The 106,741-nt window shown below is 37.5% G+C and overlaps 1 protein-coding gene across 7 annotated transcripts; it reads right to left on the minus strand.

Annotated features, from left to right (window-relative positions):
- Positions 1–489: 489 nt before the first annotated feature.
- On the minus strand, positions 490–62,243 carry TNFRSF19 (TNF receptor superfamily member 19). 7 transcript variants are annotated; one of them, XM_030476968.1, is made up of 11 exons: positions 61,993–62,243; positions 61,757–61,844; positions 49,415–49,503; positions 47,959–48,069; positions 37,386–37,564; positions 34,764–34,849; positions 10,729–10,893; positions 9,368–9,493; positions 8,469–8,571; positions 5,970–6,370; positions 490–2,925 (listed from the first exon to the last, which is right to left on the minus strand). In XM_030476968.1, the coding sequence occupies exons 3-10, from the start codon at positions 49,478–49,480 to the stop codon at positions 5,977–5,979; spliced, it is 1,230 nt and encodes a 409-aa protein (XP_030332828.1). In that variant the 5' UTR covers positions 49,481–49,503; positions 61,757–61,844; positions 61,993–62,243; the 3' UTR covers positions 490–2,925; positions 5,970–5,976. The 7 variants fall into 7 exon arrangements, with proteins under 7 accessions (XP_030332828.1, XP_030332832.1, XP_030332833.1 ...); XM_030476972.1 differs by lacking the exons at positions 61,757–61,844; positions 61,993–62,243 and adding exons at positions 54,570–54,751; positions 56,859–57,060; XM_030476973.1 differs by lacking the exons at positions 61,757–61,844; positions 61,993–62,243 and adding exons at positions 54,570–54,751; positions 56,192–56,238.
- Between the last annotated feature and the right edge of the window lie 44,498 nt (positions 62,244–106,741).

Raw genomic sequence — 106,741 nt, forward strand, 5'->3', positions numbered from 1 at the left:
GTAACCAAGGTTTGAAACCACTCTTGACTGCTGCAGTGCAACTGCAGTTGCTGTCTTGGTAATAATCAGAGGCCATGATTAGGGCATCTTTGTCTGTTTCAAAAATACAGCTACTCTGATTATTTACATATCTGTTTTGTCTGAAAAAGTCTACTGTGTAGAGTATGATTTCTTTTCAGAGACATTATACAGACAGCAATGTGTGGTGCTTTACCAGCTGCTTTTTTTCCTTTCTTGAGAAGCAAAGTTTTGAAAAGATTTTGAAGCACTCTGATTTTAGGGATTGATGCTAACTTACTGCTTCTTCAAGGCCTTCCAGCTTGAAGAGAGATGCAGCTGTTAAACAGCAAGCATGTCAAGACAAAAATGTACCGAATGATACCGTGATTTTAATACAGTTAATCCATTATGGAATTCTAAAAATAATAAAAGAATTGATCACTAACTTTGTATAGAATAATATTATTAATTTTAGATCACCAAACCAAGACTGGTTCACATAACATTTTATTCACAAGTAGAAAAAGTATTACAAAACGATTTATACAAGATTTTAATTTACATTCCTTAAAGGAGTATTTAAACAGCACTGTAAGTTCCTAGACATGGTATGTGGGCAGTCTAAATGCAATGGTACTGTATGTTTTCTACTGGCATGTACAACATTGCTTGCCACAAGCAATATAAAAAAGACCAATTTGGTTAAATTAAAGAAAAAACTATATACACAATATACACATGTATTTAAAAAGCACGCTCTTCATTTTTCCCTCCCAATTTGCTGTCAAGCTATCGGTCACTCAGTTAGAGAAATGAGTGTTTTTCTCTGGAGTTGCCAGACAAAAAAAACTTACATAAAGTTTAAATTCCAATGGGAAAACATACTTACTGTGGCAGATGCTGGCAAAACTTTTGAACATAGCATTTTAAACAACTGTTATTAGTGAAAAGTTAAATCTCCTCATGTTCTAAAAATATCTCGCCATAAACTGAAATGCACATTGGATTTTTTCTATTTACAAAGTATATACAAAGAAGCACACATCTCTTCATGCATATGTACTGAAATATAATATTTTGTAATTTCTTAAATGTATGAAAGTATCCAAAGAACTAATTCAAAACTACTCTTACTAGAATATATATGTTCCAGTATTTAGCTAATTGTACTCCATACTGTACTGTACTGTACTGTAACTACATATTATTCTGTCATTGACCAAATAGTGCTATTAATGACTGAAAAAAAAAAAATCACTTACATAATTTCTTCACTCCCTTTGGTTTGAATTTGGTAACTACACTCATGATTTCTGCACACATGAATATTCTCACTGGTGAAAAGCTGAAGCATTTTACTGCCTCAGCTGCCTACAACTGGCTTCAGCTATTCTTGTGCAGGTTCAACCTTCTACTGCATGCTTCAAAGCAAAAGTGTTTTTCCATTATGGAATATGAATACTGTCTTAACATTTCCATTGCCACACAAACCATGTGTGGAAAGATGAGTAATATTTATTGCAAATTTGCATTTGTTTTGCTGATTGCTTTGCTTTTGTCAAGGCACATTGGGTACTTAAAAGAATAATTGCTAGAGTTCATCACCAACAAGTTGGAGCCTGTTGAATGTAATGAATCAGTAGAGGTTATTGGGCTTACTCACAGAAGCGAGAACTATTTTAGGGATAAAATGGCTGCAGGAAAAATGGTATTATGGGATGGGGTGCAACAAACTGCGTTTTAAAAAATCTTACAGAACAGCAGTGAAAGCAGAGAGCTGATACTTTGCTAGGCATGCACACGACTGAGGATTCAATTCAGAGGGATTTTTTGTAAATATTATGAAGCAGCTTTTGTATTTTGTGTGGCAAAAATGAATCTACACAATACTACAGTGAGAAGGTAGAGTAAGATGAATGAATATGTCTGCTAAATAAACGAATTTGGTCAACATGAAGCTTGACTCTTAAAAATAATGCGTTACTAAAAAATATTGGTAATAGTCTCCTTGTCTGAATACTTTCAGGGCACCTCCTATAGACTATCATTTTGATGTGACAGTTGATTACATTTATTTCAACATCCCAAAATTACATGCTATAACAACAAGTGCTGTATTCCAATACTGAGACTACCAATTAAACGTAACATCCCTATCTATATGGCTGACTTTCATTAAACTAAATCTAATTTAGAGCTAATCTCCTGATATATTTAACAAAACAATACCCCCTCCCACAAATGTAATAGTTGGGTGAAGGGGACTTCAACCATACATATTGTAACATGCAAATTCTTTAGCTCCCCAAACTAGCTTATTGACTATAATGTAATATATAAGAAAAGCTTCAGTTTATCAATAGATGATCCTTGCATAAATAGAAATGTTTGTTTTTTTAAGTCCTTCAACAGCAGGAATCATAGAATCATAGAATAGTTAGAGTTGGAAAGGAAACTGATTTAAAATTAGAACCAGCCAAAAAAAATCCTAACACATGCACAAATCTGCAAGCAGAATAATTGGCAACGTCCTGTCCCACGCCTTCTGACATCCGTAGCCATATTTACGATACCCACCTAAACACACTGAAGTATTTATATTGCTTGCTGTATTTACATATACTTTTAAGCTCACTCCATTAGACTTTTTGAGAATACGAGGGAATAGAAGGTTCTTTTTTAAAACTGATGCAAAAGGTCATAAATCCATTTTCAGGGTTCTCCTAGGATGCTCCTTGAAATTTCACTTTACAGCTGTTGCAGCTCAGATGCAACTGCCCAGAAGGTGTGAAATGATGACCTTTTTTTTTCCTGGCTGGTTTTAAAACTGTGAAGCATTGAAGACTGGACTAAGTTTGGTGAGAATCAGCAGAGGAGCATAAGGGAAGCGTTCATCTTTAGTGTTGAGAGGAACAGCTTGGTTTCCTAAAAGAAAGTGACAGAACAGTGGTTACATAAGCTCATAAAAAACCTCTACGTACTTCTACAGTTGACTAAGCACTAAAAACATTCAGCTATACTTACTGCTTTCTGTAAAAGTTCACCTAAACTTGAAGCTGAAACCTGTAGCAAATTGTTACTTACTTTGCAATGTAATAAAATCAGGAAGTATGGACCTACTCAAGACTGCAATGCATCCACATGTACTACGTTAAAGGGCAAAAAAAACCCCTAAACAAATGGGGCAAACTGAGATGAAATACTTTTCTTGGTGTCATACAGGTGGACAGAGTTCAGCCTGAAAATACATCTCGGGTAAGCCTAGTCCCGGTCCTCAAATACTACTTAAATTTCTCCATTAAAGATGCATACATATTGATGCACCTCAGAGTCCAAACGTGGAGAAATTGTACAAAATGAATCAGTGAAGTCTATTAAAGAAAAAAAATGAAGAAAACCCTAACCCTCCCAAACCGTCTTGCTTATTCAGACTGATATACAAATCTCAGTAGCAATACATGATAGTACAGAACCATCATGCAGGCTTCTCTTCTCCAGGCTGAACAGCTCCAACTTTCTCAGCCTGCCATCATACAGGAGGTGCTCCAGCCCCCTTATGGGGGTCACATCCTTGTGGCCCTCCTCTGGACTTGCTCCAACAGCTCCATGTCCTTCGTGTGTTGAGGACACCAGAACCGCACACAATGCCCCAAGTGGGGTCTGACGAGAGCAGAGTAGAAAGGCAGGATCACCTCCTTTGACCTACTCCTTTTGGTGCAGCCCAGGACATGGTTGGTTTCTGGGCTGTGAGCGCACACTGAAGCTGGTTCATGTTCAGTTTCTCATCGACCAACACCCCCAAGTCTTTCTCCGCAGGGCTGCTCTGAATCTCTTCTCTGTCCAACCTGTAGCTGTGCCTGAGATTGCCCCAACCAGGTGTAGGACATTGCACTTGGTTTGGTTGAACTTCATAAGGTTGTCGTTGGCCCACCTCACAAGCATGTCAAGATCCCTCTGGATGGCATCCCTTCCCTCCAGCGTATCAACCGAACCACACAGCTTGGTGTTGTTGGCAAACTTGCTGAGGGCGCACTCAATCCCACTGTCCATGTCACTGACAAAGGCGTTGAACAGGATTGGTCCCAACACCAATCCCTGAGGGACACCACTCATTACTGGTCTCCAACTGGACACTGAGCCGTTGACCAGAACTCTTTGCGTGCAGCCATCCAGCCAATTCTTTATCCACCAAGTGTTCCATCCATCAAATTGATGGCTCTCCAGTTTAGACATGGCTGTCACGTGGGACAGTGTCAAATGCTTTGCACAGTCCAGGTAAATGACATCAACTGCTTTGCCCCTATCTACCAGTTCTGTAGCCCCATCATTGGAGGTCAACCTCTATTATGCATCAATCAACCTGTGAAGCTGATACATGGCTTAGTGGGAAAAAAACCCCAAGCTTTTGGTTTTTAAATCTTGTTAATACGGAAATATATTCCCTTAAAACATCAAGAGAGCATTTAAGTTCCATTGACAGCTGCTGAAAAACTGGGAACTCACAGCACTGAGATTTACAGTCGTAGCCATGTCATTGTCCCTTCCTATATGTATCTAGAGAATACAGCTACCACCTAATGGTATTTGGCGTATTCCAAAATGAAACTATGACAATTGCTATCTGACACATGGTCAGTTAGTGCCAGACATTGTTAGAGGCAAACCTATCTATTGTAAATAATCTACTGAGAAAGATATCTGTGACTTAGGTAAGGCTGATATTTTCAGTGACAGCAGCAGATTTTCAGGGTGGCATACAAGTTCCACTGAAATCAACAACAAAAATCCTCTTGACTTAGCGGTCTGTTTACCTCCCTTTCCTCCTCTTGAAAATGTCACCTAAAGAATTAAGGCTTGATTTACAAAGAATTAACTAATTATTGCACTTATATGTTTTCAGAACATGCCTTTTTTTTTTTTTTTTGTTAAATACTAATTACTTTCTACTTCTGTAATAACAATATGAAAGTGGCATGCCAAACAAATGGAAAAGGATCAAAGGAAGGCAGTTTTATTTCTGCAGATGACCCAAAATTTTCATAATTACAGATAGCGTAATTTTCTTAATTAAGTTTGGTGGATTATTAATATTAGTGCTTCTGTTCCTGCCTCTGTATATATGCACAGGAGACTATTTCAGCTTTCCAGCCACAGCCTGCATAACCCTTGAATAACAACACCAGTACACATGCCGTGATTTAGGATCCTTTTACAGTTTAGTTTCTTGTTCCAAGTTACTTCCAATAGTAGAAAATGCTATTTTAAAAATACAGAGCACAGCTAATATTAAAAAAGATACAATGATGAAGCAGTGGCAGTCACTGTTATGTGCTAGAAAGGATTGTTTACAACTTGTTTTCATTCTGACCTTGGACCTGCATTTTCTCTGAGCTTTTAGAGATTAAGTTATATTTTATGGACATGCTTCTAGAATGTTTTCTCTGATGACATGGGAATATGAATGGCATGAAAAAGCATTAGAGATTCTCTCTTCTGTTTATGTTACTGCTGTAGTAACTTCACACAGAAGATAAATATTTTTTTATGAACACCTGCATGTCTTTTATGCTTTGTTTACAATGAGCAAAGACAAGTCTTCAGTTCTTCCCTCATAAACAAGGACTAGCCTCACATAATAGTTCAGTCATAAGGCTATTAAGCTGATCTTTTCCCCCTGAATTTCAATGGAAAAACCCCTCAATCTGATAAAAGCTGACTGGTGTACTTCACCCTTGTATTCTGGTTCATATTATCTCATTGATATTGTTTGAGTAATTACACCTTAAAATTCAATCAATGATTTAAAATATGAAACTGTTGGATCTCTTGTAGAGTTTTAATTTATTTCAGCAATAGCTAGGTGTAACCTGTGGAGAAACACAACCCTACAACATTTTACCATTCTATTTTTATCTAGCACTACATGTCTTAAGTACTCATTCTCACTCCTTTGTAGTTATGGATTTTACCTCTTTATCAGTCTGTAGAGTCATTTTCTGTTCCATTATACTTTGTCTTTGGCTGGTTTTCAGCAGCCTCTGCATACTGAAGTGATGAAACTTCTATGCATGTTCTATGTTTGGAGATTTCAAAGGACTTTGCAGCATTTCCATCAAGAGTCTTAGCTGAAATAAGTACTTCACTTAGTTCCTGGTCATTATCCAACTCAGCAGTGGCTGCATTTTCAGTCTCAGTACTGCAGGATTTTGCGGATCCTCCAGCCAGTTCTGAATATGATTCACAGAAAGAAATGCTGTCACAACAAGCTGAGTTTTGCATAAGAGGCCAAGCATCTGGAATGTCTCCGCAGGTAGAGTGTGAAAGTGATCCAAGGAAGGTAGGAATCATTTCTCCAACAGAATCAGAAGCCCTGCAAAAGGATATAAGACACATGGTTTCAAAACCATTCCAGAAAATATTATCAGTATTGTAATTATTGTCATTAGTAAACACAGGTATTTCAAGAAAAGTTTATCAGGGTCATATGATGTTAATGCTCTCGAGGCATCCTGTACAAACAAGTTCTTTTGAAAAAATACAGTTTGTTCCTTGTCTGTAAATGAAGAAAGCTCTAGAGAACACTACTTAAGGTAAAAAGGATGCCTAGAGTCCTTCATGCTGTGAATTTAGGGTTCTAGAACACATGAACTATAGTTGGGGTTGTTAGAACAGAAATAAGATAAAAAATACTATAGCAGTGTTCAGATACAAAGGCTGTTGCAAAAAGGAATTTAATTGTTCTCAATGCATGGCGGGTGTTAAGACAAGATATAACAGGCTTAAATTGCAGCAAGAAAGATGTTTGGGAAGACTAAACAAATATCTAATGGAGTAAAAGAAGTAAAGGGGGTTCAGACAGGGAGAAGGCAATGGACAACAAGAACTTGAAACTCCTTCTGTCTGTGTGATTTCACACTGAACATGCCTTCACTTTAGACTTTTCAGTTTGTTCTGTCTAGCCTTCAAAATGTAAAAAGTTTTTCTCCTACTCTCTTTCATGTGGAAAGGACATAACATTAAAGAAGGGCAAGGATTTTTAATTCTCATAAGGGTTATTTTTAGTTTACTTGGAAGAAAGTGGAAGTAGAAACTCAGTATTACCTATCTCAAGTATATTTGAAGTGCACAATGATACTGACATGCCTGAGTGCACTATACATGCCTATCTCTGTCGAAAGCCCATTAGTCTTTTTTACTGTAGTATACTAAAATAAGTATTAACAAAACCAAAGCAATATACTAATATGTTTTACCTCCAAAAGCTGCCTACAGATTTATAAAACTGTAAAGACTGCATGAAGTCTGATATACAGTAATAATTTGTGACATAACTTATCCCACATTAACAATGCCTATAACTAAGTAGCCTTACTCATTTCCAAAACAGAATGCTTTAATAGCTTTGATATATGCACAAAGCATTTTCATAGATGAGGCCAAAAGTCAGGACATCACACCACAATTGAAGGAAATACATTATTCTGGCAAAGGAAATTGGAACAAACTCCGTTTCTACTGGGAGGAACCATGGGATCTTTGATGTCCACATACCATGGATATAACATTTATTTTTAAAGCCTTAACCAAAAGATCCCTCACAAAGTACACAACTCTCAATTTGTCAGCCTCAGTGGTATAAAAGGATGACTCAAGCTTACCAGTATTTAAACAAGTTTTTATAGAAAATTTAAGTATTTTGTATCTTGTACTTAGGTCACCGAGCCACCTCGCATAAACAATACCTATGAAGAAGCTGCCTCTACATTTTTAGTTACATTTGGCCATAAGAACAAAACAGCTGCAGACCAGTTCAAACCTTATATGGAAAACTATTCTAGCTAAAAGAAATAAATACATCCTGTGTTAAAATCTGTAACCAGGAAACTCTGGATGACACCATAAATTTTATATATTTAGCTCATGGCACTGCTGTAGAAATAACTACTCTACTACTGTATTTATATTCAGCTGATCAGGAGAAAATAAATGTTAAGTTTGGTAGAAATTCAGAAATACTAGATATTTCAAATCTCACAGTCAGTAGGAGTTCCTATTTATACAGATAAAAAGAAAGAAGAATATTTTATAAAAAGAAAATCTTCATGACACTTCTAAACTGCACCTTCATCCCCTCAGATTCACAAGTTTATGCAGCACCTTGCCAGCCTATAGCAGAAGGGGAAGTCACCAAAACCTCTAAGGTACCACACAGCAATAGGAAGACTGTCTGCTTGTGAGAGATGTCACTTCTTCGTCAGAGAAGCTGGTACATTAAGTCAGCATTTATAAAGTAAAATACTTAAAATAGATTTTTAACCATAAGCTTGTTTTTGCACAGAATGGGAGGAGATGGCTACCGTTCATCAAAATCCCGCATTCCACTCCAAACAGCCACTGTATCTGTATAAATGTTAATGACTGCATAAGAAATATTTAACGCTTAATAGACATTTATAAAACTAAGTTACCTTTCATTAAGCGTAGTCTGTGAGTGGAAAGCACAACTCTGACTGCTGTGTTCCATGCTACAGTTTTCATCACAGCACAGTGATGGAATCAAGTGAACTGGTCCTAAGGAATGAAAATCATTTAGCAATGTTGAAAGTGTTACAGCTCTGTATACTCCTAGTCTCTGTCCTCTCTCAAACTTCATTGTTAGTTTACCAGTTACATTAGAATATAGGGGTTGAGGAATGAGACTTCTTATTGCAAAAAATGAGTTCTTTAATTTATTGCTTTAAAATCACATTACTTATAAAAGTCAAGCCCTTCCTCCAGCAGTAACATAGATGCCTGTCATGAGTATCTTTTTAAATTAATTTGTATTTCAATTGGATACATATGAGAGGAACTACCACATCTCTGAGTTCATGTATTAAAATTTATTTATGTGTTAAATTATGTGGTTAATGTCATAAATGCATCTTTTCTGGTACAACCTCATAAAATCTCTATGATTTGAATTGTTCAGGTTGTTAATGTCCTTCAGCATTCATATCATTTTCTTATATACTGTCTGGTAAATCCTTGAGACTAATTTAAGCCTCAAAGCCAGATGCAGTCCTATTTTTATCAGAAAGAAATGAGATAGAGAGACATGTAAAGCTTGGGGTGGTTTTCTTTTGGTTTTTTGGTTGGTTTTTTTTTTTTAAGTGAAGGGTCATTGGAATGAAAACAGGAAAAAAAATCATAACTAAATAGCTACTTAGAAATTCTATCTGCTTATTGAGAAATTAGCTTAGGACAAAGGGTGGTTTGACTATATTAGCTCTGTAGTTGAAGTTCAGTGTCACAGCTCTGGTGTTAGATATATGTTAGATAAATGCTCATCATGCTATTAAGTCACCTTTTAGTAGACATAACATACCACATGTCTGTGATGTGCTTCTCTGGCACTGGCAACATGTTCTGTGGTCATACTCATTTAGCCGTGGTCTATCAAAACATGACAATTCAGAGCCATTGTAGTGAACGTCTTGTGATCTCAGAGACCCTTTGGACAAAATGAATAAAAACATATATTAGTAAATGATACCCCTTTCCCTGTTCAGAGCCTCCTATCTTCATAGAATGCCTAAATGTCACACTAAGCAGTATTTCTATACATCTTCTAACTGAAAGATTGATCATGCGGTTTCATATAATGCAAACCACGGCTTTTACAACAAACCCTAGAACAGCTCGTTCAACTACAGACATTTCTAGGAAGACATCTGCTCTGATTTTGATGATTTAAGAGTATATCTATCTGTTACATTTTCTCAGTGTTTAACAATTCGCAGTGATTCCCATCTGAAATTTTCCACATTCAGCTTTCAGCCACTGGGATTTTGTTTATGTTCTCTTAAAGAGCTTTATATTAACAGCAGACTTCCTTTAATCTGCATAATTGTAGACCAAGGCAAACGAGTTACTAAACTTCAATAACTGAAGTTTGAATTCACTATGCCTGAATGTCTCAAAACTTACATTGTAAAACCTCTTCTAAGTTAGGAACAAGTCTTACAATGCCTCTCTTAATCTCTTTTTATTGTGCTGTAAACAGTGATATAAATCTTGTTTGATATCCATAGTTCATTAGATACTATAAACATTTTAATAGAAGATTTAAAAAATGATAAATGGGAACTAGAGTGCTTTTGACTTTTCTCTTTCTTATTTTAAATTAACGGGCAGAAAAATGTTCATTATAAACAAAGTGAATTACATTGGTGGATTTATTTTTTTTTAATTTACAAATCTAACTGGCTTAGGCATTTAATTCATCTTGAATATGCCCATAAAAGCAAATTCGTTAATGACAAATCTGCTATCTAGACCAGCCACATTCATTATCTTGATGAGCTAATCTGTGTTTCACAATAGCATATGATGCACAGATTCTCCAAGCTGCTATTTCCACATTGGCATTGCAACTCTATAATGATGTACCAGCTTGGATCCCAAATGGTCCAAGTATATCTATCTGTGCAGCATCTAACAGAGTGTGGCACAGAATTAATGCAATTGGACTATTTCTGGACATCTGCACAGCATTTTCTCAGCAGAAGCTGGAAGATCTACACTGAATTGGCAAACTTGTATGGAGTCTTGGGCTTTTGGCAGCTTGTTCATCTCAGTGTCAACCTTGCTTGAATGCTGTAGACATTTATTCACCTACAGAGAGCTGCCCAACTAATACCACTATATACAAATATTACAAAGAAACAGTAATAACTGGAAACTCACAGCTTGGTTTCTTCTCCATAAACTGCCTCTTACAATAGATAACACAAAGAATAAGGAGAGCTAAGAGCACAGTTGCAAGGGCACTGCATATAACAGCTGCTAGTGCAGTGTCTCGAGGACTGGAAGCAGTTGACGGGATCTTCACAAGATTTACTTTGGTGGTACCTGAAACATAATTAAAGAATATTTAAGGTGAACTGTAAACATTTCAGGAATACAGTTAAATAGTTATTTACTATAAATAGTTACAGTAAATGAAAGTCTGGAAAATAGAAGAGGGTTTTATCACAAAAAAGAAGGATGTTCCATGTGGTAATGTATAAACATTAGTTGCACATATAAATAGACGTAAATACCAGCAACTAAAAATGTATTTCAAAAAATATACTGCAAAATGAATTATGATGAGTGCAGACACACACAAACACATTTTGACTGTCCATGAGAATGGAATCAGATCTTCACCATGAAAACCAAGACCTCGATTTTTAATGATGTCAGATGATTTTAATATGGAGAACATTTCTTAGTGTATATCCGAGAAAGCTGCCCACTAGAGGGAGTCAAAAATACATGAACTTCCCTTAAAAAGGGAAACTTTCTGAGAACTGAGAAACCCCCCCCAGAAGTCCAAATGCTGCCAAAGATATTATTTCACTTGGTTGTGTATGTCATGTCACCATAGTAATTTCTAAGACCAAATTCAGGATTTCAAGTGTATTATCTTTTTTTCTTCAGTGATAGTTTTTTAATACAGATAATACCTCTAGTAAAAATTCAAAACTGACTTTATATTCCTAAAAGTAAAGACTTAAGCAGTTTTTCTAGCTTTGACAAACATTATGTGGAAAATTGAAAAATCTTTTTAAAGTATCAAAGTTAAACCACAGCTATTTAAACTATCTTAAATTATAGATGGTCTTTTAAAACAAGTTCTTTTTTAACAACGTGTGAATTTTGATAGCTCATCTATTTCCACCTACTTTGAAGTCCAAATCAATTCAATGTTTTATGAGAAAAAAGAACAAAAAATGGAGTATTTCTGTGACAGCAAATTTTTAAACAACCACAAACCATATTTTATTAACTTATAAAAATAAGATAAATTGCCTATTTATGCCAGAAAATCTTTGGTTAAAACCTGAAGACTATAATTTCTTAAAAAATGGTCCGTGTAGTCAGAAATTTAAATTAGGAGATGAATGTCTGACAGAGTATATTAAAATCACTAATTAAATTGTACATACATATAATTGTTTGATATCTTAACTGCAGTATAATAACAGCAGGAGAGAACTTTCTAGCTTAGTGCAATCAATGGAATTTTATTACTCAGGAATAATTTTGTGAAATAATTGTGGTATTTCCTCTACACACATCAAACGTGGGCAACAAAGAGTTTACAATATCACATTGCTTTGTTATAATGGCCAGATTGCCAAAAAGCTAGATATTTTGAAAATAAACTTCATTCCGTCCAATTCTGAGTCTTCAAACCTCCTAGTACCAAAGAAAATATTAACTTCTAGGAAATAAAAAATACAAAATTTTTAAAAAAGACGCCCGACATATTAAAGAAAAACAGTTCCTGTGGATTATAGTATCATGTAGTTGCTGGTAAGTGGGGGAATACAAAATAATGGAGAGGTCAGATCATGGCTGTTATTCAGAAGAAAGAATATTTAGCTGTTAATTTCCCAATTTCAATGTGAAAAGAAACAAGTGTTACTGCATTTACACCTGCTCAAATATTTCTATTTACCTTTAATTTATACTATTATTTTCCAGTGTCACATCAAAATTATGAAGAACAAATTATAGCAGATCTTTTTTATGCCCTTTTAACTTGCCAAATTGGACAGAGTCCAACAAAAAGTCCACAAAAGTGATTGAAGATCTAGAGCCTCTCTCCTATGAAATAAGCCTGAGAGAGCTGGGGCTGCTCAGTGTAGGGTAAAGAAGGCTCAGGAGAGCATTCAATGTATATAAATCCTTGAAGGGAGGATGCAAAGAGGACAGAGCCAGGCTCTTTTTAGTGGACCAATGGGGCACAAACTGAAACACAGATGTTCCTCTGAACATCAGGAAACACTTTTTAAATTGTGAAGTTAACCAAGCACTGGTACAGATTGACCAGAGTGGTTGTGAGTCTTCCTCTTTGGAGATGCTTGGAAGCCACCTGGACACGGTCCTGAGCAACCAGCTCTATGTGAACCTGCTTGAGCAGAGGGGGTGAACTAGATGATCTCCATAGGCCATTTCTTACCTCAACCGTTCAGCAAGTCTGAGTTATTAAAATAGAGCAGATCTCAAAACTCAATAAAGAGGCTGAATTCTGTATGAACTACACATACATTTTGAAACTGTGTCCTTGTACTGAAACGTTACCATTTTCATTATCATGGCAGATAGTCCATTATTTGTGTTCCAGATAACAGACTAAAATTTCAGTTCAGGATCTCAGGTACTTTTCCTCTTAAATAATTTTTACCTGTCCTTCCCTTTATGTTGTTCTATAATTCCTATTACGCACAGAGCTAAGTTCTATGATCTCTTTTCCAGATCTTCATTGTTATTTAAAAGAAAAAGCAATCATAATCTTTTTGTCACAACTTGAATGCTTTTCGCAGGAGCATCACAATCTTCCACAGAGAAAACTTTTCACTTAGTTCTAGGATTCTTGCAGCTGTAGTTTTAAGTTCATAGTTTTAACAGACTGCAGAAATTTCTGCATGGTATGCAAAGTTTCAGGACATAAATCTCTGAGAAGCAGCAAAACTATACCAAAAAAAGCTGTCTATAGAGCAATGCATGGTGGCTTTGGCATGAAAATCAAGGACTGTGCTTTGATATCAGGTTTTCAATTTTAGTCATCTGCCTGATCTGGTCTTTAGAAGGTTAAAGACAGCCTGGACAAGTACTTACAAACAAGACAATAAAAAACTGATCAGAACATCTTCAAATATTTTTCATATCAATAGACCTACTTTTATCAATGTACCTACCTAAAAGCACTAAACAGTTCTTAGTAATTAGGCCTTCATAATTAGGAGAAAAAAGAATTGTAAACTTTGAAAGCAAAAATAGAACAATAGTTCTGGAGGTGAAGCTGTTATATTTTTGTTATTCATTTGCTCACGAAATATGTCTATTTACAAGTATAATTACATATTCTGGGAAATTATAAGTGATATATATTTCTTTAGTGCCCATCAGCAACAGCCGAACTAGAAATACAGGATTTTATTTTAAGCAGGGATGGCAAAAGTTTAAATTTATTTTAGCCATTTGGTTTAGTATTTCTTTTATTTGGTTGACTTTCCTTGAGAAAGCAATTATCTATTCCTGAGAATGCCTACCACTCATCTTCACCTTCAAAGAACTTTTTGGAACAGCTACTGTGAGCAGTCCATTGTAGTGTAGCTCTAATTATAATGATAGTGATCTTCCCTCCAGAGACCAACATTTCAGAAGTGGATTGCTATTGTAGAAGTAAGTGGCCCGTTGGGCATTGCTGAACTCTGCTTTCAGTGTCATTCAGATATGTATGCATTTTCATAAACTCTTTCTTTTCAGGCTGATAGACTTTAATGGCCTCATTTTAGAAAACCAAGGAGGTACATTTTAAACTCACACATTTATTAAATGATTACATGATTAAATTTAAATATGTATCTAAGCACTCTGTGAATTGGACGTGATACATTCATGAAGGAGTGAGGTGGTGCACACTGGTTTATGATTCTGGAAAGTGTGTGCATATTATGCATCACAGAAAATATATGTTATTTAAGAAATAGATTTCCTTTTCTATGTCTAAGTTCCAACACATTCTGGAAATGTGCTAGCTAGCACTAAAGAAGAATTACCAAGCTATATCTCCTGCATAATTTTGAGCAGTAAGCCTAAATACACTTTCTTAATTAACCAAACTACATTGTAATGTCAGTACATGCAAAGGTGTGGTTCTTAAAAGGAAGTAAATTTTCTGTTAATCCAAGATGGTTAAATAGCAGTAACTCAGCTAACATGGAACATATGAATCCCAGCTGTATCACTGTAACTTCTGCCAATAAACAGAATAGTTGAATTTTCAGCCCATTATACCAAACAACTAGAGACAGGATAAAATGGAAAAAGACTTCCTTTATCGCTTATTTCATGTTTATTTGTTCAGATTTTTTTTTTTTTTTCAGAACTGTGATTAGTTACAGTCACTACTGGAATCAGCATGCCTAAAAGAAATCTTTCTGTGGCAGATTAACCATGTGAAAACAGAACTTGTAACATTTTAAAGTGCCTTCCATGTATTTAATAAATAATAAAATAATAATATAATAATTACCAAAGTTGAGGAGGATAAAACGTGGAATATCGTGTTTGGGTTTTCTTTCTTACCGTGTCAAGTCAATGCTAACCTAAAGTGGGTTTATTCAATAAACCAAAGCTAACCAAAACTGCACTTAGATAGATAACATGGTAACATTCGACAGAGTGCCACCTTTTGCAATCATGATTAAAAAAAAAGATACAAAAATAAATTAAAATGCTGTTAATTCCTGGAATATGGGTTTTTCTGGTGAAGAGAGGGGGAAGGAGCATTTGTTTATTGTAAAGAGTCCTTGCCCATTATCTTTACATTGATTGACCCAAGACAGTGGTATCAACCTTAATTTGACAAGAATTAAGGGCTTAGACATACCTTCAAGTTACAATAACTTAACAAGTTACTGCCTGTCAGCTGAATTGCAGTGGCTATCTGTATGTGAGCTCTTGAAAATGCAGGGCAATGTGACTTATCTTGAAACTGCTTCATATTGAAAGAAGTTTAAAAGATGTTTACGTTCACTTAAAAGTAAAAAGACAGCACCTCTACCTAGTCCCCAGTAAGCAAAATAATGTATTATGTTTAAAAATGATGTGTGTATACAATTCAGAAAGTCAGCAGATTGCCTCCCTTCTCTTGATCTTTCAAGTAAGGGGTAAGAAAATTTATTAAACATTACTGTTGGAGACTGTGGTAAACACTGGAGAAAGAGAGTCTCCCAACATCTGTAACAGGACAGCCATTTGCGTGCATGGCCTACACCCAAAAGTTCATCATGTCAAACCACATTTTTCAAATGTGCTCCAAGTGCTGACTTTAAAGCCTTTAGTTTCCAAGTTAGTGCCCTACAACTTTTTTGTTTCATTTTACTGGTTTTGTTATTTTTTTAATAAATAAAGCTCTAGGGAAGAAAATGACTATTCAAGTATTTATCCATTGTTTGGAAATGCTGAGAAATGTGCTTATAAATTAAAATCTTTGGAATTTGATTTCTTCATTTCCAAGACCATTTCTCTTGCACTGCATATTTTCACAAACTCCCACTGCTGACTGCCTTTTATGCTTAAAATGTTAGAACAATTACACTCTGTATGTGAATTTAAAATATATATGAACTCCACAGTACTGGATACACACCACTATGTAAGTCATAGTCAACCTCTGCAACATGGTTTTTTTTTTCAGTAATTAAAAGATGTAAATTCTTGGTACTACCATGGTCATCTAAATTGAACTGATATATGGGCACAAAAGTAACATTGTTTTATACATAAAACTTTTACCTTTGAGAGCTGTCTAGACATTTAAAAATACTACTACATGAGAATAAAGCCTCAGCTCACTGGTACCCTCAAATAACCTGCAGAAAATCAGAGTAAGCAAAAAATCAGAGGAAGTGGGATAAGATCTGTGTCACTGCTGAACTACATATTCCCCCCAGCTCCCAACATAACATAACTGGTTACTAATGTGAATAAGACAGCATGTCTCTCCTCCATAAATCAGAAATACTCAGCATGGTCTGGTGGCACAAACTATATACTGCTGTGAATATGACTTCAGTGGTGCCAGCAATTACTTTGCTGACTTCTGCTTTTAGCAGTTTTCTTTACACTCCTGGCAGCTGAGGGTGTCTAATATCTGGTTTGCAGAAAATGTAATGTCTTTCTCAGGTTTTTTCATGTATCAAATTAGTATCACAAAATTTGTGCCAGAACACGTGAGATTGCTAGATACAGCAGAACACCTACTTCCTCCTTCACTTCTAACTCATACTTTTAACTGAACTATTTTCCAAACATGTTTTGTGAAAAAGAACATAGAATTTTAGGATAGTCTCTTCTTCAAATCCAACTATAGAAAGTATCCGTCGCACTCAGGCTATGAAAGTTGCTTTGTCATTTCAACAGAAGGTGAAAACAGAAAGTATCTGTTCTGTATTCTGTATGTTCACTCCTACTTTATCTTTGCAGAATAAAACCAACTTGGTGCAGTATTTGAGTCAATTAAGACTGTTCATGACAGTTATTGCTTGCATACACACAGTATCACTCCCAATTACAAAACGCTTATACAAGGCATTGCCCATATAAGCAGAGGAGTTTGTGTTGCGATTTTCAAGTGCATAACTGCTGCCATTACCTGTTTTCTAAAAGAGGAGAAGAAGACCATATACCCTTTAGAATCTAATTGTATATTCATTAATTAAACGACAATGGCATGTATGTAAACATAAGAATAAGCATGCCTAAAGGTTGTTTTTTAGCCAACAGAGTAACCCATTTTCACCAATCAAAAGTGTAGTTGCACATTGTGAAACCCATGCATAGTGGGTACAGATCTGCTCTAAAAGGTTCAAACTAGGTCCTATAGTTGCTGTGTGATGAGCTTGTAGATTGGTGCGCAGATTGGTTTTGGGTATGGATTGAAACATGACAGCATGGAAGGCTCCATCCTGTAACTGTGACTGAGAGTGGCAGAGCAGCTGTGACATGTTATGCCTTCACCTGAGCAGGAAACAAACATGCAGGTTCACATTGCTGGCACGCAAATGCACTTGCCACATACACCCACAGTCACTGAAATCAATACATTACCATGTATACATTTGTATAAATCACCAATCACCAAACAACTAACAGTAACAGTTTACCAACAGTAAAGTAGGAAGTGAATTGTAAATCAGTCATAAAAGATTTGTCTCCCTCTGATTCAATGAGAAGTAATTTCTAACACTTCACTTTCTACCCCAGCTATTTCCTTGTGTCCTGGTTCAGCTGTGGTAAAACCCAGGGAGTAGAGCAAAAGCTTGCATGACAACTACAAGCCTGTATCCTATATTTGTTAATACAAACTTTGATAAACATCACTAACAGTCTGCTGTACATTTTCAAGAGCGATGATTTTCTCTTGTTTTAAAAACTTTTTGTCAAGATAATAACAGTACTCAGCTACCTCACTTCTGTCTGCAAACTGGATACTTGTTTTCTCATCAGAATCACAGGGTATCTTGTCCTAATTTTCAGTTACAAAGTTTTTATAACTTTAGGCAATAGAGGTTGTATATTCAAATAAAAATATATGAGTGATGCATTACAAAACCTACCATATTTGAATAACAAATTATGTGCAGGGTCATTTGGTTATCTTGCTTAAAAAGGAAGTTTTTGAATTGGCCCAAGCAACCTATCTAGTCCAGAAAACTACAAGTTACAGCAGCCATAAAAATTCTGATAAAATTTTAGCACCTCTCCCTTGTTGCTTTCTGGTCTACAACTAAAATACAAAATAACTGGGTAAGGAAATGAAATCCTGATGGTTAGGAGACATCTCTGCTCTTCAAAATCTCTGTCACGTACTTGCATTTTTTATTACTGAATATGAAAAATAAAAAAGCTAAGGAATTTCTTCCAGCTATAGAAATCCCGTGCAGAAAGAGCCCACTTCTAAGATGTGACTAATAAAAAAATCAGTAGTAAAAAGATCTGGGAATACATGTGTGTGTGCACATGCATTCTGATGCTGTCAGGATTTCTTATACTAAATTTCAAAAATATTTTTTCTGAATTGAGCAAATATGAGAAATGAAATTAAAAAGTCCCACAACTTTCAGATAAGTTTTTGAGTCTGAAAAATCAATGGACATATAAATTGATGCCACTATATTTTAGTATCCATTTTGAAGAGTGACAAAGGATTTGGTCATTTGGCACAGGTCTTAAGTACGTAAAAGTTAAGCCCTAAAAATCTGTAATTGTAAATCCAGGGTCTCTATCTGGGAAACTAGAGGCCCATATTAGATTACATACTTCCTATATAGTGTGAAGAAAAAGCTAAACATAGACTAGAATCTGAAATATCTGCCACACTAAGTAACATGGTGCCTAAACTTACCATCATCACCCTGGCGAGATGTAGAAATCTGGAAAATTATACTAAACTTGTTCTTCCCATAAATTACTCATGAGTGGCAGAGAGGAGCTTCCATCTTCTCTTGAAACTCTCTTGAGAACAAAAATCTATGATCTTGTTTTAAAATTGAGAGGGGAGAAATCATGAGCATGGCTTGTAATGCCTTTCAGATGCAACTCTTGAAAGAGGAAGTAATGATGGGGTTTCTGTCTTTTGCTGAAGAGGCCAAGAAGCATGAGATAGAGGTTCAAGTGCCTCCTTTGCCACCTCCATGGAGATTGTTTTAGCCACTAGGCTGCCAGATGAACTTGGTAAATCTTATTTCTCCTCTCCAGTTAAATTTGTCCCAGGGCAAAGCTTCAGCAGAAGTATTAAGGACCCCTTTTTGCATAGTCAACAGTCACATGAAACGCAGAATGCAACAAAATTAAATAAATCATACTAAGGCTTGCCCACCACTTTTTTCCTGTTTACGATTATGTTAAAATATCACTAGTGTCGGTGAAATTCTCCAGGCAAAGCCACTACTTCTGAATGCGGAGTGGTAGTTGGGTTTTTTGGCGGGGTTGGGTGGGGTTTTTTTGGGTTTTGGTTTGATTTTGTTTTGGTTTTTTTTTGGGGGGGGTGAACAGTGGGTGGCAAGGGTAGGGATTTTTTTTGGGGGGGGTGTTATTTTGGGTTTTTTTAAACATAACTGTTAGCTTTTCCTCATATTATGCGGAAAATATATCTATACTGTAGAAAACACAGTGAGTTTATGTAATTAAGACTATTTCATAATATCTACATACAACTGGGCTGAATTACCATTCTGAATTGAGGTGGAAGTTGTGAGTTGCATAACCAACCCTGCCAGTATTTTCTAACTTTTCAATGTTCGACTTTGCAACCTCAGCATCTTTTAAAAATGTTTTTTGGGGGTAAGTAATCTCAAATACATGGGATTAAATACAAATTTTCATAATTTTTTAACATATAGCCTTAACACCTTTAGAAGCTGGACATTTACCACCAGCTTACTGTAATACCGCAAATATCAAAGTAAATGTTATGATTTACTGCAAAGAAAACTATCTACTGTGCAATAGTGAGCATACACATGCAAACTATAGTACAGATGAAAAGGCTGTAGCTTTGAAGTCAGAAATAATGATAGCTTATAAAATGCAGGTTTTAATTCCCCACTTAAAGCTTTGGGGATAAAGTGAAGTCATACAGAACAAAAGGCTGCTGCATACAAGATCTTTGCTTTGTTATATCACTTAATCTGAAACATAAAGTCTCCCGTCTTTAAGAGAAGTCACCAGGAATTAGTCATAGAATACTGAAGACACTCTGAAAGGTTATCATTGAGAAGACAAGCTCTATTGGTGAGATTCTGACCAAAGCAAACATCTGCTTCTAAGGGAGTCACCTGAACTTTCTCTACCACAGTGAGGAGAGAAAGAATCTTTTAGGGTACAATTAATCTGATTTGTTCTAAACACCTCCCTTGATCATTCCACTCTACTAAATACAGAGTGAGCCCTAAAGTCACCAGCTTATAGATGTAGGTATTATAGAGAGTCACAATCAAGGAAGAATCCTACTCTGGGTTTGTCAAGTAAGGGTGCAGGGGACTGGACACTTTTGACTATTTAGACTTTAATTTCTCTGTTTCAGTTCATTAACTGTGTAACAGTTAACACAATAAATTTTACATCACTTCAGTTGTAAAGATAAAAGTCACTAAAAACTGCAAAACTCCTAACAACTGCTTTACAGTGACAGAACCACTGAAAAGCTCAGTGGTAAGTAGTAATTCACATTCTGCATGGAATATAAAATAGCATGTAGCAAATAAGGCCAGACAGAATTATAGGTTTTGCCTATCCCATCCTGTAAATGAAAAACGGCTCAGCGGGAAATAACGTATGCAACAATGTAAATAAAACTTGCATCAGAGTGACTGCATGTGAAGGAATCTAATTATGGCTTCAGGCCTCAATTCTGGCACATTTGAACTACGGCAAGATTTCTTAGAATGGGGACTTCTATCTGTAAGAAATATTTCATCGAATAATAAGAAAAGCATTTTTAATTTATGTTTTTATTCATTTAGTAGGAGTGTAAAAAAAAAATAAAAATCTACACTCTGATTTTCCTCCTTAAAGTTAATTAAAAAAAAAAGAAAAAAAAGAATAAAAAGAGGAAGATCAGGTTTTAGGAAGACAGACAATCATTCAATGTTGAATTTGCAGTTTTCATCTAACCTGATACTGGCATCTAGGTGAAACTCTAACTTCAGAAGTCTGAAGGTCTAATGACAAAGTCAGAGCTACTCACCTTAGGCTCTCTTTCTAAAACAGAACCAGAAATAGATATCTCCAGAGAAGTGATTAAACCAAAAAGGCTTGAAAGACTGATTAGTGTTAGTCATTTGAAGCTCACTTTATCTGGCTTGCCTAAACTTTTGAGGTTCCTAATTCTCTCCACCGATTATCAGTGGGTGTTTGGGCTGACAACTTCAGTGTTAAGCATTAACTTTTATATGCCTAAATTAGGGTGCATTAATTCCATCCTAGATTTCCACATGCAGATATGGTAACTGTGAATTGCATTCAGTAGTACGCACATACAATTATACCACTGCACTTAACTGAAACTTCATTAAAATTGGTGGGTACAACTCTTTATTTAAGAAAGCTGTTACAAAGAGATAATCTTTTTAAGAAACAGTCACAGCCTCAAAGGCAGATGTCACTGCCCAAAATAACATGTAAGATCCCTCTCTGGCCTTTCTAAAAGAGGAGGTCAGTAGTGTACTGCTTTAGCACAAGTGAACCTGTAAGAGTGAGAATGCATGAGGCCTACCACCTAAACAATTAAAGGTGAGCAAAATAGAGGACAACAACTGTAAGGATACAAGTGAACAGTAGGAACATTAGGTCATTCTTCTGTTAGGTTGTTTCCAGTTCATGAGGTGTTAGCTTATAATGAATCTTTATCGCTAAGGCTCTTAGTGCACAACTCCTGTTCTAAGCCTATTGCATCTTTTCCCGTTTCCAATACGTTACAGTCCTCCAGGTAATTCCAGCTCTCTGGAGAGATATTTCAGTGTTCTTTTGCTTAATATAGATTTCCTTAATATAGATTTGGCAATATGGAAATTTTCAGCCCTAGATGGATTCTGTGTGTTCTACTATATTTCTTTAAAACAAGAAATTTAAGAGAAACATGGCTAAAGTACTTTGCATTTGTTTAGCTGCATTTTATCTCACATGGCAGTCAGAACTTGGACTCTGTGTACCCAAAAGCCATAGCAGTCAGCATGTATTTAAACCAAAGGCACCAAAACTCAGTGCTGTTGAAGTGGTTCTAATGCAACCATTCCCAGAATTAGCTGGATGATTATGAGAGATAAATTTAAAGTAGTATTTTCAGTCTGAACATAGCTTAAAAGCATGTTATTAAATTAATATATTTAAAATGGTGTAATGCTTCTGTAATTAGAAAATGTCTAAATCTAAAAAAAAAAATGAATTAAAAACCCCTCAATTACTGAAAAGCTGTACCTACTAATTTTTTCAGATTACCCCTAAACACAGTAAAGTAAAAATTAACTGAAGAAAAAAAATGTTTTGCAGCTTTACTGCAATGTATGCAATATTGGAATAATTTTGATCAACCTAATGGCCAAGTTAAATAAGAAACTGACAAATCCACTCCATACAACAAACAGATAATTGCTTACAGCCACTGCAAGATTCAGCTAAAGGACTAGCCACGTTAGTAAGTACACATAAAAAAAACCTCATAGGAAATAGTACTTATTCAGTATAGGTCAATGATTAGCCCCTTCTCCTTAACTCAGGAATTTTGAGTTCACTTTAATCTGGTGTAATTGAGCTAACCAGCTCTTACATTAAAAAGTAATGATTAAGTTAAATTTCTTGCAGACATTCTGTACCTAAAACAAACATGCAGTACGCCTCTGGCAAAGAAGGATACTAATTATAGGATTGACTCATAAGATGAAAGGTTGTACAAGTTACTACTAGAAACAAAAGTATGGTAAACTGGTTTGAAAAAACATATTGAAATTCACATATGCTGCAGTTAAGATGAGAATTTCATTTTCTAACTGTACTTAACAGAGTGAAGAAACAAAACTAAAATGTGCTTCCAAACTGCTTGTTCACATTTTAGATGAATAAACCAGAAGTGAATATTGCAATTGCAAACTTCATCATTCTATACACTAAGGAATTTTTTAACCTAATAAAGAACTGAAATCTTTACAGTGAATTTTTACTACACAAAACCATGCAAACGTAAGTATTTTGGTCACACTCAAGTTTCTTTTGCTATATAAAACATGCTGTTGAAACGGATATTTAAGGTTTTATTACATTGTCAGGGAATGAACCCATAATTTCACTCTTAATGCAACAATTCATTCTCCGATTTAAAAGGAATCATAAAAGAAACACATCACCAAGGCTCCAGACATCTGTGGGGAAGGATATGCAAGTTCAAAAGTAGTTTTGTATTTCAAACTGAAGCTTTCACTGGGATTAGCAAATAGGGTTGCCAGCTGTGAGTTAGAACAAAGATATGAAATCTGCTGTATATGTTACTGTGTACTGATTAAATATAACCCTTTAAATGCCAGATGGGCACCACTTTTGTAAACTCCTAGTAACAGTTGCATGAACTTGTGATGTGAATTCATGAAATAAATGACTCTTTTTTCCTTTAAAACCGCAAGTTGAATTTCCATTTTAATCTCAAGCTATACATTTTCCATCACATGGTAGCAAGCAATGAATAATGTATTTTCAAAGACATTTACATTGGAATACTATTTTCTCTCCAAAATACATAAATACATACTTTAGTAGATAAAGGCGGATTAGTGCGATTTTCATGCTGAAACTAGAAAGTCCATGCTTTTCAGTGCAATTCAGCTTGGTCAAATATCACCTCAACTTCATACCATCTACTTAAAACTTCACTGGATTATGATCATACATATTTTATATATTAATTAAAGTGTTGAAAAAAATCTCCATTCTTAATTTATTCTATGATTTCCATTTGTGTGATGGAAGCCATTTAAATTACATCTGCTCACTCTGAAAAGAATTTAATATTTCTATTGCTAACAACTGTCCAAGTGGGGACTAAGTAGCTGATACTAATCTTCTAGATGTTATATTAGATAATTTTTATTTAAAGTTTCAAACTTCTAGTATTCAAATTTTCCTGCCCCCAAACGCAATAAATGAAGACTTTCAAGAAGTCAAGAAATTACCATTTATTTTACGTTACTTTCCTTTCTGCAGATTTTCTGCTGTTGACAAGTGTGTAGAAGCTTATGCTACAACCTTTTCAGGAAGTACACTAATGTAGCTCCTTGTCCACTGCTAGACTAGATCACTCGTTTTTGCAATAGCAGAAAACTCCTTGTCTGAGGTCTCTGTTACCCTGTCAGCATGGATTGAAATTAGTCATCAGGATCAAAAGAATTTTTGTAGAAGCGATAATAAGTGACACCAACATTGTATATACTGTGTTCACTTAGGAAACCAAATAGAAGATGACACAATTCTAATCTTATCATGTATCTTAAGAGGTTTGCAGTAACACTTGCATTTACAATTCTGAAATTATTTTTAGCAGCCAGAAATGACAACTGTCATACCTATGGGCCACTGGCAACATTCAGCATGCTTCAAATATGCAATAGTTAAAAAAAATTGAAGTAAAATTCTCTGTTCTTGGAAACCTGACCTTCAGTGGCCAGGAAGGAAAAAGAAGCTTCCCCCCAAGAATGCTAAACTGCCATGAAGGAAACTTCTTCCACAGATCCAGAGACTAGTATGATGCAGGCATTAGAGAAATAAGCCGCGTGCTCAATTATAACCACCAAAGCCTCTGATATGTATTCTGTCAACAGACCCAATTCATCTCAATCCAGATAAATCTAGAACTTTAATGATAGAGATGTGGAATGACAGGAAATGTTTGACTTTCAGCAACAAAGCACTTCCTTTTGATAGCCTCTTACAGCCTCAGGAACGTCTGTGAAGGTCAATCAACAGAAAGGTGGGACACAAGCCCACCAATTCTGGAAGAGGAAACCTTATGGCAGCATCCCACCCGTGTTACATCACAAGCTTGCACAAAGTAACAGCAGGAAAGAACTAGAAAGGGTTATTCTGGTTTGGTATTTTTGCTGTGTTGGCACCTTCATTCGTCAGCTAGCAACTGAAGTAGTAATTTTCATGAGTCAGAATACATCAGAAAGACCATAAACTAGGAATCCTTAAAAAGTACAAATGCCTTAATTGGCATGTTAAGATAAAATGAGTATTCTACCTCCTTATTTATCACTTAGTAGCACCACCAGCATTTTGCATAAAATGTAAATAAAAGAAAGAGTATTAGTTTCAGACCCACATAAAAACCCTAACCCTTACTTTTGCCAGGACAAAATAAGGTTACAATACGAATGGTTTTCGCTACCAGTGTAGAAGTTTGGGCTTCCTTCTTCCATTTAGCATCACCTCAATCAGATTTCACATGCAAAAAACTCTTCACTTTGGAACTTTCCATCTACATTTTGATCCAGAAGAAAGTTTCACAATCCATCTCACACAGCCTTGATTATGACAACATGTGTGAAATCAACCTAAGAAACCATGTTTTGCCAAAAGAAAAAAATCACATACTATAATTACCATATATAATAAAGGGAAAGATTTAACAATTTCCTTGAAAAATGACACACAGAAAAAGGGGATTCAAAGTACACCCTTCTGTAGAGCTCTCAGAAAGAAATATTACCAAGAAATACTCATTAAATCCAAATTTTGTTTGGCTTTGCACTGCTACTACAAAGTCTCTGTTAATGAACCATACCTTGGATCTTGCATATGTCGCGGAAATATTTATTAGTATCTCAAGGACATTTTGTGTTTTTACAGCTACTCGGAAAACCTTTCCATTCAAGAAGTACAAACACAATTACAATCAAGGAAATGAAAAAAAAGACAGTACTTCTGAATGAGTGAGAAGGTAAAAAAACCCACACCACCTAATACAGCAGAAAAGTCCTTTAATGATGCTTTTGTGCAGGTTCATTCCCTGACATAAAGGATTTACTCATTATAGTGCATGAAGCAGTGTGTTAAACTTTTTCTGTTCAATAAGTCATATTTTAGAATGTATTCCTTACGCTACATTTGAATTTACAATTACCAAGTTTCATCCCATTACTTACAAACCAGTTTCTGGAGAACTGTGGTTACTTTCCTTCCTGTTGATCATACTTTTTATTGGAGGAGGATGGGGAGACGGTAGAAAGAAAGAAAACCCAAAAACCCAACAAAACAAAATGAAACACAGAGGTAAACTTTTTGTCTATTTATGTTTTTTTTTTTTTTTTTATATGCATTGATTTTTGCTAAACTTGGCAGAAACTTTACATAGCCATATTCATCTTTTTAAATTTCCATTGGAAGTTATCAGCAGACCTCCTCTAGGATTTGCTGGTGAGTCTCAACACATCTAATAATACAAAGGTTGTGAGAAGCAAAACAGAGGTTTGCCCATTACTTGAGATTAAGGAGCAAAATAATTGAAATAGAAAGCCTGACCCAGTCACCTGTGCTTCACACAAACACAAAGCAGGAAGTAGGGAGGAAAGTTTGGCTGATTAGTCATACATAACAATTTAAATGGAAATTTGTTAATTGCTTAAGCTTTACTTCAAAAATACAACTCAAATTCATAGAATGGTTTGGGCTAGAAGGGACCTTAAACTCTTCACTGTTTGAAAAATATTTCTATTCAGTAAAAGAGTAGTCTAATGGTATACTTTCATCAGCATATCCAAACAACATAGACAGCAGATATGCTTTTCCTCTCTTTTTCAAAAGCTCCGAGTATTAAAATTGGAATTTATTATTTAACCATCTCCATGGTTGCAGTCAGAATGGGAGAATTATGAACAATATAATTTTCTTAAGATACCTAGAACAATTCAGCTATATTCAGACTTATTAACTTGATAAGACATGAAACTAGGAATACAACTAGACACAGGCCCTGCAGTGCTAAGCTTTGTGCCATGTAGGCTGCATACACAATGCTGGAAACCTAGCTGTGATGGAAATATACTTGTGATGTAAGAATCAAAGAGTAAGGACAAGAAGCCAACACAGTTAGTCAACATGACAAGGAAAAAGAAGTTATCCAGAAAAGTTTTTACACTGAAGTATACAAAGAACTTCATAAGTGACTCCTAAAATTCCAATTCCATTACCTCTTGTATTGACTGTGATAGAGAATGTGGACTGTATTCTCCAATTAGGAACCTATTGAGAGCATTCTGCCCAGTCCATGCATATCTATTTCCTTCCACGGCAGTCAGGGGAAAGCAGATGAACCACAATCATTTTGGCCTAATCTAAAACTGCAATGTGTCCAAGCCACCTGGACCCAGAAACAGTGGAATACCCTGGGAGACCATAGTCTGTGAATCTTGGGCTCTTAAATGTTTACAGTTAGGTAGTTGTCAAGCAGGACAGTTGGTGATGCAATACTGGAGCCAGGATTCTTGGCCTATTTGGATATTTAAGCCTTAAGTACTTCTAAATACTTGACAAGGCTAGAGCTGCCTATACTAAGCATATTTCTAAAGCATTCAGTACTAGCCAAGTTCTTTTAGTTTGTAGCTTGAACTGGATTACTAGAAACTCACTTTGTGAAACAAAATTTCACTGCGTAAAGAAATGTGTTAGATTTGAGGTAGCAGGCACAAAATAAGTGACCTCATTCACTGCCACTATAAAAGCTTCAATGAAGATCAGGAAATATCAAACAGTCATTAGAATTGCTGAAGTTGTTCAGGTTGCTATCTTTTTACTATGGACTCAAATGAGAAATCTTTCATAATACAGCAGACACGCTATACTGAGCACTTCTGTTCTAAAAAAGTTAATAGCAAATTAAAACTGCTCTCACACCTACAGTTTTGCAGCACTAAGCTATATCACACATGATTAGAAATCTTTCTGATACAACATTTTCCTCTGCAAAAAGAAAACTGCATGGAACAAAATATTTAAGGATAGTGCAAGAAAGTAGACAAAAGTTTGACAGTTTAGACAGACTGGAAGACCCAAGTGCTTTGACTTCCAAATCTTGGTTCCTTTGGCTTACCAAATCCTTGGTGGAGTCTTTCTGCCTACACAGAAATTCTGTTGGGTTTGGAATTAATACCCCCTTGCAATTTCATTTCAACAATTTTAAGCTAAATTTTCTTCTATTGAAAATCCTTTCCCTCCCCCTCCCCTCTCTCGCCCCCCCACCCCCACCCCGCATGTTTAGTGCACTCTGTGCTTTTTTTTTCTTTTTTTAATAGGAGAAAGAGGAGTAATAATATATATTTAGTGATAATAAGCTACATAATGAAGTACTTCCATAGATACAGGCACAGAAATGATAGATACAGACAACAGGAGATACTGAAAGTAAGGTGGGAATGCCTATGTAAAAAATCTCTCTGAGCTAGGCAAGGAGAAAGTTTTGGAACATGATTGAACTATGCAATGAATTTAAATTTCCTCTCCATTAAGTAATGTTTCAGAACTATCATAACTACTTTTAGTGGCAACATCTCTGGTATTAAAAGAAAGAAAAATCTGCCCACTTTTTGCAACTTTTTTTTTAGGAGGGAAGCCCAGCATGTGATGCAAATTCAGAATAGGAAGAAAAGAAGCTGTTTGAGTCTAAGAAGTTGCACATGAATCTTTCCCCAGTGGGTCAGAAGCATCACAATTACCAAAGACAAGGAATTGAAAACATTTAGTTTCCTAGGTTAAGTCTTTGATCTACGATGAGTGAAAGAAGAAAAATTGTAATAAAACTTTATAAGACATGAATAGCAATTCTCATCTCTCTGAAACACCTAGTCAAATTTGTTTCAGACTTCCTGAAGATAAGTTACTCTACCATCAGGTCACATATGGAAAATATCAGACCGACTTACTACATTTCAGTTATGAGATAATGGAAAACTAATGCCTCTGTAATAAAGCAGTACTGATATTTATAAGCTATTGATGCTATTAGCTGTACTTAAATTAGTTGTCACTCCTCATGACTGTGAAATGAAAGGTTTATACAGTATTCCAGCTGCTTTCTATCACAGTGTCCAGCACAGCAAAGGGGATTATGAGAGATGATATGATGTAACCCCAAATCAGGCAAAATACTGAAATAAGATGGACATACATGTTGGAATAGAACCAAATAATTAAAAACATTTTTCACATGCTATATACTTTCAGTGGCCGGTTGCCTCATATGCATAAGCAGCCTACTTTCAAAGGCTGCTTTGCATTAGTAATACAAAGCTTACTGTATAAAGCAACCAAATAAAAATTACGGAAATATTCAATAGCTGAAGAAACATTAACTGGAGTCGGACAGCTTTCAAATCACAAAATTCTGTAAACAGAAGGAAGAAAGTGAAACAAGTAAATTAAAATTCCACTATGTAAACAGAGGAACTAATGTGGAATTGAGTGTCAGCCAAAAATTTCTCTCAAGTTAAAACGCTGTATTTATGTTTAATGAAATAATGTATAAAACTCCAGCAAAGCTGAGACAGTGGGAGTTTTTTTCTTTTACCACTAGCAAAAGTATTTTACAGAATACATATGTAGCCAACAAGCCTCCAAACCCCCTTTACTTTTAATCATGTATTTTGTTACCCTACAATATTCCCCTGCATACTGTAATTTCTAGCTTTTTATCTTTTGTTCTGAAGTACAGTCCTTGCGTACCCCAAATACCCATTACACTCCCACGAAAGGTTACAAAATCACAGACCCTAATCTTGTAAATGTAAACAAGTACATTTATACCAAATCTTACTTTTCCTCTACTAGCTACTTTTAACACCAGGAAGAAGGAAATACCACCAGATTTCATCCCTTAAACCTTTCATTAGGGAAACAACATACCTTGTAGATTTAAAGACTGAGACTCAACTGCAGTTTAGGACACTTACTTACATTTGATTTTCAGAAAAACAATTCTGTAAACATACAGAAGCAAACTAATAATAATAATAAAAAAAAACCACTACAGAAGAATACTCAAGGGAGCTTTGCGACAAAGTGCTGTAGAAATTCCTTAAAGAAATTCCTTAAAGCAGGTAAGATATGGATGCTTCACACGAAAATGTAATGTTTCCACCATTATATGGAAACAGTGTAATACATCTGTGATATGTATTTTCTCTCAACAAGCTGCAGTCTTTACTCTTACTTCTCATCTTTGGAAAAACTGTTTATATTCTAGTTTCAGAGATGCTTTATATTTGAAACTACTACCAATGAAATCAGTATCTCAAAACGTGGTTCATGGCAAAAAAAGTAGCAATTTTAGACTCAAGTGCAAGTTTATTTCAAAGACATATGATGCTACAATGAAACCATAGATATTTCCACTGCTGTGACTTATTCCACAAAACATTTCTGCTTCATTGAAGCAAAGAATCTATTGATTTCCTGGAACATATAGCAGCTTGTTTCCCAAGCTCCACACAGAATGGTATCCCGCCTCCATCCTGTCCCCACTCATCTTCCCATGCTCCTTTCTTTATGTCATGAAGACAAGCTGGAGAAGGAAGAATGAGTTTGGCTGGACATACTGTGCACAGTATTATTATTTTAGCAGTGCAGAAAATTAAAAAAAAAAAAAAAGTAAAAAGCAGGGCAAGGTTGTTCTTTTGGTGGTGATTTGGCTGTAAAATGCTCCTGGCACACAGGGGTTCATTTCCTCTCTTCCTTGACTCCTACAATTTAACTGTTCCTACAGCCAAATTTTAGGCTGAATTTGCACATGACAGGGGAACACCACAGACTGTAGATTGGTCCAGAATGGAACAGTATGCCGAACTGCTAGGAACTACTTTTTTAATGCAGCTCGAAAAAGTTCAATGTCACGGGTTCTTCTGTTTAGTAGAAAGCCTGTCCAGAGGCTAGAGGATTCTGGTGATTCTGATGCTGTTCCTGTAATTTGAATTGAACAATACAACAGGAAAAACTTGAGGGAATAGCTGACATAGCCAAGCTGATAAAATAATTCTATTGCTTTAATTTTAATCTGCCATCTTTTTAGGACCAAAAGAAGATAAGGAGTATGGTTTCTAATGTTTGTTTATTTACTAAGGCAGACTAGTTGAAAGCATAATGCTTGCTCAAACAAACGAATGGTATCTTTGGAAGATCTTCTGCTTCTTACCCTATCCTTTCCCACATCTCCTCTTCACTTGTGTCACCACAAGTGTTTTGGGGTTAACAAACTCATAAGATTTAAAAATAACCTTAAAAGGAGAGTTATTTTAATTCTTCTTACATCATGGATAGAGTCACAATCTAGTTTACTGAAGAGTTTCATTAGCGACTTAAACATAACCATTAGGGCAGCACAATGCTGGCCTGAGCAGACAAGCGAGTGAACTTTGCAAGCCCAAATTGGTGCTGAGAAAACAGAATCATTGAACTGTATCTGCATCACTGTTTCTCTGCTGAACAGATATCAGTTTGGGATAGACTATTCAGAAATTACATCTCTGATTGATAGTTTTCACTCTAGATCCCAATTCAAAGGACACCTTTTATGTCATTCAGTTAAAAAAAAAACCAAAAAAAGTCTTCAGGTGAGAAAAAATGTCTTCAGGTTACAAATGAACATAAATAGTAACTTTAAAAACATGCTTTCATTTCTGACCTAATATTTAGATGACGATGCTATATGTAGGATTGGTATTTACAGTTTATTTACTTGAACTAAGCAAATTAAAATATAACTATATCATTGTGTATTTAATTTTCTGACATCCTAAAAACACACATAAGCCATTGTGTCCCCTTTAAAGTTTACACAAAGGTGATAGCAATTCTCCTTGCCTCTAATACTCTCTTTACTTGTTCATTATAGAATCCTTTCAACTTTGCCTCTAGCAATTCACAAACTCATTTTTTCACGAGTAAATATTTAAACCAGATCTGTTTTAAAATGTCTACAGAAAGAAAGAAGATAAAAGCAAGTATTTAGATTTATAGCTAACTGGGTAATAATCAACTGCTACTAGTGCTGAAAGAACTTGATCCGTGTCTCAGCTTTAACATGAACCTTTAGTCCAGGTAGGGGGCTGTGAGCCTTTATGCCCTTATAGTAATGTTCTTAAGCAAACAAAAGATTGCCACACACCTCACAGGACAATTAATTCATTGAAACAGGACATTTAAACTTTTCTTTTTCATCTGTAATGTAAGAGCTGCACTAATATTTGACTTTCTGTTTCACAGTGGAAAGAAAGAAGGATAAGAAAGGCAGAGAATTAGAACAGTCATCTGATCATTGAGAACTTGCCCCATGCACCTAATGATCTGTCTCCATTTAACTTCGAGTCTTAAGCTCTTATCAAAATATATTCATACTGAAATAAACAGCAAACATTTTCAGCATGAGGTGCAAAAAGCTTGCTTTCACACATCATGTATAATTCCTTATAGAATCATGTTTTGACTTCATCTTAAAACTGAGGTATTTCCATCTGTTTGATTTTAAATCTCAAACAGAACCAATACACAAATTCCGAACAAAAGCCTTCTAAAAACTACAGTGACATACAGTAATTGTACCTCATGGGAGTATTTCAATTATTTAAGATTGTAACGGTGGCACCATTTGGTGCCACACAAAATGGTCTTCTCCATGGGGTTGTCTGTTGCTCACTTTAAATTAGTGGTAGCTTCCTAAGGGTTCAAGTTAGGATTCAAGCTTAGGCCCAATTACAAAAGCCAAATCACTATGAACTAAGCAATTCTGAGATATTTCAGAAGATTTAGAAACCATTCTTTCATCACCTTAAAAAAAAACAAAAACAAAAAAAACCAACCCACAACAAACCAAAAAACCCCAAAATTGGTGATTTTTGAAAAGATGGAAACAAGCAAAGCAGAAAGCCGAGGGAGGTAATTTCTTCTTCCCTGTCTTCAATTGTGCCAGAAAGCAGAATTCATGTTTGAATAGCATGTTTTCTTAGAAAAAAGGAACAAACTAGAAAAGAGGAAAAACTGCATAAAATGAATTTATGAGATCAGAATAACACTCTTGCACTTCACATTTCACTAACTTTTTTATAACTAAGAAGAGAGTAAAAACAAATGAAAAGAATAATATGTAATTTGATCAATTAGGGAGATTAAAATAAATGTATGTATTAAATTGTTTGCATTCAAACTCTGTCTAGAAATACCTTCTGCAACTCATTGAATTTGAAGTGATTTGCTCAAGTATGTCAAGATCAGCATTTCATTCTTTGCATCAAATGCCACAGTGTCTTCTATGAAGAACATAATAGCTTCAAAATGTTTAGAGAAAGAATGCTTTTTCACTACAAAAATAGTTGAAAAATTTTGAATTTGCTTTCTAGGTTTATGCTATACATGGGCAGAAGTAACTGGTGCAAACATTTGGAGTTAGTTATTCTTTTTATAGTAATCTATGTTGCAATCTTTAATGAAAATTAAATTATTCAGATTCAGAGGTATATAATGAAATTCTCTCAAACCATAAGAGAAATAGACAGGAAGCCACATTTATAAAAACTCTGACTATTAAAGACACCATCTGAAAATGTAGTTTTATAAGTTTATTCCTCAAAAGGCATTTAAACTAGAATGGAAGAAAAACAAGGAAGTTCAGTTCATTTGAAAAGTGACTAAACAATACATAAAATGCTGAAGAATTCTTAAAACAATATATAGACCTATTTAAAAGTATGATTTTAAAGCACAATAGCATATACTTGGGTATATTTTAATTTAGCACAATTCAAAAAAGAAAGGTTGTTTATAAGAAACTGTATCCTTAACGAAGTAGCATGAAGCATTTCAAGAACTTCATGATTAATTCTTTCTATTTGGAACAGGAGGGAAAAAACCCCTCCCAAAACGTATCTTCACAGGTACAGAAACAAACAAGTAAACCCAAGGTTTTCCACAAGAGAATGTTGAATCGACTGTATTTTTCATATTCTAAACTAGAGAGCAATACATGCAACAAGAATAATTCTCTCCTTTTATTGAATTAAAATCTTGATGGGATGTACATGGTCAACAGTCTTAAAGAAGTAGTAATAGGGCTTATGCTGCAGGATAAAGAGGTTCTCTCCTTTTGAAGAGATTCTAATCCTCTCATTGGCCAAAACCAGAGACACTGATTACTCATTTCCTTCTTAATGTATACAGCACTATAAAGATATTTATCGATGTTGTTCTCTCTCACTGTAACCTTGGTACTAAAGTTATTTATAAAGGTATCACCAAATCACCCCTTCTGGGTGTCAGGAAAGAATACGTACTCACTGACGCTTACATGATAATAGGCACAGGATCTAGGAAGACTGCATTTCTCTTGGCATTAACACAAACCAGAAATTAAAATTAATATGACAACATCAGAAGTGGAGTCAAGACTCTCTAAGCACGTGGTATGATAGGAATGTCTATTCTCAAGTGACTGGTCATATGATGGAACTTTGCAATGATAGTACTGGACCTGCTGAAATGCGTTAACAAAATTATTTACTAACGAGAAAATAAGCCTTTAAAAGAATTTTTCATAGCTATGACTGTCATTTTTTGCCAAGGTTTCGAGTTAAACCAGAAAACATTCTAAACCATAAAAGTTAATCCCACCCCAACTGCAGGAAAACAGCACTTACAGTGAGGCTCATAGGGAGGAGGAGGATCACCACAAGGAACACACTCCATATCTTGAAAGCCTCCAAGCTTAGTCTTCCTATAAAATCTAGAAAATAAAGGAATGAAAAAAAAACCAAACCAGTTAATCAAACCCAGTTATTTTTCCTCACAAAATTAATCTGGTGTTTTCACAAGATCCTCCATAACTGCAAACTTTTGTCAATGTGTGTCCCAGAGCAAACTATCAGGAAATAGAAGAAAATAAAAGTAAACAAAACTACAGTAGAGGTTAATGATACAGCAGTAGATCTAAAGAAAATTGAGGAAAAATTGTAGATCTGTTAGTCCAAATGCAATTCACGTAAGAAACAAACAATTCTGGAGACTTCAGATAGAAATCAATATTCTGTTTTCCACATACATCACAACCGACAAGTACCATGAAACCTTATTTGCACATTTAAAAAAATAAAAGTGAACTGATAATCTATACAACTCTCCTAAAAGAAACAAGATTTTGCAAGGTAATTATCATCACTACCAGTATATAATGGACCAGATGTCAGTGCTTTCCAGCTAAAATCCCCAAGATACTTTTACCCTTCTCTGAGCTAGAGGATAACTCAAATTGCTTCATTTTTGTACTTGAACAGAAAGGCATCACCTCCCCAATGAAGTTTAACACGCTGTGTGACAAAATCTTCAGAAAATAAGGTTATTCCGTTTGTTTTGTAGAACAATAAATATGGCTTTTCAGAACTATATTTCAACAAACCAATAATCCCTCTCTGACCCTTGCTGCTCCTCCAGGAAGATCTTCACCACCAACCAAAATCACAATGTGCATGGACTATGAATGCAAATTAACAAAGTGACCACGAGTCCCAATCTACATTATCCAATTCTCCACTTTGTTTCCATATTCTCGCTTAAATGCAGACTTCAAAAATCCTAGATAGCAGCATTTCAAGGTCTGAAAAAATCGATATTGCGAACAAAAGTATCTTTCAGATCATTCTGAGGTAATAGCAATGGGAGGATACAGGCAGTAACAGGTGAACAATAAAATAAAACTGTAAAGCAAACAAACTAGCCAGCTACTCATTTCTAAAGAAATTAATACAAAATCATAAAAGAAAAAAAATAAAATGGCTGTCATACCCAAGGAGAGATTTTATTCTAAAGACCCTGCAAGAACTTTACTATTGAGTTTGTGTTTGAAGAGCTTACCAACTACAGTGATGCTTAGATAGCATCTAAACTGATAGACAGGTATGAGTGGCTGTAAGTTCTACAGTTCTGTTCCCCAAAACATCCAGACCAGGTAACATGTGACTCTCCTAGCCATGACTCCCTCCCTCCTCATGTTTCCAACTTTGCTGCCAGTAAAAGGAGGTTATGAAAATAGCTCTCGTTTTAACACATACTCAACAGACATATCTAGAATACATTCTAGACCAGAATAGTGAAAAGCATTCTCAGCTCCCCCCTACATTCATGTTTTATTCTGGCTTCTTTTTTGTGTTCCTTTCTTGTCTTTCCAAAATTTAGCCTATATTATTTACACTGTAAGAAGAAAAATCTCCCTACTGACAGCCAAATAAGCCCTACAACACATACTTATTAATATGCAATAAGAGCATAAATCAATCCCCCATGTGGCTTCAGGTAGTATCAAAAGTAACATCCAACACCTGTAGTTGTGCCTTCTTATACCATGACTAAAACTAACATGTTACCAAAGCTTTACCAAGTGTTTTTAAATGAAAAGACCTTACTTCTGGCTTGAGGGGAATAACTGTAGGAACTTCAACAGTGTTCAGGTATTTGATAGCTGGTATTAAAAAAAAAAAAAAAAAAGGTATCTAAAAATAAACACAATCAAATGGCTGAGATTTATATAGGAAACAAACGTATGAACTAAGCATCTCTGAAATATATACCCTGAAATACAAAGGCTGTTACAATTCCAAATGAGTTCTCATAACCTCCTATACTCCTATGAATTAAACCAATCCATAGTTCAAAACTATCAGAAATGCCTTTTAACAAATTCATGGCAGGGGCAGGTATTTATAACAGTGGAATTGATCTGAATTCTTTCAGATCCATTAATGGTTCTTAGGCAGGATCATGCTCTATGAATTTACCAACATGTGAAAGAAATTCAGAAGCATAAACCACAGCCACTACTTTTGACCTAAAAAAATATACAGGCATGAGAATTATTAGGCATTTACCTAAGGAGGGGTAAAAAAAGGCAAACAAATAATGTGATCAGTCTTCAAGAAGATAACTGTGTATGCTTCCAAATGGTTAATGCTTTATAACAATGAAGTATGTCAGCAGCAACACTCAATGTTTTCAAGTATTTTGCTCATGCACTGTATAGACAGTACTCTTACAGATCAAACAGGTAATCATCAAACCATTTTTATAGATGAGATAATTAAAACTGCAATTCTGAAATTACATGCTCAGATCTTACAGTAAATTGTTGGCAAGGCCACGATTAGAACCTAGGACCTTCGTAAATACATAAAGGATACAAACATTCATCTTGAAAACATGAACAAGCAAATGTTAATGCAAATTAGTTTTGAATTTATTCAAGTCTCATTTTCAGAAACAGACTTACTTACCCTGGTAAACAGTCTCCACATAGTGCATTGCTGATGGCAGAACAGTTGGCCTTCTGAAACCGGTTAACTAAGGCACAATCCAGACAAGGCTTGCACTTCTGAAAGCCCCAGTCTTCCTTGAATCTGTTTGGCCTGCATGTCATGCACTGTGCATCCTCCCCATACCCAAAGCCGCATTCCTGTAGGGATTAACAAGCAGTAGCAAGCTATTCAGTCACTGAATGCGTGAACAACAAGAGAATGCTGGAATAAAATGAAGACCTAGTGTAATTATTACTGAGAGTAGGTCTTTCTAGAGACAAAAGCCATCCTTTCAGCAAGTTCAAATGTGTCTTCCACTGCTAATAATCTCCCTTACTTCTATAAGTAATACTTAGTCATCCACTTTATTCATGAAACCACTGTGTATTTGAATGATAAAGGGTTTCAAGGACTCCCACAGTTTCATTATAACTAGCTTATGGTAGAATTATTGAGCTGTCTGTTTTTTAATTAGGTCAGTCATGTGAAAGTGCAGAAACTGGGACAAGTGAAGTATAAAGGCACTTACTCGGTTACAAAAACAGCAAAGAAGCACTTTGATATTAAGGTTCATAGCTAAGGTGAACAAAGTTAATTGCTGAAGAGAGTGCACTGATCTTCAAAGGCTTAGAATTTCTGTTACCAAATAAAACAGAGCTGGTTAATGACCATCAGCGAGGCATGAAATGTTGCTTAGGCACTAAGAATTTCAGAAACTCAGTCCACTCCAGTTCTAACAGTTCTCAAACTGTTGGAAGCAAGTTTAATAGCTTTGCGGATCACAGGGAGGCATTTTACTGTGCAAGGAATATAATTATGGTTGGTTATTTATCCCAAATTTAGCTGTTTAAAGAAATTATTTCCATTCATTTGCAAAAGGACACCTAATACAACTGACAGGCTGCAAAGAGAAACACTTCACCCAACAATATGTAATAGTGTGGGGACTGAATTCTGCAAACTGATAATCAAGAACTATTAATCTGTTTGATTTTTATGTCACTATTTCTTAGAGTTGCTATTCTGTTTTCTCATCTGAATTTCCTATTAATTTTTTGCAGTACTTTGGAGTTAGATTTGATGCATTAGTGACACACTGCAAAACACTAAGATTGCTGCAAAACAACAAATTGCTGAAAAGGACTTCTTAAGAACAGAGTAGGTAGGAAAGGAACAATATGGGGACCTCCTTCTCCAGTATGTGGTCTCATGGAAGAATAGGGCATCTTCCCAGTGGGAAAACTGCAAGTAATCTTCAACTGGGCAACTTAAGAGGTTTCCACCAGTTTTCTCCACAACATGTCCATGGTTGATGCATATAAGCAATTTTTTCCAAAGTTATTCACCGAAGCAAAACTGTTGCAGTAAAAAAGCTTTGAACCTTAGAAATGCACTCAGGATTCTCTAAAGTTTTGCACTGAGAAAGCATCTATGGGACAAGCTCTGTGATGGCCAGTATGTATTTTATAGTACCTCTAATTTGCAATGGTAGAGTAACAATAAACACCTTCAGATGCATTTTACTGGACATTCTAAGAATTTTTTCCTTTTTGTTAAGAATATCTTTACTGTCCTCTGAAGAGCAACAAACACTCAAGTACTCAGAAAATGAACAATTCTAAGAAAGCAGCTACAAACAGACACTAAAAATAGTCTTCTTCCTATGTCTTTAGACCTAGGAATTAAAAAAGAGGCAGACAGACAAATCATTGGAGTTAGTAACAAAAAAAGCATACTACAGTTTCATATACTGCACAGCACAGTCCTATTGCTACATACGGACCCTAATAAAGCTGGTAGGCAAAAGGGATAAAAATATTTCCTTTTATTTTTTTCTAATTTACCTCACACACAGAACATTTTCTGCCATTTTATTTCAAACCTACCAGTTTAAATCCTAACAGTTTTCTTTTAGGAATCAATGCCAAAACAATGGGAGTTCTAACAGTTCTATTTTATGTCACCTAAAAATACCTCATTGTGTTCAGTTTTACACTCAATTTCATTTATGCAATTGTAAGACTGTGTACAAAGCTATATGATTACCACTGGGGACTGGAATCAGACTAACTTCTATTAGGAGATTTTGCTCTTCCTAAATCTATTTAGACTTTTTCATTGAATCTCATTATTCCTTAACACATTCTTTCTAAATACCTACTCTTTACTCTTCCTATTTAGATAATCTAAATAGTAGTGCTATAGGATATATTATATAGTTCAGTCAAACCATGCATATTTGGATCTCTTGATAAATCATTTGGAATCAGTCCCTCTCAAGTCCTAGTAAACTTTCAAATATAAAGCTTACATTAACTTAATTATAAGTTTTGCTTTCCAGACTACCTTTGAAGTTTCTGATCAAAACCAAGCAAACACCAGGAAACAAAGTTAGAATTAAATGCCTTCAACTGGCCCAAGATATCAAAGCTTGAGTAAGTTGTTTCTAGCTGTATCAGATCTGCTCTGCTATAGCTGGATGTATGGGCACATCTTAGTGGTCCTTTGTAAAGTGGAATGGTTTGCTCTAAAGCTATAAAAATGGTGGATGCAATATAAAGAAGTCTTCTGCCCAAGGAATTTATGGTCTCCAGTCTTTTTAAAGATGGCTTCTAAATCCTTACCAGGAATTCTGCAGATATAATCCACAACAACTACAACTTTATGTATGCGCTTTTTATGTTCACATAATATTTGAGGTAGTTAATTGCCTGGCAGGTGCAAATAAATATTTAAGCTTGTAAACCAGGCAGAACTTCAAACAGATGTGTACTCATAACTAAACACATTCCCAAACTGAAGGATATGATTTAGACGATGGATTCAAACCCTTTGAAATCTTGGTCTTTATAATTTAGCAGTCCAGCAAAGATACAAACAATTGACTGTTCATCTTTTATCAGTACATGTGCAAAACTGATGTGCACCAGTTTTCTTAGTGCTCTATTTATGAAGCTGTCAAGTTATATGGCTGATGAGATCTGAATAGTTCCCAACTCCCCTCACCTCTTCTATCCTCCCACTCATACTTTTAAAAGATTGCTTGTCTGCTGTGGCAGTTCACCTCAGGACTGCAGAGAAGGAAAATAAAACTTCTAACCTTAATTAGCTAGATTTCAAAAACCCATTTTTTGTTTTTGTGCCAGGAAAAAAGAAAAAAAAAAGTGAATATATGCTATATTTATTCCTTCTATTGTGAAGTATATTGTGAAAAACACTTAGCCCACTCTTGCTGTTCCACTTCCCCTTTTCAATGCTACCATCAATGGTACCAGCTAACATCAGTGAAATATTTTTCTCTCAAATGATACACAGTACAAGCCATGAAAACCCAAACACTTATTTAGAAAACTGCATTAAAACTAATAATAATAATTAAAAAAACCTCAGAATTTAAATGCACTTCTATTTTCTTTATATTTATAGGGCTTTCACTATCACAGTATTGTGACATCTCATTACCTTTAATGCATGTATCCCCAGAACAAATTTGTTCAGAAGTGGGTTTCACTAAGGTATCAAGTGAGATGACTGGTCAAGGCCAGCTCGGAATGTCAAGCGACCTAGTTAACCAAACTCATAACTTAGTTTCAAGCTAAAAATACTAAAAGCATACAATAATACAGACACCTCTTGAAGTACTACCTTGGCAGTGTTAACATTTTCTTTTAGTATATACTACCCAAAACCTGATTCAGACAGAACAACCAAAAGTATAGCAGACTACAAAGGGTAATGGAGTTAAGTGGTATGGTTTTTCCCTAAAAGTTGAACGCAACACAGAAAGTAAATGAACAGTAAATTAGATTTTAAACATTCTTTCAATTAAAATAACCTCAAATTTCATTAAAAGAATGCTTTCAGGCATCATTAAGATTGTAATCTGCAAGTACATTTTAGAATTTGTTTCTAGTTCCACTGATTAACCACAACCTACGTAAGTCCCTAGACAGTACAACACAGAGAAGTTCTACTTAGGCCATGATGATTACAAGAATATTTGGGTATTCTCAAGAAAGTCTTCCAGCTATTAAGACACTTTTAACTGATGTCAGGTCATATAACAGGTTGCAGCACTACACTGGTGCTGGGAAACAAAGCTTTTAGTAATACCTTTGAGTATATGGCCTTATTAAATAGCACATAGTTTTAACTTCCCAAAGTATCCTAGACTGTGGATTAGCCTCATCTAGTAATAATCAGCTGTATCTATCAGCAGAACTCTCTGAGCAGGACAGGCTTCAACAGTGTGCTGTAAACATGTCAGATTTAGCTTCTGTGGCTAAGTGCAAAGTTAGTATTAGAAAAGTTTCATTCTCAGTAAATTTGACATGCCTACACGTAGCTGCTCCAGCTTCCAGGAGACTCACCCAGAAACACATTAGCCTCTCCTGAACTGAGATATGTCAGGTTTCCTCACAAGCAGGTCTCTTGCTTTGGAAAGTTAGAGAGTGACTGCTGAACGTGTTACCAGCTGCTCTCATAACTTCACCAGAACATGTCAGACATGGCACCCCACCTTTGTTGTTCTGCATGAGGACTGTTACACTCAGGAGTAGCTTCAAACAGTACCTTCCTGTTTAATTCACCACTCCTTTTCCAAGCTAACATGCAGGTCTCCATTTCCTTCATCATATACCCAATGCGAGGAAGCGACCAATAACACATAGCCTGCGTCAGCAATCATCAACCTCCTTTTTCCCAGAGGCTCTCTGTACAGCAGCAGTCTCTTGGTGACAGTATTTATCTTGTATTTGGTGGCAATGCTGGTTTAAGGCACTCCTCTGCCTTTTATCTCTGCTTTTTTTTTTCTCTTGTCATACATTTTCCTTAATTATACTGATAGAACTGATTATGAGGCTGAGCTGAAAGTCTGTCTATGAGATTGATCCAGGTTAAAAATGACCAGTTCAGTGATCTGTTCTACAGTACAACCTAAAAATCTACTGTGTCAGCAGGTAGGGCTCTGTGGAAAGAACTTACTATTGCCAAAAGTGTTATTTCTGTGTAACTGAACTACAGCCTCAGATGCGGTCTGTTGACAAAACAATCTAGAATTACAGTTAAAGTTCTGAGTTGCAATGTAAGCTTGATGAGGCTGAGCTTTTTCATACATATATATAAAAAAAATACATGGAAGCTAAAGACAGTTATGGATTTATTTATTAAAAAGCAAATTATGCTGAAAGGACTGGAAGGACTCTCATTTCTGTACTGAACATTTTCAGAAAAAGGTTGAAATCCAAACTATCCCAGTTAATATTTTCTGCATTACTTGTGATTTGTATAAATTTGAATCATACATAAGGTATGATTTTTACAGAAACACATTACTGGTAAGATAAGACAAAAAAGACTCTTACTATCAATCCACACCAATGACTATTCAGGCACTGGTGACTTGAAGTCATTTAAAGAATGGAAGACATTAAACTGCTTAATTTCATGATGCTTTGCTTTCTAATAAATGATTCAGAAATGAAATAATGCTGAGCCACATGAAACAAACACTTCCTTCTGAAATGATACAATCTCCCACCCCAGAGAAAGCACTGCTTTTAAAAACAAAACACAAAAAAACAAAACACCAAAAAAAGCCAACCCCTAAACAAAATCCCCATACACTCAAAATAAAGCAATTTCAGTGGTTCAATGGCTTCATAAACATTGCCAAGGACACATGTTTATGAGAAGAAAAGGCTATAAAGTTCATTAAAAACAAACCAAACAACACAAATCAAAGCAAAAAATAAATAGAAGCAAACAAACAGGGGAAGCAGCTTTCACTCCCTTACTCGTCAATGCTAAAGTGTTGATACAATAACAAAGCTGGCCCTCCTATGATGGCAATATGTTAAGAGTACTTTATAAAAAAAATCATAATTGATGGGCTTCAATTTTAAGCTACTGCAACATTGAAAGTGCTGCTGTTACTACAGTTGATAAGGAATCAGAAAGGAAAAGTGAGAAAGTGTACTGTTTTCTCTTATTTTAGGGAAAAAATACTTTTAAAACATTCTTGAAAAAGAGAGCCCCACTAAACCGAGACAGCAAGGGCTGAACAGAATAGTCTAGATTTGGAGCTAGTTACATGAAATAAGGCTGTTGTTTGGGGGTGTTTTTGTTTGTTTGGTTTTTCTTTGTTTGTTTGTTGGCGTTTTTTGTTTCATGCTATAAAGGGTGTCTGAAGTTGCTTATCTATGCAGACAGGAAGGTCAATCCAATAGATTGAGCACTAATTTGCAACTCAAATGAAATTCTCATCATGGAATCATAAAACCACCCAGGTCAGAAGGAACCTTGAAAAAACATCTGGTCCAACCTTTCATGGGACAGGGACCTGAGATGAGATGGTCTAGCACCCTGTCCAATTGCATTCTGAAAACTTCCAGTGATGGAGACTCTACTGCGTTCTGAGGATGTTGTTCCAGGGAATTCTCACTGCAAATAATTTCTTTCTTATATAGAGATCAAATGTCTCTCCTGCTAGAACTCGCACCTTTTGCCCCTTGTCTTGTCTATGTGGCACCTTGTGAAGAGAGAGACTACATTCTCTTGTTCCACTCTGTGGTCTCCATCTACTGTTTCACCAAAAGTTCCTGCATTACCATGGGCAAGTTGATTTCTGTGCTAGTGTCTCATGTATAAAATGAGAAAAGGCAACAGCATTTTCCTAACTTAGAAAGGTGCTATGAAAAGCTCACACAGTACAGCAACAAAGGTCATATAAAGAACGCAAGGTAATACCTGTAAAAATAAATACATATACAGACACCCACTCTGTACAGGTGATATTTTGTCCTGCACATTTGTCCATTCTGTTGATGTAAGTCTGTGTTATATCTGAGCATATCTGGCAACATGGGAACTGACTGGACTGCCACACAGGACCTGATTTGATTAGGCTTTAACCATACATTAAGTGACCTGTGCAGCCTGTGTTAAATTCTTAAGTCTGATCTTCAGGTGTCACTGTGTCTTCCCTTAAGTGTAGGGACAACTAATGACTATTTACATAACTGGGTTTCATAAATCCACAGTAGAAATCCCACTGAAGTTTAAATAAAACCCACAGATACCAAGATTAATTAACAATGTATTAGTTTTTATTTCTGTAACATCATGTACTCAGTTTAAATAAAGGCAAAAGGAAGAAAATACATGCACAAGTTGGTTGCTGATCAATTCAGTGGCAAGGCATTTAATCATAGTACCCATCTGTACCACAGTATTTATCTTAATTTTTGTCTTGAGAACTCCAGTTTTCCTTTCATAGTGTTTAGCCTACTAACTCTACTTGGCTTCTGAAAGTAACACAGTTCGTTTTTTTCTAAGTCACTAGTAACAAGAAAGAAATCTACAGTTTTAGATTGTAACTAAGATGAAGTAGTTTTTCATAAATAAGAGCAAAGAAAGGGTCCTTGACATTGGACCTGTCAGTTTCAGCTTACTCAGCAGTAGAAGTTCTACCTGAACTGAGATTTGAGGGAAAGAAATAGGGACATATGTTTACATCAACCACTCACACAGTCCACTGCTGCATGACCCAATAGTTTGCCTTTTGTAGTCAACAATATAGGTTGAGGTTTTTTGTTACTAACATAAAAAAGAAACCTGTCAGTCAATTGCTTAAAACACTTTGAGTGGGAACCTGAACCAAAACCCCCACTGCTAACATTGTATTTTACTATATACTTAGACATACAGTCATGCTCCCACATCCAACAATGTATCAATTTTTATCCATGAGCACTAAACGTTTGATAAGAAAACAGACACATTGTTAGTAAGAAACTGTTCTTAAACTACAGCATAATTACATCATTGCTTTCTCACATGTAAAAAACCCCAAGCAAACAAAACTCCCTCTGTGCTGCAAATTACTTCAAGTATATCATTAAATCCCTTTTCCCTTTGCGTTCTGACCTTTGACTTCCATACTTTGTTGCTTCAAGCTGCAGTTCAGCAAGAATACTTTTAACTGCATTTTAATAACAGCCACAGCATCACATCCTTTGCTATGATTCACAGAAAATTTTACTTATATTTATAAAGGAAATTATGCTTCAACTCACATTTGGGTTTGAGCAAAATCGTTTCGTTATTTCAGTTTAGTGTAGTAGCAAAATATAGTATTTGAAAGCCTATTTGTGTCTGAGAGAAGGAATTGCTTACATACTGACATGTATTAAGCATTCATGTTTTTCAGAAAAACTAGTCCTAAGAATCAGGACTATCAGATTGTAAACAAAAATAGTTAAAGTAAAACCATAACTTGAATAGTGCACTGTTGCAAACTATAACCTTCCTATTTTAGTTTAGCATTTCTTTGTTAAATTGAAAGTGTAGTTACTGAGGGCATTAGTTTTCATGCTTTTGTTTTCTATTTGCCATCTAGATAAGTATGCTATATCAATGCATATAATACTGCTTTAGGACCACTTTTAAAATGCCTTTATAAAATTAAAGCCCCTGGAACCTCTCAGTCCACAAATTTAAGGCCACTCTGGGAAAAAAACCCAAAATTTCAAAACAAAATCACATCCATACCATTAGTCATCTTCAAATCTCTACTTTGACATTACTGTTTGTATGACTAAACCTTAACTAATACTGCCTAAGATAGAAAGCAACCCTCCCTAAAGCACGAAACTGAATGTTTCTGTTAACACACTGAACACTAGCTACAGGGGGCGGAGATGCAGGGAAAATGTGTCACTCAATTTCAGTAAATCTCTTCAAACCACACACAAACCACAATACTTAACTTGTGCTTTTTTTCAGAGCTGAATATAGTAAGAAATACAAAGCCACAAACTGAAAGCTTCTTTTCCCCTGTTGTTTAAACACACATACACATCAGACTTAGCAATGTTTCATGTTAAAATACTTTCAAAAAAACGATTGAAAATTCCCCCCTTGGATCTACACAAAGCCCCCCTTTGCCTACAAAAGCAACCCTGAAAATTAAATTTCATTCCTCCTAAATAACACCCTAAATTCTACCTTTATCATCCTTTTTACACTATCATTAAGAGTATAAAACAGAGTTTGCCCTTCTATATGCAAAGGGGAGGGCAGCTACTTGTTTCTTGCTTTATGGCCCCACCTGTCAGGTATCAATCACACTGCACAGTTATGCCTGGGCCACAGTTCTACACTCTAGCAATGGGCAAGATGTAGGTATAGGAGCTGGACACTGAAGAAAGAATCTTAAGGTTATGCATGAGACTTCACAAGTCAGCTCACCATTCAGAATAACAGCCTGCACTCTCTTTTTTTGCCTGACCATCTTCACACCTCTGGTATAACACACCTGCTCCCCAAAAACATCCAGTCTCCCCATGATGCGTAACTCATTCTGTCATCTCTCACCTCCACTGATCGATTTAGCAAATCCCACCACATCCCTCCCTCGTATTTCAGCTGTATCTTCCTTCCTTGTTTTCTATCCTTGCTCATACGTAGCACCTGTTCTCTCTGTGCTGAAAGCAAGTAAGATGCCCCTCATGACTTGCATTCAGACTTGCAATTGTGCTGGAAATTTTGCCGGAAATTTAGCCAAGTTAAATTTCTAGTTCTTCTGAATCACAGTCCATAACCTCAGTCACCATTCATCTCCATTTATTAATTTATGCACTCCTAAAATACCTTGCCAATTCTGAAACTTTTAGGGGATTTTCTTTTGGAAGAGATGCAGTTGTTCTAAAAGAAAAAACATTTACATAGGACTCACAATAGCAATCATTCCTTCTCTATAATACTAACAAAGACTTCTTATGTGCTTTCTACATATTACTATGTATTTTTCTGGCCTCAACTTTCTCAATTACTTTAAACAGCATTGAGATATGGATTCCATTTATAGCATTTTTTAAAAGTTGCAAAACAAAGAAATTGAGCGTCGCTTGCATCTCGCTTCCAAAAGTGCTCCAACCACTGAGCTGGTGAAAACAGATCACCTATCTCCCAGCTGTTCTAAGGAGGTATCTCAGTTCTCAGGTGAATCCTACTCCATATTTTTGTGCTTATGCCCTTATTTTTATTATAAACCATTCTGTTAAGACAGGTCTTTGTATAGAAAGTATTTAAACATTGTCTATAGCAGCAATTAAACCTAAAATACAGAACTGATTCTGAAAGTCAGCATCAAGCCCCCCCCCCCCATTTCAGTGGTCTGTACCAATCACTAGTTTGAAATTCATTTTTCATACTCTCCTCTACACAGTAAGGTTATTTAGTCTTACTTCCATGTAGTTCCCACCCCTTCTTTGTAGCACTAACTCGCCTTTAAAGAAAATAAAAAAATATCACTTTGAGAGCCCGTACCCAGATCCTCTAATGGTACAGCCTACTCTATTTATGGCACCATCCTTTTCTGAAATGAGCATTTTATATAAAGAGAACCAGAAAACATGGTTCTTGAAAAACTGCAAAATGTTCAAACACCAAAATAATTAAAAAGTATTTCCACATAAGTACAGATATCTATTATTTTAACTACATACATAAATACAATAATTGTAAATTCAAGACTGCATGATTTGCTTACCTTTGAGAGTTCCATTCCAGGCCCACACTGCTTGCAGAGGATACAGTTTCCAGTGTGGTCCCTAAATTCTTGCTCTCTGCAATCTCCAGTCTCACAGATTACCCTACTTAGCTTAAAAAAAATAAAAGAAAAAGCCCTAGTAAACTCAAAATATAACTAATCTGTTATTAACATGTAACTTATATGAACTCTGTACCAGAAAAATAAATTCATTTTCCTATCTTAAAAATAAGATAGTGGCCTGAATTTTAAAGGGTCTCAGTACTCAGTGGCTTATAATGATTTTATAATTTTTAGAAGACTTGCTTGATATTTGATATCTGTGGAATGTTAAAACACTTAATTGTTTGGACATGAGTTTAAATTCCTCACCTTAATCAGCATTACAAAAAATGCACATGACCACTTGCTAAAGCTACAGTTTTCATGACACTAAGCTACATCACATTATATTGCTGTGTTTCATTTATTTGTGATTTTTTAATTTTTCAGTGATGCTATTACAATTGAATAAATAGATGAAATCTGGTCCTGTAAATGTAAATATTTATAGACTTTAAAAGGTCACTCAAACTTTTTGGAAACTTAAAAAAAAAACCCCAAACCTGTATGAATACTGTTTATTCTAAATTTCACTATCACTTTGTATTTAACGAGTTAAACAGGAGAGCATCTTATTTCTGCCTTCAAAGACAATTACGTACATTACCTGACCAAACCAGAAACTAAGGTTATGAAAAATACCATAAGCAGTAACATCAGCCATGCAAACTCTCAGTATAATCACTGGAATCCCACCCAAGAACATTAGCAAACCCTGTGAGCTCCCTCAATAGCATTATAAATTACATGTCTACATACAGGCTTCCATTAGAGAAAGTGCTCTCCACAATTGCTACTAAATTCTTATTTTGCGAATTTTCTGAAAGACCAAAGCCTTTCTGATAGCTATGAAGCATTAACTACCCTTAGTTCTAGAGCTTGTCTCTGCAAGCCAGAGCTGAAGTATGCTTAGTAGGCAATGCAATTGTGTTCTATACTATGTTCTGCTATTCCAACTTTGGAATACTCCAAAGTGCTAAACTATGTATATAGCATACTGTATTAAGAGATGGTCACTGAAAATTAGTTAGAATTCCTGCCATCTCTCTGAAGTGAAGCACTATCACCTTCATATTGACCCATATTTTCTGTCCTAGTCCAGTCCTTCTTCCATTAAGAGGCTTACAAGGTAAAATTTTTTAATTGCATGGGGGGAGCAACAAGAAATTATATAAATCAGTTGGGCAAGCTCACTTTTAAATAGATAAAATGTGTATGTAATCATCATCTGCATATATCAGTTTAAGACTTCTAGTGTTAGCATTAATGTGTAAAATAAAACACCATTCCTGTGTCCTATATTATTTTTTCAACATTCATCCTGGAGAAAAATAAATATTAATTTTTAACGTACCAAATATGTTAGTAAAATTATGAGCATCTTCAGTTTATCTTCTCCTTGTAATCCTTTAGCATCCATTTCTTACAATTAAACTTTTCTCCCTAGGAAAAAAAGAAAAATCATTATATTTCACAACGTTAAAATTGAAAAAGTCGTATGATCCACAGTACTTTATGTCATTCAGCATGTCAAAATATGTATCTGTTAATGCCATTAAAGTATTTCAGATGGATTACTGGATGCTAAACAACAAATAAATGCTTTAAAGATCGTGCTATTTTTTAGAAGACAAGGCAATATTCACAAGTCTCTATACCCTTAATTCTCAAAAGAAGAGGCTGCTATCAGTCTAGATTAGAGAATGTCAACATTTGTAAAACTAACATCTAACATCCTTAACATATTTATCTTGCTTGTTAGATGCCCAACTAAGCACATGATCAACAAAAAGATCAATTTCTTCAAATATGCCACATATCAGCCAAGACATAGCTGGTCATGAGAATGTTTCTTCTGTGTTGCAATGTAGAGCACAATGGGTTTGCCTACTGGCAAAAATAACCTCTTCTACTTCATTCTGCAAGGAACTGGAGGCATACACAGGATCTGTTTCTACCAGTTACCTAAGGGATATTAACTTCTAAAGATATGTTAACATGATTGTTTATGATCTGGTAGGTGGTAGGCAAAGACTATTATAGAAGACATTTCAAAGAGCATAACCAAATCACATCCTACCTCAAACAATTTTTAATCATAATCTCAGAAGAAGAAGAAAGAACAGTCCATAAAGCCTTGCTTAGTTATTTTTTTTAAGAAGTGGTAACAAAAAAAAAAAAAAGAAAAAAAGGAACTATTTGAAACCGGTATCGAAAGGAAGTTCTATTTCGGGATTACGTTTCTTGGATTCTTAAATCAATCACTGTGATCCTACAATCATTAAAAATACTGTCTTTGGCCAACAAAACATTTTTTCTCTGTTTACTTTGCTTTTGTTTATTTATTTGAGTCTTTGTGTTAATTTCCAGTTTCTTGTTTTTTGGTTTTGTCAGTTACCTGGAAATGCAAGTGTAACTTTTAGCTTAGAAATTCAAATTATATAGAAACAATAACAAGAATAAATAAATCCGGTTTACATGACATGCTATTTGAATTTGATCCTAATTTTCGTACCTTGTATGACAGTAGTATGATGTCATTGCTTTTAGCTAGATATGAAAAATAACATTTAAAATACTTCTGGCATACTTCAGAGCTTAAGGATTAATACTTAAATACAGTTTTAAAAGACAAAATAAGTAATTGTTACCATTTAAGAGTAGAAGAGACAAACAAGTCCAAGGATAGAACCCAGATCACAAATAGTATAGAAAAATATTAAGAACAATTGCAAAATGCTTTACAATATGAAACTATAACAAGTATAATACTTCAAAATGTATACAATCAGAATGAGCATGAACTATAATGAACACACAGTTTCACATTTTACTGCATGAATATCCTACTTAACAAATTCCAATAGGAAGAACGTGTACTTCAGTGGCATTGTTGATATCTTAAGATAAATTGTATTTGGAAGTGTAAAAAGGGCTGCTAGGAAGAACAGAACAGGCAAAGAGGTGTGTCAGGCAGCACTCTACAGGAAAACCAAGATTACATTTCTTATGGTTATTTCTCACTTAGTGATGGTAATGGTCTACGGGCCAATGACAATTACCAGATTATATGCATGTCAGCATGGGTAAAAAAAGAAGACATACCATCAAGTAATACAAATACATACAGATAGAGTATTCAACGTAGGTTGCTTTTTTCAGTTGGGGGGTGGGGAAGGGAAGGGATTGAAGCAGAGAAACATGAAATGGGAAATCTCAGAAAGAATACTGGGTGACCCAAATATCGGGTCATGCAAATGCAAAAAATACTGTAGAATAAATGGGAGAGAAGAGTCAACAAATTAAAGAGTTATTAAGTACACAAGGTTGGCATGAGAAGATGACAGCGCTAAAGCTGCCAAAAAAAAAAAAAAAAAAGGTATATAAGAACAAAAAAGTGTAAGAACAAAACTATTTCTAGTAATAGCAAAAAAAAAAAAAAAAGTGGACAGAGACTAAAAATACTGTTAAGGGAACTCAGAAGACCCAAGAATGTTTCTCATCTATGTTTGGAAAGAAACAAGATGCATAAAAACACACATCATATAACATATCTTCTGGCAGAATAGTAACTGAAGATCTCCTAAGTAAAACCAGATTACACACAAGACAAATCGTGAGACGTTGTACCTCAGTAACTTTGGAAAAAAGTATCAAGAAAGACTTAAGCTTGCTGCTGTTCAATTTTTATACAGTTTGGAATGCTAGAGAAATTAAAGAATGGTAATGTTATGAGCAGATTAAAAAAGAACTAAGAGTAGTAATACAATAAACAATTCTACACAGTATTACAGAGAAACAGTCCTTCAAAACAAGCTTGAATTCACTTGATTCAGAGAAGACAAGACAATAAAGCTAAAAGCCTAAAAGCTAAATTATATAAAATTATTAAAATTAATTCAAAAGAATTACACTGAAATGAAAGAGCATAGAGAGAAAACCCCCCACTGACTTCTTGATTTCATATAGTGGTATTCAGTGGAAAAATTTAAATACTTTATATGCTTTCTTAATAGCTACAGGAGGCAAAACTCTACATAACTATGCAAGTGAAATAAAGCTGTAAATATAACTGAGTTGCTTAGAACTGCACATCAAGTGATTATTCCAAGTCATCTGAATTTAGTCATTATATTCCTTAATAATATTATTGTTAAAGAAATAAAACACAGCACATTTCTAATGTAATTATGACCATCTATATAGTACTACCAAAATTTTGGAAATAGGATTCTTTATAAGGTTAAAAGTATGGCTTATTTTAAAATTTCAGATTTACTTTTGCTTCTGAAAACAGATGTGACATATCAAAAAACAAATGCAATATTGTAATAATGGTATACTTTTATGCCACGTTCCATGTAGAATTATCAATGCAAGCAATATTGGCAAGCTGTATTAAGCCTAACGATCTAAAATATGGAGCTGTGGCATAATCTAAACAGTCTGTATTTTTTCTGAGCAGATGACCTGAAGCACTGAAAAATAATGAAAATTAAGAACAGACTGAATAACTGGCCAGCAGATTCAGTACTTTTTATTAAAATCAATATTGAAACAAAGCTAGTGATGTATTTTTTTGTGTTTGTAATATCCTGGAGTTCCAATTGCGTTAAAAACCAAACACCAGTTCTTAACAAGAAGGTAGCACAAAATAACAAGCATGTTTGTGGCCACGCTGACAGCTTGTATTTCTGTTTTGAAGTGGCCATATCCCTTATATGATGATCTTCTTAAAGCATATACCTCAAAGACTTTCAGAACATAGAAAGCATATGGAGACACATGCTGTGCTAAAAACACATTTTGTTGACTTAGGTGCGCAAATTTTATTGCACCTGTGAAATATTTTCTATTTAAAAGAAAATCTACAGTCTTTAAGAAACTCTTGCCAAATCCAACACCTTCAAACATCAGGAGTTCCAAAACCCAGAGTAAATTTCCAAAATCAAGTCTTTTAGAAATGGTGTTAAACTATCACAGACTTCTCCAACTCATCTGTGCATTCTATTGAGCTTCAAATTTGTTGACTGATCATTACATATATGGTGCAATCTCACAGTTTTAGTTCTATAATATGAGGTATCTTCTGGATAATTTGTCTTTTATAATCAACAGATCTTCCAAAATATGCTTGCAGGCCTATGGTCCTTAAACTTTAGTGTACTTCAGTAGGTTTAATAGCACCAAAACATGTGCAAATCATTTCAGTAGACGTGTATGAATGCCTGTGGTATTGTACGATGCAAACATTGTGCATATTGTCCCAGTTCCTACCAAAAAAACCCTGAAAAACATAAAGTGGCTATTACATATAAGGAAGAAATTAAGTGGTGTACAATAAAAAAAAAATTGTTAAAAGCACAAAAAATTAAAATGTTTATTTTCACAACAATATTTTGATAAAATAATGCAAATGGTTAAGGCACATTCAGCATTCAGAACTCATTGTATTGAAAGTAAGTCCCGAAGGAGACATAACCATGCCAGCTGCTTGTTTTCTGTTTCTATCTCCAGTTTGGTTAAAATCCCCGCTTAAAAAGCAGACACTGCAGCACTTAATAATAGGTTGCCATTGGGCAAATTTGTTCTCTCATGGTATCAAGTGGCATTACACTGATGTTTGTTGGACACAAGCCATTCACCTCATATGCATTTAAATAGTAACTAGAAGAGGTTTTTGCCTCTAAAATACATGTAACCAAACAGAAATTCTATGCATTTAAAGATTATTTGTTCTCGTCCAGCTACTGATATTTACAACGCTGAGTTTGGTTATCCTCAATTCTATTAAATGAAAGAAAAGTTTGGACTCAGTTTTTTGAGGTCAGTAAATCATTCCAAATGCATCTTTTTTGAGGTTAACCGTGATATGCTTGCCTGAAATACTCAAGGAAAAGCAATCATCACTGGTAATGGACTGAGCTCAAGATACAGAACTTCCATTAAGAAATGTGGCTGCATACTTTTAAGGTTGTGCGAGGCCTACTATGCATATGTATAAAGAGGGCAATATCAAACAATAAATTACAAAGGCATAGTAAATATAATGTGGAAGTAAGAACTTCCAATCTTCCAGAGTCCTAGAATCCACTGTCCTCCAAATTTTAATTCAACATTTACTTGCCCACCTGAGCAATAGCCATTGTTCTATTTCAAAGTCAATCTGTCAGAAAAATATTTCTTCCTTCTCTCCAAAAAAAAAAAGTTTCACCATGAAAAACACATCACCTCAAGACTGAAAGTGACATGATTAAATTATGGCCTACTAGCAGGTTTCTTATACATGTAAGCATCAAAACTTTGAAGTCAACATCATCCACCTTCTGAGGGAAACTTTAGAAGGGCTGAAAGGTCTCAACTTTGAATTCACCTAACTTTCCTAGATCTTACAAGTTTCCCATATTTTATTTGACATTCATACTTGACGACCACTCTTCATGCTGTCTGTAACAGTGGAAAACAGTGCTCTGAGAAGTTCTAAATGAGACAGATGAAAACATAATCACCTTATCTTGCCAACAGAGGTCTCTGGTAGCCAATGAATGGGATCTCAGCTCCCTTCTAACCACCCTGTTTCCCACCTGCAGCTGTCAACTGCATGCAATAAAATGACACGGAGTGGCAGATGGCTTTAGCAGAGACAGTGCCCCACAGGCAAGAAACAAGAGAAGGGAAAGTACTTATGCTGCTGCAATGATAAAGACAAAGGGAACAAGTTAGAGACAAGAACTTCCACTCTAGAGCTACACATTGTTATTCTGCTTCATACTTCTAGAATATCTTCACTTCACACCCTGAGCACAACCCTTGTACTCTTCGCCTTTGTGAAATAAATGAGGTCTTGCCTGACCACATTTGCTCCAACTGCTCTGAGAAGGCCCATGCACGCAAAGAAAAAGAAATTACTGTCGGTTAGGTAGCATTCATCACATTTAACATTGTGTTGAATAAATCTGTATTTTTCAGAAGCTGCCGTACATGAAGTTGTACAAAATTAGGCAGCTATGAATTTATTTCTAGTTCTGTAAAGACGGTGAGAGCAGATGCAAGTTGGAACATCACTGGTGATAGAAAACATGCATATCTGTTTTAGGGGCTGAGGGAGGAGAAAAAGGAGATTTACACATAGCCAGGAAATATTTGTCCTCTTTCTGAGCGCCATATGCTTTGAGTTATGTTAGCTGAAATACCTGACTTTACAAGAATAATGGCAATAATAATTTGGTGCCCCAAAGAAGCATCTCTACAGTGTCTTCACTCTCCTATACAGCATTTACAGAATGTGTTATATCCCAGTATCTCAAAAAGGGAATAATCAGCAAAACTTGAGAATGAACTACATAATTCACCCCTGGTTTTGCTACTTTCAAACAATGTTCCAAATCCATGCTGGTAAAATTATGTAAAACAGTTTATCATCCATGTCCTTCAACATATCCAGACTATCATTAATTAGAAAATAGTGAAATATATTGTTAACAAAGGTTCACCTAAACTTCAACAAAGCTTTTCAGAGGATCAGAACCTGTGATTCACATCGGGACTCTTAATCCCATTAAAGTTGATAAGACTACTTATATAAATAATGAACAAGTCTGTGCTTCAACATCAAAACTGTGGCAAAAAATGTTGCTCCTTCTGTTTAATAAATCTCACTAATCTCAAGTTCTAGGAGACACTAGTTTGCTAGATGAAAACTCAGCATAGAGTTGCATTGTACTTAGACATGTGGATAAGTAATACAATAAAATGACAATGCAAATATTTATACTCATATTTCATTTAAGCAAAGTATACTAATAGTTATTTTTCGAAGTATTTTTTAAGAATCAGAAACCCTAAAGCATTAGGCTGGTTAATACAGGACCTATTGCAATGGTACAATGCCAATGGGTTACATTTACCCAGCCACCCTTTAGTGGTTTTGGATAGCATGCAATGTCTTCAAAAGCACAAACATGGGTAACTGGTTCTCAGCATCCCCTTTTATTATGATTGCAACTGCAACTTGTGGAAACTAAGAAGCGATTTAAGCATCTTACTTCTGAACTAAGTTTACTTCTAAAAAAAAAAAAAAGAGTAATAAATCCTTTTGCTTATACTGGTAAAAAGCTTCCAGGTAACACACCTAACTCGTTTTACATCTGATGCTGAAGATGTGCTTGAATGAGATTATACAGCAATTAAGAAACTACCTACACATTGAATCAATTTGCCACTTGCTCATATTAAATGCTACTAGACCACTTTGTTTTGATAAAAAGCATTCATTTAAAGTAGTTGTAAGTATAAAGGTGGTAAATAGGTATTTAGTATCAAGATTTTTTGTGAATATCAGGTAAAGATTTCAGTCCAAGGTCAGATTAATGCAGACACACATCAGCAAAGGAAGTAAAACAATCAAAGCCTTTCCAAAAGAACTGTAATTGGGGAGAAGAGAAAAAGTTACTATCTCCTGTTTCTTCAACTCCAGCTCCGAAACTCTTTGAAGCAAACAGCAACTTAATTTATGCAGCAGACACGAGAAAATCTTGTGAGCAAGAAAGCCCAGCTTTCAAGGGCTTTTTGTTCGCCGCACTCCGGAGCGTGGAGGAGTTACTCTAGGGCTGTCGAGATCCGCAAACCCCAACATCAGCAGCTGCCACCCTTTCGCTGCGCAGTGCCCTTCAGTGTCCACTGTGGGATGCCTCGGGGCGGAGGGGCAGGTTAGAGAGCGGCAGAGCTGGACCCAGCGGAGCGCTCCCGCCGCCTATCCGCAGCCTGCGCCTTTCGCGGAGGGTCATTCCACCACCCACCTTGCCGCCCGCTACGCGCAATGGGGAGGCAGAGGGGGCCGGTGTCGGGCGCACGGCGGGGCTGCGGGCTCCCCGCACTGCCGGGTCAGTGCCGTTATCCTGGGGAGCGGCGCGGAGCTCCGAGGAGCGGGGGTGCCGCTTCTTCCCCCCGCAGCCGCCTCCCTCCTGCCGGCTCCGAGGCAGAGGGCATCGGGCCAGCCCGGACCCGCCGCCTGCCTCGGTTCCTCCCTCACCTCCTCTCACACCGGCTCGCCCCGTCGCCCTGGCAACGCCGCGCCGCTCCTCTGTCTCCTTCGCCGGAGGGGCCGGACTCAGGTGACCGGAGTCAGCCAATCAGCAGCCCCCCGGGCCCACGTGCCGCGTGGCGAGGAGGTGCGCGCCCGCGGGAGGCAAGAGCCACGCGACCGAGGCGGGGAGAGGCCGGTACCCGGGTCGGGGGGCGGGAGGGTCTGTGGGGCCGGCCGGCCCCCGCTAGGGCGGTGCGCCTGGGGCTGAGGGGTGCCGTGTCCCACTGGCCTCCTACTAATGATGCTAGGCCAGGGTGAGCCCCACTTGAGGCGCTTGGGTCCCTTTAGTCCTACCAGGAGGATAGCAGAGACTTGCTGTGTGCAGCCAGGTGGGTCTCCAAAGGCGGCCTGGGCTTTGGGGGATGCAGCCTTGGTATTGCTGGCCTCCTTCAGTAGGAACCCTGGCTTATGACTGCCTAGCCCTGGGCTGTTGGGCTGTTGTTAAACGGACTGGGCAAAATCCTTTGCTGCTATTCAGGAGGTGAATGTAGAGAGGGTGTCCTTGTAACTTGATGGAGGCTCTCTGGCAGTGCACTGCAAAATCCTCTCCTTTCCAAAGTACTTGAGTAGCCTTTTTCCCTGCTAGCTCAAAATCTCAAATATTTTTCCATTCTGCAGGAAATAAAGTCACCCAGCTATAACAATAGTGTCAATACCAAATGGGAGTTCAGAAATCCAGCCCTTTATAGAGAATAAATTGTTCACAGTCACTAAAAGGGCATACTTTACTGCTACTTACTGTGATGTAAATTGGGAGCTTTCCTGAAGTTAGTGATGCTCCAACATTGGTGAAACCAATCTTAGAGACCTTGGTGAAAGAACTGCTATTGCAGGGATTAGTTTTGTTTCTAATGAAAAGGCTAATCATACCACTACAGTCTAGACAGTTGTATGGATACACTGGGAACTGGGTTAGGTTCTGAAAAGAATGAACCAATGGATATACTTGGCAGTAAAGCATTTTCAAATAAACAGAATTTTTGGGAACTTCTCACAGAGATAAAATTTTGGAGTTTGCCAACCACATGGACTTTTATAAAAACAAGTAGTGCTTATTGAAATACAGCAAGATGTCTGCGAAGAGATAAATGGTTGCTGAAAAATTAGTTGTTTTCAATAAAAAAAACAACCAACCAACCAACCCTAACCCAGAATTTACAGGGGTTTCCATGTAATTATCTTCTAAAGGGCCTTCAAAGAAGAGTTTTGCTTCAGGACCCTTGCCAGAAGGAGCTCTGCAAGAGGCTGGAATTTCAGTGAGGAATGGCATGCTGCGGCACAACGGCGGCGCATCTGTTGTGAATGGCAGCTGCTGCACAGCACTGAGCATGCTACATCCTCTCACTATTTACAGACAACTGTTTTGCATATTATCTGTTTTCTGTAGACACGAGTGAAATGCGTGAGTTTTTCTTAGTAGAGTCATCGTGTGTGTTTTAGATACTAGTTTTAAAATGTTATAGTTACACAAGTGTATTAAAACATCCCAGAGTTCTTAAAGTGTTGACTAAACACTGATGATTACCATATAAAGAAACATTAAGACTTTCTTATCAGGCAGGGGGTTTCTATGCTAATGAATTAAGAGCAATGTGTAGTCTGTAACACTGAAACCAAAACATTTAAATCCCTGTTGTAGCATGCAGAATATTTCCTCTAAACATAAAATGGATGAATGAATTGAATTCATCATTGAAAGATGTTGAAAATTGCAGAGTTTCTTTTGTTTCAAATCATGATGCCGCTTCTAAGTAAACGGAAGAAATGAACTGTTAGGGCAACTAGCATAGATGCAAGTATAGAGATTCTCACTACAGTAGAGAAAGCAGAAAACAAGTATTTGGAAAGTAGCTTCAGCTGACCTCTTTGATAAGTCTAAGTTGCGTGACATATCTGATGTGGAAGCAGGAATTGTACAGCAATAGGAAGTTGTTATCTCCATATCTCAAATGCTAACACAGTTCCCCCAGTCAACTGAGATAGATCTACTCTTGTTATGACAGCTGTTGGAAACTTATGTCAGTATAACTGTGCAATGTCTTTTGATAGTCTTAACTATTACAAACCTTAAAATATGTTTATGATGTTATCTAAGACACACTGTTTGGAAATGGCTCTATTTATAATCAGAAATTGCTCAAGCTCTTTTAATAAATAAATTATATACTTGTGAGTTTCCTAGTCAGATTTGCTTGAAAAAGCATTGTGAACTTTTTGTTTCTGAAGACTTAAGCCTGAGGATTAATTGATGTTTATACAGCACTTTGTAAAAGCAAAGTCACAAGTGCCAAGAATTGTTACTATTTAATCTTTAAAAGTCAGATCAATGACAGACTAAACTGTCAGAGAACTGCTATTTAAAATAACAAAAATGCTGAAAATCCTCTCCTCCCCATACTTAAATGTGTCCAACTGTGCTTTCACTTCAGTCTCACTTATGTACAGACAAGCAAAGATATTTTTCAGTTTAAATGGGTTAACACCCATCTGTGTTTAAATATGTGGAAAGATTACCTAAAATCCTAGGGACTTCTTACAAAATGAAAAAAATCTTTGTTTCTGAAATGCATTTCTAGGGCCTAAATATTGCAAGTGTTTATATATGCAAGTTCTACTCATCAATGTAATCCATCTGATTAACCAGTGTTACTTCTGTGTGCTACTTTACCGATTTGTGTGATGGGTCAGATCCTTGTAGTGATAGTTTAATTGTATTAAACTCACACAGTAATTTTAAACTAATGAGGAAAAAGAATCCTTGAATTAATTTCTACGTTACAGCAATCCATAGAGGTATGGATAGAAACAATTTTCCTCAGAAAATTAGAACACTACAGCAAGCAAGAGAAGATAGGAAAGGTAGAGAAGCTCATCAGTGAAGTATGGAATTAATAATTTTTTTCAGGGTTACATGAACATGCTTTAATACATAATTGTCATTTAAGAAAAAATACTAAATTTTGCTTTGGCTATTCCTTAAACAATGTTCTTTCTTGACAGCTATACACACATTATTCATGCAGTGCTAATTACTTTCCTTATGATGTAATTGACTTGTTAAGTCAGAATATGAATTAATTGGTGGTATAGAAAACTAAATGATACCAAGTCAGGCCTAGTTAATCTGTGTCTGGCATATTATCTCTTGATATTCAGTAAATTTAAAATTTATATATACAAATATACTTTTAATTAGAAGAAACAAAGTTTGCAGACTGACTAATATAAGTTGGCTACATTTATCTGGAAGCGTTGATAACTTATGCGGATGCAAGCAGGCTGTTAACATTTGGGTTTGGATGTTACTATGGTGCATACTGAAATATGAACTTCTTGAGGGTCTTATGGGCTGATAAACCTCTTCAAGAATAATTTTGAAACAATGCTGAACAGCTATCAGTTATGCTGACCTCTAGTTGCAATTTGTTCATAAACAGATGGACTTAAGACTTATATACACTTAAATTTAGATTTAAGAATATACATCTAAAGTCAGTATTTCAGAAGAACTCACTATCCCAACATTAAGACTAGATTTTCAAAGAGGTCCATCTCTGGAATGTTGAACTTCTTTGCAAGTCTGTCCCCAGTTATGGGTTCTAAGTTCTTCTGAAAAAATCTCAATTATATTTAAATACCTACAAAAGAGGCTTGAGTTTTATTTTAACAGACTGGCTACAGCTGCAGGCACAGAACACTCATGGATTTGGCTAAACTAACCCCAAAATCTGGCCCTTTAAAACTGCAGATGTGTTGTGAATAATCCTAAATCTTCTAATGATTGTTCCTTTATAAAGAATTTCTGGAGTAGGAGTCTTAAATTTTCTTAAACACAGTACATGTTCATAAATATGAATTTGAGGAACAGAGTATTAAATACTGTGAATGGAAATTGCTTCACTGAGATAAGAGCAAAACTTCCATGAAGTTCAGAAAAATCAGGTGTTTGCTGTAGATAAGCTTCAGATTTCTTTAATTTCTTTATTAAAATGCCTTAAAGGAAACTTCTATCATCAGGTTAAAAAGTTACTTTTGTTATCAAGATCTCTTTTCATATGGTATACTTGAACTATCATATCTTCAATCTTGAAATAAAACCATTTCCCTTTTAATGTAAGGATGTTGTGTTTATACATTTAGTTCTAATAACTTGTGGAAGAGGAGACTTTTTTCATCTCAAGTATGGAACTGTTAGGATTAAAACTGTTGCTTGGAGAAGTCACAATTTCATAAGCGCACTGAGAACAAATGAAGTATACACAGTGTATTGGAAATAGAAAGTAAATAGTCCCCTAAGACATGTAATACTTGTATTCGAATATAACATTACAAAACTATAGACAACAGAAACGAGCAATGCACACCAAAATCTTATAAACCTCCAAAATAAAAATATAAATTGATTTTGATTCAGTTTTCAATCGTCTATATATTCCAGATAGTCTATTCTCATATAATTCTGCCTAAGAGTTGCAAATAAAATGCTGCATAAATTATATATAATCTTTCGAACTTTGTACACACAATGATGTGCCCTGTTGTTTCTGTGAACTTTATCATTTCTTAAAACCTTGCAACACAAAACTGCAAAAAGAATACAAAATCCAGTACCTGTAATGTGATGAAGTTTTCCAGTGCCCAGGCTTTCTGCAGCTTTATTTCACACTGCCAGAGCTTCTGAGTTAAATGCTTTTACCTCCTTAAAAAGAAAAAAAAAAAAAAAAGTATGTCAGCACAAGCCCAGACGAAACTCCAAATCCGGGAAAATAAAATTAACCATGCAGATCAAAGGCAGACGAGCACTGAGACCAAATGCCTGTAATCTGATCAGTGATCACTTGCCGTACATCAAAGGCAGAGCTTTGGAGAGGAAAAAGAGCTCCTTTTCCAGCAGGTAGTCGTGCTTCTCAAACTCTGCCTTTCAGTGCTCCCGTTCTTTTGTTAGAAATCGATCACCAGCTCTCCCCCCGTTCCTTTCGTGGTAGGAGAATGCACACGGTTCTGAAATGCTCGGAGTTGAGTGGCTGGATCTGTAGCTTTTGAGTTCCCAAGCTGTGTTGTGGATTGTGTGCTGGAAGCTTTCCCCAGTGCCAGCGGGTTCCGCTTTATCCCTTTCATCTCGCTGAGCTGCAGATCCCATGACATCATTCAGTGCTGTGGGACTGGTTGGAGAGCTGTAACACAGCCTGGGGGGGAATGCAGCTACGGAGCAACAGGAGTTGGCATGATTTCTAATCAGGTTAGGCCATTGTAACAAACCCGAGGCGCACTTCAAAGTTTTCATTACATTAAAGTTTCCTCCCAAAGAGGGAGAATAGTGTAACTATAAGGTTTTCTTAAAAAAGATGCTTTAGAATTCTGCCTGCATCGGGAAGTTGCAATTTTCCATAAAGTTCTGGAAGTCAGACATCAGGTCTGCAGGTTTGCTAGGCAGCTGCCATATATGACAGAAAACTATTTTTGCTTGTCCCTTTATTGAGGTTTGGAGAGGGGGAAATGATGTATTTTGTGCACTGGAATTGTTTTTTTGTGCTGGTGAAAACAAGCACAATAGAGCTTGCTCTTAGTCCCTGCTGCTTACTGTGTGGCCTTTTGCAAATCATTTTATTTGAGCCTGATTCATCTGTGGCTCATGATTCCTTTACGTAAATGAGCTGTAAAGCTGCCATAAGTAACTCACAGAAGCTTTTTAGTGTATTGGCATTTTTCAGCTGGGGCAGATTCGAAGCAGTCACCATTGTGCTGTGTGCAGAGGCTTTGGGAGGAATAAAAGCATATTGCCAGACATTCCCTGTGCTGCTGCAGCTCACAGACCCCAGAATTGCTGGAGGGTCCTGTGCCGCCCTGGGAAGCAGGGGAATTCTCTGGGCTGCTCTGACTTGCACTGTTTTGGTGCAGAGGAAATGCAGAAGAAATGTATGTCTGCATTTCATTTTCTGTGATCTGAGGCAAAGTTAGCTTTTGGCGCAGAGATTAATTTAGCCCTCGGCTGTTAATAAACATAGAAATATCAAGGAGGATGGCTTTTATGACAATCAGCCATATTGGAGATGTCACTGAAGTCCTTACAAAGCAGATGCAGACTCCCTTTTTACAAGGAGTCACACGGAAAAGACAAGGGGTGATGGGCACAAGCTACTCCTGTGGAGATTCTGGTTGGACACAAGAGGAAATTTTTCACCATGAGAAAAATCAGCCACTGGAATAATCTCCCTAGGGAAGTGGTGGATTCCCCAACATTGGACACTTTTAAGATTTGGCTGGATAGGGTATTGTGACATCTAGTCTAGGTAATGCTTTGCCAAGAAAGGTTGGACCAGATGATCTCTAAGATCCCTTCCCACCTGGTACTCTAGGGTTCTATGGTTCTTATAAATATATACACTGTACTTTGGGCATACCACATGTGCAGATGAAAGTGATACAAGCCTGTCAATTGGTAAACTCCTACAAATATTTGCACACTGAGTAAGAATTGATTTAAAAGGCAAAAGTTAAAAGAGGAAATCTGCTTGTCACAATTGCCCTGAGCATTAAAAACAGAATCAATCCATCAGCAGATCATGGGTACTGGGTAGTCGAGTGCCAGAGCAATCAAGTAAGTGTCTTGGTGAGATTCGTGATTCTGCGCCCCTTTTGCGGGCTGCAGCCTCCTCCCTCTGCCCGCCGCACCCCCGACAGTCCCCGGCTGCTGCCCGCCGCCTGCCCGCTGCCTCCGCCGGGCCGCGCGGTGTGCGCTGCTGCGGGGCTGTTCTAGCTCACTCTGTGGGTTAGGGAGCCTTCTGCCGGCCAGACGAGGTACTGTGAGCAGCACCAGGCCGGCAGCGAGCGCTGTGCTTCGTAGCGGTGGTATTTAACATTTCCAGAAAGCTTTGTCATCCTGTAAGGGTGCCATGTAATGAAACTTCGTTGCTAGTTGGACACGGTCAAAATACTGTTTTGGATCCTCTATCTAGGCGAGCCTGTGGGTGATGTTCTGGTAGTTGAGGTGGAGAAGAGATGTTACAGGTATAAAGCAGTATCATGGAGGTAATGAATGCAACCTTCGAGAATTCACTGCTGGAAAAACAAACCATAAATTTCTCTCTTTCTCTAATTTCCACTTCCATCTATTATAAATAAAAGGAAACTATCCATGCTGCTTACTTCTATTTCAACATTAATTTGTGCTCTTCTAATGTACAACTTCCCCCTACTCACTGGAAGACTTTTTGATAACAGTTCATTTGCTGCTTTCATGTTAGAACTGGAAATGCTTAGATTGAAATAAAATTCATGGGTGAGCTGTACAGAACTGAAATAAGCTTTTCTGTCCATTTCAAAAGTGCTTTTGTTTAAGAACAATACTGTTCACAGAAAGTGCCTTTTAGTTCTCTGGATTTTAAGCAGAAGCAAGTCCCGACAGCCTTTTAAGAGGTCTTTGATCTTTCTTTTGTACATAAGAAAAAGAGAAGTAAAGTTAATTTTTACCATTTTAACCTTCTAAAGCTTAAGCATTGCATTTTGCATTTGTGACACTATTTTTCACAGTGAAGCCTGGCAGCCTGAACAATACACTATTTCCTATTCTAATTCCTAATTCATTGCTTAAACTTCCTATGCTTCAGACAGAATCTTCCTTGAGAAACATTTAGTGGGTTTACCATTCTCTTTTTACCTTGTGAGGACCTCACTTTTCAGGAGGTCGCTTAATTTTTCTCCTACAGGTTAGGCAAGAATTAGACAAGGCTCTTAATTTAGGCAGGTTAGAGACATTTTAGGAATTTTTAGGGAAATAGAGCAAAGCCCAGGGCTGCTATTCATGCCTGAAGTGCTTCATTGGGTCAAAGCCATAAAAGATATTCAGCTGACAGAAATGAGAACTTTCTGAAGATGTTTCTTAAATGTAACTAAATCTGAAGAAAAATTCTTCGTGGAAGAAACAATCAAACCTATTAAACAATTGACAGTGGTTACACTGTCCCCTATGCATGTTTAACAAGGCTCTTCTAGTATTCATGCTGTGCCTAACATACTTGTATCATACACATCAAATTATTTATCATATTGCTTTATATACATGCTATCATCTGCACTGTACCTCTTCTGTCGCCTTTCCTCTGCTTTGGTCCAGAGGAGCTCCAACAGACGTTCAGAGAAGAGGTCAAGAATCATGACAGGAAATGCAGTGCCACCATTATAGCCCCCCTGACTGGCCATGCAACCATCGGTCGTGCTAACCACAGCCATTCTAAGTGTGGCATTGATACCAGATATCCTGTTACAAATGTCACACCAGCAGCATCAGTGCAGTTTCAAGTTTTCACCATATACATCTGCTGGGGCAGCTTTTCCCTGATGATCAGTGATGAGCTGCTGATTTATAGAGGTGGAACACTATTTTCAAAGCCTTTGGAGCCTTTGTGGAAGGTCAGCACTGGCTCTGAAGCAGCAGTTGTCAATACAGACTCTGGTTGTAGTCAGAAGTGCTGGTCATCACCCTCTTAAAGTGTTAGTGGGATATTTTTCCATGGGGCTTGTCAGTCCTGTGGTCAGGGAAGATGCTTTAGAATACCCAAATCCATCCTCCTGCACGATCTGCACTGCCATCCTGAAAAAGCTAATACCTTGTTTCTGCTTCATCACATGGGTGTTGTTAGTCCAGGTTGCTGATATTTATTCCCACCCTCTGCTAGAGTGCTTACAATCTCCTTGATAGTCATAAAGTTCATAAGAACTTCAACTGCAGCACCTTTAGGCAGAAAAATCAAGACCTTTTGGCATTTCCTGAAAGACTGGCTCACTGTTATAACAGAGTATGTCGTCAGACTTGCCATAATCTGCCACAATCTGCACAGTCATTGCAGAGCAACTTGTTCTAGTTAACACTAGCTCTGAATGTAGCCCCAGCAAATTTTGACTGTCAGGGAAAAAGCCCTGTCTGCCATTTATATGTTCTGCAATGGCAGGTTTTTGACCTCATGATTTAGGAGGACAAAACAGCTTTGGTTTGCCTGTCTTTGGTCCTGAATTTTTAATGCTGTTGCCTATGCTTTTTTCCCCATGGCTCTTCATAGGACCCAGCTTTGACTGGCTGCCTCATGAGTACCCTAAGATCTAAATAAAATGGAGATTTTTGGGTTTTGGCTCACTAGGTGAATCACTTTAAGGGAAACCGCAAGGGCATTCCTGCATCTAGATAAAGTGGAAGGTTGGGAATTTGACTTTGAGGTTGTCCTCAAGGATAATGTAGATGCACCCTGTAGGAAGTATTAGTTATTCATCTGTGATTGCGAGTCAGAAGTTGTGGTTTATTCTGGTACTATCACATGGGTATGACTGGAGGCAAGTTACTTTTTCTCACTGGGTTAGATCCTCAGTTGTCTAAGTTACAGCTAAAATTACATCAAAAGAGCAATGGCAGTTTATGCCATATGGCCATCCAGTCGTCTCCCCATCCCCCTCCCCCAGTATATTTTCCTATTTCTTTAAAAATAATGTGAAGATACTTATTTGTAATAACGTATCCAAGATAATATAAAACAATTCTGTATGAATTCCAAACCAAAATAATATGAGTCTGAAACTTCAAAAGTTTATTTAAAATGTTCTTGAAGAATAATAAGAATAGTAAGCATCCCTAGGGCAATACTGTGCTTCTCACTTTACTGTTACTGGAATTTCACAGCCCTTAACTGTCCTCACACACATCTGCAAAGTTAATCAACAGTATAAGAGTTGTGTCTTCGTAGTTGTTCTTTATTGTCTCGTTAAATGAAAACATAAATTTTTTTTCCCTCTTCTACCTTGAGTTTTTCACTTGTACTGAAATGGTCCACTGTGATTTTCTACCTGTTAGTGTGGGTGAAGCTCTGCACCAGCATGCAAACTTTAATAACATAGCATTCTCTCTGGAGGTGCTGGTGGAGTTGTGTCAGTGAGCTGACTTCCCTCAAGGCTGTTGGAGCTTGATTAGCAGTATTGTTCACGTAGCTAGAACAGGGGATTTGATAGACCCACGATTTTGTAATTTGTGTTTCAGAAGCCAATGGATGTTTCTGAGGCACTATATTTTGACCCTTCTTTAGAAAAAAATTATGTTCATGGTAGCACACACTTCTGTTCAGAACACTTTATTATCCAACTAAGGTCTCAGCTAGGTTATGCCACATTTTGCTAGACATTTCAAAAAACAGTATAAAAACTCCCAACACTCCAAATCCAAATCTAACTGCTCTATAGAAGAAATAAAGAAAGCAGGCTAAATGGGAAGGGAATAGAGAAACCAATCTGATATGTGCAATTAACTGATCACGAGTAGAGATCATAGCTGGCTACCTGCCTAGTTGTTATCAAAACACATGTTTAGAAGTATTCCCTTAAGGCAACTCCAGCAAAACAATTTCTAAAAGATTGTGAAGTTAGTTTCAACTAAAAAGAATGTTCTTATTTTGCACAAAAATATGTTTATAAATACTTCTGTCTGATCATAGAGAGACTACAATCCCATGACCACACTTCAAACACTTGCCCAGTTTTGCCCTTTATTTTCACTTTGTAGTTCAGACTTTTCCTGATTTGAATAAAACCCTCAATCTATCTCATAGATCTTACACCACTTCTCCCTTCCCCTTCTCTTCTGTTTCTGTCAATCTTAACCAGAACTGGCCCTCTTTTCCAATCTCTTTTTTTTTCCCCTGCATGTGATCAAGAACAAGCTAAGAACAAGTTTATTTTCTTTTTTTTAACCAGTCCTTCATTTTAAATTTTTTTAAAATATTAGTTTATGCCAGAGCTTTGATCCAATGGCCTGTTTAGTAAAAGAATAAACTTGTAGAAAAGTAGTAGTCAAGATCCTCAGCTAATACTTGTAGTTTCTTGTGAGTTATATCAGTACAGACTTGATAACAGTACAATTCTACTTTCCCCTATTTGTCACTACTTTGGCATCTGGGACCTCACTTCAGCAGTTCAAACGTAAAATCTCATACTGCCTATATCGAATCCTATACTCCAAAGTATACATACTGCAAACAGAAACCCAAGTTTCTGTGCTGAGCAATTTCAGATCCTTATGGAATTACTGCAAACTGTGGGTACTTATTCCTTCAGCAGTTGAGATCATAAGAGGCTGAACTTAATCAATAAGTTGATAAATCATCTTGAAAAGTGTGAAAGGGGTAGAAAGTTGAGATTTCCAGCCATATAGCAAAAGACTTGCATGTCTGTATCTTTAAGCAGGAGACAGTCAATATATGTATTGCATATTAAAGTATATGCATATTTCTGAACTGGGGCCTAGCCCGTGTGATATTTTTGGAGATTCAGGCATAAAAGCCTTTCATCAGATAATGATATAGTAACTGACTTGTAGAGCAGCATTACTGTAGCTTTTGGATGAGTTTCCCCTGCTAGACATAAGTAGGTTTATTCGAAGAAAATAAAAACAAGAAGATATAGACAGGTTGTCAGCACTCTGAAATAGGCAGCTTTGATAAATAGCCGCTATCATTAAGAAGACATCTGAACAGAATCAGTGTCTCAGAAGAAACAGTAACTATATCTAATCCCTAAGGAACTGTCTGCAGCCCCAGTTGTGATACATCATTGTTTCACATACTCTGAAAGAGTTGACAGATTTGATTATTTTTCTTTCTTTTTTTAAATTTTTTCCTGGTTATAGAAGATAAACTATACGTTCCCTGTATGATGGGAGCTTTATCCTGCTGTCTATAAGAAATCTTCCATTTTAGCTACAGCCATAAAAATGCCAAAAGAATAAGGAAGAATACAAACAAAAGAGCGTAAGTTATAAAAAGGTTCAGGCTCAGCTGATACTTGCTGCCAGGTTTTTAAAAGCAGATGTTCTTCTTCTGACATTCATCTGGTTTTAGTCTGGAGTTCTGTATCTAGTTTGACACACATTTCCTAGCTCATGATTTGTAAAGCTTTCATGTATTTTCTCTAGATACATTATTGCACTTTTTCGCACCTTAAAACTCTTAAAGCTCTTCTAAAAAACCAAAAAGCTATGAAAAAAGTAGTTTAAAGCAATGTAAAACCAAGACACTATGAAGACTAAGTGAAGATGACTCAGGAAAAGCAATCATGGGTTCTAGTAGTATCTTCAAAGTAACAACATAAGTGATAAGAGGACAGCTTTAAGATTTGGTTGGAAAGGATTATGAAGGTATAACAGATTTTTTTGATCAGGAAAATACTGTGACAACAGTTTATCTTAGGAAAGTTAACAAAAAAAAAATCATAGTCAAGATTGGTGACTATCGCCTAATGCACATTAATTCCTTACCAAAATTCTACAGAAGAATCTTAGAAGTCTATTTTTTTCTGTGGAACATGACCTTCCATGACAAAGTGTTTTACTTCTTGACTTATTTTTGTGAGGTATACTTGCTTTCTCTCAAGCTATAGGAATGTGGCTCCATTATTTATATGACATATTCCAGCTTCTGACCTGTCCTATGTACTTTGGTGTTAAACACATACTTTCATCAAGGAATGAACTGAACTTTATAGAATGGCCAAAACCATCAGAAACATGATAATGCTGCTATTGTTCTAAACCTTAACATCATGCTGTATGAAGCAATTCCTCTTTTTGTTTATTCTGGATCTGGTGGACCTGGTGACTTGTTTCATTTGATACCCACAAGTTCTTGTAATAAAATGAAGAGGGAATATTTTTTCCATACCAACATTTTGGATTTTATATTAAGCTTTCAATAAACTTCGCTTTCGCACCCTAGAAAACACTGTTATGAAACTACTGTCTTATTTGGCACTTAGTATTAATACCTAGCAATTGAAAGGCTCCATGATCTATGAGACATTGGATCCCTGGTATGTTCCACAAGATCACAGCAAATGCCTAGGCTAAGCCTTGTGCCCCATTGGATTCCTGCCCAATTGCATGTTTATGCAACAATGTTGAACTGAAAGAACATCATTTAGAAGTAACAGTCATAGGTAGGTGTAAAAAAATTGAGGTATCAAAGGGATCAGGTTCAGAAGGATCAGACTCCTGTGTGGGAAGTGCCAGTAGGTGGAAGATAGCAGCCTGGCAGCCTGCTGCAAAGGGAAAATCAGGTATTTGGGAGGCTGGAGATTTTGTGAGCAGGAAATATGTGGAGATGCAGTCTGCAAGAGGCCGCAGAATGGGAATGGATATATAGGGTAATGATGGGTTATTTACTGAGATCACCATAATGCTTCAGTAGCAAGTGTTTTCAACAAATTTTAGATGTCACTGCTATGACACTGTAGTATTTTGCAGCAAGCACAATATAGATCTTGTGTTCAGCTCTTCCTGAACCTGCAGCATCTGGCCCCACACTGCCACTGCCCCTCTCCTGCAACCCAGAACTGAATGTTCCTTGCAGAGCCTCCCTTCTCCTGCAGAAGAAGGAGTGGAGGCTAGAAGCTTTCTGTGTTCTCACATGCTTTTCTCTGTCCAATGAAACACCTGGTTGTTCTCAGAGCAGATTGGGGCGTTCAGTAGGGAATCTGTATGTTCTAGAAGAGGAGAGGATGATGAAATGTGGTGCTGGAGATACGAAAGCCAAAGTAAGTGAATTTAGGGAAGATCTCAATGCTCTAAGAACCAGTCTGCTTTGTAGAATCCACTGTCAGAAGTTATTTTCAATCAAATCAATCCCAGAATACCAGGTTGGAAGGGACCACAAGGGTCATCTGATCCACTCTTTGCTGGCAAAAGCATGAGCTAGACTGAACGTCCCAGCACCCCACCCAGCTGAATCTTAAAAACGTCCAATGCTGGAGAATCCACCACTTCCCTGGGGAGATTATTCCAGTGGCTGATTGTTCCTATTGTGAAAAAAATCCTCTTGTGTCCAGCTGGAATCTCCTCAGGAGTAATTTGTACCCATTACCCCTCATCTTTTCCATGTGACTCCTTGTAAAAAGGGAGTCTCCATCTTTGTTGCAGCCACCCTTTAAATACTGGAACATGGTGATAAGGTCTCCCCTGAGCCTTCTTTCCTCAAGGCTGAACAGACTCTGTCCTCTCAGCCTTTCCTCACACAGCAGGCTTCTTAGCTCTTGGATCATCTTTGTGGGCCTTCTCTGGACCCTCTCCAGCCTCTCCACATATTGTTTGTCTAGTGGGACCAAAACTGAACACAGTATTCTGAAAGAAAAGGTCCTGGTTCCTCCAGGATACAAAAGTGACTGCTCTGGAATGGCACTGACCATTAGTGCAAAGTATTTAGTAAAGGTTGAAAGACTTATGACTTCATGATATTTATTTGACACTGGTATCACTGAAAGATTCAAAAAGTATCACTCATCCCTACTACAGGAAGACGTGTATAAAGGAATCTCTGTCAATTGTTTGCTTTTATTTCCTACTGACCGTTGCCATATTTATTTAAGTGAAAAAAGCCTGTTATTTCCTCAGCTTCTATATGTCTGTCCCCAATATGGTGCTTGTTCAGGTAAGGAAAACTAAATCAGCCAAACCAGCTCTAAGTACCTGCTCTGCACAGCTATGCTGTACTCATGTTCTGGTAAACTGCAGCTACATTACTAAAAACTACAGCCCTGGTTAGGCACTCAGCTTCCTACAGCTCTGTCTTTTGATCAGAGATGCCAAAGAGAATTGTGCCACTATTCAAGTTTTTCACAGTGTATTATGGAAGAGCCTGTTTGACCTTCCCTTTCACATGCTGGAAAGTGTTTGTAACATGCAACATCTTAAATTAAATAAAGCTCATAAGGCTATACCCAGTCTTACTTCACTCCGTGACATGAGTTACAGCTGTTGCCCAAGAGCAGCACTTTCTTGCAGTGTCTTCATCAGGAGGCAGAAGGGCCAAAAACAATGGAAAGAGCTTTGGCTTCCCCTCTGGAGGATGCAGTGAGTGGCTGATGGGAGAACATGCAGATTGTGTACAAACTTGGCATTACATTGACACCAGGTGCTGATTTTAATACCTATGTAATCTCCTGTGCTAACCAGTAGTCGGAAGCGTGTTTGCAGATACTGAGTTGTTAGACTACGTGCAAGCTGCTGTCAGTTCTGTCATGCTGAACAGGGCTGTCAAGTATTACCTGGAGATATTCTGCTTGGAGAAAGAAAATCTGTGTTGCTGGGCATTTGTGAGGCAATTATTCCCGTGATTTATCCAATCTGCATGAGCACTGCTGGTGAATGAGTACCTGACTGGGAGAAGGGAACAGCTAGAATAGCCAATTTATATATTTGCTCTTTGTTTCCATTTCTAGCTCTACTTGGTAAATATAAGTAAATAATAAAAAAGAGAGAATGGTTATTCTTTGTCTTTCATTTTATACCTCTTCATCAGCCACGGAAAAGAATGAACAAACACTGGTAATAATTCAATGATAGGACATCTGATACCTCTGAGACTCGTATATCTGAGGGACAACAGGGGATATTACTACCTCCAGATAAATGTCCAGGACAACTGTTCATTGTTAATTCAGAGAGCCCAACCTATTTTCTAGTGCCCTGACTCACAAAGCTGTATGCTGTACCTGGCGGAAGATCTAATTACTCAAAGACTAGTTGCATGATGGTGTTAGAATTTTGGCTGGCTGAAAACAAAAAGGTTTTGTTTAGTAAACCCACCTGAACGGTGTTGTGTCCAGTGCTGTTCATGCTTTTCATGCTGCTGGGAAAGAGCTTTAGCCAGCAGTAGGTTTAAGATATTACTTGATGACAGGCGTGGCTTTAAGAACCCTCAGGACTCCACTACTACCCGGAGGAGCGGAAGGTTCTTTTTGCAAAGAAATAGAGGGCGAAATGGGATGGATGTATCAAATACTCATAATTTGAAGCATTGTTACGTGGTTTCAAATAAGCTCTTATTTCCTAGACATGTTGATCAGAGTGTGCAGACACAGGCCAAAAGCCATTCCATAGAGAGTTTAATTTCATGAAAGCTATGTTTTCCTGATGGCACCCCTCATATTAGCTTAAGAACGAATGCCAGTGGAACATGTTAAATCGCTGGAGAAAACCTTTAGCACAGAGGAAGTGAGTGGGCAGAATGAGAGGTGAGCATAAATGAGCACCTGTTGAAACCTGCACGAAGATGATGATAGCCTGCTGTTAAGGGCTATACTGCAGTATTTATGAAAATGCATAGAGGTTTACAGGTTAGTGCTACTTTTTCATGCAAGATTTGCAGTAGGCAACCTTGAAAATTATCTATAAGCCCTTACACAGTCTTACAGTTATTCAGAAAGGATCATGAATAGTAAGTGCTATACTAAAAGCCCTATGTTTTGCAACATAAAATGAAAGATTCCAATGTTTTAAGAATCTCTCAGGATCCTTAGACCTGTAAATAGCAGTGTGTGTTATCAGTAGTGTGATTTACTTCAGTGTTTTCAAAGCGTTAAAAGCTTCTCTTTTAGGCAACTATGGAAAAGTGACTTAATTTCCAGCAGTCCAGGGCTATACAGGTGTGCCACATAGATTAGCCTGCACATCCTTCAGCCCTGCTAGTTCAGCCCCAGTCAAAGCCCACTGTCGCGTGGCCAAGACCACACCAAGGTTTGTGGGGGTGCTGGCTCCTTTGCTGGGGAACGGCTTGTCTGCATGTCCATGTTCAGCAAGAATGCCCTCATCCTTCTACCCCAAGCCACAGCCTGTGCAGGATCACTGAGGTCCTGCCTGGTCCTGCCCGGACCTGCTGTTGTTGTCCCTGAGTTGTTGGGTCAGGGAGCATTGGGTGTCTTTGGTTTGGCCTGTTTGGTGGGCTAGTGGTCCCCACTGAGTCAAGGGGCAAATGCTGCCTTTTATCCTGTAAAAAGGCAATATGCAGCATATTATGTGCTGCCTGGTTCTTTGCGCCTAACAGACAGGGAGCAGCATGTTACACCACTCTGAATTGGTCTGCATCAGTATAAATAATTGTACTATTTACTGAGCCTTTAATTTTTTGAAAATCATGTTAACACTGTACATGCCTTGGTATTTTGATATGCACAGCTTCGATGTGCCTCTTCCTCAGCATGTATGTTTTGAAAATAGAAATACATGTTAGAATAAGACTGTATAGAAGGTGGCGAGTATAAGCTTAACATTTTGGGAACTGGTAATCTCTCTGGTTTAAAAGGCTTTGATAGCTACCTTGTAATTAAGGATCTGCAAGTAGCAATTTTCATCCCTGTTTCACAAGAAACATAGTTCTGTCCATTCATAGCATGATATGATGACCCCAACTACTCTTTACATGTAGGCTCTTTCTCTTGCTGAAATGAATACTTTGAAAGACAAGGTATTGTGGGTATGATTCATATTTGTCTGTCGTTATGTCTATTTCATCTTTGTCTTTTGTGAATAGTATTTTGTACTTCCAATAAGGGATTTAACTTAATCACTGGCTTCCACAGAAGCTCAGAATTAAACTCTAAATGTCATTTACTTCCCTTTAATTATAAAGATACATCAGGTTAGTTTATAATTAAAGATAATGACAATGTTGTTTGATACCTTGTGGGAAGAAGTTTAAATATTCCATGACCATGGAGCTGTAGAAAGGAGGGTAGCAAAGATAGCAGGATTTTCATTTTTTATTTCTCTCCCGAAGTGGAGAACAAAGATAATAAACCCTCAGCAAATGTGGTGTGTAAACACATACACCAAACACAGGAAGATGGTAGCTGCTGTAGATTCACTGCATGCAAGAGAAGAGAGGGAACATGGCAATGAGCTCACACAGGTTTTGAGTCCCACGTTCGGGAGGTCACCACTCCACCTAACTGCTTGTGTGTTTCCAATGGAGACAGCAGAAAAGGGACACCAGGGGGTTCCAGTTAGATCTACCTATTGATGTAAGCTGCATGTAAAAAATGGCTTATGAAGATGCTTGATTTGGCACAGAAGTGGCTGAGACTTTGTTGTGAGTCTCCTTCAAAGAACTCTTCTTTCAAAGAGATGGAACAGACAATTGCAGCTCTTAATTTTGTTAAGCCACCAGAGGAATATGTACAAGAAAGGGGCACTGCTGAATGACATCTTTGCATCCTCATGAGAGAAATCACTATCCATTCCAGAAAAAAGTGTATATATAAGGAGGACAATTAATAAATTGGAGTTTTGTCAAGCTTGAATATCTCTTGAAGAGATTGTTTTATGTCTGATATTCAAGTATAATGAAATTTTCCTGTATCTTTGCTAATTATATCTTTACAGAAGGGAAAGAATACAGAGAATGAGGGCCACTATGGTACTACTCATTCACACCTAGTTATCACTATATTGAAAAGCCAGTGTAACTCCCCTCCCGTATAAGTGAAAAATGAACCATGGACATTCCTGTTGTTTCAAACCATGGATTATCAGAAATGTAGCTAGCTTGTATGTACCTCAGGAAGTTTTAAACTCCAACCCATAAAACACTGTGCATAGGGATGACTTTCCTTCCCTTCCTAGTTAGAGGAAGATAAACATGAATTGGCATAGTTTGCTGCTATTTCATCCCTTTCCTGCTTCATATGTGTATTAGCAATAATCTCATGCAGAATTTAATCCATCTTGATATAGTTCTTTTTACACTTGAAGTATGCTGACATATGTGGGAGACAACATGAGAATGAGAGAAAAGAAGGTCTTTTACTCAGCTGTAAAGAATGAATGAATATCAGTCTCTTATAGATGTGTGGGTTAAACATGTCATTTGCTGAACTTGTGGGATATACTGGAGACTGGATAACTTTTTCTGATTTTTGAAAGACTTAATTATTTATTTTGTAAAAATATTGCTTCATGAGGCATTGTAAATCTGTAAAAAATCTGTTACAGCCTCTGTTTTATCTGCAGATGTTAGCTATTTTAGAAGGCAGTAAAGTTCACAGCTGAGATCACATTGAAACTCATATTTGTAATATTCTATGCCTTGCTTTTTAAACATTTTTGACAGAGATATGGCTGGTGCTTTATGAATGCTTTCAGGTAGGGGAAATGATAATTACCTACATTCTTTAAGTTCCCTGAATACAGGAAACAAGAAAAGTACAATTGCATGCTGTCTTGAGAGAGAATGGAGAGGGAAAGTGAACTCAAATAACACCTTATCATCTGGAAAGGTCAGAGCTTCTCCCTTGATGTGGGTTTGCCCCCACCAAATCAGCTAGGGAAATGCTTTTGGGGATTCCTGTGAGGCTATGCAATATCTCTGCCATCCTCAGTAGAGGAAAACTGCACCATAAGTAATAACAGCCCATGGACAAACCCTTTACAAAGTAAAAAGGTCTTTAATAATATGGCAAGTTATGTTTATGCATGTGCTGCCACTGGGAGGTGTGATTGCAGTATGTGTGGGCATCCTGAGATAACTTTTGCCTACCTAACAGCAAGCGCACATAGCCATATCAGTGAGTCTTTACCAGCACTGGCTTTTACACCAGGCTATATGAAGTTACATGAGTACTTGGTTTTCTAGATTTTGCTGAAGTCAGTGCTGTCACACCTTCACTGGTGTTGCTTCTCAAACTGGAGAAATTAAAGCTGTTCAGGCTCTTCTTATGTAGGCTATAATTGCACCTTGTTGCAGTGGAAGCACACCTAGCACTGCAAAAAGTAGTGAATTGAAGCTTTAAAAAAGGAGGAAGTAAATAGTCTTCATTTGTGTGTAGCATAGCTACAAAAATACTTTTTAAGGTCTGTGTTGGCCTTAGACAATACTATTATTCAATGTTACCCGTCAGAGGACTTCAGCACAGGCCCACCTCTTCTCTTTTTGGCAGCTGCAAAGAACCTTATGTGTCTCTCAGTAAATTGCTGTAATGGGCAGAAATACCCTGAGAAACTCAGAGGACACAGCCCACAAATATTTCCAGCTGAACCGTTTCAGCTGATAATAGAAGAGACTGCTGCAGGTATTGCAAAGACCCAGCTTCTCTTTATGCCATGTTGAGGGTAGGACCAGCTTTAATCACCACAAGGACTCCTGTGTAAAGTGCCAATATTTGTATTTAATGCTTATGGTGTGTCCTCCAAGTAATTACAGATCTTCTGTAACTGTTAATAACATTTAATGTTTCAGCTTGCTGCTGCTTCAGTTTTACTTAATAGCGAGAGCTATAGTAACTGTAATGGGTTAAGTCTATTTGAAGCCAGTGGCTTGGAAATTTTGGCTTATTATATTAACAGTTGAAACAGAGTAATTTTCCCTGTGTGTGCTGCTAGACTATAGCATTATGACATACTTTGGCTTACATTATTTTATTTTGTTGAAGTTTGCATGTACAACAGACATGAGCAGCTGCTGCAGCTGCCACAGCTTAGCTGAAACACAGCAACTTCTCTCACCTCTCAATCCCTAGAGTTAATGAAATCCTTCTTTCAAGATAAGCATAAGAGAAAACCAAAATTGTTTGGGTCATCTGTCTGAAAGAATAGGAAGCATCTTACAGATGGTCCTTAGTATATAGACCACCGGGGACGTATGGGAGGGTGTACATTTTGATGACTAGTACAACAGAAGCAACTCTAAATCAAAACAGAATAAAGAAAACTGTGGTACAACACTGCAGACAAAGATGTGATAAAAAGCTTTTGGGCTAAGGGCTAACTGGTGCAGTATTGGCTACTATACTTCTCATTGCTTGAAAGATGTTGTGTTAGGGAACTGAAACCTTGCCCATTATTTGTATCAATGAAATACCCAGATCTACTTAACAAATTCTTTACCTGAAAGAACTGGGCAACTGTCAAAACCAGCTGGTAGTTACAGCAATATATAAAGATTGTGTGTTGATAATAATATTAAGTGTTTTGATATCTGAGAATCATTTTCGGTACAATATGGAGAAAGGGAACAAAGGAGTCTCCTCATATGACAATTTATTCTGTTATTTTTACAAATAGCTTAGAAGACAGAGACATAGTGACTTATCTAAAGGACAATTAATTTCAAAAACTACTTCTTAAAGTTGCCTTACTGTCCTTTTCGACCTTTTTCCTTGCGGGGAAAAAAAAAAAAAAAAAAATTCTGATATTTGAGAACTCCATCTACTTGCAAAAATAAATTAAAGTTCTGCAAAATCTGGGCTTGTTTGATTTTGCTGAAGGACTTGATTTTTCCAGATTTTCCAGCAGATTATACTGTGAAATCTTCCACTGTACTCACAGTGATAGGACTACTGATTTTTCTTTGAAGAGTTCCTTTCTCTGACTTCTAAATATTCACTGTAAATAGGTGGTGACTACAACAACACCTCACCCCAAATTTTCAGTAGTCAGACACTTCCTTTCTCGTTGATTTGATCTTTACATGACCTGGTGTAGACAAGGTCCTACAAGGTGACACAGCTTACTGCCTCCTGTGAGACATTAGCAGGTGTCAGATGCTTCAAAAGTAAACATAGAATCATAGAATGATTTGGGTTGGAAAGGACCTTAGAGACCATCCAGTTCCAACCTCCCTGCCATGGGCAGGGACACTTTCATTAGACCTGGTTGCTCAAAGCCCCATCCGACCTGGCCGTGAGCACTGCCAGGGATGGGGCAGCCACAGCTTCTCTGGGCAATCCGCGCCAGTGTCTCACCACCTTCATAGTGAAGAATTTCTTCCTAATGTCTAATCTAAATCCACCCTCTTTCAGCTCCTTGAAATCTATTTTCAAAGAAAAACAGAGACTAAAGACAACCCTCTGTATATGGAAACATTTAGCTGTACAAAATAATGCTAGGTATTAAGTAGAATACTCCTGCTGCATCATTCTCTGGGGCTCCACAGTATTGACAAGGCATGGGACTCTCAACTCTTGCACACTCCTATTCATACATGAAACCCTCCAACAGCTCACCATGGAAAAAAAAAACAACCTAGCACATACAAATCCTTACAAAAATTCCCAAAAGCCACAAGTTGACTTGTGCTTGACATCCTAGCACTTTTATAGTTCATAGATACAGTTCATAGCAGTGAATTCTGTCTAATGTAGAATCTCTAGATTCTTTCATTAAATGCAGACATCATGTCTGGGGACTTCTTTTGTAAAAATGTACTTGCTCAAACAAGATAAAATATGTTGTAAATTCTGATTTAGTTTTGATTCCTCAGTTTTATTTTGTCTTTCTTTTTTAACCCACAAATTGTAATAAAAGTTATTATTTGGATTAAGTGCTTTTCTTCGTAGATGAGAGCCAGTGAAGGACACCAAAAACAAAACAAAATGAAGATGCTTATGTTTATTACTCAGGTGACAAAATGTTAACACCAAACAAGCAACACGGATGTTGGAAAATAAAATAAATATCATAAGTGTTTTCAATTTAATGACTTTAGATATTTAGAATTATTTAAGTTACAAAGGGTAGAAAACATAGAAAACGTAGGGAATTCTTAATTTTTTTTGTTGTTGTTTTGGTTTTTGTTGCCACATATGCTTGTTGAAGTAAATGGAACTATTCACTTTACTGGAAAGAAACTTTTTATTTATCTGCTTTAAATTGTAGATTTCCTAATGTAAATTTTAACTTCGAAGTATTATGTGCACAGTGTAGTGAAGCACGTTTTCACTTGTTTCCTTGTAAGTAACTGCTCCTCTCAGTAGGAAGGCAGGATAGAAGATACTGTGAGCAGAATTAGAGGGCTCTTCAATTAGTATGAACAACCAGGCCTGTTCCCATATTTTAAGTCTTGTACTTCCTGATGGATTTCAAAGTTTATTTTATTCGGTCCACCCATAGTACAACTTGAGCTTTTACTAGTTAGAACTTCTGAATATTACAATTGGTTTGTGTGATTTATGTTCTCTAAGCGCTACTGCCTTTTAGCTGTCATTTGTCTGGCAGGAATCTGTAGCCACCTGTCATGGCGTAAACACAGTTTTCTACAGTATCTTATGCTATGCAGCCTTATCTAACCTGAAAATGTGTCATGGTTTCCATGTTTTATCTTTATATTTTAATTTGCCATTCCAAATCTCGTGCCAAAATAATTTCCTGAAACTTGTGTCTATCTTGATACGGGCAATTGTAGTTCCCTCTTTTACATGTAGCCTCCCTCTTTTGCATGCATATATGATTTGTAAAAGGTGGAAGTGCATACAATCTGATGTAATTGTTCCATGCATACACCTACCTTTTAAGAATATTTTATATGCACACGCAGATGCCCTAAGCTCAGAAGCCTTAAGCAGGTTTTTCCGGGCTATCAAAAATGCCAGAGGTTTCTCCTTCCCATGGTAAAACTTACGTGAGATATTCTTGGTTAGGAAATGTGTGTGAAAATCTCCTAAAAAGCATTAACCATGTGAACATGGTTAATGCTTTGCCCTTTTGTTAGCTCTCAGACTCCCTCTCAAGCTGGACATATGTCCCATATCCTCACTGGTTCCTTGGGAATCCCTTCAGTCCCTACCATCTGTGCTTATTCCAGGGTCCAACCAAGTGCTGACCCTGAAGTAAGTGGAGAAATGTGCCAGCTAGCTCAGGTACTAGAAGTGCGAATTGCAGCCTGGTGCAGGGAGCAGGACAACATAGCCTGGACTGAGCACTGTGTTGCCATCCTATGTTGTTATTGGGGTCCAAAGAAGTTATCTGTAAGCAAGATGGATTCTCTTTATTTCACACAGCAGTCTGCAGTGCTGGGGTACCACTATTTGCTGAGACTGCATTTTCTGGGGGAAGCTTCTTGGCCTGTAGAGGAAGCCCAGTGCGCTCCCTTAGTCCTGACTCTCTTGCTGTGTCAGCCCTGCCTTCTGTCACCTGCAACATGTTCTCCTGGGGGTGCCAAAGAGAGGGGTTAATGGCAGAAATGTCCTCAGATGTCTCTTCCAGAGGAGGCAGAGAATGCTTTGGGTGTGGAGTGATGAGGGCCACATGTGAGGAGTTCCCTGAAGGCATTGAGGTGGGCCAATAGTTGAAGCATTGTAGATCATATTCATTTAATGAGATCTTGGCTACTTTGATATTCGTAGTGGTTTCATTTCTCTTGCTGTTTCCCACCCTACCAAGGAGTAGTGATTAAGAACTATTTTTTGGTTGATTGCTTTTTAATTTTACAGCTTTAAGTGGTGAAACTGGATAAGATATATGAAAGGCATTATACTGCTTGCACTTTATGGCTACTCAGCTCTCTGGAGTCGCACTTAAGCCAAAAGGATCAGGACCAAAAATGACATCTGCCCTTTGAAGCCAGCTTTGTTTAAACACTTACATATATCTCATAGCCTGGGGTGAGAAAGCTTGTAAGCCTTTCAGCTGTGACTTGCAAGCAATTCAGATGGAGTTCTCATGCCAAGGCTACAGCACACAGCTGTCAGCAGTGCTGTCCTGGCATGGGACAGATGAATAATGTGGCCTCTGGCTGCAGGAGGAGGTGAACAAGCAGGAGATGGGGAGACCCAACATCAGCAGCAAACATAACACCAAGCTCTGTGCAGTGCGCTCCCCCAAATTACAACAGGATTGATGAATTCCCATTGCCCTGTTACCACCTTCATCCTCTGAACTATCCCTGGAGCTTCCCCTGTTCTACAGATCCAGGGTATGCAGCATGTGTCATATGGCCTTTGATCTTGTGAGGATTTTAAATGCTTACAGGAAAGGATAGCCACCCTGATTAAGGCAAGTCCTTAATACACTTTTGTGTAAAGGAATAAAAAGCTATCTTGTTGTGTCTTTTCTAAATGCACTACCAACACTTCTTACTTTTGATGATATTTTAATAACACCTCCTTTCACTTGTTTCTACGCACTAAGTCATCCCTTATGTAAACGATTTTTATTTGGCCCAGCGGTTGACTGAAATATCAAGTCTGTTCAGAGGAAAATATTCTTGAGACACTCTGTACCTGCACAGCTTCCTTGAAACTAGCATTTGTGACTCTGGGATAGTAAAATGTCCAATTGCCAGTGTATACACTAGCAAACGCACACGTGGGCATACAGACATGTGCACATTTGAAAGCAAAAATACCATGTGGCAGAATATTACTCTCATTTATTTTGCTGCATACTTGTCACATTTTTCTGTTCATATATGTTTACGCAAATTTCAGAAAGAAAAAGGTTGTGCCTGATTTCCTTTTTTTCCAAAGAGGCTTAGAAAATCACCAGGGATGAGAGCAGAAATTAATATTATGATAGGTGAGCACTCTGGGCGTGGGAGTTAACAGAATACAACCAAACTATTTCCAAAGTAATAGAAGTGCTGAAAAGTAAAATAATTATTGCAGAACAAGAGCACACATCCCTATTGATATAAAAATAGCAAAGAGAGACAATTTGTTCTTGCTGGCATGCAAACAGCAAAGAGAACTTTCCAATTAAATACAAGAGTAATTATGATAATGATACTTTGAATTGGTGAACCTTTTTAGGTGAGGATCCTCAGATAGTTTTGCAAAGGAACAGGTCAGAATTATTATCATAGAACAACAAAGAGGGGCAAAACTGCCTCATTTCAAAAATATTAATTCAAAATCTGTTGGCAGATACGAAAACCAAGACCAGATGTGTAGATGTAGAGGAATTGCTATATCCTTGCTGGGGTGGTAATTTGTGGAAGGATTTGTTGTGGAATTCACCCCTTGCTTCAGAATTGTTGTCTCTATTTCGAGGATGTGTCCACACTTGTGAAGCTACTGGAATTTATTGAAAGAATTATTCCAGAATAATTTGGTAAATTTCCAGAGCAACTCCCAGATCCAGTTTTAAAATGTTTCTGGCCCCAATGTTTGCGAAAATATGTGGTTTTATTTGTAGGGTTGTATGGTTATAGAGTTGTCTTCCTGAGGTCACAGAGAAAGCCAGAAATAATGATGTTGAGAGATGGGATCTGCCCTGTACCAGGCTTGTTTAAACTTCAAAAGGCAAGTCCACAGCATATTAAAGATGAAATGTAGACTGAAAGATGAAATAAATTGAAACATTTAATTGTCAGAAAGCACAGAAGCAGCATTACTGGATGCATATACTTCATCTTCACATTAAAAGAGTAACTTGAATTTAAAGGCTCCATGAAGTTGCACATTTCTGGCTTTTTACACTTGTGTGCTGTAAAATTTGAAATCTTTCCTGAAAAAAATACTACCCAGATTTCCGCAGAGCACATGAAGGCCCCAGCAGAAGCAACAAAATGAGTTGCACGTCTTGAGGCCTCAGTAGGAAGATAATATTACTGGATAAAACTACATGTGCTTTCAAACTGAAACTGCTATAGTTCTGTATAAGAACCTTATAGCCTACACTCACATGTGGGTAACTTTTGATCAAGGTGACTTACTCAAACAGGGTCAGTTAGGTATGAAGAGAAACATCAGTCAATTCTACATTCCCGGGTGCCTCAGGATGTAGAATTTATATTATATTGGCATCACACAGTCTTCAGAAATATTAGTAATTTCTTTTCCACTTCAGTGAACTGTTTGATTTTAAATGTGCACATATGGGAGAAGTTATAAAGAAAAGCTTAGTGTATTGAGGTAGGCAGTAATGATTTAGTCGTAGAATCAGTTCTGATCTGTGGGATGGGGAGTCTGCACTCTGTAAGAAGAGTATCCATCTCCACTTTCTCAGACCATGTTTTCTTTTATAAACTCTCTCATGTTCAGTCACTTTTTTTATCTTAATTTTTATAACATGCTTGATTAGAATTTTTAGTGCTGTCTGTAGGTTCATTCTTACCTTCTTGACCTATATCTTTTTTTATGTAGATACATAAAATATATATTTATAAAATAAATTTCACCTCTCAAATACTACATGAACCATTTTTTCATCTAGGGGTATTTTTTTATTTAGATGAGTGCTAGAATCTCTTTATTTGTGTTTGATTTCTTTCATATGTTGCATACATATTGTTCTCAAATGTGCCCAACACTGTCATGAACACCTTTTTGTGGAAAGTTGAAATAAAATTCACATCAAAATATATGAACATTCAAAAAGTGCTTTTTTTCCAAAGGACATTAGCTTGTACATACCTGCAGGAATGACATTTGTTTTCCTGTTGCCAACTGTTTACTTTCAAATAGCTTCTTTTGAACACTGGGGTAATCAGTTCTTGTTGGCAGGATTCATCTCACCTGGCTTCAGCTACCCAAGACTGGAGGCTAAACCAGCTACACTTTCTTTGTAGCTGAGGAGACCAAGAGGGATTTTCAGGGAGGGTTTCATCCTGGCTTCAACAAGTTGCCCAAGACAGGTGGGGTGACTTAACCTCCAGTGGTACCGATCTTTGTCCACTGCCTGCATGTGGGATGTAGGGATGACCAGTGTAGACACTTAAGGCACTAACCTCCCAGACAGTTTTGATTAGGTGAAATGAGTATGTCCTGACAGCCTAAACTGATGAGCTATGTGCCTGCAACAACCCCAATAGCATAGGTCATAGCGCAGAACAGTGGGATCCTTTCTGCTGAAAATGAGCTTTTTGACTTCCTTTATTTTTTGGCCATTTGTTTTAAGCAAATGTACATTGTACATTTCACTTGTATTTTTTAAAATTTATTTTAATGACAACACTACCTACTTCAGACACCTTTCACACCTTTGAAAGTACTGGTACTTGAAAATAAATCCTAGAGAACCCCAAACCAACCTATTATAAATCAGAAATACGGAGAAGGGAATCACATGTCTCAAGGGTATCATCAGGAAAAATAGTTGCTCTGGAGTAAATTTTCCAAATACTGCTACTCTGCTTACAGAGAACCTAGCCATAAGCATACTATACATATTTATCTAGCTAGCCCCTTTTAATAACCTCTTACGAAAAATTTGAATGCTTCTGTTCTACTTGTTCTGTTCTAAATAGTTCAATGAGATCATAGGCTGTTATTTGTTTATTTACTTATTCATTTTTGGAGAAGCAGCTCTGATTTGGTTATCCCAATTTAATGAGAATTTTTTAATTCTCATGGAAGAAATACTGTATTTTTAAAATGACAACTGCTAAGTAAAGTTTTTGGCCTCTATTTGCCAAACTCAGCTGTTCAAGTTTGTTTGGGGGATTTTTTTGTTTGGTTTTGGTTTAGTTTGCTTTGGGTTTTTAAACTAACAACTTTTGATCATCAAACAGAACAGCTACTTTGTACAACAGTGAATTGTTTTGTTCACTCATTTTAAATTCTTTAAGAATCTGGGAATGAAACAATCCAGCCCTAGGTTTAAGCGACTGACTCAAAGATGTGGAAGTCAGGGTTAGTCCTTTTGCTGATTATAGTAGACTTTGTTAAAGGATCTAAGTGATTATGTTGTCCTAACTTGCTCGTGTCTGAAGTGCTTTAAATTCATGGAAGTAGCAGAAAGTTACTGCTGGGAATATTTATGTTCTTGTTTCTAAATCCAAAATTGCTTTGATGTACAGATATTAAAGAATATAATCTAAAATATTCTACAGAGCCTGTTATGAACCAGTGATATTTTTCAGTTCACATACCCATGATACACTTTTTAAAGACAGTTTTGATATATTTCAAATGTCGAAGGTTTTAGAAGTTCCAAGGAGTTGTAGACAAATGTGATTTTTTACGCCCGTGATTATCTTAATAGATGAAGATAAAAGGAGATTAAACACCTATAATAGACTCAGAAATACATAAAGCTTACTCCAGCTTCTTTTGGGGGAAGGAAAAGCATTTAAAATAAAAAAAAAACCCATATCTTTTAATACTGAAACAATAGTATTTTTTTGTATGCTGTTTTTAGGCATATTTGATTATTTAGCATCAAGATGGTTTGTGTGAAAGATAACGTAAAAATAATTCTCAGAACTCTTAAATGAAACTGTTCTGATGTTGAGATGCCTGGGGAAGAAATAGGTGATGATAAGGACGGATTGTGAATGCAGGATCATCTGAGTAAGTTGGGAAATTTACTGTAGAGAAATGTTTGGGCACAATGAAATGTCCATATGCTGAAAGGAGTATTCAGGTCATAATTACAGGCAAAGGGCCTGGGAATGAGAGACTCTGGAGAAGGCTTGAGCATCATGACAGGATGCCATGAACACCTCTCCTGGGTGAGTTTGTGTGGATGGGCTCAGTGGGGCCTCTGTGTGTGGATGCAGAAATAGTGCAGGCTGAACAAAGAAAAATTACGTGCTGAGAAGTAGCATTCGGAAGTCTGTCAGAAGCTTACAAGCTCTGGACACTCTTGTTCCTGGTGAATCCATAAGATAAACTCAGGCTACCAAGAGCCTGTGAAAGGCAATCAGCGCATGCTGACACCTACAAAAGCGTTACAACTCGGACTGTATTTAGGAAGGCAGTCCTTGCTGCATGCAGTCTGGTGTAGCATGGGACCATGAGGGGCTTGCTTAGCACCCCCCTGAAGCTCCCAGAGCCTTGGCACAAACCTCTGCTTCTGAGCAAACACGAGGACTGGCCTCCGAGTGACTGCACCAACCAGGCAGCGAGGGGTGATTGTAATGTGTCTGAATGATTGAATGTATCACTATCTGCTATTAGTACCAGTTAAATTCTTACATGGTGTCATAATAGACGTTGGTTGTGATGTGTGTTTGCCTGTCTTGGCCCCTGTACAGGAAGTTTTCAAGAGGATTATGATCTGAAAATGAATGTTTGGTGGAAAAGACGATTTCTATCTTTAGATGTGTGAATAGGGGAATAGAGACTGAAAGTTTAGACTGAAATATTGACTGTGGCTCCAGACGGTTGTGGAACTCAGAGAAAAAAGAAGTGCCAAGGTCTCATGCCTACATGTCAAAAAGGCAAAGGGTTATAAGAATGACCAGAGTCCTCAAAAACTTGCCTCAGGGTGAGAAAGTCAACAAACGTGTAAGCACCTATATCAAAACCAGAAACTTGTTATGAAAAGGCTTTTTGAACTCTAAAACAAACTAGGCTTTAATAACATCCAGTTGGTGCAAGATGAAACAGATAAATGTAAACTACAAATAAAGCACACATTTTTAATAGAGACGTTAATTAAACTCTGGAACAGTTTATCACGGATTGTGGTAGATTTACCATCACTGGAATCATTTAAATCGAGTTCATATGTGTTTCTAGAGGTCTCCTCCAATTGAAAAAGAAGTTAATTCAAAGCAGTCCTGTGGCCATTATTATTCAGAGAGTTAGGTTAGATGATCTCAGTAGTTTCTGGCCTGGTTAAATATTAATCTAACAAAAAACACTTTGTCTATGTAGAATGAGAAGAATTAGCTATAATCAGTAACAAATAATACATCACAAACTATTTCAAACAAAAGGTAGCCTCAGAGAGGGAGCAGTGGCTGGACAGGTGGCTGGGGATATTATAAGACAAATAGTTAAAGATGTAAAAGGAACTAGGGATGTAAAATAGACCATGAAATAGCATGAAAATACAAAGCAGTAAAAATGTTTGTCTTTTGGGGAAAAAAACCCCAGCAAACCACATTATTTTTTTTACATATTTATAAGGAATGATTGGAGGGAAGAGGATAAATGTACATACACAACACATGAACATAGCATGGTCAGAGATTATTTATGATATGTGGCAATGGGGAAAAAAATCGGAATATTAAGCACCAAAATCACACTCTCTCTGTCTGAGTAAAGTGAAAATTATTTGTACTAGTGTTGAAACAGAGATAATGATATAAATGATATATATTTGAGTGGCATTGATCTTTTGCTCAGCAGAAGTCACTGATGACTATAAACTACTGCAAACGGTATTTACAAAGGACTAACAGATAACAGTAATATGTTTTGAAAAGCTGATAAATTTCCTGAACAGTTCCTTAGCTGATCAGGATATATAAGACAGTGCACAGGTACATAAAAGACTATACAATCCTTGAATTTTCTGGTGTGCTATTGTTTTAATGATACGTTTTCCTAGGAATATATTCTAACACATTTTCTTGCATCCATCTGTATTTGTTAGGTGTAAATTTTAATACTTTATTCTAATATGGCAGATTGCTTCCCAGTGATTGCCATTAATGTAACAGCTAGCAGTCACAAGGATATACAGAGCTGGAATAGCAATAAAATAAGGCAGCCTAATCTGTAACCAAAAGGACTGCAAAAATACCCCAAAACAGTACTCCAAAGTAGCACAAAGGATCAAGTTTTCTATACAATTGGTGAATTGCACTGTTCTGTAAAAGTGCTGCTTAGGACCCTGGGCTGACAGTCATGGAGGGCTGGGATTAGCACATTTCACTGGCACGGGGCTTGTGTGCGGGAGCCCCAGTTTGTAGCCTGGTTGTGGCTGTGAGTTGTCCATCTGATCCCTACTTCTTCTGGGGAGGTGGGGATTCACTTGGGGAAGTACCTGACGCGTCCCAAAGGATGAGGATATCCTATATATGGAGGTTGCAAAGGGATCCAAAAGATTGAATCTGAGCTTCTGTGAAAGGAGGTCACAGCAACACAGCTGTGGAGCTTGGAAATTCTCTAAGATAATTGTTGGGTCTTTAATTTATAGGAAAGTTTTAAATGTAGCACCGAGTAACAAATCTTCAAAGTCGGATTTTAATCCAGGCTCTGGATCAAAGGCAGTTCTTTGCAAAGGAGAGCAAATTATGTCTCTGCATGACAGGCAGACGAGTAGGTTGCACCCTGCTGTGGCAGGAAACGTAGCCCCAGGGTATGGCCAGTTTGGCTGTTAGCTGAGGATGGGTAGCTTGTGTTTTGTCATGAGACTCCCATGCAGCAGCAGGGACTTGAGCTCTGAGAGTGGTCTGTAGCCCCTGTAGCTGTGTCATCTCCTTGGGAGGTGGCAGCTGGGGAGGGTTAGGGCTGGTTGTCACTGCCAATTTCCTCTTCACACCACAGCTGTGCTCTGCCTTGAGGCACATGCAGCTTCTTTCTCCCTAGGAATGTCAGATGGGAGCATAATTGTAAACCCAAATCAAGGTTAATTCCTTTGGACTTCAGCCTTTGTGTGCTAGCATGTAGCAGCACATGGTGCCCAAGGAAGAGTTCCCTGGGGACCTCCACAGCATGAAGAAGTGTGTGCCCCTTGGCATAGGGTCTCAAAGGTTTTGCTCCACCTCTGTGGAGTTGTTCACATGTGATACTGAGGGTTAATTTGGCCACCAAGAAGCCTGGGATAAAGGGACTGGAAAAATGGCTGATACCCATTTTCTACACCCATGTCTCCTCTGTACCTAATGTGACCATGGTACAGCCTAGGTTTATACTTAGACACGCTCGCCATCTCAAGATTTTATTTTAGTAAATGCTATAGAACAACCCATGAAACCCTCATTTTTTATTGTGTCTATTTGTGCCTTCAGGTAATATGTCAATAATTTATTTTCTCCCAGATATTGCATTTTTGGACACAGGAGTGCCAGTAACTCAGTGGTCATAAATTCTCCCAGTTATTCTTCTGGGACAGCAGCATGACTAGCAGCAAACCTTATGCAAAATGAAGGCACGGAGCTTTCACATGGTGGCCAGCTGAGGAGAGGAGAATGTACTTACCCCAAAAGCATAACCTGGAAGGCAAGTAGGGTGAGTGCACAAAAAATGTTGATTCCTTTTAAAAATGTAGATTAAAGTTGACATCCAAAGGGTTAAGTATCATACAGCTGATTAACTATTTCACTATTGCAGCTGCTTGTGTAACAGCTTGTCAGAGAAAAAAAAAGTAATAAATGTTAATTTAAAAACCTGTTTTCTTTATCTTTTGCCTTCGTGCTAGTTTTCAGGGCATAATGAAGAAATCCTTTAAAGTCTGAGGTTTTAAAATTAACTAATTTTCAAAATTATAAACACAAAAAGTCAGGCATTTCAAAACATGTGAAACCAGATGACATTTTTATTTGCATCTCACCCAAATTTGATGGTTTTTCATCAGACAGGGCTGGGGAAAAAAATCCTGAAAGACCTTTTCTGCGTTCTGGCAATGAACAAGGGAAAAAGAGACTATATGGTAGTGGGTGCAGGGAAAAGGGGGGCTGAAAGAAAAAAGGAAAACTGAAAAGCTGAAAGAGGGAAACCTCATCTCACTGTGAACTTTGATTCTGCAACTGTTGACACAGATGCCAAGTTTCTTCTAATTGACAGCTTCAGGATTGAGTCTTTTATGGATGCATTGCTAAGTGCTTAAGGAGGATTTTATTTTCCCTACCTGGACTGCAGAGATGAAGTTAGCATTATATTTTTCATTACACAATATATTTTTATCATTACACTTCACAGATTCTCTATTAATTCTGTCTTTCCTTTTGTTACAAGTTTTTACTCATGGTGACAGGACTTGTGTCTGCAGTAGCTCACTAAGATGTACCAAACATACCTTCTTCAGTCACTGAGGCATAAATCTGGTCACTGAACAGCATAATTTGGATCAGTTTCCCAAAAGAAACTGACCTTGACCTAAGGAGATAATTAAGGTATGTGCGAAAATATAAACAAAAATCGTGAAGGAGTCTGGAAAATACAAATTCCAAGTCTTTATCCCACTGGGTTCAGATGTAAGACTCCTCTAGTGCACAGAGGAGCTACCTCAGTTGTCCCAGTGGCTGAAGCTTGTTTCTTCTGCTTCCTGCAGAAAGCTCCCTGAGTACCAAAAGGGAAGAGGGGAGCATGTGGAAATGTCTGCAAAGCCTGGAGAACAGGCTTTGTCAAGAAAAGGTGAAAACTGAGTGCTTTATGCAACACATTCTGCTGCAGATGACCTACTTTCTGCAAAAAATGAAGTCTTGTGAGAGTTATAAAAATCATAATTGGATTTCCCTTCAGAAACTAAGCAACACACATTCCTTAGGAAAAATCTGTGTCAAGACCCCAGTAGTTTCTTCTTCCCTGGCACTGAGTTTGTCATACAATATTCTCTCTGTTATCATAATAATAGCTATGAAATTATCAAGAAATCTGTGACATATTTCTTGGTGCTGTCAATTGTCAGCTCGATTTTGGTTAAAATAATTTAGGCGTGGATTTTGTACCACCTAGCAAATGAACTTGTTTCCAGATGTCAAAGAAGGCTATTTTACCCCAATAGTTAACGTGTCCTTAAAATGATGAAGATATTCGTCTTTATTAAAACATATAACTACCATTCTGGGAAAATATTCAGGTCCCTTTCACCACCTTGTTAACAAGTTATAAATGGTTTTGAGTGATAGCAGTACATGACAGGTTGGAAAGTGTCATATAACACTGAGAAATAGCCATGTATCTGGGGAGGAGATTGAATTCAGCTCTCAGGAATTTTCGCTGCAGTTTATATTCCAGTTCAAAATAGTTAAAGAAAAGGAAAAGCACTAAAATTAGTCTTCATAGTGTTTGTGCTCGGTACCGTTTATTTTCTGGTCCTAAAGACTGTTATGCGCTTTGTGGTCAGAACTACAACGTCTCATGTTCGAGTGGCACCTGAGTCCTCAAATGCATAAACTGCAGCTTTATTTTTGTATCTTTTCATCCCACTGTTGAGTGGCACCTGGTGGTGCAACCATAAGATGAGTAGTATAGAAAAAAAGAAAATAGTGGAGAAAAAAACCCCAAGCAAACTAAAAGATGTTTCATCATATATTCTCAGTTTGGCTCCCATTGCTTCTTATGAGGAACACATTGTCTCCATTTTCAATGAGTTTTAGGCACAGTTTTAAGGTCTGCAACATGGAAATTACATGATGATATATAAGCTAGCTTTTTGTAGATGTTACATTCAGTTTATAATTTACGGTTTTTCCTGCCTTAAAACCAAAATTGACATCTTTTTCCCACTTCACCTCTGCTGACCCATGAGATCAAAATTACACCTACTTGTGCCAGCATGGGCCAAGTGAGCCCTGAGGGGATTCACCTGAGTGCTCCGACTGCCTTCCCACCTCCCAGATTTCCAGATGAGTGGAGCAGCAGTATTTGGTGAAAGCTCCTTAACATCCTTCCACTGAAACAAGAGTGGGGAAAGGGCTGATCCTCTTGCTTTCCAGCTGCCCCACATACGCCCTCTTCACAGCCAGCCCATTGCAGAGATCTCACAAAAGATGGTTGGTCTCCAGCGAGGATGAGCCTAAGCCTAATAAGGCCTAATTTAGGCAGAGAATCAGAGAGCTGTAACTAGTTTCCCACAGTTTCCTGCTCTGCTTCACTGATGGTAGGGGAAGCAGTGAGTCTGGCTCAGTAGGCCCATTTCAGATTTTAATCCTTTTGCTCAAAAGATGGGATAATCTAGTCCAACATTCACATGAAATTCAAACAACTGCTTTTTAATATAAAAGCATCCATATACATTTTTGGTACTGATCATGGGAACACCTCATTCACCAGATGTGTAGTCTGGGGGTGAGGCTGTTCATGTGAGACAAGTGTGTTCAAATGCCCTTGGACTGGCAGAGACTCGGAAGATGAGTCTCATACCTCCTATGGAGTTCATCAGTAATTTTACTACATGATACAAAACTGTACAAAATGGATATAATAGTGGCATTTACATAAATCATAAACACATAAATACGCAACAGCTTTATTTTGCAAAAGCCGTGCATCATCACCAATGGGGTTTTTTTGCTAAGCCATTACTTTCTAGGAGACCTGGGTATGCTCTTCAGCATAGGTGTATGCTTTACTCTGAAATTGTGAGGTAGGGTCATGGGGTGAGGGACATACTTAAATAATACCAGACAGAAAAAAGGAATTGAAAAGCTCTTGTACTTCTTGGTGCCCTGTTATTGTGCAGAACACTACATTTGGTGGCTTTTGTTGAGGTTTCACAGTGGTTTTGAGATGGCACATCAAAGACAGATTTAAGGCTGTGCTGGTTGGGTCTGAGTTGGAGCTGGCTGCAAGCAGATCCTTCATTGGGGTGCTGCACCCTCAGGCCTCAGGGCAGACTGTGGGACCTCCCTTTCTCTCTGCATTTGCTGCTGGTTCGTATATTGGGCTACACAGTCAATATGCTGCCATGAAAAGATCCCATTTGTAGACGGTTCATACTTCACAAGGTGGTGTGGACATTTCAACATCTAAATTTCGATTATGAATCTGATTTGTGCCCCAGCATCTAACCCTTCATGTGGCATCACCCCACAGTGGTGCTCCAAGCATTTTGCTTTTCAATGGAGTTTGACATTTATGGGTATTAAAATGGCAGAGTTGCAACAGAAGTGCTGAACAGTCTCGCATAGCTGAGTTAATGCCCTTGCCAATATGATTTTTCACTTAAGTCTGTTTATTAATATTGCTTCTTACTTTGGATAAATGTTCTTCTCACAATTGTGAGCTCCTTTTACCTCAAGCACAGGGGCTGTATATTAATCCTTGTTATAAACCCAGAAACTGAGATGCCTAATACTGTCATTAGAGAGACTGTATTTGATTTTATATTTTATTTTTCAAAGGAACTGTAGTTACCATATTTAAAGCCTGAGGGCTGAATCATAATACAGAGTATCTAGTTTCATATACCAGATAAATGCTTAGAAAAGATTAAAATCAATTATGCCATTGTAAAGTTTTAAAATTCAAAAAGTTTGAGATCTGTAAAAAATGTTTAGATATAATCTTAAGGCAAAGAATTAGGCACTTATGTCTTCATTTGGAAATGTGCTCCAGAATCAAGAGTTATTTCATTCCATCAGTCTTAGCTTGAGACCCAGTACTGTTGTGCATTAACAGGAAATCTGATAAACCTCCTTTGCGCTGAATTGCAGGAATCTCAGCTGAAGTCGCATTGCAGCAAACACCCCTTTTGTGTCCATTTAGTCAGCTTAATTCATGAAAAGTCTGGAATATTATATCATAAAAGCCTCTGATGATAACTGTTTTATGTTTTTTGAGGGTTTTTTGTCTTGTGCTCTTCTGCTCCTGTGGGTGGTTTACTGAAGTCCAAGGAACGACTTGGACTTCAGTATGTGCCAGGGAGCACATATATTGCAAATATTCCCACAGCAATATTAGAGGTACAGCACAGAGATTTCAGGAGTGAGCAGCCTGTGGTTTAGCATTTGAAGACTTACACCTTCATGTGTGCTGCCAGGCAAGCTGTGTAGCTGTGGGGATCCCTCGCTCACAGAAGCATGCACCCCAAAGGTTGCTGCTTGAGGCTGTGGCATTGTGCAGCGAGCTAAGCAGTGTGGCTGAGACCTATCTAGTAAGTCTGTGAGCTGCTTTGAGCACAAGATCCTGCAGCCCCTTTTCCTGCAAACTTTTTGCCTAGTAGAAGATGATATACACAGCCATCTGTGCCAGAACTGAATTTTCGTCCATAAAGCCTAGAGAAAGAAATAATGGTTTGCAGGTTTGTATCCGTATTCACCATCAGAGAATCTGTTTTAATGAAAAAGAAAAAGGCTAAGGCTTTATCCTTTATCTTAGAGCTAGCTATGTTAAATTCATTGGGAAAGTAATTCTGACAGGCTGAGAAAGAATGTATCTACATATATATGGAGAACAGAAAAATACAGATCTTTATGCTGTGTCTATGTGGGTAAGTGTGGGGAGTTGCATCTCTGAACTTGCAAGACAAGGGCCAGGTCAGGACTAACATCCATGCAAAGATGCTAGTGTAGTACGAGCTACTTAATACTGCTTCCGAATAAAATTTATTACTGTAAACTCAAGGCTCCTTTAGTACAGATGGTTAGCTTCATGGTTTCCCAACCCTGCGACATGGGTACAGCAGATGTGCAGCCGTTGATACCAAAGTACATTGATGTGCCCACAAGCCTCTGTGCACGGTAGAACGAGTGATGCAGCTTTCTTTTAACTTTTCAGTGGCCACTTTTTTTTTTTTTTTTATTATTATACCTGTATTCCTATACTAGTGTGTACCTCAGAGGATGCTCCCAGCCAGGGAGCATGATGTCAAGAGGCACAGAGAGCCTTGAGTAGCCAGCCAGCAAGGCAACATGCATGGTTTGAGAGAGATCAGAGGAGAGGTGCAGTGGCTGAGCACAGCATGTGCTGCAAAGCCCTGCACCCTTTTATCTTTCCTTCCCCAGAACCAGCTGGAGTGAAGTCATAACGAATAGCTTATCCTGGGAATAAAGGAAAAACTACAAAAAAGTAAAATGAAACAGTAAACTTTGGTTTTGGTTGGATTTTTTTTTTTTTCATAACCATTCTTAAAACTCCTTTTTTATAGCGGCCTCTCTCCCAATATTTTTTGTCTCCACTCTTCTTTCCCACAGCAGTTCCTGGTTTCTCATCTTGCTTGTATTCTATGATTTAGGGCATAAGAAGAGCTCGTACTGTTCTTTTTCTGAGGTTCCCAGTGTTAGCTGGTAAACTTGTTGGGGCATACTCATACATTGCTCTTTTCATGTGAGTATGCTTTGCTTCTGTGTTTGCAAAGTAGCACTTAAGAGAGTTTATTATTAATAACAGTAAATTCTTCTACATTTTCTTATCAGATAATATGAGATCAAGTTGTTGTCAAGACATGTTGGGCTGATATCTACAAAAACAATGATATTTGAACATCCACAACAAAAAGGAAAAATTTGGAAGGTCTTCAGTCAGCTCCTAGCAGCTGCAAATTTTGCTTTGGATGAAATAATGAACCCATCTAAGGGTCTCTCTCTGAAAACAGTCTCGCCGAGTTATACTTGTCAGAAGTTGTATTTGGCTTCTCACTTTGATATATTCCCAAAAAAAGGAATTGGAACAAGCATCTAGAACTGGGTAAGTGAGCAAGACAACTAAGTAAGATTAGGACACATAAATAAATAAAAAAAAGAGAGTGGCCTTATATGCAGCTGATTTGCAAAAATAAGTCACTCGAGATGCTGCTGAAGTTGCTTTGATATTACTTACCTAAACCTCTCACTCATTATTTATATTCAAATTTTACACTATATAATATGATATGATGTGCAAGATAAACCTCCAATCTAAAATCAACCAATTAAGGCTATGATATAAGTGCTTCTATTTGTATAGAATTTGATTAACTATTATATTCCTCTTGTTTCACAGTTTAGATTTCTTCCATGAAAATGAGTGGCTGTACTGGCAATTAGCAATACAGCAACTAGATAGGAAAAAAAGGATTAGTGTAGTCGCAAACACAGTGAAACAGAGGCAGATTATTAGTACCAAATGTTTCTTATTTGCTATTTGGATTCCTGTTCCTTTTTATTTGAGGATATTTTTGTGCATGAGCAGAATTAAAGTTTTCTGCACAAATGCAACTATTTAAGGAAATACGGATTTGCCTTAATTATTATTTTCATTTTTATTTTTTGAGACAATTGTGTCATCTTGTACTACAATGATTTTTTACTTGGAAGTTGTAACACTTTGCTGAAAAAATCATTATACATTGATGAAGCAATCATGATATTCTACTTCTCCACTGTTGTTTTAAGGATGTAATTTACAATATTTTTTGGCAAAACTGATGTTAATATGAAAGTTTTTGTTTTGTTTTTTTTTTTTTTTTGCCAAACTTACTGGTTGAAGAAACATTCATCAGCAGTAAATCAAGGACATCAGCATAATATAGATGCTGTACATTAGCTGGAGGAAGTAACTATGGGCTGTTCATATAGTGAAAGATGAAAAATTGTCATATGCCTTTGTGCAGGTACACATGTGTGTGCATGCATATATGTGTGCAGTAACGTGGTACCCGCTCTTTGTATCTGCTTTTATACGTGCCTCATGGCTTCAGTTGCAATAAAGTCTTTCTGAATGCAGAGCCAAATGGGCTTTATTAGGGTAGCAGATAAACTGTTTCCCAAAGTTAAAGACTCTAATGCTGTATTTTGAGTATATTCCAAATCTTCATTTATCATCACAAAAGAAATTCATGCCCTGTAAGCCCTGATCACACATGGTAAGTGATCAAGAAGGTCTCATCTGGCCCTGGCAGACATGCAGTTCAGTTCTTGTTTGCTTGCTGAGAAAACAGATGACATAATGTGTGCTAAAAGAGCCACCAAGTCAGAGAATTCACAGGTAGAAGAGAGTTTATACTTTAGATGGCCACAGAGTCCTCCTATTTGCAGCATTAAACCCCACCGTCTTTTGTCCTTTTTCTTTCCAGTCCAGTACGTATTAAGTTTTGAAAATAGTATTCACATGTTAACTGGGAGGCTACTACTAGTTCAAACAGTCAGAGCTCATGCATTCAAAAGGGTACTGAGAAGTGTCTAAATGAATAAACATCAGTTTGCATTATGGAATGGGTAGCAGGCCAAGTTAATCAATAATTTAATTACCAGTGACCCGTTTTGCTTACTTCTAGTTGAAAGGGAACTTCTGCATTCTTGCATAAGTTATCATTTATTCAACTTCTCACAGATGGATTCAGATGATGCTTTTCCTGCCTTGAGGACGAGATGAACTTAATCCAATATTATAAATGAAAAACAGGTGTCCTGATACGCATTCTTTTCCTCATAGCTGGCATTGCATTTATTTACCTAAAATAATTCCTAGCTCAAAATTTGCTGCCAAAAGTTACTTACTTTCACTTAAGGTGAGCGTGGCTGTGGACGCGATCACTGCAGCAACAGAAAATGACCGTTAGCAATGTTTTTTTGAAGTTGCAAGCCCTTGTGAAAAGGCCAATGTTCACATGATGTAGTTATTATTATTATTCATTTTTATTGGGAAGGCAGCTGTCTGGAGCTCTCGAAATAGAACAAGTTTATAGTAAGCAGAAATTCTCATTTGTCTCTAAAAATAGGTCATCTTCCAGTATGGAATTTGAAACTGCCAGGTTTTATGCTTTTAAATTCCCAAAGTTATTCCTGTTAGATTTCTCTTCATACAATTTTAATATGAACCCTTTGAAATCGGATGCTGGCTAAAATGTTTCCTCAGCTTGAAAGTCTGCGTTTCACTTGCAGTTTTAGTTAAAAAAAGAAAAGCTTATGGAAACAGGTGGTGTGACATATGTTTTTTTATAAGCATTCTGGATTTATGTGGTGTGTGGCATTGTAGTCATCCTCACAGTCAGGTGTGTAGCAGAGAAGCATGCATTACACATCCTTGAGAGATAAAACTTCTATTTTATTTGCTCTTTTGATTTCCGATAGTATGATATGTTCTGATATAGATGCTCTAACACTTTGCAACAAATTATTGTGCATGTATTAATTATAATACTGGCTAGAGATCTAAACAGAAATCAGATGTTATGTCTTAACTCTCAACAAGGAAGTCAGGAGACCGTTCTTACTCCAAACTGAGAGCAAGCAATGTGGACAGCACAATGGTAGTATTAATACCTCCACTAAGCAGATGAGAAACCTATGTGCAGGAAAACATAAATTATTGTCCCAGAAGCACTAAGCCTATGTCTAGACACCATAACCTGGGAAATATCTGAGTTTCTGAATCAGGATGTGCACAAAGGCCATGTCTGGATCACATTTTGGGTTGAAACCCATGTGCATGCCAGTCATCCCTCCCCAGATCCCTGGTTTCCATAAGAAGAACACCTGGAAATGTGAGCCAAGCTGGAGCTACAGTGAATCCCAAGAGGTGCCCAGCCTGGCCAGGCAGGGAGCCGGATGCAGACAGTGCAGTGCCTTGGCCGTTAGATGTGATTCAGGCAGAGCCACAGAAAATATAATTAAAATAAAAAACTCCAACCTTTATGCTGCTAACTGCAGTGTGTAGGTGAAAATCTGTCCTCTATGGGCTCAAACATTTAGCAGGATTAAAATGTTCAAATGGTTCTCAATGCATAGAATCATGTGAACAGTTTTTAAATAGGGTGATGGGGAAATGGTTGGAATAGTTCCATTATTGTCCAGAGCTGTCTGCTGTATCCTGGGAACAGCTCTTCTGTGCAGGCCTCCTTTGCAGTACACGGGGGCACAGAGTAGATTCATCAGGCATTTTGGAATGTGCAATGTTTATTTTAAAAAATAAAATGCCTACTACATCGTGGATGGATTACTGATGAACTGCTGGATATTTGAATCCTTCCTGAGTGCATTAAAGAAGAAAATGAAGGGATGCTTCGAACTGAGAATCCTGCCTGGGAGCAGTGTCTTTCTTTAGTGTTACAGTAGTAGTGACCATTTAAGGACATAAGCAAGATAAAGTTTATGAATAGATGTAATATAGTCTATATTATCCAAATACGGTCTTTATTACCTCTTCCTACAAATACTGTCTTTATGTATTTATTTCTGATCTGTACTTTTAGCATAAGGGTCTGTAGCTTTTCTTAAAAGTTTTTCTGATAAAACTAATGCCCGATGTAGGATATTTCATGAAAAATTTCATGAACATTTGAAGCCAAAGCATTACTGGTTTTGTTTTGCACTTCCAACTTCAATATAGCTGCAGGATTTATGCGCACTCAACTAATCACATCTTCAGAGAGCACATTAATCTAAAAACATGCCTTGAAATGTGTAAATTCACAGATGTTAACGATTACACACGTTTTCCCTTATTGTTTCAAAGCCAGCAAAGGCCAAATTCTGCTGTAATTTGTACTGCATTGATGAGATTTGGATTAATATCAATGAAATGAAAAACCATATTCAGGGATTTGTTGCTCTTTGCAGACAATGGCAGATTTCTGGACGCTCCTCTTTGGGAGACAGAAGGTGTATGCTCTAGGTGATAAGGCAGCAGGAAGGTCACTCACTAATGTAAAGTCAAAGGTGGACAGAAGTTGAAGAGAGAGGACCCCAGGGCAACACCTGGGTGTTGGAACCACTGTTTACATGTTATGGAAGAAAAGGGACAAAAGAGCAAATAAAGTGGCAAGTGAAAACACATTGATACCCAAACACAGCAGTGATGGTGTTTGTGTACTACATACATTCTGCTACCAAGACTTCAGCTGCATCCTCTGAATCTATTCACTTAGTTTCATGTCTTTCCGTGCATGAATTCTTGCTTTAATATACATTTTAAACAATATAGTTTCCCCATATCTATAGTAATTCTGATACCCACCATCGTAAGGTAAGACACTGAAATATGAAAAAAATATGAAAAAGCCCCTTTATAGAAATATGTGTGATCATAAATAGTTTAATAACAAGTAGAAATATGTGCCCTAAGAAGAAAGTTTTCATATGCTTTTCTTTCTTCAAAGTTGATGTAAACATATGGGCTTGTTAGGATTGCTAAGATTTTTAGAAAAGGCTAGGCTTCCAAACCCCAATCTGTGGTTGTATATAATCCCTCTGTTGCTCTTTCCATTCACATTAGATAGATCCACTAGACACTAACAATTTTCAAACTTTGTTTAAGTACAAAGCAGCCAGACTCAAGTCATCTGCTCTAATCTCTGCAATAGCATCTTTTAAGAATCAGAAATAGAAACTTATTTTCTGTAAGTGGAATTTAATGCCTGTAGGAATACACATGCACACAAATATCTTTTTCCTGACTCTTTGACATCAAAACAAAAACCCAGTGCCATTGCTAAAGGCACTACTGTAAGGCATCAAGCTGGTACTTCCTACAGCTTATAACTTACTGCATGACTGAGTTCCAATATGAGCCCATGCAACTGTTGTGCTAGGGCCTGTTGGGAAGGGCACTTCTCACTCACTCCTCCGTGGTGACAGTTATGCGATGAACATGAGTCCTGGCTCACTACACAGTAGTTTTGCATTGATGGCCACTGTCCAAATGCCTGATATACTTAGCATCAAAAAGTAATTCAAATTCTTTTAGTTCATGTCTTTGGTCTGGAAAGTTATTCCCCTCTTCAGTCAGTCTTTAATGACAGGATAACATTTTTCCCTTCTAATCAGCCACTTCTTACAAGGTTACTTCATTTCCCCCCTAGGTCATCTAGTGCGAAAGCATAAGCGTTTATAACTAGCTGCATGCAAATACATGCACTCTGCTTTGTGTATTGCAGTACATCACTGAGGTATGTTACTGAAGCATCAACATTCATATTCAGGCTAATTCAGCAGTTTCACTTGGTAACAATGTTGTATACTTACAGAACATTTTCTGTCTGGGAACTAAGCAAGATTTTTAGGAAGCTTAAGAAAACAAACATGTAAGTCTACTGGTCTGTGTTCTTTCAGTGTCCTAATCAGAAATCACTTACAGAATTTTAGAGGCTGCAAATAAACTGTATTTTGTCATGACAAGGCAATGTGTAAGTTTTATGAATCTAAAGCTGTTCCCCTGATGCAGCAGTGATCTTGAATTACCAGGCTGAAGTTGCTTGTTTTGCTCGTGTGAGATACAGTTTGATGGGGGAAGAGTGCAACAGGCACCTGGATTCATCACTGCACTTGGTGCAGACTGACTTAAGAGGCTTCGGCTAAAGAGAGAGACTCTTGATGGCTTTCTCATCTTCCTAAGTGGAGCTCACAGCAGGACTGGGCCCAAAAAGACTTGCTTCTCATATTATGCAGTATCACTGCAGGCAAAGGAAGTGGAGGAACCAGATTTTCAGACACTACAAAGGGCACTATTGTGTGAACACTCTGGGAGTACTGAAGGGAGAGGTCCAATCCTGCATGGCATTTTTACAGGTGCTTAATTTCAAACATGAGAATAACCATACTGATGTCAATGAATTGCTTATGAACTTAAAAATAATGCATGCTTTGTTAGATTAAGGCTAGGGCACAATCTTCCCAAATTTAGCCCCTGGTTCTTTCTCACTGTACAACTAGGCCAACCTGTCCCTTGCCATTCCCTCCTCCAATGGTGATTAATTTGCAACGAGTTGATCTCCCATATGACTTTTGAATTGTTTAAAAAAAGATATGTGACAACTGCTCAGATGCAGCATTGACAAAACCAAGACGAGGGTTGCCAATATGCTGCTGCCTGCGCCGGCCTTTCATGTTGATGAGTATTGCACAGATATGTGTCGCTTTCACTACTGTGAATCATGATTCATGTTAACAATTTGACTGAAGCACACCCATGCCTGAAGTCATCTCGATGCCTACTAAAATGTAGCTCAGAATATGCTTCAGTGAAAGTATATGGCAAGTGCTGTGTGAAAAGGAAGTCTAATGCACATCTGTTCACCTGGGGCCCCTATTGGCATCAGGACATTTGCACTTCCATTATAATTTTAAAAGTATCTTAGGAGAGAAGTGGCAGTAATTGGGTTTATTTGAGGTGTCATCAGAGATGGGACATTTTTTCTGAGTTATTCTGAGTATTTGGTCAGTGCCATTTTTCTAGTTCTAGCTCTGTTAAGTTTAACTTACTCTCTATTAAAAGAACAAGATATATAACTTCAGTCTTTGCAACATAGGGATATATAACTGCAAAGATGAGGCTACGAGGCAGGAATTTGCAAATGCCATTATTGTAAATATCTTCTCGTGGAAAAGAACTTCAAATACAATTACACACTTTGGCAGACAAGCTACGAGTAGACTTCATTCTCTGCTAGATATTATCCCGCAGCCTGCTCTTACTCCCAATGGGAGTGCATTCAGTGAGGGGGCATAATCATGTCTCATAGTTAGGTGCTTAATTTTTGGCACCCAAGTCTGACTGAGCGGCTTGCTCAAGAGCCCAGAGGCATCGCGGCTTGCGGGGCTCGGGGGACCTCTCGTGGTGGAGACCGGGGAGCAACCCCTGGTCTTGTGCTCCCTGGCACCCACAGCAAAGCTCTGCCAGCAGGAGAAGCTGCGTGGGAATGAGAAAGGGCACACAAGTGCGAATTAGCAAGAAGAAATTAATCAGCGCTGCCACCGCCGGGCACCTGGCTATATTTAAAAACATATGGCATGAAAATTCATACTGTTCTGAGTTACTGGTGCCTATCTTCAGTCCTTTTGCTGGCACACAGACCCAACAGAAGAGATTTTCCATCCCAGTTTGAGGGACATGCTCTTTCATCCTCCCCCACACAGTAATGCTGCAATTCTTTCTCTCTTCCTGTAATACCAGTTTTGTGGAGTTGAAAAAAATAATGTGATTTTATGCATAAATAATTTTATATTGCTTGTTTTCTTCACTGCATTCTGGATTTCTTTTTTCCCTCAAAAAAAAGTTTCCTTTTGAGCTTGAAGAACAGGGCTGGAAAACCTCCAAAGTGAGAAAGCACACCTCTCTGGGCAATCTGGGCCTCTGCTTGGGTGTCCTCATGGAGGGAAAACTTCCATCCAGTTGCCGTGTTTTAACCCTGGCTGGCAACTAAGCACCACACAGGCGCTTGCTTACTCACCCAACAGTGGGATGGGGGAAAGAATCTGAAGGGTAAAAGTGAGAAAGAAATGTCGGTTAAGATAAAAACAGTTTAATAATGAAAAATATATTCTTTTTTAAATTGTGAAGAAAAAAACCCCACCAAGATCACAAAGAGAGAAGAAAATAAAACCCAAGCAAAACAAAACAAAACAAAAACAAACAGGTGATGCAAATGAAAACAACTGCTCACCACTAACCAACTGATGCCCAGCCAGTCCCCAAGCAGTGGCCTCCCAGATAACCTCCATTCCCAGTTTTGTTGCTGAGCATGATGCCGTATGCTATGGGACATCCTTTTGGTCAGTTGGGGTCAGCTCTCCTGGCTGTGTCCCCTCCCAGCTTCTTGTGCACCTCCAGCTCACTTGCTGGTGTGAGGAGCAGAAAAGGCCTTGGCTCTGCGTAAGCACTGCTCAGCAGTAACTAAAACATCCCTGTGTTATCAGCACTGTTCTCAGCACAAATCCAAAACATAGCCACATACAAGCTACTGTCAAGAAATGTAACTCTATCCCAGCCCAAACCAGTGCATCTGTTTTAACCTATCTTCTTTGAACATATACCTGCTGTTTATTAATCTTCCTGTCCTGCACTGCTGTGCAGGCTCCTTCTCCTCAGGGACTTCTCTGTTGGCAGTGGAGCTGCTGTGAGGTCCCCTGAAGCTCCATCTGCCCAGGCTGAACAAGCCCATTCCCCTGCCCCTCCTCACAGGGTCAGTGCTCCAGGTGCCACCACTTTGGTGGCCTCTGCTGAACTCGATCCCATTAGTCAATGTTTCTCCTGTACTTGAGGCCCCAAATTTGGATGAAGTAATCTAGATGTGGTTTAATGAGTGCTGAGCAGAAGGGGGTAATCACTTCCTGTGGTCTCTGGCTCTGCCCCTGTTCATGCAGTCCCAAATGCTGTTGGCCTTTGCTGCTGCCAGGGTCAATGACGGTTCACGCTCCGCTTGCTGCCTACCAACCTCCAGGGCCTTCTCCATAAAAGTGAGCTGAGCCAAGCAGGATTAGCCTGTGCTGGTGCTAGCCCTTCCTTTCCAGGAACAGGACTTTGCATTTGTCTTTGAATTTCATAAGGTTGGACCATTCCTCCAGCCTGTCTAGGTCCCTTTGCATGGCCTGCTCTCAAGTGTATCCACCAATCCCCTCAAACTGGTGTCATCTGCAAAGTTTGATTAGACATAGATCCATGCATGTAGGCAATGCTACAGGGTTTTTTGCAGAGCAACATCAGCTCACTCTTTGCCTGCTCCAAGTGTTTGTGTGGCATCCAGCCTAAGCTAATATACTTTGCCTCTCAACAGAGCTTAATAGCTTGGGATCAGGATTGTGCTAATCACAGCTAAATGGCTTTTGGTTCAGAGCACAGGAAAATTGAGCTGTGTCTGCTCAAACATCCCATGTGAGTGTAGTACGTAAGTCCACCAAAGTGCATGTTCCATTAGTTCTGATGAACATCTTGAATGAGGAACTGGCAAGCCTGAAATAGTGTCATGATGAAGTAGATCCAAACCCAGGGGTGGTGAGAACACTGAAAGTGAGAGTACTAATTAATCTGAAGTTACTTACAAGAATGCTGAAAAGTCATTATTTATCACCAAAAGTAACGACATGTTATCCTCGTTGTATGATAGAACAACATCACTCTGCGTGATTTCCAGCACTGTTTCTGGTGTATTGAATAATATGTCTCCCAGCCACTCAGCAACAACTCCCCTAGCTTTTGGCAGGCTTTGGGTTGTGTGAGTGCTTATGGGCATCGACAGAGCTGTGCACGAAAGAGCTTCCAAGTGTGCTGGTATTGCGGCTGGTGACAGCCTTGCTTCAGGAAGAACTACACCAAGGAATGGCATGTCATGCTCCTGATAGCAGCCTGTGATAACCTAAACAGATGTTGGAAGTGCAACATTGGGAGTTAGATGTTAAGCAGAAAGAAGCTGAGGCTTAAGCGAATTAATACTCTCTGAAGAGATGCCTGTTAGCTTCCAAATGACTCCAGTTAGATGTGGAAAAGTAGGGTGGCTAACAAAATGCACAGGCATGAAGGGAATACATATATTTTTAGGGATGACCAGTTAACAATATAACTTCTGCTCACCCTTACCTTGCAACCACATCAGTCTATAATAGAGAGGACATAATAAAAAAGTCAGTGGCTAATGTGGTAAACAGTCAAAAATCTAAACAAATAAAGCAAGCACCAGCCTTAAAGTTTCATATTCTTATGGAATAACTAGAAAGCCAGTGCAGTGCCACTAGAGGATACCTAGAAGAAACTCTGGTACAAACCCATCTGACAGTCACTGCCTGAGAGACACAGGAGTGAGAAGTACCTATGAAGGAAAGAAAATAACAGAACACCTGCTAGAGCTGGTGCCCCATTAAATCAGTTTCTTCTTGTTTACCTGTCTAGATAACTATCAGAAAGGAAGCTTTTTAGTCTAACAGTTTTGATGGGGTGGGTCATCACAAGCTGTTTGGAAACATCATGAAACAGCTGTAAAATGCACCTGAGTGCAGTGCTACCATCGCGTCTGAGAGCTGTGACAGCATCAGAAGTAGAGGTGTCACTTGAATTTTTTGTTTATTTTGTATTTGTTGTTTATTTAATTTTTACTATTTTGTGTCTTATTGTATTATTTTATTTGAGAACTCCATCTAAATCTAATCCCTTAAGAGAGTCTACAAATATTCCTTGACAATTCAAAGGAGACAGATAGCATCCTTATAAGATTATAATGGAAAATTTTTCACTAATCAGAACCCTTCCATTATGTCTGTTCGTATTTTGACATGCATTGCAGCCAGTTCCTGCCCATTTGTGGATACATGTCTGGTTGACAGACAATGTAGTGTAGGTACAGAAGCTCCTGGGGCAGCTTCATTTTGGAGCAGCAAGACCACAGCCAGGCTGTGCTAGGCTCTGTCTACTCCTGGAAGAGGTCAGCACAACTTCAGGACTCTCTGTGGTCCATGGCAGTTGTGGCCATTGACCCTTCCTCTCTGTTTTGCCTTCTACATGTTTGTGTAGCCAGATGATAGAAGAAGAGAAAAAGCAAGGCCAGTTAATACCAAAATCCTAAGAGAAATCCTATTTAGGTCTGAGACGTTTCTGCAGATCATGGAGAAATCCGGCCTTCACCCCCTTGGGAATGTCTTCCTGAAGTGATTGATCTGGACTCTCTAACTGCTTTCAGGGGAAGGGAGAAGGACAGATAGAGGAGGAAAGGTGGGAGAAGAACTCCATTTATACTTAACTAGTATGAAATACTAGAGGTCAGAAATAAAAGGTCACTGACTTGTAGGTAGAGCCTAAACACAGTAAAACATGAGAGAAACTACAAAATGACAGGGAGTAGCTCTTGAGCCAGACAAAAAGCAGATAAAGGAAGATGTACAAGATTTTGTCCAGGAGTGAGCTGTCTGATAGTGAGACTAGTACACTGGAGTGTGACAGAGATGAAATGGGAGGTAAAAAGCAAAGCTGGTTATCAGGAGGTTTGTGAAAAATGATTTAGGAAAGTTGTTTGAGAAGGAAATACTTCTTAACTTATGCTCAAGGATAGATTCCTGC

Source organism: Strigops habroptila, chromosome 2 (genome assembly GCF_004027225.2).
Source record: "Strigops habroptila isolate Jane chromosome 2, bStrHab1.2.pri, whole genome shotgun sequence".
Lineage (NCBI taxonomy): Eukaryota > Metazoa > Chordata > Aves > Psittaciformes > Psittacidae > Strigops > Strigops habroptila.

Excerpts from the sequence above, each read along its gene's own strand:
- TNFRSF19 (XM_030476968.1), bottom strand. The coding sequence starts at position 49,480 with ATGGATGCTAAAGGATTACAAGGAGAAGATAAACTGAAGATGCTCATA. Across the intron at positions 34,850-37,385 it reads TGTGGAGACTGTTTACCAGG|ATTTTATAGGAAGACTAAGC; the intron begins GTAAGTAAGTCT and ends TTTATTTTCTAG. Across the intron at positions 8,572-9,367 it reads AAGCACATCACAGACATGTG|GACCAGTTCACTTGATTCCA; the intron begins GTATGTTATGTC and ends TTCATTCCTTAG.